General features: G+C 37.4%; 1 pseudogene; it reads left to right on the top strand.

The window, feature by feature from the left end:
- Nucleotides 1-54,317: 54,317 nt before the first annotated feature.
- On the top strand, nucleotides 54,318-124,331 carry LOC143690365 (pyridoxal-dependent decarboxylase domain-containing protein 1-like; annotated as a pseudogene).
- Nucleotides 124,332-144,179: the final 19,848 nt, after the last annotated feature.

The raw sequence follows: 144,179 nt of genomic DNA, 5'->3' as shown, positions 1-144,179 counted from the left end.
AAGACCAAAGACATAAATATTAGGATATTTCATGCCTTTTCTTAGTTGTTAGTACTAAGCCATAGAGATAATAGGCCTAACATTTAGAACGCTGGAGGAACTCATGTCATTTATTCCATTATGAGTTTCCAAGCAATGTAAAAGCTAGGGTATTTTAAGATCTCCTAAAACTTATCTCACCATCATGTTCTTCATAAATGGGTCAAATTAAGAAATACACAATAAAATGGGATATAAGTTGTATACTTCTTTTTAGATTACTACTTTAATTAGATTTCCCAACTATTCCACTTGACTCAATTCTCATTATTTTTCATTCCTTCAATCCATCCTCATTACCCTTTTGAATAAAATAGTCCTGTGAATCACTTAAATATGAAAATGGTCCTTATTTCATTGCTACAATTAAGCTCCCAGGTGAGTAGATTGGGTCTACTCAATGTCAAAAACATTTCCATAAATTGGTAAAAATAGTCCCTAATTCAGATAATCAATATATATATATATAATCATATTCTTGTAAAGTCTGATTTTTCAGTCCATGAATGGATATTTATGCACATCAATATGAAACATTAATGTTTTAATAATCATAATATTGCTAGTTGGATAAGGAATGTATTTGCTAAGTATGAAAAATGGAATAGAATATATAAGAGATAACTTCCGATATCCTTGCTATGAAGAAATATGAAAAATGTTAGGGACCAGCTAACAAATCCATAATTTTATAAACAAGAAAGCTAAGGCAGAGAGTATCAATGATTGGTCTAAGCTCTACCTAAGCAGTTCTTCCTTGGGTCACCAGTGGCCTCTATCATGCCAAATCCAATGACCAACTGTTGGCTCTCACTCAATCTTCCAGCCACTTTTGATATGATTAAATGCTTCCTCTTCCTTGAAACATTTTATCCACATTCTTTCTGTCTACTACTAAACCTTTGTTTCTTTCTTCTTTCACTGGCTGCTCTTTGCAGCTTCTTTCACTATATAATCTTAAATTTTCCTAACTTCTTAATGTTTTACCTTAGATATCATCCTTTATTTTCTTTCTCTACTCATTCCCTAGGAGACCTCAGATAGTCTGAAAGAATTAAATATAATTGATATGCTAAAGACCCCAGTCTTGAATATTCCCTCCTCTCTGGACAGGTATATCCACATCTGCTTGTGTGAGTAAAATGTATTTCAAATTTGATATATCTGAAAATGAATCCCTCATCCCTCATTCTACCACTCTTAGATGGTCTTTCCTATCTCAGTAAACAGTAGTTCCATTCATTTTATTGTTAAGACCAAAAACTTTGAGTTAACCCAGACTTTTCTCTTTCTTTCAAATTCAATATTTAATTCATTGGTAAATTCAGATCTCCCCTTCCTTCAAAATATATCCTGTATCCAACGATATCTAAAATTTCTGCTATTATTCTGGCTCAAGTCAACATTATTCCCTATTAAATAATCCTATAATTACTGTGAATAATTCCATTTCCAATATTGTTCCTCTAGGGTCCATTATATACAAAATGTCTTTTAAAACATCAGCTGCATCACACCACATAATCTTCCAATGGTTTTCCTTATCTCTAAGAATAAAGCCCAAAGTTTTCACCATGGCCTTAGATGATCTATTGTCCCACGCTACTTCTCTGATCTCATTTCCTAAAATGCTGTATTCAGTGAGCCTGCCTCAGTTTTCCTGAAATCTTTGCTGTTCCTCTGATGTGATGAGCAGATTCTCCAGCCTCCATGGTTATTTCTATCTGCTGCCATACTGTCTATAATAGTCTCCCTTCAGATAGTTTCATGGTTTGCTTCCATTAGTTTCTGAAAGAATTTTACCTTGTCTAAAATATAAAGTTATGAATCTGCATCACTTTCTCACTCTTTCCCTGATACATTCTGTTCACACTTTTTACCACCTGATATATGAATGGCAGAAGCCATAGCTGGTGCTAGGCTCAGGGGAAAGACTCTTATCCTCTAATAGTTGGTTATGAATCTTAACCAGGTGTTTCTGCAGAGCACTCAGGCTGGTCTGCAATGCTTGTGCCCATCAGGTGGTTATTCATTGAGGAAGTATAGTCATCATACAATGTGCTTAGGCCACACTCATAAAAACTATGGCTCACCAGAACCCCACACCGTAAAAGCCTCTACTGTTGCTGCTGTTATCTATGCCACTGTTAGCAAACATATCCTGATCCTCAGAATAAGAAGAACTGACACCCAGACATCCAGGACACAGACTGTAATGTCAAGGGGCCTGAAAGCTTTACTCTGGCTCCTGTTGAAGGGTTGGAGAATAGCATCACATGCCCTCTATTGATACTGTGGCTCAAATTTAAACAAGATATCACTTATTCTCTTAAAGAAGTTATCAAACTTAAACTGGAGGATAAGAAATTATACCCTACCCTTACAAATCAGAGTTACTGCCTTGCTAAATCTCCTTTTTCCTAAAATATTCCATAGTGAACACTGATGCTCTTCCCACTTATAAATAAATTGGAAAAAAAAATCTTTGGTCTTTGGTATCAATTTGACAAAATAGCATGCCATCGACCTTCTCTGCCTGTTAAAGTAATTAAAATGGCTGAATACAGACTAAAGCAAGGCTTACAGAATTTAAGACCCATTATACAAGCTCTGTACTTCATTAAAAAAAAATTCTAAAGGAAGCAACAATTGTACCTACTATTTTTCTGTTTACTACACCAATTTTATCAATAACCAAACCTGATAAAAAATTAATGGCCCCTAACAGTGGATGACAACAACCTCAATGCCATGGTTTTCCCTATTTAAACCCTATATTCCCAATATTATTGAAATTACTGACTTCATACAATCATCAACTAGAAAACATTTTTCTATTAAAAATTTTTCTGATATGTTCCATTTAGTGCTTATTTCACTGGTCTCTCTCCAATCCCACTAGGATGCCCATGAAATGATATCCAAGGGTCAGCACAATTGGCCAAGTTTAAGGTAGTCATCTTATCATTAGAATATTTCCTGGCCAAAAAAAGACACTATTCACTCATTTTTACAGATTCTTGAACCATTCCCAATGGTCCAGCTAACTGTATGGTCCAATCAAAGGCTACAACGAAAACTCCTTACCAAAGGCTGCTCTCTTTGGAGTAAAGAACTCTGGGAATACCTTGATTCATAGAAACCCAAAATACAAATCATGGCTAAAATATCTGGGTGCATACCAAAGCCACAGTATAAGGCCTCACAAGAGGCCTTATATTTATTCCCTTTGAATTTCTAGATATTACTGAGAGTGACCACAGCACTTCAGGAATCAAAATAGGAAATGCACAGCATGGGCTTGTAAGCCCTTAAAGTGAGTTCAAACACAATTAATTAAATTGAACATTGCATATTTCACACGTCAGTTAAATATGAGCGATGACTGATAAAAAGTGTCTGACCCTCCAGTTTCTGTTTCTTTTTTTTTGACATGGGCAAGCTCCAGGAATTGAACCCAGGATTCTGGCTTGGCAGGCAAGAATTTTGCCACTGAGCCCTGGTGTTGCACCACCCTGACCCCATTTCTGATGTTTGACTTCTGACAGGTATTGGAACCCTTTCATACCCCTTCTCTCCTTGCCCTTCCCCTAAGATAGCCAATAAGAAAGCCTATATGCTCCATCCCTTGGTTATTGGGGATGTTCAAATTATGCAAACTCAGTTCCCTGTCAGGAACCCTCATCCCTTTCCCCCACCACCACAATAAAAGCCAATCAAATCAAAGGCTCTTCCCTTTGCTCAGGCCATATTTTTACCAGCTTGGGTTCCTGTCTTGCTGTTCCCTGAGAGCCTCAATAGTTGTCTAATAAATCTTTTGCACCCTAGTGGTGTGTGTGCGTGTGTGTGTGCATGCACATAGTCATCAATCTCAAAATTCAATCTAATTTTAGGTTTTGGGTGATGACCAACCTTCTATGGGGCAAACATGAGACAACTTGTTATTTGACTTTTACCACTAGAATATAAGCTCCAAAAGATCAGAGGTTTTGTCTTCATTCTTCAGTCCTGTATATCTGGGACATAGAAAAGTACCAAATAATTGGCATCCAAAAATATTCATTGAATGAATTAATCTGCAACAAAGCCTTCTGATACCTAGATAAGTTAATCTTCTTTCTAAACAACTAAACCACTAGGGATTGAAAGATGGACTAGTAGAGAAAACTAGGTAAGAAACTCAGAAACTGAACTAGAATTGATTTTTCATTCATCTCCAGAAAATACATTTGTTTCTTTTATTAATACCCTCTATTACCAGTAGTTTGAAGGGGAATGCTTTGAACTTGAATAAAAAGATGGGGGAGAAAATAGTACCAATTTCATTGGATGGTTTAAGGTATTTGCAGAGGTTTTACAATTCCTATAGGTGTTGTGGTGGTTTAAAGCTGTATATCCCCTGGAAAAATATGTTCTTAAATCTAATCCATTGCTGTGGGTATAAACGCATTGTAAGTAGGAACTTTTGCTGAGGCTACCTCAGTTAAGGTGTGACATGCCTCACTGAGTATGGATCTTAATCCTATTACCAGAATCCTTTATAAACTGAAGCAAGACAAAAGGAAAAAGCCAGGGAAGTAAGAAGCTGAAAGCAATGAAACTTAGAAGAGACGTTAGAGTCTAGCAGATCCTACCATGTGCTTTGCCATGTGGAGAGAAGCTAAAGATTGCCAGCAGCTGATCTTCAGGAAGAAAGCATTACCCTGATGATACTCTCATTTGGACGTTCTTGGCTTCAAAACTGTGAACTAAAAAATTCCTATTGTTCAATGGGATCCCTGCTCTAAACAACTTAGGAAACTAAAACCGGTATGCACATTTATCCCTTAATACATCAGGCAAAAAGTCCTACATAAAACCACCTGATCGGGTGGGCCGCGGTGGCTCAGCGGGCAAGAGTGCTTGCCTGCCATGCCGGAGGACCCCGGTTCGATTCCCGGCCCTAGCCCATGTAAAAAACGAACAAACAAACAAAATATAATAAAACAAGAAAATGTTTAAAGATGTTTCTCTTCCTTCCTTCCTTCTCTGTCTTTCCTTCCCTTCCTCCCTCTCTCTTTAAAAAAAAAAAAAAAAAAAAAACCACCTGATCTCACAAGCCAGTGTTCTAAATTTGACTGAATAGTAAATACTGCCTGATTATGGCTGATTTAGTCTAATCATATTTCTGCAATATGCAAAGTGATATAAGATGAAAACTAACTATGGAAGGTTGTTTAAGATGATTTTTAAAAAATATGACATTTCATAAGCAGATACAGTTTACCATACCTGTACAAAATCAATTTGCACATTCAAATAATAAATCCCAGTTTGAAGCATGAAACAGAAATCAGTGAGAAACTATGGTATGATTCTAGTAAGAAAAAATGTTTAAGTGGGTGGAAAAGGGGGGCTTAAAAGTATCTATTCATGTAGAGACATATAAAAGGCTCTTATCTAAGGTCACATATTGAGAGCTAAACAGGATTTGTGCTTTATGGATTTTCAGATAAAGCTCCCCTCACAGTTTATCATCTAATCCTGAAAAATCCATGAGCTAATCATGTTGTGTATGATGCAGACTTTCTGTCATACTGCTCCTAGTACTGCATCATCTCTTCAATCACTATATACATGCCTTCAATCACTTTCCCATTGTGGGCCACAAAAGGAAATGAGCTGTATATTTAGGCTATCCAGATACAGCATAGGATGTGAAAGATAAAAATCAAGTTAGAGAAGTGTGGGTCATATCAGTTATGTGCTGAGTTATAATGAATCACTCTATAATTTACTAACTTTAAGCCATAACCATTTATATGCTTTCAATTCTAAGAATGAGCAATTTGGACTTAGGCAGTTCTCCTAGTTTCATCTAGAGCCATATGGCTGCAGCTGGCTGTTCTTTCTGGCTAATGGACAGTGAACTTCATTTCTCCTCATGTTCTCTTATCTTATCATAGGTTGTTCTAGTTTGCTAGCTGCCTGAATGCGATATACCAGAAATGAAATGGCTTTTTAAAAGGGGAATTTAATAAGTTGCTAGTTTTCAGTTGTAAGGCTGAGATATTGTCCCAATTAAAGCAAATCTATAGAAATGTCCAATCAAAGGTATCCAGGGAAAGATACCTTGGTTCAAGAAGGCCGATGAAGTTCAGGGTTTCTCTCTCATCCAAGATGGCACATGGTGAACACAGTCATGGTTTCTCCCTCAGCTGGAAGGGCACATGGCGAACGTGGTGTCATCTGCTAGCTTTCTCTGTGGCTTCCTGTTTCATGAAGCTCCCTGGGAGGCATCTTCCTTCTTCATCTCCAAAGTGGTGGCTGATGAACTCTCAGCTTTGTGGTGCTGCAGCACTCTCTGTTCTCTCTGAATCTCCTTCGTTCTGCAAAATGTTTCCTCTTTTATAGGACTCCATAAACTTATCAAGACCCACCCATATGGGTGGAGACATGTCATCACCTAATCCTGTTTAACAACCACTCTTGATTAAACCACATCTCCAGGGAGATAATCTGATTACAGTTTCAAACATACAATATTGTATAGGGATTATTCTACCTTTATGAAATAGGATTTTGATTAAAACATGGCTCTAGGATACATACATCCTTTCAAACCAGCACATAGGTCAAACTGCTTCTTTAAATTTTTGTATTTTAAGAGGAAAAACCATTATAAAAGCATTGATCAAACTTCCACCTGTATCACATGTGCTGATTTCCCAATATCTAAAGACACATGACCACATCCAAAGTGAATGAAAAATGGACTGCAAGTGGGCATGAAAACCAAGAAGGGTTTTTCAATGAGGGCCATTAGAGTAATAATGTAATATATGGTCCTAGCTCTGGACAAATAGGATAGAAGCAGAAGCAAAATAAATATTAGATGTGTGATAAAAAAGTAATCCACTTTGACTAAGCTGTGCTTCTTAAAACCTCATAAAATCCTGATGAATTCAATCATCTGTTTTGCTTTCAGAAATATATCCTAAATTGAAGCACAGAAACAAGTTTCTTTTGTTTGCTTATGTTCTAGTTTGCTAGAATGCAATATACCAGAAATGGAATGGCTTTTTAAAAGGGGAATTTAATAAGTTGCTAGTTTACAATTCTGAGGCCAAGAAAATGTCCCAATTAAAACAAGTCTATAAAAATGTCCAATCAAAGGCATCCAGGGAAAGATACCTTGGTTCAAGAAGGCCGATGAAGTTCAGGGTTTCTCTCTCAAGTGAGAAGGCACATGGCGAACACAGCCAGAGTTTCTCTCTCATCTGGAAAGGCACATGGTGAACACAGTCAGGGTTCCTCTCTCATTTGGAAGAGTACTTGGTGAACATGGCATCATCTGCTAGCTTCTTCTCCTGGCTTCCTGTTTCATGAAGCTCCCCGGAAGGCATTTTCCTTCTTCATCTCCAAAGGTCACTGGCTGGTGGACTCTGTGTCACGTGGTTATGTCATTCTGCTCTCTCTGAATCTCTCATTCTCCAAAATGCTTCCTCTTTTATAGGACTCCAGTAAACCAATCAAGACCCACCCAAATGGGTGGAGACATGTTGTCACCTAATCCAGTTTAATGACCACTCTTGACTAAATCACATCATCCAGGGAGATGATATGATTACAGTTTCAAACATACAGTATTGACTAGGCATTATTCTACCTTTATGAAATGGGATCTATATTAAAACATGCCTTTTCTAGTAGGCATACTTCCTTTCAAACCAGCACAATTTATTTGATAAGAAGACCATTACAAGACAAACCCACTACTACATACATGGTGTACGCTATATATACATTTGAATATGTATATGGATTATACCAAAAGACTAAGATAAAGGAGAAAAAGTTTCTTGAAAGACTTATAGGAACTGAACACACTTGGCTTGTGAGAGATATGTTCTAGTATTCTTACCAACATTAAATGAACTCTCTTTATCTGTATGTAATTCTTTCTGAAACTGAAACATCATTAAACAACTTAGTTCATGATATTCTTACCTTAGAGACCTTTGTTTGTAAGTAACAATATTAATTGCTACATCATGATGTAAAATAAGATAATTTAACAGATCTCAAAATTCTTCTTTTCCTCTGCCTATTAAGCTTTTCATTTACTGACTACTTCATTTCTATTGGACTTAACCTCACTAATATTAATTTTGAAAAAATCATATTTAATTATGATTCTCTGTCACTTATTCCTCTTAAAAGTGGTTTCCACTGTGAATTTTTGTCCAATGTGAAGGAAAGCTAGGATTAGAGATCATATAAAGCTAAACTCATGCTCTCCTAAACTATGAACTAATAGGCTCTCTTACATCTACGTCATCTTACACAATGACAAGATTGCACAAAGATTGGAAATGTTAAGGCTTAAAGTTAACTCTTTTCATAATTTACTGGTCTCATGGCCAATCACTGATCCTCTTATGCCTCTGTAGATTTCAAATTTAGACTGGAAAAAAATGTTTATGATTTACCAAAGGAATTTGTGATAAATAGTAAAGAGTGGGAATAAGAATCCTTGTCCCCATGGTGAAGGCTCTATCTCAATTCATACCATCAGTAAGGTTAGAATTAGTTTGAACATCCTCCAAAAGCACAGAGAAAATTCACATATTTATTAGTCAGGAATCTCCGGGGAAACAGAAATGACAGGATATATATATCCACATATATACTTATATTTTAATTTATATATAATATTGTGCTGGTTTGAAACTGTACCCCAGAAAAGCACTGTTTTTCTAATCCAGTCTTGTGGGTGCAGCCTTATCATGAGTAGAGCCATTTGATTAGATTGTTTCCATGGAATAGTGACTCTGCCCATTCAAGGTGGGTCTTAATTAGTATATGGGAGTCCTTAAAAGAGCTGACACAGAGAGCAGAGAGATGTAACCAAGTGACAGGCATTTGGAGATGTTTGGAGACAGAGAGACATTAAGAGAGGAGGCCGCTGGAAATAGGAGCTCAAAGCAATGAAACCTGAGAGCAAAGGGTTGTCACCACATGTCTTCTCATATAACAGAGAAACCCCAGATGGGATCGGCCTTTCTTGAGTAATGATACCCTCTTATTGATGCCTTAATTTGACATTTTCATGGTCTTAGAGTTGTAACTTGTAATTCAATAGGTCCCCTTTATAAAAGCCAATCCATTTCTGATATATTGCATTCTGGCAGCTTTAGCACACTGAAACAAATTTATATTTATATTATGAGATTTATTATAAGAATAGGTTCACATGAATGTAGGGATGGGCCAGTTCAAATTCCTTAAGGCAGGCCACAAGCTGGTAACTCTAATGAGGGCTATTGGTGAATTTCTCAGGAGAAGCTAGCTGGATGAAATAGAGATGGAAATCCTTTAGTCTGAGTACTGAAATAATCAGTTCTCCTTCTAAGGCCTTCAATTAACTACTTGGATGAGACTTCTAGCATTGTTGTAGGCAATTTCCTTAGCTGATTGTAGATGCAATCAACCATAGGTAAAATCAACTTTTGCTTATTTAAAGCCATAAAATATCCCCACAATAACAATCAGGCCAATGCTTTTTTGACCAATGGACACCCATAACCTAGCCAAGTTGGCACACAAACTTAACCATTACAATCTGCATACTTTGAGCCAGTGGGATTGTATACAAGATGGAAATTAAAGAAGAAATGTTTCAACAAAACCACACTTGATCCAATTCTTATATCCCGCAGATCTAAATTAGGACAAAAATAAGTGAAGACAATGCTCAAAAGTATGTTAGTTCTTTCTTCTTAATAGACAATCTTAGATCCATGGAGCAAAATGCTGTTTCCTCTGCTAACATGCACACATACAAGCATCACAGGAATTCCATGGTTCCCTTGGTTCTCAGCTGATTCATTTCCATCCAAGTGATCACTGAATATTTCAACTGAAAATAATTGCACTAAGTCTTCTTCACCTGAGCATCAAACAGGGGTTTCTGGCAGGCTCATCAAAGTCAGAGAAGCTGGAGTAGAAATAAGTAGGCTGATTTGAAATCAAAAGGGCATGCACCCCGGAATTGATTTATAATAATTATGAGTCTTCTAGTACTGATTCTTCTCACATGCTTAGCTAAACATTTTGGTAATAGGAGTTTAAATTCTCTAAGTGAGAAACTTTTGTTTTAGAAAGTTTACCATATTTTTAATCCAGCTAAATTTATTTCCCTAAGTACCTGCCCTCATTATTATATAGACTTCAAATTAACAATCCCCCAAATGGACTGCTTACCAAATAGTATGTTAGACAGGGATTTTAAAATGCATTGTTATTTTTTACTAGTTCATACCCCATTTTGTTTGTTTTTCATAATCAATGATTGTATTGTTATATTTTCTTTCCAGAAATTTTAGATAAATACTGAAATTAATTTGATCTTGATAGAATTTGCTAGATTCTAGAGATATTTGGCTTATATGCTCTTTTTATTTGTAAAATAATATTACTTTAGGTTTTTTTTATCCTTCCAATATATTATACTTCTAATTATAATTGTAACTGGAATGCATTAAAATGTCTGAAATGATCAGACTTCCAAAAGAACATGGCAAGTTTTGTAAGTGCTTCATTGACAATATTTTAAGAAATTCTTAAACTGATCAATGACATTGTAGAGTAGTACATCTTATGTGACAAACAACCAATAATCCTAAAGTCAATCACATAAGTCCCAATTGTTTCAGACTGTGGAATCTCCCTTAAATTCAGTATTGATGCTGTGTCTAGTTGTTCCATTCATTACAGAAAGTGGAGTAGTGATTTCTTCAGCTACTAATGTTGACTTGTCTTTTGCTCCCTTCGTTTCTGTTGGTTTTGCTCCTTGTATTATAAAATTAAGTTTTTACAACTGTTATATTGTTATATAATTCTTGATGGATTGACTCTTATAATTTTAAAATGTCTCTGTCTCTAGTAATCATTTTTGTCTGACATTCTATTTTGTCTGACTTCCATATAGTCATGTCAGCTTTCTTATGGTTATTGATTGCATGATTTAACTTTCTCCATCTGTGCACTTTCCATACATGTGTATCTTTGAATATAAAGTGTGTTTCCAGTAGACAACATATAGCTGATCACTTTTTGCATTTTTGTAATCCAATCTGACAATCTTCCTTTGATTGGGTTATTCAATCCATTTACATTTAATGTTATTATTGATATGGTTGATTTAATGCCTACCACTGTATTATTTTGTTTTCTATATATCTCGTGTGCTTTATTCTATCTTTACTGCTTTCTTTGGCATTAAGTGAATATTTTTAAGTCCTTTAATGATGTTTTTCATTATACTTCAAAAATAGGGTTTATTCTATAACTCTAATCAGAATCAACTTCTGATTTGTACTAGCTTAATTTCATAATGTATAGGAGCATTATTTCTATATAGTTCTATTCTTTTTTCTCCTTTTTGTAGTGTAATACATATTAAATTTAATAATATTACAAATACAACATACATTTTTATAGTTATTGCTTTGCCATCTATAATCACTTCCTTACCCTGAAAGAACTTTGCTTCCCCAGCACCTGTTATTGGCAAACATATTATTCATGTGTTACCTGTTAGCAATTGAATTATAACTTCACAAAATGCATATTTACTTCCCAAGCCCTGGTCCTGTGGATGTGAACCTATTTGTAAATAAAACCTTTGGAAGTATTAATAGTTAAGGTGTGCCCAGGATGAATGAGGGTGAGCCTTAATCCAGCCTGGCTGAAGAACCTGTAAGTGAAGGAGATTAGACATGAGAAGAAAAGGCCTAGGGAACAACAAGAAACTGAAAGTCAACAGAACCCAGAAGAGAAAGGAGATGACAATGCCATGTGCACTGCCGTGTGACTGAAAAGCCAAGGACCAGGGATCACTGACACTCAGCTAGAGTGTCAAAGTCTTCAGGGAGGAAGCATCACATTGCTTATACCTGGGTTTTGGACTTTTCCTAGCTTTACGGTGTCCTGCATTTCTCTTTATTCTTTTTTTTCTCTCTGTTCTTCAGATTACATACTCTGTTATCTAGTTTAAAGTTCATTTAGTCTTTTTCTTCTGCCAGTTCAAATCTCCTTTTGTGCCCTTCTGGTGGTGGTTATGAGCTATGTACCCTAGAAAAATGCATGTTCTTAAATTTAATCCAGTCCTCTGGGGACGAACCAATTTTAAGTAGGACCTCTTAATGGGATTACTTCAGTTACGGTATAGCTCAAGTTAATCAGGATGGGTCTTACTCCAATTAGTAGAGTCCTTTATAAGCTGAATGAAACTCAGACAGAGAGAGAGCCATAGGAAGCAAGAGTTAAGGGTCAATGGAATTCAGAAGAAAAAGAAGGGATGAGGAGAGCCTGCTATGTACATTGTCATGTGACAGAGCAGCCCAGGACGAAGGATCACTGGCACCCATCCCTAGTGTGCCAGTCTCCAGGTAGAAAGCAATACCTTGATGATGCCTTGATTTGGGCTTTTCTCTGGCCTCAAAACCATTAGCTAATAAATTACCAAAGTATAAATCAACCCATTCCATGGCTTTTTCTTGAACATCCATTGGAAACTAAAACATTACTTTTCCACTTCAGTATTTGTGTTCTTTTTTAAAATAATTTCTATTTCTTTACTGATACCCTCTATTCTGCAACTTTGCCATCATACTTTCCTATACTTCTTTAATCATGGTTTCCTTTAGTTCTGTGAATATGTCTATAATGGATAATTTAACATCATTTTCTGATAAATCCCACATCTGGTCTTTCACACGTGAAGTTTCTTTTGCCTGCCTTTTTTCCCCAGTGTGTAGAAGTTTTTTCTGTTTCTTTGTATTTCTCTTTTTTTGCTTTTGGGAACTGGACATTTTAGATTATATATTACAAGAATTCTGGGTTTTGACACCCCCATGGCTTGTTGTGATTTACCTATTAGATTATTTTAGTCTAGTCGATCACCCATCTTCCCATCCCCAGAAATCAGCTTCTGTTGTTGTTCCTCAGGGAACCTTGTGTATGTCCAAAGGTCACCGTTAGAACGACAGTGGTTTTGACAGGGTTCTCTTCCTCTCTTCCCCTTACCACCCTCAGTCGGTAAACTCCACTAATTGCCAGCTGACTGTTCTGTTGTTTTCAGTAGACAATGTACATTACTGGTGCATATATTACTCTATAAACTACTCCATTCAGTACCTGGCTCTTCTGAATGAATAGTATCTGAAATCAATGTTTGGTGTTTGCTGTGACCCAAGGAGGCACTTCCAATTTGCCCAGGTTCTCCTCCATGAGCTAATTTATCTTGAATTACCTCCTAATTGCCTCTCACTACAATCTCTACTGTTCTTGAGAACATGTTTAAATTTGAACTTCTACACTCTCTATTCCAAATGAAATCAGTTCCTCTGGGAAGAAATTAGGAGCTATCTGCTTTCAGAGAAAATCTCTAAGCCAGTGCTCTAGACCTGATGCAAATGTCTCTGACTGATATCTTTGCTCTATAAGCCGAACATCCATTGGATGTGACAGCGGACATTGTCTTCTCAGCTGGCCTTTTCTGGAGTGGGACTGTTTCATAAAATGGGGGAGTATACACAGCATGCTTCACACAAGGTAGAGCCTCCATTCTGAAGTTGGGCAGAATCATCAACACTTCTCTGGTACTTAGCCTCAATAATAGGCTGCCAGGGGCAGGATGAGAAGTGCTGATGTCCTACCCTGCTCAGGAAAAAGCCCTTCCTCGGGGTACTGGGCTCTGAGTACTGGGGACTTGGCTGCAGCAGTCTAGAATGGTGTTTATTCCCCCCTGATCTTGGAGGGGGCAGAGAGGAATTGTCTTGCTTCAAGTACTTTTGCCTTTTTTTACCTGTTTCAAATGTTCTTGAAGAGGTGTTTCTTCATTTGCTGTTCTCTCTCAGGAAAATTTCCAGAGGATTTAAATGTGTGTGTGTGTGTGTGTGTGTGTGTGTGTGTGTGTGTGTGTGTGTGTGTGTGTGTGTGTGTGTGTGCAATTTTGAGCAGTTTCACCAGGAGTACGTCCGTGGAGTTCCTCCTGGTGTCATACCAGACACTGAGTATATATCATTTCTTATCTATTAATTCACTTGTGTTACATCAATTCTGTAGTGTGTTTAAGAATCAGAAATTTTCAATGTTTATCAAAATCTATCATTTATGCCTTTTATGTTTGATTCATGCTTAGAATTTCATCTGCTGAACATTAGCTAATCACCTATATTTTCTTGTATTAATTTCTACTGATCTAGCTTGAAATATACCTATATACACATGCATACATATATACATGTAAATACACACATCAGATATTAATTTTGATCCAAGGTCTATTTTACTGCTACCAGGACTCATCTCCTCCAAAATTATAGGCTGTAAACACCTGGGGGAGAAAACAAAAGAACAAGGAGGCAGGCAGAGTTTGTAAGGAAAATCTGAAAGTAATTTAATAGCCACGTTATATTCCTCCATATAACTGGATTTAAGAATTGTCTTTTCCAAAACAGATGCAGCGAAAATATTTCAGCAGAGTCCGGAAATCACAAATATCACAGTAATTTCCTATCTTTTGCTTACTGAAGTTTCTTTCAGACTCCACAGAAATCCACACTCAGTAATGACCAAGATATGAGGTTTCTGGTCCTATTCTCTTTATCCTTTGATGGTCTTAAGAGGTCTTAAAAGGATTTCTCAGAGCCCCATATCATAATTTTTTAATCCTAAAAAAAAGGCAGTAACACTATTATCATGGTTAGCAGGACAGCCAAAACAAAGTACACAAACTGAACAGCTTATAACAAGAGAAACATATTGTTCTCACAATTCTGGAGGCCAGAAGGCCGAAGCTGAGGGGTCAGCAAGACCATGTGCCCTCTGAAGTCAATAGGGTTTGGGTGGTGACTCATTGGCAATCTACAGTATCACTCAATCTCTGCCTCTGTCACATGCCCATCTTCTCTCTCTCTCCGTCTGTGACCACTCTTACCATTCTTTTAAGGAAACGAATCATACTGTATTTTTGACCCACTCTAATGCAGTTCGGCCTCATTTAAGCTAATAACAACTTTGTAGATCCTGTTTCCAAATAGGATATTCATAGGATATTCAAGTTATGATTTGAATATATCTTTCTGGTGAACACGATTCAATCCATAACAACTCTATACCACTTAGTTATATCATGTATCTTTAAGTCTTTAAACAATAAAGACTCCAAATTTTATGCAGTTGGGGAAATAGGAAGAAATAAGAAAGAAATGAGTGGATCACTAGGCAGATGCCTGGCAATTCAAAGTCACAAAATCACATTTCCTTAAAGAGATAATATCCAGCATAGAAAGAAATTTTGAAAAATGTTAAATCCTCTGAATGCATACCCAGATCCATTGCAATATTACAATGGCATATCAGGTTTCTATGATATTAATTAATTATATCTACACAATATGAGATTACAATCTAACTCCTCTTAGTTTCTCTGTACTTCCTCACAAGGCCATCATTTCCTCATTGATTTAAAATATTTCATATTTTTCACATAAAATTCTTGCATATAATTGAATAGAATAATGGAACAGTATTAAAAAATCTCTTAGTCATGATCTGGATCCCTCTAAAATATTCCCAGACAATTCCAAGGAGGTAGAATTAGTGTGTATGTAATATGTATGTATGTAGATATTATGTATGTATCTAGGATAGCGGGGATGGCTGGAGCTGATGCTGGTGGAAGTAATGGCTGATACATGGCTTCTCTGGCAAAGAATTTCATTTTTCTCTTTGTTTTTTCTGAAAAGGTCTGGCTGCAGTTATGTTATTCCCACATGGTTGTCATTTTTATAGCCAGCTATAGCAGTATCCCTCTTTTGCTTGACTGTTCTTTCTGCCATTAGTCAATTGTGAATAAGTGCTGTGACACTGTCTCTGTCCAGTATGCCTGCTGTATTCCTCACAGATGGACGGTTGTGAGATATGCTCACCCTTTTACCTACCACTAAAAAAAGTCATATAGTTTATCCTAATCACTGATCTAGCCATTTTGGTGTCTTGTCTGTCATTAGTGTCTAGATGAAATATCTTTCCTCTATAGAGACTTACAAATTATGAAGTCCTCCTGTATTAGTTTAAGTGCTGCCAGAATGCAATATACCAGAAATGGAATGGCTTTTTAAAAAGGGAATTTATTAAGTTACAAGTTTATAGTTCTAAGGCCATAAAAATGTCCAAACTAAAGCATCCAGATAGTTTGACTCAAGGCAGGCTGATGTCTTTCACATGGGAAGTCACCTGGCTGGTGTCTGCTGGTCCTTATTCCCAGTTCTGTTGTGTTCAGCTTCTGATGCCAGTGGTTTCCTCTCTAAGCATCTGTGAACCTTCGTTTAGCTCCTCCAGGACACAACTCTTGATTGTAGCTTGCTTAGCATCTCATGGGAAGGCCCATGACCGATGTCCTCTGGGCTCTGCATCTCCAAACATTTCTGTCTCGGTACCTGCCCTCGTGGTTGGTGCTCCAAACATCTTCAAATTTTTGTGCATCTGTTGGCTTGGAAGTAACTGTTCTCCGAGCATCTGCATCTAGGGTTTCTCCAAAATGTTTCCCCTTTTAAAGGACTCTAATCAAGACCCACCTTGAATGGGTGGAGCCACATCTCCATCTGTATTACTCAGGGTTTTCTAGAGAAACAGTCAGCAGGAAATATCTGTAGATATAAAATTTATAAAAGTGTCTCATGTAACCATGATTTCAGGAAAACATAAAGATACAAATATTTACAATTAGCATATAAAAATCCTAATCACTAAAATGGGTATCTTAGTTAGCTTAGCCATAGGCACACTTAAATAAAATATCTAAATCATCATTGTATAGCCTGTTTGTACAATAAGTTTTTATTTTGATAAACAGGCAGCATTAGATTATATTTTCTGATTTCTAAATTAATTTTTGAAGAGACATGCTATCCCTCTGCCAATAATATGTTGTCCCTTTTACCCGAGTACTTTAAGTTCTTATATTGTGTGTTAGAATAAATCTATGTTTCTTATTTTCTATTTCAATATGAAGAGGCATACCTACAAATATGAAGATTTCCAGCACAGTATAATCAACTAGATGAGGTTTACTGTCCCTTTTAAGATGTTTTGGAGAGTTTCAGAAGAAATATTGGAACTTTCCCACAAACTTATATTCAAGCATTCAGTAGTGCCTAGTGCAAATCAAAAAGTAAATGAGAACACCAATGTACAATGCATTTTAGCTGCATTCATAGGTTTATATGACAGTCAAAGCATAAATATCATTGTTTATTTAAAAACTGAATCCCTGGGCATCTTAATCTTGGCCTCCAACAGAAGCACATTCTCAGTTGTATGCCCATAGAGCAAACTGTTTTGTACCCATTTTCCTCTGATTCATGAAGATCCATCAAATGTACTTGCCCCACTCTAAGACATACCTATCTTCTATTACTAGTTCACATATGTTAGGCTTCATTTAATGGAGTACCTGAAAATATAAGATCTCCAATAAAACTACTACCAGTGCTCTTCATATCTATGACCATTTCAATTCCCTTGGCTGTTCAGGCAAATACATGAAATAGATCAGCCTAAACAGTGAAAGTTTATTCGGTTCTGGTTTTGAGGTGAAGAAAAAGGCATCCCCAAGGTGATACTATCTCTACAAAGACTGGCATTCAGGGGCTGGTTGTGGGGATCTTTAGATCTTAGCTTGTCTCATGACAAGGCACGTGCTTATGTCTCCTGGTTTCTCCCTTCTCTTCAGTGTTCTATTGATGTTAAACCTCTGGCTATTTCCTCTGGATTTTTTTTAATTCTGTCCGAATTCCATGTGTCTTATCCTGTTTTCTCTCTTTGGGCACCCTCTCTTCCTCTCTCTGATGATTCCCATTTCTATCTCCTTTCCTCTTATACCACCTGACATTGTCTCCAGCCCAGCCTGTCCCAGTGAGTGATACCATCCTGACCTGCACAGGATAGATAGTGGAGTTCACAAGTCACTTTCACACTAAATCCAAGCTAGACCCCTTGTGGCTCTCCTGCCTCATTCTGTACACTACAACCAGAGGGCCTTGTCACACCTCTTCAGAGGTGGTCCAGAGTCCAATCCTATTATATATAATAGGATTAAGACCCATCATGATTGAGGTGGGTCATGCCTTAACTGAGTTAGTCTAATCAGATGAATGGATTAAGTTTAAGGCCATATTTTTACAACTACAATCCATCATTTTCCACCCTCTGGACCCACAAAGGCATGTTCTTTCTAGATGCAGAATACATTCATTCCATTAAAAAAAATCCCAAAAGCCTTAAATCAATTCAGTTAACAATGGTCAGGATAAATTCTCATGAAAATCAGTATAGGAGTGGTCTTTTTGGGACACAATCCCCCTCTAACTGTAGACCTGTGAAAAGTGGAAAAAAAATTTTCCACTTCTGATATGCAATGGAAGGACAGGCATAGGATTGACATTCCCATTATAGTAGGGAGAAATTAGAAGGAGAGCAGGGGTCATGGGTCCCTAACAATTTCAAAACTCAGGAGGGAAAACTCCTTTGCATTTCAAAGTCTGAGAATCAACCATGGATAAGCGTTTTGTAATCTAGTCTTGTTGGCATGGCAGCCCCATCTCTTCCTAATGGTCATCCAATGGACACGCTCTCTCTAAGCACTGAGGTGAAGCCTCCACCCTTTCCAACCATTGAGGTGGCAGCACTCTTCCTGATCAATGGTGTGGAGGACCTGTCTCCTCCACCACCAGGGCAGATGACCTATCCCCTGCAAGCAAAGGGAATTTTCATACAAACAGGTGGGCCACTCTCTTGGTCTAAGAAGGTATCTTCAGTTCAGACTTTGGCTTCCATGATTCTCCTCTTCAAGGCTTTCTTCCTTCAGTTTGTCCCTTTTCTGTCTCTTTTAGTTCAAGCTGGCAGTGATTCTGTGCATACAAATTTTACAAAAATACTTGCCAATTCTACATGTCATTCATAGGGTTCAAACCCATCAGACTATAGATCTTCCTGCATAACTGAATTTCCAGTCTTACCTTCCCCTGAAAGAGCTGAATGATTCCATGGTCAGCCCTCACATGGAGCACTATTCTCTGGGAACTCACTTTCTAGGAGCTCAGAATTTTCCAAACCATCAGTTTCTAGTTTCTTTGTGCCCAGAAACCCAGTTCTAATTTTATCTCTTTCCTTTCTCATTTGCACATAAGCCGCAAGGAGAAACCAGTCTACAGTTTCCAATTTAACTTGAAAATCTCCACAGCTAAATATCCAAGTTCATCAAGTTCAAGTTCTACTTTCCTTCTCACATCAGAAATCAATATTGACAAGTTCTCTGCTATTTTAAAACAAGAATTCCCTTCCTACCACTGTCCAATAACACATTCATCACTTCCTTCTAAGCCCTCATCAGAAGTACCTTTAGCATCCACCAACACTCTTGTCAAAGCAATCTAGGCTTTTTCTATCAAGCACATCAAAATTCTTCTAGCTTCTACTCATTACCAAATTCCGAAGCTGTTTCCACCTCTTTGGTATCTGCTGTAGTACACCCCACTCTCCTTGTACAAAATCTGTTTCAGTTTCTCTGGCTTCTTAAGCAAATGTCATGAAATGGGTCAGGTTAAATAATAGGAATTTATCGCTCACGGTTTTGAGGGTGTTGAAAAATCCAGATCAAATTATCATCAAGGGGATGCTTTTCTCCCAAAAGACTACAGCATTCTGGGACTGGCGACTGGTGATCATTGGTCCTTTGCTTGTCATTTGTTATATGGCAGCCTTTCCTGGTCTTTCCCTTCTCTTCTGGGTTCTTTTATGCTTAGCTTTTAGCTGCTCCTCTGGATGTCTCTCCTGTCTGAATTCCCTTCTAGTTATAAAGGGCTCCAGTAATAGTATTAAAACCCATCATGTTTGATGTGGGCCACACCTTAACTGAATTAGCCTCATCAAAATGTCCTACTTATAATGGGTTCACACCCACAGGAATGGATTAGGTTTAAGAACATGTTTTTCTGAAATACATTCTGTTTCAAACCACCACAATGACTATATACTTGTTGTAATTAAAATGCCCAAGTTGTAGTATGCCAAAGATGTTTTTTTCCACTTCTTCCCTTATTGATGTATGATCTTTACCTACCCTGAATTTCAGTATAATTGGAGAATTTTTGCAAGGGGATTACATTTTGACCATATCTCATTAAGCAAATTACACATAGTAAAAGGCATCTGAACTCTTTTCTTTTTTGCACAGATGCTATGTTGGTGACAGAGCTGAACCACTGTGGGGGAGAGACATGATTTCAATGACTTCCAGGTCACCCAGTTTGCTCTGCATTAAGTGGCAGTAAAGCATTTGTCAGCATCAGCTGCCAACTGTGATCCTCTCATAAAACCCATAGTTTAATACTCCAACTCAATGAAGCTTTACTGGAAATTCCCCTTAAATGTTAAAAATAAAATACATTAAAAAATAAAGAGTGATGTTTTAAGATGCTTTAAAATTGAAGAAATGAAATTCAAAGTTCTATTGCTATTGGAATCACAGTCATATATTGGTCATAATGTTAACGGCATTCGGAGAAATCTTTCACTTCCCATTAGAATGAGTACGGCAAAAACAAAAAAATCCTAGAAAAAACAAAAGCCAGACTTTTTCTATTGATTAATCAAAAAGCAATGGACACAAGGAAGACCTGATGAACTAAATTTTGGACATAAATAAACCCACCACAAGAGAACATAGAGACAGAGGGGAGTATCTTGTCAGAGTGTGGACAGATAGAGAAGTGATAGCTAATGTTAGGTACTGCAGAGACAAGGAGAAATGAGTTGATTCTTAGACAGTGGTGTGGGCTGGCAGGGAAGATTAGAAGTGGAGAAGCCCCAAATGCAAAAACAGATCCATCTGTTTTGAGTCTCCCTGACTGTTTAAGTATGCCAGGGCTGCAGTAACAAATACCACAGACCAGTTCGCTGAAATGACAGGAATTATTTATCTCACAGTTTTAGAAGCCCTAAATCCAAAATCAAGGTGTCAGCAGACTGTGTTTACTCTGAAGTCTCTCGAGTTCTAGTGGTGACTTGCTGGGAATCTTGACTTAATCTCTGCCTCTGTCACAGACCTGATATCTCCTTCTGTCTCCTACTCATGATTAATCCAGATTTCCTCTGGACTAATTGGGTTAATGCCCACTCTAATTCAGTTTGGCCTCACTTTCACTAATAACACCATCAAAGATACTATTTACAAACAGGTTCACATCCACCGGACCAGGGTTTAGGATTTGAACATGTCTCTATGGCTGACATGATTCAAACCATAACACCATGTTTTACTAAGAGAGAAGCAGAGGCAAAGGGGCTAAAAACAGAGAAGAAGCTAAAGTTTACACAATCTCAGAGTGCATGGGTTCAAGAACTCTGCTAGAATTGAATGCAGAGATAAACTAAGAGATCTACAATACCAATTTGATACTTTCATAGTTAAAACTACTGACAAGACTAAAAAGGTAGTAAAGACACAAAAGGATGAGAGATGGGATAATCACACATAAACTTAACTAAAACTGTTCTCCAGACCAGCTCAACTCTAGAAATAATTTGCATGATTACCTTCTCTTAATCTTATTGTCATAAAATAAAAAACAGTTTGCATGCTTTAGAAAATAAACAAAATATAAGTGATATTGCTAAAATATAAGTGCATAAGTGCATAACACACACACACACATATATATATATGTGTGTGTGTGCATATATATACGTGTGTGTGTGTGTGTGTTCTAGTTTGCTAGCTGCTGGAATGCAGTATACCAGAAATGGAATGGCTATTAAAAAGGGGAATTTAATGAGTTGCTAGTTTATAGTTCTAAGGTCGAGAAAATGTCCTAATTAAAACAAGTCTATAGAAATGTCCAATCAAAGGCGTCCAGGAAAAGATACCTTGGTTCAAAAAGGCTGATGAAGTTCAGGGTTTCTCTCTCAAGTGAGAAGGCACATGGTGAACACAGTCAGGGCTTCTCTCTCATCTGGAAGGGCATATGGCGAACATGGTGTCATCTGCTAGCTTTCTTTCCTGGCTTCTGGTTTCATGAAGCTCCCTGGGAGGCATTTTCCTTCTTCATCTCCAAAGGTCACTGGCTGGTGGACTCTCTGCTTCATGGTGCTGCAGCATTCTATGCTCTCTCTGAATCTCTTTCTCCAAAATGCTTCCCCTCTTATAGGACTCCAATAAACCAATCAAGACCCACCCAAATTGGTGGAGACATGTAGTCACCTAATCCAGTTTAACAACCACTCTTGACTAAATCACATCATCCAGGGAGATGATCCAATCACAGTTTCAAACATACGGTATTGAATAGGGATTATTCTACCTTTACAAAATGATATTTTGATTAAAACATGGCTTTTCTAGGGGGCATACTTCCTTTCAAACCAGCACAGTGTGTTTATTCTTTAACACAAAAGGTATGGCATGAATAAAATAAAAATACAGAGAAAGGTGTCCTATTTTTAAAAGATTTTATATCTAGTATAAGTAGAGCCATAGATGACTCAGTTAATGAGATTAACAGCCAAGGACATTAAAAAAAAAAAGGTAAGATAACTATATTAAAGAATTTACAAGAAATGTGGATGTAATGGGGTGAGATATAATATTTCACAAAAAGAACAATACACAGAAAAAATGGAAATTCTAACTCATAAAAATTTAATAATGTGAATCATCAAAAAGTTTTGGATGGATTAAAGAACAGAGAGGACAAGGCAGAGGAGAGGAACGTTGAACTCAGGCCATATCCATGAAAATCATTGTAACTGTTGCAAAGAGAAACAAACATTTAAAAAAAATGAGCAGAAGTCAGTGAGCAGAAATGATATTGCTAAAAATTTTCCATAGTTTTTGAAAACCATTAACCCAAAAAAGTTCTAAAATACAGACCAGAAAAAATAAATCAATTTTAAACAGATCATGATTGAATTGTGGAAACAAACACAGGAAAACAAAAGAAAATATGTTCTCTGAAAAATAAAAATTAGCAGTACAAGGAATGAAAGAGAGCACAGGATATCAAAACAGATGCTACAGCAATTAAAATGAAAATAAAAATATTGTGAACAACTTTATGCATTTAAATTTGACAATATAAAGAAAAAATACTTTGGAAGACATAACTTACTAATTTGTGAAAACCAACAGAAGGAAAAGAAAGAAAAACCTCAACAGACTGTATCTCTCAACAGACGATGTCTTTTAAAAAAAGTTAAAACTGCGATTGGAAACCTTCAACAAAGATGACTCTGGGAACCGATGCTCTCCTTGTGACTTTTCCCACCATTTAAAGAAAAATTAATACCAATTTTATGCAAAAACCTCAAACAAATAAGAAAGAGGGGACATTTCCAAATATATTTTATATTGTCAGCAGAACCCAGAATATTTTCTATTGTTGCTATAACAAATTACCATAAAGTTAGTGACTTGAAACAGTACAAATTTATTATATTAGAGTTATGCAGTTCAAAGCCCAAAATTTTGAAATCTCTAGGGGGAAGCTGTCTCCTTGCTTTTCAGATTCTAGAGGCTGCTGCATTCCTTGCCTGGTGGTGCCCTCCGCTCTGATTTCAAAGCCAATAATGATACATGGAGTCCCTGCATCACATCTCTCTGACCTGTCTTCTACAGTCACATCTTTCTGACCACAGCTGAGAAATGTTCTCTATATTTTGAGAGCCATGTGATTAGACTGAGGCCACCTGGATAATCCAGTATAATCTCATTTTAAAGTCTTCATATTAATCCCATCTGCAAAGTCCATTTTTCCATGTAACCTATTCATAGGTTTCTAGGATTATGATGTAACATCTTGGGGGAGGGATGCATTATTCTGCCTGCCACACTAAGAAACAGAATAAAACCTGAAAGACTTTATGATATCGAAACAAGCAAGCAATATCCCTCATAAACACGGACACAATATCTTGGACAAAATATTAGCGAATACCAAGCCTATAAAATTGGATGAATTATATGAAACAACTCTTTCCAGATATTAGATAATAGCTGAAGCAGGGCAGTCATCTCTGAGGGAAGGAAAACAAACAGAAATAGCCTCACTACTGCCCTGGATTTCTCCCTGAGATCACTGTCCAGACCATGGTGCCAACACAGAAACCTAAACTGAATGAGCATCCTTGCCATATTGAGAAGAAATGGATTAGAAAACAGGGAGCACGAAGTGGCCCAGCATGTGTGTCAGAGTGCTAGAGAGGAGGGAGCAGAGTAAGATTCCAGAAATATGCATATGGGGCCATGGGACCATGTAAGTTTTTGGCTAAACACTGAGTTGCACATTGTTAGGTCAGGGGAACGGGGAACAGCACTACAACCTGAGCTGCGGAAGTTCTGCCACCCACCCAACATGGCTTATGGAACCGCCCCTTCCGACCACCTGACTTCCGTAGAACCGCCCCTTCCGACCACCTGACTTCCGTAGAACCGCCCCTTCCGGACACCTGACTTCCGGAGAACCGCCCCCTCCGGGCGTCACCTGACCTCCTTGCTTAAAAACTGCGCATGCCATCACCCAGGCGCATAGTCACCTCCGCCAATCTTGGATTTGGTGAGCTCAGCCCGGGAGCTCAGAAATAAACCCGCCAGCTTTAAATTTCCCTGTCTCCCCTCCTTCTTTCTCACCCTTTCGCCTCCTAAACCTTTCACACATGAACTGGCTGATATTTTGAGGTTTGACAAGAACAAGGCACAGGTTGTGGTTTGCTAGAAGGGTCTCAGAGAACACCCACGGTTTAGGGGCACTGGAGTTCTAACTAGCCAGAGTGGAGAAACTTCATGAACACCTGAGACCATTGATTAGAGACTCCAGAAGTGCAAGGTTTACTAGAAGAGCTAAACCTGCCCTAGAACAAAATCTGCTTAACATCTTCTCTAAGAGACCTACAGATCATATCTTTAGTAGTTTAAGCTGATCCTCAAGTAACTTAGCTACGTACCAAAACAAAGCACAAGTTTTTCTAAAGCAGCAATGTCTGATAGAATGTTAAGCTATGATAGAAATAGTTTATTTCCCTGTCAGATGTGTTGCCCACTAGCTACCTGTAGTTACCAAGCACTTGAACCATCACTAGTGTGACTGAGGAATTGAATTATTAAATTTATTTAATTTAAATTGAAGCTTAAATGGTTGGTAGCTAAAATGATTAGTGACTACTGAATGAAACAGTATAGCTTTAAAGAAAAACAATGAGATATTAAGACATGGATCTATCAGAAGATCTAGCATCCAGTTATAAATTAGGAGACATGCCAGAAAGCAACAAAATATGAACTATAATCAGAAAAATTAGTCAATAGAAGCAGTCATAGATACGACAGATCATAAAATTAATCATGAAAACTTGAAAATGACAATTATAGTAAATTTTTGGATTTAAAGAAAGCCATAAAATAATGAAGAAAGAAATGGAGATACAAAAAAGAAAAAGGCATTTCATTTGTCTTGCATGCCAGTTAATCAATCAATAATCATTGGTCAGTACACATTACTATATTATCAAAGGTGTGGATTATTTGCTCTTCTTAGTAACTGGAAATTTGGATTATGTTTCTAAACTTTTGTGAGCTTATACCAACATATTATTCAGAAGAAAAGTGTCAAACACTAGTTATTGCCTTAATATGTTAGTTCTTGCTTTTTTCACTCCTCAACAAGCTATTCTCAGTTTTCTTAGAGATCAAAGCTTGTATCTCAGTTTCTTTTAAGAAAACTTTAATATTCCTCACTATATTAACTAAGACTCTCTTCTTCCTGATGTTTTTTTTTTGTAGTTTTACAATCTGACTCTATATGGAGCCTTATATCTTTTGTATGAAAATTCTAAATCTCAAGCAAAAGACACAATATATTTTAAACAATTATATGATGTCTTCTGCATTTAGGATCACTCAACCATAAACAATGAAAACTGAACTGGAATTGCATTTGAAAACCTAATTAGGCAGTTCAAATTGAGATAGAAGCAAATGGCAAGACCAGCATGGCTCAGTGTCAGGACTGAAGGGAGGCAATGGGGAATTAAGAAAGACAGACAAGAGAAAAAGACATAGTTAAAGCTGGGCCCAGGTGGGACTCTGAGCTCTGATGGAGACTCAAGGACCCCTAGAAGTTCAGCACTGTTTATTTTAGAGGGCTGCGAGGTAAAGAAAATAACAACAGTGTAACTAAAGATTGGAAAGGAGGAAGCAACGGCTGAACTATCTGCTTCCCTGTGCTGGGGTGAATCAAAAGTTATACGTTTCCCAAGGCCTCCTTCCACCCCAGACCCAAGCAGCTTTGCAACACTTTAGTCTTTTCAGGACATCAGGTGCCTATTTCCACAGAGACAGCTTTGCTGTATCTGCAGTGAGCATGTGACCTCTGTCTCACCCACGCCCGCCCCACAAACAAATGATCTGAGAATCATGTTTTTACCTTTTCTTTTTTCCACATGAGCAGACACCAGGAATCGAACCTGGGTCCTCTGGCATGGCAGGCAAGCATTCTTGCCTGCTGAATCACTGTCGCCCACCCGTTTTTACCTTTTTAAGATTACATTTTTGGTCATACTTGGAACTACTTGTATTCAGCTTACATTTGTTTACTCTCAGATCACCTTAAATTGAATTATGCTGAATTATGCTGTAAGAATCTTTTGCTACTTCATAATCTAAAACCCCTAATTATCCAACATCACATGTAGGAAAAAAAAACTATGGTGGATGTGAAAATATAGCCATAGAGATGGATATGAGTTAAGAAAATATTTTCAGGGTGTCTTAGATTTTTCCAAGCTACTAGAAAAAATACCCTACAATGGGTTGGCTTAAACAAAGGGAATTTATTGGCTCATGGTTTTCAGACAAGAAGTCCAAATTTAGGCATTGACAACATGATACCTTCTCTGCAGAGTTTGCAACATTCTGGGGCTGGCTGCCAGTCAACCTTGGGGTTTCTTGATTGCATCCTTGCCTTACATCACATAGCTATGTCCTCTCCTTTCTTTGCTGGCCTCCAGGTCCTCCATGTGTCTCCCTCTTACTATGTCTGAATTGTTTTTGCTTATGAAGGATTCCAGTAATCAGATTAAGGCCAGTGATCACAACTCATTCAGTTGTGCCATACTGTAACTAAAATGCCACCTTTAAGAGATTTTATTTACAATGAGTCCATGCCCACAGAAATGAGGATTCATATTAAGAACATGTATAAATTGGGGTACATAATTCAATATACCTCACAGGATTAAGGGATTATTGGCCATTTCAAATCTATCTCCTTCTATCCACCTATTTAAATTTTTTTTTTTTTTAACGTTGGCAGGCACCGGAAATTGAACCCGGGTCCTCGGGCATGGCAGGCAAGCACTCTTACCTGCTGAGCCACCGTGGCCTGCCCCACTTATTTAAATTTTGATAAAATTTAGCACACCTTCTTGATAAAAGTACTTACAGCACCAGGAAAAAACATCAACACCAGGAAAAAATATGCTGTCATCAACATGACGGGACATATGTGAAAACCCCACAGCTAACATTATATATAAAGTGAAAGACTGAAAGCTTTCCTTCTCAAATCAGGATGCCCACTGTCCCCACTTTATTGAACATTGTATTGGAAATTCTAACCAGAGCAATTAGACAATAAAAAGAAATGAAAGACATCCAAATTGGAAAGGAAGAAGTAAAACTTTCACTATTTATAGATAATATGACCCTATATACAAAAAAACAAAACAAAACAAAACAAAAAACCATGAAAAAATCCACAACAGAGCTCCTAGGACTAATAAGTTAATTCATCAAAGTTGTGGGGTATAAGATTAATACCCCAAAACTAGTAGTGTTTCTATACTGAAGTAATGAACAATCAAAAGAAGAAATCAAGAAAAAAATTCATTTAGAATAGCAACCAAAAGAATCAAATATCTAGAAATGAATCTAACTAAACAGAACATTAAATCAGAAAATCACAGAACAGCATTAAAATGAAGAATACGTAACTAAATGGAAAGATACAACAAGTTCATGAATTGGAGAACTGAATATTAATATCTCAATTTTACAAAAGGAATTTACAGATTTAGTATGCTCCCAATCAAAATTTCAACAATCTTTTTGTCAGGAGTGGTAAAGCCAATCAATAAATTTGCAAGAAAGTTTAAGGGCCTCTACATTGCTAAAGCCATCTTGAAAAAAAAAATAGAATTTTCTACGAAGAAGATATACAATGGCCAAAAAGCAAATGAAAAGATGCTCAACATCATTAGCCACTAAGGAAATGCAAATCAAGACCACAATGTGATTTCATTTCACCCCAATGAAATGGCTATCACTAAAAAAAGGAAAAGAAAAAGTGGTTGAGAAGATGCAGAGAAACAGAAACACAGAGCAGCTGCTGTGGAAGACAGCTTGGCAGATTCTCAGGAAGTTAACTTTAGAATTACCACATGATCTGGCAATTCTACTTTTTGGTATATATTCAAAACATTGAAAGCAGGGACTAGAACAGATATTTGCACCCAAATGTTCACAGCAACAGTATTCAATTGCCAAAACTTGGAAACAACCCGAATGTCTATTAACCAATGTATGCATCAACAAAATGTGGTGTATATACACACAATAGATTATTATTCAGCTGTGTTACTTGCAACAATATAGATGAACCTTGAAACATCATTTTGAGTGAAATAAGACAGGCACAAAAGGACAAATATTGCATGATCTCAGTGTTATAAAATAATTAGAATAAGCAAATCCGTAGTCATAATGTGCCACATGAATGCAAGGGGTTAGTGATAGGAATAGTAGCGGGAAACTTGGTATTTTATATATATATATATTTGTAGACCTACAACTTCTCTAGTTCAAAAAAATACAACAAATAAAATAATATACTTCAATGAACTAAATTTCTAAATATTTTATGCACCTTGCATTCTTCAAGATTCAACTCAAAATAGTTTCCAAATTACTTCCCAATCTCCAAAATTAGTCCATCACTCCCTTCATTGTTTTCCCAAAGGAATTTGCATGCAACTACTATTTTGTTATTTGGCAAGTCAAGGGAAAACAGGCACAGATACAACATTAACTTTCAGCACAAAGGTTCCAGAAGAGCAGGGGAAGAGATTCCATTGCGGCTGTTCCCCTCGGGAAGCCAACTGCTTGGGTCAGGCTTGGTGGATGGTGGTTTCCAGCTTTGCTTCCGATGCTGAGAAATACCTTTGCTCCTCCAGGGCTTAGTGCTTCACTGTAGGGGAAGGGGCTCTGCCACTGAGTATAAAAACACATATCAAGTAATCTTTGTGCAGAGTTCAGGCATTGATAAGCAGCTGGGGCTGCATTGTCCAGGGTGTGGGATTTAAGGTATGGAAACATATTGAAGTACCCTTACACAGTAGAAAAAGAGGGGGTGAAGGTCAAGGCTGAGGGATGGCTGCTAGACTTGTCCATGATCTTGCTAGCCTCTAGTAAAGACTGAACCCCATCAACTCACTTCTCAGACTTGCATCATTCTAGGGGCAGAAGCATCAATTTCTTACAAAATTAGGACCCCAAATTAAATTAGCTGGAGGACACTTACCAGTAAAATACTACTAATTAGATCAAACCTGTTTTCATAGATCTTTCAAATATATGATACTTTGAATCCAGAATTTATTTAGAACAGTGTTTCTCAAAATTCACTATTCAGAAAATCACCTGGGGAAATTTGTTAAAAGTTCTCTCTGGATTTCAGCCTCAGGAATTTTAATGTAATCTGGGATACCTGGGGTGGGCTCTAGGAATCTGTATATTCAAAAGCATCCCAGATTAATCTGATACACAATGTTCATTCAGAAACAATAATTTAGGAAACAAAGCGCCATGCAAAAAGGAGAAGGAAATAAAGTCAGAAACTCCAGGTTAGATAGAAACTATAAAATAAACATTTGCTAATGGGAAATTTCTGAGTTCCTCTTATCTGTTAAAGAAAGAATATGATACTGCTACTAGTCCAATAATTTACATTCATTATTTATGATTCCATATAAGAAATTTGGAATTTAAAAGCATAAAAGGACCAAAAAAAGAAGGGTTGTTTATCATCACCACCATTAGTTCGAAAATCACAAATTTATTTCATGTCTTCATCAATAATAATTTTTTAAAATAAAAAATAATTGTCCTCCCTACAGAGTCTATTTCAATTATCTTTTAATATTAAGAAAAAAGTAGAAGTTCAATTCCTAGCTCATGTCCTCAAAACAATTTTCATTTCAATTCAAGTCTAAACACAAAAATATGACTTTCTGAAAATGTTATTTCTCTGATGTCTTATTTTATTTCACTTGAAAATGCTTGAGTTGATTTACATACTTCTGGTGTTGCTTAAAAGAAAATTGGATTTGTACATTAGATGAAAATTATGACTAGGTGTATTAGAAAAGGAATTAACTGAAGGAAATTACAGTTGCATATTGGGAGCTGGCATTATCAACTAGAATTGAAAGCCAATCCTTTGAATATTGCTAAAAAGGCCACTTCATCTTTATCACACTTCAGCCTTTTTGTTAAGAGTCAGAAAGAGACATGCAATAAGGACACCATAAAGGAAGATTACTGACATTTCAGCACCTGCTCATTTGCCTTTCAAATTCAGAATGAAATAGGCCATTTTTAATGAAAGGATTATCATGATTCTAGAATCAACATTTCTCTCATTACTTCAGAGGCTGCCTTTAACATCAGTGTGTGTGTGTGTGTGTGTGTGCAAGTGTATACATATAATGCATCTATTGTCCATCTCTATGAAATGTAATTAAATAGTTAACGTATTAATTGAATTAAATTAAAGACTTTTTAAGTAGCTGTCAGCTTCGATTAAGCAACAAGGTGAAATCATGTCAAGGAAGAGATTTGAGATGCTCCTTACTTTAATAACAGATTGGACTTCTGATAAATTTGAATTTTGGATCACTGTATTTTTCCTTCATAAGTTAGCCTTGAGCCCTTGTACTCGATTCTCCTTGACCCAATAAAGACGGGGCTTTCTCGTTGGAGGATGAGAAGGCTTGTAAGAATACCCCAATGTCCGCTCTGCGGGGCATCTGTTTTGCAGTTGCTAACCCTTTGTCTTTTTCTGGGGACTGTGTCATCATTTCCTGCGATCCTGTCTCCCCCACACCTCACAACGTTTCTGTAGAAGCAGCCAGGTATCTCCTATATGTATATCCTAGGAACAGTGTCTGCACGCCGGCAGTGCATCGAGTGATGAACACCAAAATCACATTCCTCCCAACATTTGGCATCAGACTCTGACCTGTCCGCTCTCTTCAGCACACATGTAAACATCATAGCTATGGGTTGAACCCACTTTTGCCATATAGACTGGGGAACATAGAAAGCAACTTCGTTCATATTAACCTTATTTTGTCCTCCAAGATTAAAGTTGGAGCCTAGGGAAGATGAAGAGGTAAAAGACAAGGAAGGGATGGATTTGAAGCAAACCAGCAGTCTAGCATTGGTTTCTGTCGGCCAAAGCATATGTCGACAACTGACTTTTATTCTTAATTGAGAACTCTTTTACAGAGTCTTTAGAATTCCCACAAAGCAGGCAGTGCCTCTGCTAAGCTGGATCCTAATGCATCCAGTGTCTGCATTAAATGCTGCACCCCAGCTACTTTATTGTCAAGTAACTGCACCACTAACAAAAGTCTTTTGAATAAGGATTCTTTTCAAAACCACCCAAATCTAATGTCAATACCAAGCTTTTTTTATTATTCTCAAAGAATAATGCATATTTGACTGCACTTGTTGGAATTGCAGTCTTCTTTTTCACATTGCAGCCATCTAACCTGCTGCCACAAGCAGTTTCTGATTCTAGTCTAGAAGATACACACACACACACACACACACACACACACACAGACATATAAATATATTAATATATGATTCTTGTACCAGTGCTCATGACCCCCAAATCCAGGAGAAACAGTATATTTTTTGAATTTTTTCTGAACCCTTTCTTACTAGGCTTGAGGTGAGAAGAAAGATGGGATTTATGGAAGGCAAGTAAACTCTAAAAGAATCCTCTACTCCCCCTTCAACCACTGAAGGCATTTGCAACCTACTTACAGGCTGGGAGGTAAGTGTCTAAGAGAAACACAACTGAGTTGTGGTTACCTCTCTATTAGACTCTTTTTGCTGCAGTACAGTTACTTTCTAGAGGATAGCTGCACTCCTTGGCTCATGGACCCCTTCCATCTTCAAAGCCAGCAATGACTGATCTGTCTTGTTCACATCCTATACTGATATCACATCCCACTTACAGGGATTCCTCTTCTACCTCCCACTTCCATCTTTAAGGAGTCCTGTGATTACATTGGGCCAAATTCAGAATAATCTCCCTCATTTAAAGTCAGTTGACTAGCTCCTTTAAATCCAATTGCAATCATAATTCTTATTTACATATACTATAACACTTTCTGGGATATTCACAGGACATGAATATCTTTGGAAGAGAATTATTCTGCTTATCAAAACTCCTTTTCAAATTCTGCTTTAAAAGGCCATTATTTCCCTTTGAAATTCAGGAGCACTTGGAAACTAGTGAGCTTAGGTTAAAACTGAGGCCCAGAGAGTTCCATTGTTATAACTTGTTACTCACACACACACTACTTGAAAATACCTAAGGCAGTTCTGGTGTCAACTTTATTTCCTGCTCCCAAAGGACTTGGTGGCACAATTAATTTTTAGAATCCCGATCCTTTCTGACAGCTTTTTGGAACTTTGAACAATTTTTATTTCATCTTCTGACCCTCTCCATTGCTTCATATCAAATGAGCGTTTATGCTGACACTATCTGCAGATTAGTCTTAGTATCTCTCTGGTTTCCATGCTAAAAATTAAAATACATTAAAATATCCATTAACTTTTTTTTCTACTGTACTGATTCTTTTTCCTTGACACAGTTTAAGTGCCATGTAGAAACGGAAAGAAGTATGGTTCTCTTCCATGTTTGCTCCATGATAAAACTGTTGGCAGTTCCTAGGAAAGCTTTCTCTTCCTATCTCTATGTTCGATTGGAAAAAATAAATTAGGGGAGGCTCATGTACTGCCTTACCTTTGGAACCAAAGAGAGCACTTTGACTGAACAGTTTCAATTTTGTTATTCGTTTAATTGTCTTCTAACCAACTAATGTACATTTAAAAATATATGATGTATAAATATTCGTATAAATCTCATTTGAAGTCAGTCAGTCTTCTCCAGTGAGCAGTTCTGCATTGTCCTGTTGGCTATTTTAAAGTGAACTATAGAGCTAATATTCTAATACTGACCAGCTGTCATGACATAGACATTGATGGATGACAAGGGATGCCAACTGTAAACATTTGATGCCCTCAACTCGTATGTGTCAGTTGAACAATGCCCTGGTGAACTGCTTTTGTTTACACCTTAATTGAAAAAGAGACAAAAAACAGTGAGCAGCCCTGGCAGGACTCAATAAGAAATTCTGCTTAGAGATTTGCAAATTATCCAGTCTGAGGTTTTTGGTTTTGTATCTGTATGCCTGTTTTTAAAAACCCCTCCTGCTGTAGAAAAAAGCTGTTTCTTTTTGGCATTATTGTGTAAAGCAGTGGTCAAGATGCTGAAGGAAAAAAAAAGATGAGGGAAAAATGTTCTTATCCTCAAGGATTTTACATTGTAATTAGGGAGACCAAAAGCTAATTAAAGCATAAGTAGGAACGGAATAAAAAATAAGTTTAGATAAACTGGATAAAAATTAATCATGGTATTTTCAATTTTGTCTCTGATATTAACCAGCCACGCTTGATTTGGTGAACTATGTAAGAGGTGAAATGTAGAATAAATATGTGATAAAGTAAATTGTAACACTGTGATTTCTGCCTTCAGGAATCACATGTACTTTGTGAGGATAACCGCTTTTGAATACTAAATTATATTGTTGTGAAATTTCAATAACATAGAATTATTAGACTACTCAAAATCTACCCTGTTCGGTTAGGAAACTCTACATAGGCATTTATTGCAAAGAATCCACCTCCTAGTGAGACCGCTGCAATGAAATTTAGGTATGCAGGAAACCTAATTAGAGTTAATGAAGTTTAATTTCCATTACACTCCAAGATCTACACTTTTGAACTTTCTAGACCTGCAAGTTTTGCACATTTTGTCTCTGCTTTGTTCCTTTTTGGTGCATAATCTATGTTGGAATCTGAGAGTGATAAGTAAAGCCATTTTTATAGTTAATATCATGCCTAAGTCATGCTGAAAACTGGATTTGTCTGGAAATTATTTTTTTCCTTATTACCTACCAAGTTATTAATTTTTATTGGCAGGTGTACCCTTCAAATCATTTTTCCAAATTTATAGCAGTTGCTATTTACATTGCAAAAGATTTAAGACTGAATTGATCCTATTGGCTATTTCACAGGGAATCCTGAACGTGGGAAATTCTAATAAATTGTGTAAGAATAACAATAGGTCCCTGTAATATTCTGACATGAGTTTCTCAGAGGCAAATCTCAGTTCTAGTTTTCTGGCCCTATATATTAGTTAGATGTTTAGCTAGAAGGGACTGAAAATTTAAAATAAGAGTGGCTTATATATGATACAATAATAGTTATCACTCTTATAAAAGTCTGGTTGGGGGCTGGGCCATGGTGGCTCAGCAGGCAGAGTTCTCACCTGCCATGCTGGAGACCCAGGTTCGATTCCTGGTGCCTGCCCATGCAAAAAAAAAAAAGAAAGTATGGGTAGTGAGGTAGCTCTACATTCTGACAGGAACACAGGCTAGCACAGCCTGTCTGGGGTTTTTTGTTTGTTTTTTTCTTTAGGTGTATGGTTTGGGAATTGGACACAGGTCTCCTGCATGGAAGGGGAGCATTCTACCACTGAACCATCCGTGCACCCTAGGGCAACTTGTCTTTATTCACTTTTATATACATTGGTAATTAGAGCAACTATTAAGCTATTGTGAAAATAATAGTATTGGATCATTACTATTATTTCTTCAGTTCAGTCATTCAACAAGTATTTTTAAAACTATTAATTTGTGAGGGAGACAAACAAAAATAAAGAAAACTTGACCCCTGTTAGAAGCAAGGTAAGACACGGGTGGAAATAATTGCAAAATATGCTTGCACATGATGCTAATGTATAATGCTATCACATTATATGAGAAACAAACTTTAATTTTTCAGAAGAGGAAGAAATTCCTTTTAGATGGTGCACTTCAGGAATATCTTACGTGACAAGTGTTTTTGTCTAAGTCTCAATAATGGGAAATTTTTCATAAGAAACTGATTGGGTTTTGCTTGCAATAAGGATAGAAGGATATGAAAAGACTTTTAGTCCTACCAAAATGACAAAGAAATCACAGAATAAATCAAAAAAATTTCATACATTCCTTTAAGGCCATGGAAGACTTATGGACACAAAGAAATTTTTAGGAACTAAATTCCAGAAGAATAAGCACTTTCCAAGTGAATAAGCAGTAGAGTTTGTTTCCATCCTTAGGCCAGTTTGTCGAAATTATGGATTGAGTTGTCAGAAAAGGCTGCCAGAGAAAAGGAAATTTTCTGAAAAGGAGAAGACAGGCACAATTTTCTAAAACCTGGTATACTGAATTTGAATCTGGAAGAAGCCAAGCCACAAAGATGATCCTCTTTCCCAAATAATTCTGTTACATGGGACACATGTTGAATAAGCAGAGGCTAGATGTAGGGGGGAAAAGGGGACACAGATCTACACTCACACACAAACAATCTTCACATCAGCTTTCAGTGTTTAATATGTCCAGACATACTGTCCAGCATAAAATAAAAAATTATGATGTATACAAGCAAACAAAAATATAGGAAATTATTAAGGGAAAAACAGTGAATGGAAACAAAACAGGTGAGCCAGTTGTTTAAAATATCATAAATAGACTTTGAATAACTAGAATAAACACATCAAAGAATCTCCGGTAAACTATGAACATATTAAATAAAGAAGTATGAAATTACAGGACAGATCTGGTGAAGGTATGAAAAAATGTAAACCTTAGAACTGAACTGAACTGAAATATCAGAATGAAAAATAAATACCAAATCAGCTAGATTTAATAGAAAGTTAAAACAGTAGAGGAAAAGTTTATTATATATAAAGACAAATCAGTGGTAATGACTGAGACTAAATCAGAAAGATTTTAAAAAATTGAAAAAACATATTAACAGAGACCCAAGGACCAGTAAGACAGGATCAAAGAGAAGGAAAAAAAATAGAAATGAGGAAAAAGTATATTTGAGGAAATATTGGCTGAGTGTTTTTCTTAATCTAATAAAAAATAACACCTTATTAATCCACATAGCTCATAAAACCTAGGCAAAATAGATATTAAGAAAACCTTAGGCACATCAAAATCAACCCTTGAAAACCAGCAATAAAGAAATTAAATCTTAAAAATCAGCTATAGGAAAAGACATCTCATATATATATATAATATATATTATATATATATGTCTGCATATATATGGACATCATATACAGATAGAGAATCATATACATATATAGATATATAAATGTCAAAAACATCACAGACATACATGCAGGAGAGACAACTGTAAGAATTGGAACTGACTTCTCAACAGAAAAATGGAGACTAGAAGACAGTGGGCACTGTTTATAAAATTAATAAGTAGTGGAAGTAAAAATAAAACAAAAAATAAACTTTTAGAAGTCTATATCTAGCATTCATAGCATTCAAAAATAATGCAAAATGAATACATTTTCAGATGAACAAAACCTGAGAGAATATGAGATAAATGTTACCAGAAGAATCACATTAAGGTCATACTGGTTATTTAGCTAAGGGGAGATGATATCAGAAGAGGAAAAGATAGAGTTAAGCATATGGTGGTTGTATATCACATATATAGCATATATATATATATATCACATGTATATGTGTACATATAAGACATTTATATATATGTATATAATTATTTTAAAAATATCTTTTATTTGTTTAAAGCAAAAATAATAATATATTGTGGAGCCTATATTACACAGATGAATAATTTCAATGACAACAAGAACCCAAAGAGGAAGAGTAGAAGTAAATAGAATTATATCATTATTTTTGAAGTAGTAAAATATATATATATATATTTTTGCCTGTCCAGGCCCTGGAAATGGAACCCGGGTCTCTGGCATGGCAGGCGAGAACTCGGCCACTGAGCCAAGGTCACACCACCCAGGAAAGCATTTTTAAGCTAGGTAGTGGCAAATTAAAAATGCACCTTTTAACCTCTAAAGAAACAATAAAATGCAACAAAAAGTATAGTTAAAATATGGATAGTAAAAAAATGAAAAATTATGAATAGTGACATATAATACTGAAATATCTTCAAGTAATGCAACCTTGGGCAGAAATGAAGAACAGCAGAGAGCATAAAGAATAAGTAGAAGCAAAAGAGGAAGAAGAGTGACTTAGTCCAGCCATTTTAGATGGTGCAATCCTAGAACAATAGGTCAAATAGAAATTGAATAGCTCTCCATGTAGAAGGCAGAGATTGTCAGAGTGGATAAAAAACATCAAAATATTTGTTCTGTATGGGAGATACAGTTTATATTTTCATAAAGGTTGAAAGCAAAATAGCATGGGGAAAGATATACAATGCAAAAATTAGGAATAAGAGAGCTGGATTAGCTACTTTAGTGACAAAAAGAAAACTTCAAAAAAAAAGAGTATCAACATGTATGAGAAATTTTGAATTCTATCCAATATTTTGGAAGAAATAATATCGATATAATTCAAAATCATAAAATAAAGGAGGAGAGAGAACTTTCAAACTCTATTTCAATTGAAGTATTTATTTAGAATATATAGATTCGAATTCAGTTGTAAGAAATAACACAGAGAAATCCTTTTCATACCTTGTACTGTTTCCTTTAAAGGTAACATTGCAAAGCTATATTAAATAACACAACAAGAAAATGATGTCGATAAAATTCATGAATCTTATTTCAATTTGCGTGCTTTTACTTGTTCTCCATTGTGTGTGTGTCTGTGTTTGTATGTGTTCATTCATTTCTATAAAATTTTTGGTTTTAATTGTTCAACCCGATTTCTAAATGATGCTGATCGATCATCTTTTCATGTGCCTGTTTGCCTGTATCCTCTTCAGTTCTTCAGGGATACATTTTTTCATGTCTTTTGCTCATTTATTAATTTGATTTTTTACTGAGTTTTGAGTGTTCTTTATATATTATAGATACTACTCCTTTGTCGAACATGTCTTTTGCAAATGTTTTGCCAGTCCGTAGCTTGTCTTTTTATCCTTTTCACATAGGCTTTCATAAAATAAAGTTTTAATTTTGATAAGATCCAATTTATCATTTTTTTTCTTTTATGGATCCTGCTTTTGGAATGAAAGCTAAGAACTCTTGACCTAATCCTATAAACAAAATATTTTATACATTTTTTTCTAAAAATATTTATAGTTTTGGTTCCCTTTATGATCCAACTGATTGAAATTTTGTGTAAGGTATAAGATTAAGTTGTGATTCTTCTTCTTTTTTTTTTTTTTTTAGCCTGTGGTCATCCAATTACTCTAACAATATTTATTTTAAAATCTCCATGGAATTGCTTCAGATCTTTGTGAAAAAAATCATTTGAGAATATCTTTTTGGGCCATTTCTGTTTTCTCCATTCTATTCTAATACATTTATCCCTTCACCCATACCAGACTATCTTGATATTTTAATATATAGAATAGATCTTAATATAAGATATATTGATTCCTCCTCACTTAATTATTCTTGTCAAGATTACTTTAGTTATTCTAAGGACTGTGCCTTTCTATATAAATTTCAGAATAAGCATGCATATGCTGACAAAAATTCTTTCTGGAATTTTGATAATAATTATATTAAACCTGCTTTGAATTGATCAAGTTGGATTTTAAATTTGGGTCCTGATGGAGGTCAGGTACAAGACAATGGAAAACCAGGGCATGAGAAAAGATGGTTCATTACTTATAGGTCCCAAAGAGTGACAGGGGACCATGAGGGCCAAATGGGAAGTGCCATCAGCTCAGGTGGCTCCGCCACGGGAGGAGGGCACACAAGGGAGATGAGAGACACCTGTGGGCCTGTGCCTTGATTTTAGTCCAGAGGTGGAGAGAGATGTCCCAGGAAAGTAAAGAATTGGTGAGTTTAAAGCAAATGTGGATAATAAGATAAAGGACTAGGGGTCCAAAGGTGGAAGGAGAGTTAGCTATGGGGTAGCCACTGGTTGGGAGCAGATGGGGGTTTTGGGTCAGATGTGTGGGTGGTGTAGGTGGTGGCTGCTAATGCAGCTTTCGGCTTTGGGGTAGTTTTTGCCACAGAGACATAAGGCTGCTTATTAATATAAGCCAAAGGTCAATGTCAAAGCAAGCGGCTTAGTTAAAATAAGATGGATGCTAAGGCAGCACGTAAAAAAAATGTAACAGTCATAACAATCCTCTTGATCAATTTGAGGACAATTAATTTCTTAACTATGTTGAGTCTTCCAGTCTGTGAACATGGTATTTTTTCCCATTTATTTAGACCTTCTTTGGTTCCTTTTATCAGTATTTCATAATTTTTAGCACACAGATGCTGTGCAGGTTTTGTGAAGCAAAACAAATATTGCATTTTATTGTAGCTATTGTAATTCATATCCTTATAACCTTTTGTTGCAGCTATTGTAATCAATATCCTTATAACCTGCAGCCTTCCTGTCAGGTATCAGAAAATAAAACTTGAGATACAAAATGGATTCTGTGGCAGGGGGTGGCCTTCAGTTGCTCTCCCTCAGCATTATCTTCTGACAGGACCTGATGTGACAGCAAGACAGTAAGTATAGACATGCCAAATGCTCACCCATCAGGGGCCAGACCAGAGAACCACGAGCATGAAGTCATGAGTGCACCAGCCTGATATCTCCCAGCAATGCCTGCAGCCGCACATCACACCGGCCCCTCTTGCTGTGGTTTTTCCTTTAAAACCACAAGCTGTTCAGAAAGAAAGTTGGAGCCATTTTTCCTTTCTCTTTTGCTAGCAGGTTTCGCTGGCTCCCATCTGCCTGCTCTCCCTTTGCTGTCAGTCTATTTCTCTCTAGCAATAAACCCCTTAAGCTTTGACGGGCTGTCTCATCTGGAATCCTTTAATGACTCCGTGCCTAACACTTAGTGAACTCAATTAGTTGTATTTTTCTATGTGGACAATCATATCATATACTGATAGAGATATTTTGATTTATTTCTTTTGATCTGTGTTGGGTTTCTATAATTTTTCTTATTGATCTGTGTTAGGTTTTTATAACTTTTCTTATTAGAGGGGATGTAGGTTTTTAGAGAAGAAATCAAAAGAAGATAAGTGATAAGTCAATAAATGCATGGAATTATGATATACATCCTTAGCCATCAGGGAAATGAAGAGTTAAACTACAGTGAAATACCACAACACACCTATTTAAGTGGTAAAATTTAATAGACTGTTGACTTCCAGGAAGATGGCCGACAAGAGCAGTTTAAGATTAGCCCTGCTCCACGGAAAAGTTAGAGAAGGGATAGGAGGGCGACTGAGGCAGGAATTCGGGAGTGCAGCTGACCTGGGAGAAACTTCTGTACCACATGCAGCAGTCCTGGTTGCAGAGGCCGAGGAATAGAGACATAGAAAGCTGGAGCATGGTGTGGAGGCACTGAACCTGTGGGAGCACACAGACAGTACACAGGACTAGGAAGTAAGCCAGGCCACATTCTTTGGGTGCGCTACCCTCACTGGTGCAGCCCCATGACCAGCGACTCACCACCATACCCTACGCACCTGAAACTCCTCACCTCTTCCCATTCCCTGCACTCCAGGTGCCCCCACCCCACCAGCCCCCAGTGCACGTACCTGCTGCACACCCCCACCCCAAGTGCAGCCCAACCCACCTTTCCTGCACACCTCCCAAGGACTACCTCCCCTTCCCTGTTTTCTGCAGGTTGTTGCCAGCTCATAAAGGTTGCGGGCACTAACCTCCATAACTAGGCTACCCCCGTCCCCCCACATAGTGTTGCACAGCCTCACCCCACCCTCCATGAGCTCAGTGCATCCATTTATGGCACTCTAGGTCCACACATGTGCATGGGCCCCCAATCATGTCATTCAGCTCTGGAAACTGCACTTTACAGCAGTCCTAGAACCATGCATGTGCACGGCTATCAGCCTCACTTCCCAGCTCTGAGAAAATGCCAACCTGCACAGCGAGGTCATATCTGCCCCCAATCCATGATGCATAATACCGACCTGTTGCCACAGCTCTATGCACACACACAAAGGGCCCCATGCCTTAGACCCATGGACACCAGGGTTATATCCCCCAGACCAGTACATCTGCACATCTAAATTCTCCCTGGCCACTGGGCACCCATGCTCACAAACACCAGTGTAACATTCCCAACCCATGCCTATACCTGTCCTGAAGCAAATCACTGTACTGAGTGCTCCACCTCATGCCCTGCTTCCTGCTGTACAACAACCATCTACAAACACAAGGCCTTAGACTGCTGAAAGAGATCAAATACCAAAGTAAATCAATCAAGATGTTTACATGAGACGAAGACAGCAGAAGATTACTAAGCATATCACAATGCAAACAGAAATAGCCCTGCCTAATGACCAAATTAAAACACCTGAGGAGACACAGATGTTGGAACAACTAACCAAAGATTTTCATATAACTCTACTTAATAAAATAAGTGGAATAGCAAATGACATAAAGGAAATCAAGAAGACAGTAGAAGGGCACAAAGAGGAATTTGAAAGAATAAATAGAAAAATAGCAGAAATCACAGAAATTAAAGACTCTGTTGACTGAATAAAAATCATATTAGAGGCACACAACACCAGATTTGAAGAGATGGAAGAAAGAATAAGTGATATAGAGGACAAGAGTCAAAACAGAAAATGGCAAAAAAGATGGAAAAAATTGAATGGGAACCCAGGGAAATGATAGACAAACCACAGTGTACAAATATAAGAATCATTAGTGACTCAAGAGAAGAGAGAAGTAAAGGGCTAGGAAGAGCAGTTGAGGATATAATGGGGAAAAATTTCCTAACCCTCATAAAGGACATACATTTACAAGTCAAAGAAACCCAAAGAACTCCAAACAGAATAAATCCAAATAGGCCTTCCCCAAGGCACATATTAATCAGTCTATCAAATGTTGAAGAGAAGCAGAAAATCCTGAAACTGGCAAGAGAAAACAATCTACTACATACAAGGGAAATTAAATAAGACTGAGTTCAGACTACTCAACTAGCACCCTGGAGGCAAGAAGGCAGTGGTATGATATATAGAAGATTCTGAAAGAGAAAGACTTCTAGCCAAGAATTCTGTACCCAACCAAATTGTCCTTTAAAGTTGAGGGGGACATTAATGTTTTTACAGACAAAGAAGTCCTGAAAAAATTTGTCAACAAGAGACTCTCTATATAGGAAGTACTAAAAAGAGTTCTACAAACTGAAAAAAAAAGACAGGAAAGGAAGGTCTGGAGGAGGACACAGAATTGAAGAGTACCACTAAGGGTAATTTAAATAAATCAAAGAGAAAGAGGGAAAAGAATATATAGATCTGACAAATAAAATAAAAAAGATAAGATGGTGGAATCAAAAACACCTTTTCAGTAAAAACTTTGAATGTCCACAGACTAAACTTACCAATTAAAAGATACAGATTTGCAGAATGGATTAAGAAACATAATCCAGCTGTATGTTGCTTACAAGAGACTCATCTTAGACACAAGGATACAAATAGATTGAAAGTGAAAGGATGGAAAAAGATCTTCCACGCAAGTTGTAACCAGAAAACAAGCAGAAGTAGCTATACTAATATCAGACAAAATAGACTTTAAATGTAAAAATATCATGAGACAAAGAAGTACACTATATACTAATTAATCAGTCAATTCATCAAGAAGATATAGCAATCATAAATGTTTATGTTCCCTATAAAGGAGCTCCAAAGTACATGAGACAGACATTGGCAAATCTGAAGGGAGTGATAGATATTTGAACAATAATAATAGGAGACTTCAACACACCACTCTCCTCTATATAGAACAACCAAACAGAAGATCAACAAGACAATAGAGAAGTTAAATAACTTGATAAATGAATTAGACCTAAGAGACATATATAGGTCATTGTACCCCAAAGCACAAGGTTATACATTCTTCTCTAGTGTTTATGGAACATTCCCCAGGATAGATCATAAGCTGGGGCACAAAACAGGTCTTTATAAATTAAAATATACTGAAATTATTCATAGCACTTTCTCTGATCACAATGGGATGAAGGTGGATTCAATAAACACCAAAGAATGAGAACATTCACAAATATATGGAGATTAAATAAAACACTCTTAAAAAATCAGTGGGTCAAAGAAAAAATTGCTAGAGAAATCAACAGCTATCTGGAGTCGAATGAAAATGAGAATACAACTTATCAGAACTTATGGGATGCGGCCAAGCCTGTACTGAAAGGGAAATTTACTGTCTTCAATGCCTATGTTACAAAACAAGAAAGAGCAAAAATTGAGGACTTAACGGCAAACCTGGAGGAACTTGGGGAAGAACAGCAAACTAACCCCAAAGCAAATAGGAGAAGAGAAATAATAAAGATTAAAGCAAAGATAAATGAGTGGGGGAACAAAAGAACAATAGAAAGAATCAATAAAACCGAAAATTGGTTCTTTGAGAAAATCAATAAAATTGATGGGCCACAAGCAAGACTGACAAAGAAAAAAAGAGAGAGGATGCAAATAGACAAAATCAGAGATAAGAAGGGGTGCATTGCCACAGACCATGTAGAAATAAAAGAAACCATAAGAGGATACTATGAACAACCATACACCAACAAACTAGACAACTTAGATGAAATGGACAAATTCCTGGAGACACACAAATAAACTACACTGACTCAGGAAGAAATAGAAGATCTCAACAAACTAATCACAAGTAAAGAGATTCAATCACTCATCAAAAATCTTCTTAAAATGAAAAGCCTAGGAGCAGATGGCTTTACAGGGGAATTTTATCAAACATTTCAGAAGGCACTAACACCAATCCTGCTCAAACTTTTCCAAAAAGTGAGGAAAAAGGAACTATACTTAACTCATTTTATGAAGCTCAGATCATTTTAATATCAAAACTGAGTAAAGATGCTATAAGAAAGGAAAACTACAGGCCGATCTCCCTAATGAATATAGATGCAAAAATTCTCCATAAAATATTAGCAGATTGAATCCAATAACACCTTAAAAGAATTATACACCATGATCAAGTGGGATTTATACCACAAATGCAAGGATGATTTAATGCAAGAAAATAAATTAATGTAATACAGCACAAATCAAAAGGGAAAAATCACATGATCGTCTCAATTGATACTGAAAAACATTTCACAAAATTCAGCATTCCTTTCTGATAAAAAAAAACACTCCAAAAAGTAGGGCTCAAAGGCCACTACCTCAATATGATAAAGGGAATATATGAAGAACTGGTAGCCAGCATCATACTCAATGGAGAGAGACAGAAAGCCTTTCCCCTAATATCAGGTACAAGAGAAGGATGCCCACTGTAACCACTATAATTCAACACTGTGCTAGAAGTGCTAGCTAGAACAATCAGGCAGGACAAAGAAATAAAAGGCATCCCAACTGGAAAGGAAGAAGTAAAACTCTTATTATTTGCAGATGCTATGATACTATACTTAGAAGATCCTAAGAAATGTAGAGCAAAGTTACTTGAGCTAATAAACAAATTCAGCAAGGTGGCAGGATATAACATTAATGTGCAAAAATCAGTAAAATTTCTATACACAAGCAATGAGCTAGCTGAGTAGTCAGTTAAGGAAAAAAATCCATTCAAAACAGCAACTAAAAGAATCAAATACTTAGGAATGAACTTAACTAAGGACATAAAGGACTTATACACAAAAACTACATAACTTTGCTAAAAAAAAATCAAAGGAGATCTAAATAGGTGGGAAGACATTCCCTGCTCGTGGATAGGAAGGCTACATATAGTTAAGATGTCAATTCTCCCCAAATTGATCTACAGATTCAACACAGCACCACTCAAAATTCCAATAATGTACTTAAAAGATTTGGAAAAGCTAACTATCAAATTCATCTGGAAGGGAAAGAGACCCTGAGTATTTAAAAGCATCCTAAAAAAGAAGAATGAAGTGGGAGGATTAACACTCCCTGACTTTAAAACCTATTATAAAGCCACAGTGGTCAAAACAGCATGGTACTGGCACAAAGACAGAAGCATTGACCAACCAAATTGAATCAAGAGTGCAGAAATAAACCACCAAATTTATGGTCAACTGATTTTTGACAAGACACCGAAATCCTCTGAACTGGGACAAAATACTCTTTTCAATAAGTGGGCATGGAAGAACTGGATATCAATAGCCAAGAGAATGAAAGAGGACTCCTATCTTACATCTTACACAAAAATTAACTCAAAGTGGATCAAACAGCTACATATAAGAACCAGCATCATAAACCTTTCTAGAAGAAACTGTAGGGAAGCATCTTCAAGACTTAGCAATAGAAGGTAGCTTCCTAAACTTTACACCTAAAGCACAAGCAAACAAAAGAAAAAATAGATAAATAGAAACTCTTCAAAATCAAATGCTTCTGTACCTCAAAAGATTTTGTCAAAAAGGTGAAGAGGCAGCCAACTCAATGGGAGAAAATATTTGGAAATCACATATCAGACGAAGGTTTGATTTCCTGTATATACAAAGAAAGCATACAACTCAATAACAAAAGAACAAACAACCCAATTATAAAATGGGCTGAAGATATGAATAGGCATTTTTCTGAAGAGCAAATACAGATGGCTCAGAAGCACATGAAGAGATTCTCATTTTCACTGGCTATGAGGGAAATGCAGATCAAGACTACAATGAGATACCACCTCATACCTATAAGAATGCTGCTATCAAACAATCAGGAAACCATAAATATTGGAAAGGATGTGGAGAAACTGGGACACTTATGCACTGCTGGTGGAAATGTACAATAGTGCAGCCACAATGGAAGGCTGTTTGGCAGTTCCTTAGGAAACTAAATATCAAGTTGCCATATGACTCAGCACTTTGTATATACCCAGAACAGCTGAAAGCAATGAAACAAACAGACATTTGCACACTAGTGTTCATAGCAGCATTATTCTCAATCACCAAAAGATGGAAATAAATCAAATAAATGTCCATCAACAGATTAGTGGATCAACAAAATGTGGTATATACATACAATGGAATATTATGCAGCAGTAAGACAAAATGACATCCTGAAGCACGTAACAAGATGGATGAGCTTTGGGGACAAAATGCTGAACAAAGTTATCCAGACACAAAAGAACAGATACTGTATGATTCCACTTTTATGACCAGCATAAAGGTATAATCAGAGACTTATAATATAGAATACAGAGGGCTTAGAGATACGTAGAAACTAGAGATGGGTGAACTGTTAGCTAATGAGGTTGAACTCCAATGTAAGGGAATAGACAGAGCAAAGGTGATTCTCTAGTGGGTCTAGAAGTAATATTACCATATTGAAGATGAACAAGATTGAAAGGGGTTGTAAAGACCTACATGTCCCACTGATTCACCTAGAAATATGAATTCTTGTAAGAATTACTTCAAAGATATGATTCTTGTGTAAAGACTGTTTAAGTCCAGGGTACAGGGGGAAAACTGCTATTGCATGCTATGAGCTATGTTCAAAAGGAAACCATCAGCACTACCACAGCAACAGCAGAGGTAAATAATGGGTGAGGGACAAGAATTAAGAGGAGGTTTAAATCTCCTATTTGGTGAGGGTATGTTTGTTGGTTTTATGTCTCTTAGGAACAATGAAATTATCTAAAATTGAGAATGTTTATGGATTGTGGACTTTGGGCCCTTTCCATGATGAATGCAAGTGGCTGAAGGATGCCCTGACAGAGAAGTAGAATGGCGAATGATGGTGTATACTTATGAATAAAGGTTGTGCTGTTACAAAAAGGAGCATTGTTGTGAGGCATACAACTATGTGAGTGAACATGTGGGATATTTGGTGAGACAAAGTAAGCCACACACACAAAAAAAAACAATGATATGGTCACCTTTAGAAAATGCCTATAATAAAACAGGGGCCTAGATTGTAAGCTTTTAGAGCAGACACATTAAGTCTGGAGTGGTAATTATTATTTCTGGATTTTGAGAGACTGTTTTACATATATAACCTGATATTTAGAGATAAGAATGAAGCTAAACAGGTTAGGGTTAAAGTAATTCAGGTCATAGGGATAAGGAAGACAGTGTCTATATTTTAGAACCACACATACTCTCAGACCAATGGAAGAAAGTTTATTTGATCTGGACCTGAAATTTTCTGTAATGCCTAATCTAATTCAACCTATCTGTATAGATCATTTGAACAACTGAAACACAGAGAACACAGAAAGAGAAAGAGGTCCTTTAGTCCTGTACAGATTATTGTAATCCCTAGAAACATCCTAGAGTATATTAACCAGATAATCAAAAAGTATTGACAAAGTCCCCTGAGGGAGGGGAGAAAGACTATGGAACTATTAAATCTTACCATCAGGGAATCCTCTGATACTGTACTAAACTTTAGGGACACCCAAATTAATAGGCCATGCCCTTACTCTTGTGAAGCTTATGTAGGTAGCATAGAAGCTTGGACTACCTATAGGCAAGCCTAAGAGTTACTTCTGGAGGACCTCTGTTGTTGCTTAGATATGGCTTCAGTCTCTGTAAGCTCAATTCTGCAAGTGAAATCATTGTCCTCCCCCCTACATGGGACATGACATCCAGGGGTGAAAGTCTCCCTGGCAACGTGGGAGAGGACGTTCAGGGATGAATCCAGATCTGGCACCGTGGGATCAACAATTTCAAATGGGAGAAAAGAAGTGTAATTAATAAGGTATCAGTGACAGATTTCAAATAGAGTAGAGAGACTACTGTGGAGGTTGTTCTTAATACAAGCTTCAGGTAGACCTTGCTGTCTATTATAACATGTGAACCTCCATTCCAGCCAATTCTAGCCAATCCTAAAGAACACCTAGGGCAATTTATAAGATTCCACGAGGGTTCCAGGCACTAGAGTAACTTGCCAGAAAGCTGCAACCTCCAGATGGGTCCCTGCTCCAGATAAGTCCTGAAACCTAGCCCAGCCTCTCCAGAATATCAGATAGTTCCATCTCCCTTCCCCATATTAGTGACAGACCCTTCCAATATCAAAATTTAGAATTGCCTAGCCCAAACAACCCCAATGAGAGGCATGGAAAGATCAAAGGTAAGGTGAAATATATATCCACAAGATAGGACTTAACAAATGGATATGAATGCTGAATCATTAAATTAATATCTCTTTTTGTCTCCAGTATTTTAGAGCAGCTAGAAGTAAAAATCTAAAATTGTGAAATTGTAACCCATGTCAAAATCTGAAGTATGTTCTACAACTAATTGTGGTGCAGGGCTTGGAAACTTATAGCTTTTTTGTATATATGTTATTGTTTACAAAAAAGAAGGAAAAAAGTCAATTGTGATAATCAAAAAAGTATTTAAGTCCACTAGCCTCCTATATTCTGGAGCAGCTTAAAGGAAAAATGTGAGAGGATCGTACGGTAGCCCATGACAAACCCTGGGATCTAACCTGTAACCACTTTTTGAAGAGTGCTTTGAAAACCATTGCTTTTTTATTTCTTTGCTTTGTATATATGTTATACTATACAATAAAAAAGTTTAAAAAAAATTTAATAGACTGTTAATCCCAAGTAGAATAACTGGATTCTTTCATATTGCTTGTGTTGATATAAATCCTATGAACACTGCCCAAATCAATTTGGAAAAACAATTTTGTTTCTAGGTATTTACCCAGCAGAAATAAAAACATGCCTACACAAAAATTTTCACGTGAATATAGATAGTAACTTTATCCATAATAGACTTAAACTGGATACATAGCCAATGTCCATCAACATGTAAATGAATAAACAAATTGTTGCATATTAATTCAGTGAAATATTATCCAGAATTAAAAAGAAAAACCAGAGAACAAATGCAAGGACATGTATCAATCTGAAAATATTATACTGAGCAAAAAACAAGCCAGCCAAAAATAATGCATTTTATATAATTTCATTTATATGAAATTCATGAAAAATCTAAACTAACCATCGTGACAGAAGAAGATCAGAGTTTAAATGGGGCCAAGAACAAGAGGTGATTGACTGCAAAGAAAACAATTTGGAGGTTGATAGAAATGTTTTAATTCTTAATTATGGAGTTGTTTACACAGAGCTATATAAACATCATCCATTTGATGTGTGGATGCAATTTTATGTATTTTTTTTTTACTTCTACTAATAGGAAGGGCCTAAATTTTGAAAGCCTGTATTTTGTAGTCTTATTATTCTTAGTCTCTGAAAAGGACTTTTAGTAAATTAGCTCTTGGCAGTGTTTCTGAAATCAGATTCCTATCTTTTATCTGTAAGGGGGAAATGTGTTAGTGTTAATCTTATTCATAATTATGTGGTAATGAAGCCATCACCTTTTATAAGCATACAAAGCTTTTGTATCAACATAATTAAGCTATGAACTTTCCTCTACAATAAATGTGAATGTTTATGTGAAACCACTTTAAAATTAAATAGCCACACATTTAAAATGTCTAAATTATATCCATGAGCTTAACTAAATTCAGCTTACTGCCATGTTTTTTAGGCTATTGCTTCATCAGCCGAGGAACTAACTCCAAAAAGATCCCTATTAATTCCATACTTATTAAATTTGGGGCAGAGGATAAATAGAGCTTCCAATCTTGAAAACATCAGGTATCTTCCTTAACATTTCCTTTGGAAAAATAAATCAAAATTCACACATTTCAATTTGCAACATTCTCAAGACAATCATTTCACTCCCTCTGAGATTTGTTTCATAACTGGTGATGTGCACCATAAAATTATTTGGATTCAGTCTCATTCACTGGGGATGATTAAATCAACTACCAAGAGATGGAAAGGATAAAAACATACAAAACTTCCTTTCTACCCTATAAAAGCCATGTTTTAATCTAAATCCCATTTCATAAAGGCAGAATAATCCCTGTTCAATACTGTATGTATGTTTGAATCTGCAATTAGATCATCTCCCTGGAGATGTAACCCAATCAAGAGTGGTTGTTAGGCTGGATTGGGGGAAATGTGTCTCCACCCATCTGGGTGGGTCTTGATTAGTTTCTGAAGTCCTATGAAAGAGGGAACATTTTGGAGAATGAAGGAGATTCAGAGAGAGCAGAGCAGAACAACATAGCCATGAGAAGCAGAGTCCACCAGTCAGTGACCTTAGGAGATGAAGAAGGAAAAGGCCTCCCAGGGAGCTTCATGAAACAGGAAGCCAGAAAGAGAAGCTAGCAGATGACACCATGTTCACCATGGGCCTTCCCAGATGAGAGAGAAACTCTGACTGTGTTCACCATGTGCCTTCTCACTTGAGAGAGAAACCCTGAACTTTATTGGCCTTCTTGAACCAAGGTATCTATCCCTGGATGCCTTAGATTGGACATTTCTATAGACTTGTTTTAATTGGGATTTTCTTGGCCTAGGAACTGTAAACTAGGAACTGATTATGTTTCCCTTTTTAAAGGCCATTCTGTTTCTGGTATATTGCATTCCAGCAGCTAGCAAACTAGACCACTTATTTTTTAATAAACATTTTATTTTGGAATAACTTTAGATTTACCGAAAAGCTGCTGAGAGTCCCACATATGTATCTAATTTCTCCTAATGTTAATACCTTACAAGTGTGTGGTGTAGGAAACAGGCTTTGCAGCAGACAGGCCTCTCCCCTCCCCCACGCCCACTTCTTCTTCTGGTTCGGCTACCTCCTCTATGGAAAATCCCAAAACCCTTTCTCCTAGCCTCCAGGAATGGGTAAAACTGCAGGCAGGCGTGATAAGACACATTCCTGGGATGTGGACCCCTCCCCTAACAGCTCATCCAGCTTCCTGCCTTAAACTAACCAACTGTTTTTCCTTTAACATCGCTGGTCACCATATTAAGCTTACCTTATCTCTAGCAAGTAATACAGTCTATAAAAGCTAAGGTTGCCTTTTGTTTGGAGCTCAGAATTTTGAGGTGACTCAGCTGAGCCCCATGTGCATGAGCTAATAAACCACTTGCTTCCTGAAACTACAGACCCTTGGTCTTGGCTTGTTCTAATTTTGTGTAACATTCCTGGAGGCCTGCGGCCTTGTCGCTGGTTTCACACTATATTTCTGGGGACTTATCTGGGATCTACAAGGCAGCAACATTCTTGCCTTCCTTGCCCACAGCAGCGACGTTGCCCAGACTGGAGACCCACTGAAATCCAGTGCTGGCACTGGGACCTTCCTGTCTTTCGGACTCTGGACCTCCCAGGCTGGGGTGCTCATCACCACTGGAGTGGTGACAAATTTGGGCAGGTTTTGGGAACCAAGAGTCAGGTGCACCGCCTGTCTGAATGGTAAGCGCTCATATGTATCAAGTTGTCAGCCCACTCATAGAAGGCCAGGGGCCTGAGTCGGAGCCTGATCAACCCCCAAGACTCTCCGAGTACCCGTCTCCATCTGGAGGACCAGGGGAAATGGACGTCTTCAGATTCGGTTTCAGGAAGGGCAGTGCAGGAGGAATGTCAATTGAATGTGTGTGACTGAGTGAATGAAAGTCCTGGGCCATTGGAGCCGAGCACCAGGCCGCGAGTGAATTCAGACTCTGTGAGTCTGTGGCAATCCTCATATGGTTAAGGGGGGGTAACCCCGAAAGTGGGGGCTGGCTGGGGTTTATACTGGACCACCAAAGCCAAGAGGTGCCCAACATCCCCACTAAGGGAGCGGCCAGGCTGAATAAAGTACTAGATTGTCTAAATCCCTTTGTTGTTTATCTGTAAACCCTTCCCCTAAGCATTGGCTCTGCTGATATGAGGGGCGGGGGTGGTGGTGGTGGTGAATCTAGTAAAACACTGTTGTGGTGCCTGATGTCCAACTTTAAGAAGGCTTTTACTGATGACTGGGGAGTCAAGCTGACCCCCAGTCAATTCAGGAAATTCTGTAGGCTAGAATGGCCCACCTTGGGGTCGATTAGCCATCTGAGGGAACTTTTGAATTAGAGAAAGTAAAGGCAGTTTACAGTGTAGTGTCAGGGATGCCTGGACACCCAGATCAGTTTCCCTATATTGCCATGTGGCTGGAGGTAACAAAGAAAATCCAGGGTGGATAAAGACTTGCTGTGATGAACAGTGTCAGGTGTTTCTTGCCCAAGTGGTGGAGAAGTGACTCAAGAAACCAGGCGGCAAGCCCAAGGTCCTGGTTTTATCCAATGCACCAGAAGAAAGAGAAAACCCCCCACCTTACTTTGCACCACCAACACCCGTGGCCCTGCCAAGCTCCTGCACAGTGACCCCCAACCCCTGTAGCACCCCAGAGGTATTGCCTGAGGCTCTGCTAAGCCCAATGATCCCTGGACCCACTGAGCCATGGCAGCTTCAGCCCCAGCAGGGTACGGCTGCTCCACCCACAGTCACAACCTTAATACCCCTGAGAGAGGCTCAAGAACTTCCCTATGTCGATGCCCAGGGAGACTTTCAGGAAGGTAGAAGAAACTTTGTATATATTTCCTTCACTTCTACTGACCTGCTAAACTGGAAGAATCATACACTGAGAGGCCCCAGGTGATGATTGACCTGTTCCAGTCCATTGTCCAGACCCATCAGCCCACCTGGCCCGACTGCGACAAGCTGCTTGTAACTCCCCTCAGCACTGAGGAGCATCGGTGCGTGGTAGCAGTGGTGTGGAGGCACCTGGAGAAAGTGCCCCCGATGGCACCCTAGACCCAGCCCAATATGCTGCCTGCAGTTTTCCGGGAGAGGACCCAGAGTGGGACCCAAACACTGATGTGGGGCTGCAGTCTCTCCAATGGTTCTGCAAGGCCCTGCTCCAGAGCCTCCAGAAAAGCAGCCAGAGGGCCACCCACATGACCAATGACAAAGAGGTCTCGCAGAAGCTAGATGAGCCCCTGAGCAAATTTCTTGAGTGACTGATGGAATCCTCCACCAATCCACACCATTTGATCCTGAGGCCGCAGGAAACCAGATGCTAATAAATGCTGCTTTTTGTAGGACAGGCAGCCCCTGGCATTCGGCGTAAGCTCCAGAAGCTGGATGGGTTTGCAGGCATGAACACAAGTCAGCTAATAGAGGTGGCCACAAAGGTATCTGTCAATTGGGATCAGGTAGAAGCTAAAGAAAGGAAGCAGGAGTTCAGGGAAAAAGCTCAGATAACTGCTGCTGCCTTCGAGGAGCAGGACCAAGGGCCCCGATCAAAAACAACATGGCGAGCCTAAGTATCCCTAGGTCGGAATCAGTGTGCTTTTTGCCAAAAAGAGGGGCACTGGAAGAATGAGTGTCCCAATAAAGCTGCCTCACTAGCAGGTAGAAGGAAGCGGGATACTAGTCCCAGACCTCATTTGGACCCCAACACCATTGCTGTGGTTGCCAGTAAACTCTCTGACTAGGACAGACCAGGCTCCATATTTTTAGACCCCTGGGAACTCATGATTGAAGTGAAATTAGGGGACCAAACAGTGAACTTCATAGTGGATACTGGTTCTGAACACTCTATAGTGACTCAGCCCCTGGGGAATACTTGCCCGTCTTCTGTCCAAACGACAGACATTGTTGGCACAATGGGTATAGTATGAAAGAGACCATTCCTGAAAGCCAGAGTGTGCAGCATTGGGGGTTACTCAGTGTCACACCAGTTTCTGTACATGTCTGGATGCCCGCTGCCATCGTTGGGGTGAGACCTCCTCAGAAAGCTGCATGTCCAAATTACCTTTGGCCCCAAAGAAAAATTCACTAAAAATCAACAGCCTGCAGAGAATTCTGTCTTTACACCAACAAGAGAAAAGTGGCAGCTACATAGGAAGCCCAAAATTGGAGGTGAAATTTCCCCTAACCTGCCATTTTCAGACATACCAAGTGTCTGGACAGAGCATAACCCACCAGGCTTAGCTAAATACTGCCCTCCAGTAGTAATTGCTTTAAAGCCCATGACATGCCCCCTGGCAGTACAACAGTACCTGCTCCCTCAAAAGGCCCTCGAAGGGATTCAAAGCCATTTGGTGCAGCCAGAATCCCACCGAACCCTCCAGCCATGCAACTCTCCATGGAACACTCCACTGTTGCCTGTGAAAAAGGCTCAAACTGGGGAATTCTGCCCCATCCAGGATCTGTGAGCAGTCACTGCAGCCACAGAAACCATCCATCCTGTGGTTCTAAATCCATAGACCCTCCTCAGCCTGGTCCCAGGAAAAGCCAAATGGTTCTGTTGTTTAGATTTAAAGGGTGGCTTCTTCTGCATACAAATAGCCCCAGTTAGCCAGGAAATATTTGCCTTCAAATGGGAAAGGCCCTCTGGGGGAAATGAAAGACAATACATCTGGGCCCAGCTGCTTCAAGGGTTTAAAAATGCCCACCATTTTGGGGCAGGCACTGGGAAAAGACAGTCAAAAACTATAATTGTACTGTCCTGCAATATGCAGATGACCTCCTGCTTACCGCCAGGTCTCTCAATGATTGTAAGCAAGGGACGGACATCTCCTCCGCCACCTAGATCAGGCGGGTTAACACGTGTCTTGTAAAAAGGCCCAACTCTGCCAACAGCAGGTCAAATACCTAGGTTTTTACCTGAAACAGGGTACCCGGAACCTGGGGCCAGAATGCAAGTGGATAGTTTGTGCCATCCCTACCCCAATCTCCTGAAAGAAAATCAGAGAATTTTTAGGAACCACTGGGTCCTGCAGAGTCTGGATTCTGAACTATGTGCTCTTAGCCAAGCCGCTCTATGAAGCCACAAAGGGGGGCAATCAGGACCCATTCCAATGGGGAACTAAGCAGAAGCATGCTTTCCAGCCTCTAAAAAGGTTGCTCATGCAAGTTCCAAGTTTAGGCCTCCTGGACTTAGAAAAACCTTTTACTCTGTTTGTCCATGAGCAGGAAGGAATGGCCTTTGGGGTTTAACCTAAACCCTTGGATCGTGAAAAAGGTCCATTGCCTATCTCTCCAGACAACTAGACAATGTAGCACTGGGATGGCCTCTTGCTTAAGAGCCATTGCAGCCACCATCCTCCTGGTCCAGGAAGCCAGGAAGCTCACATTTGGGCAATTTTTTGGACTGTGCTAGTCCCCCACTCAGTCACCAGCCTCATGGAACAAAAAGGGCATCTTTGGCTATCAAATGCGAGGCTCACCAAGTACCAGGCTACTTTATGTGGAACTCCAAACTAACACAGTGGTGTCTGTCAGGCCCTGAACCCTGCCACCCTACTGCCCATGGGGCCAGGAGCCCCAGAACATGACTGCATGGAAGCCATAGACAAAGTCTACTCCAGCCAACCCAACCTTAATGACTAGCCATTCAAACATCCTGACATCGAACTGTTCACTGATGGAAGCAGTATGATAAAAGATGGAGTATATTATGCTGGATATGCTGTTATTACATTGATAGACATTTTAGAGGCAGAAGCCCTGCCTTCAAGAACATCAGCTCAGAAAGCTGAGCTTATAGTGCTCATCTGGGGTCTATATTTAGCAGCAGGACAGGAAGCTAATATTTATACTGACTCAAAGTATGCATTCACAACCCTACATGTACATGAGGCATTACACAGAGAGTGAGGGCTAATGACAGCAGGGGAAAGCATGTCAAATATGGACCAGACATTTCAGTTCTGCTGGAAGTGGTGTGGGCCCCACTGCCACAGCGGGTAGTCATTGCCGCGGTCATCAGAAAGGCAACTCCTTAATGGCGGGTGAGAGACAACCGAAAAGTGGATTCAGCTACAAAGCAGGCAGCACTAGGGCACCTAAAGTTTCCCCCAAAAGACAAAGTGCTTGTCGCCCCCCTTATCCCCCATCCATTACAGTGGTGGGAGAAAACACCAACCTACTCAAAGCTGGAAAGCAACTGGCTATGCAGGGAAGGAAAAGTGAGCCATGAGGGATGGTGGATATTACATGACAGACCCTGTAATTCCCCAAAATTTAGCTTGGCCCTTAGTACAGCATGTCCGCCACTGAACTCACTGCGGGGGAAAAAGCCCTCACCACCAGCCTGAGTGCTCACCTCTACACACCTAGGCTTCCCTCCTGGGTAAAACTAGCGTGCAAAAGGTGTTCTACCTGTCAAAGAAACAATGCTAAGCAGCCCAGAGCAAAACTAGAGGGTCTGAACAACCAGCTGGCGGGCCTCAGCCCATTCAAAAACCTTCAGGTGGGCTTCCCAGAGCTGCCACGGGCAGGGATAGCAAAACCTCTTGGCATTTGTCTGCACCTGCTTAGGATGGGTAGAAGCTTATCCCACCCATTCAGAAATGGCTCAGAAAGTAGCACAAGCCCTCCTGAAGGACATGATTCCTCAATATGGGATGCCACTTACCATTGGCTCTGACAACGGCCCCGCTTTTGTGGCCAAGACCCTTCAAAAGCTGGCAAAAGCCTTACTTGGAAACTCCACACTGCTTACCGACCACAAAGCAGTTGGAAAGTGGAGCACGTGGACCAAACTGTAAAAGGACAATTAAGAAAGATCTGCCAAGAAGTGGAACTGACCTCGGTACAGGTACTCCCTATAGCTTTATTTAGAATCAGATCTTCCCCAATAAAAAAAACCAGCGTTCTCTCCCTTTGAATTAATATATGGAAGGCTGCCACCTCTCGCTAGGGTTCTGCAGGAAAACCTAGTGCAGCTGGGACGGGTCCTGAATGAGTTGAAAGGGAAAGCATTAGAGGTAGTGCCTGAACCCCTCAGCATCTATCCCCTGATACATGAATTCAGGAGCCAGGGGATTTAGTGTGGATCAAAGACTGGAAAAAAGGCTCTCTCCAGCCTCAATGGAGAGGCCCCTTATTGTGTTGTTTTAGCTACCCCTATAGCTGTCAAAGTCACAGAAATCATTCCGTGGATCCATCACTCCTGGGTCAAAAGAGTCAGCCACAGCAGCCAACCCCTGGGAGTGTATCCCTGTTCCTGGACACCCGACCCACATCATTCTCAAGAAGCCACGGCAGCTCCCTCCTGCACAACTGGAATCAGCTGACCTATGCACGGCTGAAGCTTGAGGAGCTGCAAACCAGCCTGAGTATCCCCTCGCTCTCCTGATAAGTGCTCCTGCGCTTCGAGTGCATCCCCAGAACTGCCCTGTGTTTTCCTAGCCACGGTGCCTAGTAGTCCTCATATTGTTGCATGAATTGCTGGTTCCTGCTTCCCACTGGACTTCTTGCTCTACTATTTAGCATCAGGTTAGCAGCAGTTAACTCCCCAAGAATGTAATCTGCTAGTAAAAGTCCCTAATTGCCCTAACGTACCTGTGTTGTGTAGGATATATCTGTATCTTGTCCTGTGTGCCCTTCTAGGGTCCCTCAGTAACAATAGCCTCCCACCCTGCAACAGCTATTATAGAGGAACAAGTAAATCAAGACTTTCTCTGCCTGAACCTACATGCCAGCATCCTGTTACGCCATTTCCAAAGTCATAAGCCCAGACAAAAACAAATATTGGACAGGTAATGTTAAACATGCAGGGCCTATGGGAGGGCTGGGCAGCCTGCCTGCTGGACCTATTATACACATGTAGGCATGAGTGATGGGGGGAGTTCAAGACTGAGCCTGGGAACAAAAAGTCGAAAAAGTTAAAGAGTGACTTGTGTCGCTAGTGCAAGGTCCTAAGTATAAGTGAGCAAACCTCACAGGGCTCCACCATCTCAGCCCGTCCATAAATCCCATGCACCAAAAAACCTACATGCTGAATGCAACCTATGCGCTCCTCCATAACACCAGTACACAACTTAATGCATGCTGGCTCGGCCTTCCCCTTGCAATGAATACTTCTATAGGTGTCCCTTCTCAATCTGCCCAAAACCATTCACAACCATTAGCTGAGGGCCAAACTGTAATTATCGGCCCAGTTTCCCAGGGTGTTCAGTTAGCAGTCTCTGGGAATAATTTAAGCTGTCTCCAGGGGCACCCTTCATCAGAGAGCAAGTCACTGGGGACTATCCCTGCCCATCTGCGTATCAGAAACCAGACCCTCCCAGTTGATGAAATACACTGCAGCCTCCCTGGGGTGTTCTATTTATGCAGAAGCTCTGCTTATAGGTGTCCAGAAGCCAACCAGATAGGAAGTTGCACTCCAATTTACTTAACTCCAGAAGTACCTGTTTACACTGAAAGAAAGTTTAAGCAAGCTCTAAGACCCAGGCAGCAAGGAAAACCTAAGTGAACCGAAGAGGGCTGTGCTTGCTTCAGTTTTAATTGGAGCTGGCATCACCTTAGGAAAAGGAGCAGGAGAGGCAGGACTAAGCTCCTCCATAAGCTTCTATTACAAGTTGTCTCAAGAACTGAATGAAGATATAGTGTGAGTAGCAGATTCCTTAGTCTCCCTTCAAGACCAGTTAAACTCCCTGGAAGCAGTGGCCTTGCAAAACCGAAGAACCTTAGACTTGGTCACTGCAGAAAAAGGAGGAACATGTATCTTCTTAGGGGAGGAGTGCTGTTATTTTGTAAACCAGTCTGGCATAGTTACTACTAAGTTTCCGGAACTCAGAGAGCAGATCCAAAACCAGAACAAAGAATTAGAGACCTGGTGGAATTGGGACCCAAAAACCTGGACCTACTGGATCCTGCCACTAGCCAGTCCTCTTTCTACCCTATTAATTCTAATCACCTTAGGTCCCGTATAATCAGAGCCCTCATCAAATTCATCAAAGATACCATAACCCGACAAGCCACAGCGTGAATTCTCCTAATGAAAACGTACAAACCGTTAAACTTAGAGTGATGCTAAAATCCCTCCCCATAAATCAGGGTAAGCATCAAAGGGGGGAAATGTAGCAAACAGGCTTTGCAGCAGGCAGGATTCTCCCCCACTTCTTCTTCTGGTTTGGCTGCCTCCTCTATGGAAGGTCCCCAATCCCCCTCCCCTAGCCTTCAGGAATAGGTGGAACTGCAGGCAGGTGAGATAAGACAAATCCCTGGGATGGGGACCCATCCCTTAACAGCTCATCCACTTCTGTAACCCAGCTTCACATCTTAAACTAACCAATTGTTTTTCTTTTAACATCACTGGTCGCCACATTAAGCTTACCTTATCTCTAGCATGTCATACAGTCTATAAAAGCTAAGGTTGCCTTTTGTTCGGGGCTCAGACTTTTGAGGTGACTCAGCTGAGCCCCATGCACATGAGCTAATAAACCACATGCTTCCTGAAACTATGGACCCTTGGTCTCAGCTTGTTATAATTTCACATAACATTCCTGGAGGCCTGCAGCCTTGTGCCTGGTTTCGCACTACAATGGTACATTTGTCAAAGAAAGAAATTAACATTTTGCATTATTATCAACTAAACTGCAGACTTTATTCAGATTTCACAGCTTTTTTCCCTATTAATTATCTTTTTCTAATCCAGAATCCTATGCAAAATGCCATATTTCATTTAGTTTAGTTAGATCTCCTCTGGTCTATGACAGCTTCCGAGTCTTTCCTTGCTCTTCATGATCTTGACCAATTGGAAGGGTTCTGGTCAGATATTTTGGAGAATATCACCCAATTTTGTTTTTTTTTGCATGTTTTCTCATTTGAACACTTGAGTACTAAGTTTTGGGAAAGAATACCACAGAGGTGATGCATCCTTTTTATCACATCATGTCAGGGGGCACATAATATCAACATATTATTATTATTATTATTATTTGGCATGGGCAGGCACTGGGAATTGAACCCAGGTCTCCAGCTTGGCAAGCAAGAGTTTTGCCACTGAGCCATTGTTGTACCACCCTATAACATTACTTTTGATGTTAACTCTGATCACCTGGTTACAGTAAGTGTTTACTGAGTTTCTCTATTCTAAAGTTACCATTTTTCCCTTTTCATATTCTCATATTCTATCGTTTGGAAGTGAGCCATTTTGTTCAGGACACACTTGAAATGAGGGAGGGGTTTGGACTGGGAGGAAAGGATTAAGCTCTACCTCCTGGAGTGGGAAGGTTTTGCACATATATTTTGGCATTCTTCTTTAAGGAAAGTGGGCCCTTTCTCCTCCATTTACTTATTTACTCAATCATTTATTTATATCCCTATGAACTACTGTATATTTATTTTGTAATTTGGGTCATGATCCAATCCCACACTCTGATGGCAAATTTCATGTTGTCCAGTTGTTTGATCAAGCTAGCACTGGTCTGATTGTTACTTTGAGGATATTTCATAGATGGATTTAAATCATTAGGCATTTGATCTACTGTCTATTATTGATTACAACTACAATCAACAAAGAAGACTGCCCTCAGCAATGAAAGAAATCTCCTTTATTATGCAGACAGACATATAGATTTCCTATATGTTTTTGTGTATATATTTATATATGTATATATTATATAAATATATTTATATATTCTGACAATGAACTAATATAGAGTTCAGTAACCCATATTTTTCTATTTACACCTACAGCCCAGACATGTTCTTAAATCTATATATGTATGCATATCTATATTTGTAAATGCCCAACCATCTTTTCTAAAGCAAGAATTAACAATGCGTTGTTTGTATGTACCATAATTTTTCATCATCATTTGGATTGTGTCATTCATGGGGAAAGGGAGAGGAGCAGAGGGAGCTAATATAAAGCACACTGTCATAAACATGCTTGAATCTGCTTGATTATTTTCTTAGGATACATTTTATGAACTCATATGTTAGAGCCAGGCATATGCTTTCTTTTGAGGTAGTTGTTAAATATTGCCAATATGTTCTTAAAATGTATTGAACCAATTAAAACCTACATTATTTACACTACCCTAAAGTTATTTTCTCCAGATATGGCCAATCCATTCCTATTGCTCCAATTTAAAGGAAAGGAAATGCCAATGACAAAGAAGAGAAGGAAAAGAAGAAAAATAATAAACACTTCTGAATATTAGTTAATTTCTAACCATTTACTAAATGGATAAATTTAGTAAGACTAAGAGTGTGTTTGAGAGGAAACTGGATGGGCAGTAGAGTTGGGGGAGGGAGCAAGATTCCGTGAACTATTTTTGAATATAAAATACTAAATGAAAGAAAGATTATAACAATGTTTTTGGAACCATTTTATATGCTATTGTTCAACCACATTTTTAGATGTTTTCTTGAAAAGCATTTTTACTTTAGCAATTTCATTTTTGTGAATAGCAATTTGCTAAACTGCAACTCTGGGAACAGTTGCTGTGAACCAAGAAGCATATCAGAGTATTTGGGAAGTGGTAAGCTAAAAGATGGGCTTAATAAGATATTTCAGTCCATAGAAGAACAATATCTTCAGTAAAAATCAACAAGAAGCTATGGCATTGCAGCAAAAAGCAATCTGAGTCCAGAAAAATGCTAAATGCCGAAAGGTCATTACTAAAACACATTTGGAGGTGGTGTAATAATTTTATAAAAATCAGGTGGTTGTTATACCAAAACAGACACATAGGCAACATAGCAGTGAGATTCAGAATATATTTATTTGAAGATAGAATTACTTATAGGCATGGTGTATTTTTCTGTGAATCCCAAAGCCCATGCTACTTGCCTTTTGGAAAAGCAAATATTAGGCTTCCTTTATCATACACAGCTATTCATTTCATTTTCCTGGACTGAGACCATAAGTCATTTTGCCTTATTTCTCTAAATAATTAGATGAAGTTTCCACATATATGGACATGATATCATTGAACAATAAGTGGTTCAGTACTAGTATTCAAGAATATAGGATTCAGTGGGAGAGTTGAATTCCAGTTGCCAACCAAGAAGCTGCTTACTCCTTCCCAAGATCAGAGTGAAAAATATAACTTTAATTCACTTGCAGCACAGAACTTACTAGAGAAATGGAATTATGTGCAGCTGCTCTGTGCAAGAACAAAGTTCCCCTCCTCTATCTAGAAATAATTTCAAATCACACCAGTAAAACACAACCTTGTTGTAGTTGTAGATTTTGCAATAAAAGGGGATAGATGAACAACTGCAGAGGGAAAAATTATGGCTCATTTGCAGTTACTATGAAATATAACTAATAATTCTGAACAGTAGATTCTTTTGGTACAGAAGATATTGTTAAAATCAGCAATATGAAAAAAAAGTAAAAGCATATGGTGCAATACTGAACAGAAGTATTTCCTTTCTTACATCAATTTAAGGCTAATGGAGATTATTCATATTGCTAAGTTTTTGTTAACTACATGGATATCATATATAGTTCTCATTATTTGGTGCAAGAGTCCTACTACATCTGTTTTATTTTCTATTTTCTGACCACAAATATATCACAATTTCATAGGCAGAAATCTGGGTTCTAGATCCTCAATTATTTTTACAGTGGATCTTCCAGTATTTAAAATGGAAGATTTTAAAGAGAGAGACTAAAGACTTTACTAAGTGACTTTAGTAAAGCAAAGAGGAGTCATCAAGTTTTTTTCTGTTGATACATGTTATTCTCAGCTCCTGTAGAATTTCCATGTGTTTTCTTCTACCAATTCTTCTGTGGACCCATTATATACTATAAGTCTCAGACCCTTATCTGCAAAAAGAACCTAAATGTCACCTCACAGAATTGATGAGAAATAGAAATGACTAATTTAAGTAAAAATGATAACCACAATGCTAAAAATATGACAATTTCTCAGCTAATTTGTATTTCTTTTCTCATGCTCCCTCTCATTCTTCTACTTCTGATTCTCCTCTTTCTCTTCTACAGCTTATCATTTTCATTATTACTATTTCATAAATATGAAAAATTAATCCAAGAAAACCTTAGTGACCATGCTGGCTTGAATCTGTTATGTACCAAAGAAAAGCCCACGCTCTTTTAACCCAATTTTGTTGGGGCAGATCTATTGGGTGGGACCTTTTGATTAGGTTGCTTCCATGCAGATGTGACCCCACCCATTCAAGGTAGGTCTTGCTTGCTGAAGTCCTTTGAGGAGGCTGTTGGTAGAAGTATGGATGCTAAAGGTATTTCCAGTGAGGTTTTAGATGAAAATGATGAATTCGTTATGGCAACCTGGATGAAAGGCCATCTAAGTTTTAAGGTGCCACAAAATTTGGCAAAATTGAGTACTGGTGATGGATGGAAGGCAGAATTCATGAATGATAAATTTGGATATCTAGTTGAGGAAACTTCTAATATAAATGTAGAAAATGCAGTCTCACTTCTCCTTGCAGCTCAGAATAAAATGTTAAAGGAAAGAGATAAGCTGAGAACTGAATTCTTTGGCACAATGAAATCAGAAATTGATGGTCTGGAAAATTCTGGGCTTCCAGAAGGTAAGACCCCAGAGAATAGTGCTCCACTTGAGATTTACCAAACATGGAAACAGTCAATCATTACAGGACAAGCCAAGACTGAAAATGGAGTTATCCTGGAAGGAATTCTAGAAAGTTCTGTTTCCTGATGGCTGTGATCCTTGTATGCTGCATGGAAAACTGCCAACAAGCTTGTTGCAGGATCTGTATGAATAGAACCACTGCCAATCTTGATTAGAAGGGACAGAAAAGGGACAGATTGGAGGAAAAATTATTTTAAAGGTAGAACTACAGAAGCCAAAGTCTGAAGCTAAGACTCTTTCAGCCAGGAGAGCAGATCCACCCATTCATGTGGCCGTGGTGAGTTTGCTCTCTAGTTGACAGATGGGAGTCTGGCTGCCCCATTGTTCTGGAAGAGTTTTGCTACCTAGGCTTTATAGAGGGTGGAACACATTCCCTGGGATTGGAGAGAACCTGTCCACAATCCCACTGTTCTGAAGGGGTTGAGCATGTGCTCTGGAGATGGCAGAGAGTCTGGGTGCTTCCCTGATGCTTGAACAGAGTGGGGCCAAGAATAAGGTGATCTCCCCAATGCTTGAATATGTTAAAACCCTCACCCCAGTGTTTGGAGAGAGCAGGATTGTTGCATAAGCCCTTGGAGAGGATAGGAATGCCACTCTTTCAAACTCTGAGGATAAAACAGCTTTCTGCAGATGACACTGAAATTTTCAAATCTAATGGATTTTCCTTGCAGGTTTTTGGAACTATTTGGTACATTTGACCCCTGTTTTCCTTCCAAGTTCTCCCTATGGCAATGAAACATGTATCCTATGGCTGTCCCTCCTTTGTATATTGGAAGCAAATAACTTGTTCTATGTTTCACAGGTCCACAGCCAGAGGAAAATTTTGCCTTAAGACAAACCACACCTGTAATTGATTTTGATAAGACTTTGTACTTATTTATTGCTTCTGAAATGATTTAAGCTTTTGCGATATTGTGATGGAATTAATGTATATTGTATATAGAAAGAACATGTTTTTTGAGGGTCCAGAAGGTAGAGTGTGCTGGTTTGAATCTGTTACATACCCCAGAAAAGCCCATGTTCTACTCTTGTGGGGGTACACCTATTGGGTGGGACTTTTGATTAGGTCATAGAGATGTAAACCTGCCCTTTGAAGGTGGATCTTAATTTGCCTGCTGGAGTCCTTTAAGTGAGGGGGGAGAGAGAGAGATAGAGAGAGAGAGAGAGAGAATTTAGAAATAAAATGCCTGAGGAAAAGCTAAAAGAGAAAGAAACACCGAGAGACATTTTAGAGACAGCCATTGAAACCAGAGACAAGAGAGAAGGGCCAGCGGACATCACTATGTGCCTTCCCATGTGACATAGAAACCTCAAATTCCGGCAGCCTTTCCTCCAAGAAGTTATTTCTCTTGATGCCTCAATTTGTACATTTTCATGGCCTTAGATCTTCAAATTTGTAACTAATAAATTCCCATTGAAAAAACCAGTCCATTTCTGGTATATTGCATATCAGCATCTTTAGCAACTCAAAACTGTGATTTAAAAAACTTCAAATAGAGAAAAATAGACTCTGGTAATATATCCATATTTTCTAACACCCACCTGACCATTTTTCTTAACTTCAAACTGCCTTTGTTATAAAAAATTCTATAAGTTATTATAAATTCATGATTGAAATAAACTTCACCTGAGCCAGTTTCTTAGATTTAGCTGAATTAAATTGATTTAAAGCTATCTGCAAGATAAACCAATAATTCAACTTAAAGAATTTATCAATAATCAACTTAAAGAATTTAAAAGGGGTGGATAGGAAACAAATACAAGTCTCTCTGGCTATCAGTGTATTCCTAAAGAATCTCTCAATGCCAAATCAGAGTCCTGGCCCCCAAAAATGCTTTGGCAAAGAATTTCTTTTGGCTTCTTAGCTGGTGGATGACATCTGCATTACTCTTCATTAAGTTTTAGCTGAAAAGAATAGTGTGAAGAAATGATATGGAAAAATTGTAAGAGACTAAAAGGAGGTAAGAAGGAGGAAAAAACAAAACATATTTTCTGTCCTCAAAATATAGTATATGAAATTCCTGCAGGTAACAGAAAATATGCTAGAAAGTCCACAAAGTCAAAGCATAAAGGAGAAAAAAATGTGAGGCATTTATATTTTCAAGAGGTTTTAAAAGCTCTAGGCAGATTCTAGTTTCCCAGTCTGTAAAATCCCAGGCAATTGAAAAGATTTGGGGGCTTTAACAAATGGTTGCAAAAACAGCATTTTTTAATTTTTAGAGAACCTATTGCTTTTGGTGTAATAGCAGCTTTTAACAGAACGAATTGACTCTGGACAAAAATGTATAAATGAAGAAGGATTATAGAATAATCCTCCTGTGATAGATAGGAAATTATTATGTTATGTTATAATATATGACATATGTATATATATTTAGCTGGCAGCAATAAAAATAAGGAAATGGAGACAGCCTTATGTCACATACTTTAAGAAAAAAAACAGACAGTTCTCGGTGGCTCTGCAGAGTTCATGCCCTATTCCTAATCATCAGAACCTTAATGTAAACCTTTAACATCATGAAAATCATCAGTAATGCTCCAGATAGAGAGGAGAGCAAACTGAGGGGATCCTTTTTCCTTATTTCAGCTTTTAAAAGGAATAAAACCATGTTAAATTGGGATTTAATGAAAGACTGAACTACAAGTCAAAATAATAATGAAATAAAATATTTTAAAATCAAATCCAGCAATGTAAAACATTCATACATCATTACTTATTTGGTTTATTCCTGCTTGATTTAATGTTGTAACATGGATTAAAGCAATTTGCTTTATGAAAGAAAAACAAGATTATTCAATAGATGCAGAAAAATGTGCAATGAATCCAAAATCTATTTATGAGAGAAAATCTTAGCAAACTGTTGATAAATGAGAACTTCTTTAACCTGATAACATGCATCTTCCTAACCAACAGCAAACACAGTAAATTGTGGAAATCTTAAAGCATCCCTTTTAATATCAGGAACAGAGAAAAAAAGTGCCCTATTATCATTTCTCTCTGTATTTTAACATATGTCCTAGTCAGGGCGAAAAAACAAGAAAAAATAATTAAAAGTATGAACATCAGAAAGGATAATAGAGGTAATTGCTGATATGATTTCATGCACAGAAAATATGTAATTGACTTTTGATACACCAGCAACTTAATGCTATAAAATGTAATTATATGAAAAATTACTTTTTGAAAATACAAATATCAACCACAACAGGACCTGGGAATAAATGTATTAAAAGCTATATAGCAGATTATTGAAAACACTTCAATATTTTAAAAACATCCTAAGAACATATAAAAAACTGTCAATTCCCATTTAATATTCTATAGATTCGATACATTTCAAAAAAGCAGGAAACCACAATAATTTTTTACAGAACTTTTACAGTTTATTCTAAAATATATGTGGAAATGCAAAGAGACAGGAATAGCCAAGAGTATCAGATATTAAGACAATGAGCCTAAGGTAATTAAGAATATATGCTACGAAACAAAGATAAATGAACTGACAAATGAGACATTACAGATTTCATCATCATATTGTCGTACATTGTTCTCTGATTGAGGCTGTGACACTGTAGATAGAAGGAAATTAAATTATTATTAAAGGGGAAAATAATAAATGAGATGATGCATTGAATTTTACACAAATTAATTCTCAATGACTTAAAGTCATAAATGAGAGACAGAACAATAAAATATTTTTACTACACATATAGAACAGTGTCATTTTTCCTGCCTCCCTCACTTCCCTGAAATTTCTCCAAACTCTAACCTTAGTTACAGCTCTCCAGCTATTAATGTTTAGACCTCTTCTCTTATCTCATTTATTCTCTATGATTTCATTTAGCTCAATGACTTAAGTAACACTTCTATGCTGGCAACTCTCAAATACTACATTGTAGTCCTGACCTCACCCTTGGATTGCAGACTACTTGGATAGACATTTTCACCCATGGCTAAGGGTCCTTCATTTCCAAATAACATGTTTACAAAGAAATACCTGATCTGTCCACCACAGAACTGTCTCCCAGCCTTGACAGTGACAACGTCGTCCTTCCAGGTGCTCAGGACATTTTATAGTCACCTTTGACTCCTCTCTCTCATACATACCACATCCAATCCAACCCTTCAGGAACACTCTCTCTTCAAAATGCATACGGAGTGCTACCATTTCTCACTGCTACCACTGCTGCCAACTTCATATACCCTTCCCACAATATACACACACACACAAGCCCCCTAACTCCTCTTCTTGCTTCTTCTCTGGTCCCCTATAATCTGCTCGACATAACAACTAAAATGAAAAAAAAATACGATATTCCTTGTTCAGAATCTTGCAATGACTTCTTTTTAAGAGTTAAAAAGTCCCTGCAGTGCCCTAAATCATCTTATATGATTTGGCTCCTCCATTGCCTCTCTGAACTCATAGCTACACCCTCCCCATCACTCACTCAGTTCCACCCACTGGCCTATTCCCTGTGTGTTCTAGATTGTAAGCTGGTGGAATGTGATATACCAGAACTGGAATGGCTTTTTAAAAAGAAGAATTTAATAAGTTACAAGCTTACAGTTATAAAGCAGTGAAAGCAGCCACATTAAGGAACCAACAAGAGGTTACCTTCACTCAAGGAAGGCCGATGAGTCAGGAATACCTCTGTCAGCGGGGCCGTCATGTGGCTGGCATCTGCTGGTCCTTTGCTCCTGGGCTCTGTTGCTTTCAGCCTCTGTTCCTGTGGGGGTTTCTCACTTTACCTCTCCAGGACTGGCTTTCTTCACTTGGCTTCCCTTGGCTCTCTCCAGGTTCTGGCTTGCTTAACATCTCATGGCAATGTCTGCTGGGCTCCAAATATCCGTGTCTCTGTTCTCCGGATGTCTACAACTGTATCAGCTCTGCTGTGAAGTTTGTGTTGGCTCTGAAGCTTCTGTCATCTCTGACTTTCTCCAAAATGTTTCCTCTTTTAAAGGATTTCAGTAAACTAATCAAGACCCACCTGGAATGGGTGGAGTTACATCTCCATCTAATCAAAAGACCACACTCACAATTGGGCTGTCACATCTCCATGGAGATAATCCAATCAAAAGATTCCACCCTTAAGTATTGAATCAGGATTTAAAGAAATGGTTGCTCCTACAATATTGGGTCAGGATTAAAACATGGCTTTTCCAGGGTACATAATATTTTCAAACCTGCACACTGTGCATTGAACGTGCCAGGCATGCAGCCATCTCAAAGGCTTATACTACATATTTCCCCTGTATGGGAAGCTATCCCTACAGATGTTCTTATGGCTCAATCCCTCAAACCCACTAAGTCGTATATGAAATGATGCATTTTCAGGTCTTACTTGAGAAACATCATCCTCCCCCATCTTTCCTAAGTGCATTTATCCTATTTTTCCTCTAGCACCATATGATATATTTATTATCATTGTTTTTAATTGGCTCTTCCTGCTCCTTCTCACTGGAATTTACCTTCTATGAGGACTCTGATATTTGTTTGGATGGATCTCTAGGGAACTTCAAACAATGCTAGTATAGCAGGGACTCAATAGATATTTTTGAATTAATGTATTTTTAAAGCTCTCCTATAAATCAAAGAGAAATATACATTTCCTGAAAAATGGGCCAACAAAAGCTAGTATATTACAAAGAAAACTAATTAGCATATAAATCTATAGGCAACTTCAGTAGAAATTACAGAAGTACAATTTTCAAATCACACTTCAATAATATGTCATACCCACAACATTGGAATCTTAGTTTTTCCTGAACTACCATAAAAAAATAACACTCAAAATGTTGGTTTAAACAGTTACCATTCATTGACATATAAGAAATATAACTACAAATATTTACAAGTTGTGCCTTCTTCCTGAAGACTGTGATGCTCATGTGCTGGCTTGGTGGCAATCCATGAGGTTCCTTAGCTCTTGAGGCATAGGTTGTATCCTCCTTTCTCTTCCATGTGGCTTCTGGCTCTTCCCTGTGGATTTCAGTTACTGTGTCTGAATTCTTCTGCTTACAAAGGAATTTAATAATCCAAATCACCTTCATTCTGTTGGGCCACACAGGAACTAAAATAATATCTTCAAGAGATCCTATTTACAATGGGTTCACACCCACTAATTCAAATCAAGACCAAGAATGTGTCTATTTGGGGAATACAGTTCAATACATCATGTTTGGTGACAACTAAAAAGTGTAACAATAGCAAGTATTGAGCCATGCAGATATATATATCTCATATACTCTCATTCATGTTCATTATACTTCACAAATTATTCTCTTTGATCCAGGAGAAATGGACTTCACTTACTCATGCAACTTTGATGAGATGCTTTTATGCATTTCTGGAATTTTGCCTTTTTTACTATATTACCTTCAAATTAGATTTAATTTTATCAAGAGCCTATGTAGGAGCTAAAGCTGCCAGAATGCAACATACTAGAAATGGAATGACTCTTATAAAGGGAATTTATTAAGTTGCAAGTTTACAGTTTTAAGGCCATGAAATGTCCAAATTAAAGCACCAGCAAGTGGTTAACTTCATTCAAGAAAGGTGCCTTCTGAAACACCTCTGTCAGTTGAGTAGTCACGTGGCTGGCATCTGCTGGTCCTTTGTGCCTGGGCTCCATTGCTTTCAGCCTCTCTTCATGTGGGGGTTTGTCACTTTGCTTCTCTGGGCCTGGCTTTCATCTCTTGTCTTCCTTTGGCTCTCTCCACGTTCTGGCTTGCTTAACATCTCTAGAAAAGGCACATGGTGACACCTGCCGGGCTTTGAATTTCCAAATGTTAGGGTCTCATATAGACTCTGTTGGCTCTCTAAGGATCTCCAAACATCCATGTCTCTGTCAGCTCTGAAGCAACTGTCCTCCAAGCATCTGCATTTGAGGTTACTCTAAAATGTTTCCCCTTTTAAAGGACTCTAGTAAACTAATCAAGACTCACCTTGAATGGGTAGAGTCACATCTCCATCTAATCAAAAGGCCACACTCAGAATTGGGTGTGTCACATCTCCATGAAAGTAATCTAACCAAAGTTTAAACACTAAACACTAGGTCTGGCCCCACAAGATTGGATGGGGATTAAAACACAACTTTTCTGGAGTACATAATTTCAAACTGGTACAGGAGATGTGGAATTTAGTTTGCCATTTAGGGCCACTAGATGGAACAACTGTTTGGGGGACTTCTGTGACTGGACATGTGATTGTGGAAGGGCCAAGGCCACAATGCAGAACTGTAAGTCTCTCAAGCCTGAGGATGGCACTCCTCCTCCACTGGCACAGCAGACTGTTTTGGAGTCATTTTCCCATGGGAAAATAAGCAGTCTTTATTAGGAGAAAGGGAAGGTAGTTCAACCAAGCTCCAAATGCAAAATGAATTAACAAATTTAGACTGTAGTACACAAGCTTTGAGTACAGATAAACCTGGTGAAAGCACAAAAGGAGCCAGGAGTTTTTTTCTACAACAGAGAGGAAGCAGGGCTCAATTAAAAAAAAAAGAGGACTTTTGGAGTTGGCCAAGCTTGGAATACTGGAAAAGGGCTGTGCCCCAAGAAAGGGGCACATACAGCTAGATACTAGCTCTGGCTCTTAACTGGCAAACTAGGTGAGCTGGGGGCTGTCTCTGAAAGTAATTTTTTTTTTTGCTTTTTAACAGTCCCTTAAATAAAGCTGCAGGCATTCTTAAGCTTCAGCATTGCCCCAGGCAAGGGTGAACATAGAGATCTAAGAGACAAAGTAACTAGTCAGATGAAGAAAATAATTCCCTAAAGGGCATGTCTTCACCAAGAAAAGGGGAAGGACAGGACCCAGCATAAGTGGCAGCTGTCATTTAGACAATTCAGACTCCAGGGCTTGGAAAACTGTAAGAGTTTAGGCCCCACTTCTGCGTCAGCCTCTGTCACAACTACACCCCTGGCAGAGATAGGTTCTGCTGAGAATTAAAGGCATCTGGTGAGATGGCAGTGGGTAGTTGTAGAAAGATGAGTGCCACCTGCTAGGCAGGATAGGAAAAACAGAGAATCAAGAGGCCTCACAGGAAAGATGGACATCCTGTTGGGTCTTATCCTCATGCAACCTTGATACTGATTACATCCTCTTCCTGGGGCCTGGGCCTGTCTTGTCTGGAAAAATCTGATTTGGGTTGATCCTATCAAACAGGGTAGGAACCAGAAAAACAAGAGCTGAAAATTCTTATCAGTTAAAGAGAAGCGCCAGTGTTTTAGAATAAGTTGAACTGAATGTCAAAGAACTGGTAAAGAACAAAGCCAACCAAAAAGAAAACCCTAGTAAAAGGGAGAAAATGACCTCCAGAATAAACTAATCAAGAAAATCAGATGCCTAGACATAAGCAAAAAATCATGAGTCATACTAGGAAGAATGAAGATATGGCCCAGTAAAAGGAACAAATTACCACTCATACAAGACAGAGAAGTTTAAACAACTAATTAAAGAACTCCAAACAAACCTTCTAAATCAAATCAATGAACTGAAAGAAAACATTGCAAAAGAAATGAAGGATATAAAGAAAACACTGTGTGAATAAAAAGAAGAAATCAAAAGATTGAAAAAAATGAGAGAATTTATGGGAATGAAAGTTATAATCGAAGAAATGAAAAACACAATGGAGACATATGGTAGCATGTTTGAAGAGGCAGAAAAAAATCCTACAAACAAAAGAATGCATAGGGAAAAGAATGAAAAATTATGAACATGGTCTCAGGGCATTGAATGACAACATGAAATGCCTGAATATTCACATTATGGGTGTCCCAGAAGGAGAAGAGAAGGGAAAAGGGACAGAAAGAATGATAGAAGAAATAAGCACTGAAAATTTCCCAATTCGTATGAAAGACATAAAATTACAGATCCAAGAAATGCAGCATACCCCAAACAGAATAGATCCAATATCCCTACTCCAAGACAATAGACAAAGACAGAATTCTGAAAGCAGCAAGAGAGAGCAATCCATCACATCCATGGGAAGCTCAATGACACTAAGTGTGGACTGCTCATCAGAAACCATGAAGGCAAGAAGGCAGTGGTATGATATATTTGAGATACTGAAAGAGAAAAACTTCCAATCAAGAACTCTGTAGCAGGCAAAACTATCCTTAAAAGATGACAGAGAATTTAAAATATTTACAGGCAAACAGACACTAAGAGAGTTCATGAACAAGATACTGCCTCTACAAGAAATAATAAAGATAGTGCTACAGGCAGATAGGAAAAGACAGGAGAGAGAGGTCCAGAGAAGAGTATATATCAGGAAGTTTAAAGAGGGAGAAAAAATAAAATATGGCACATAAAATACAAAATAAAAATTGTAGAAATAAGTAGTACATTTACAGCAATAAATTAAATATTAATGGATTTAAAATCTCCAATCAAAAGACACAGACTGGCAGAATGGAATAAAATGTAGAACCAATCTATAGGCCATATACAAGAGACTCACTTTAGAGCCAAGGACAAAAATAGGTTGAAAGTGAAAGGTTGAAAAAAGATATTTCATACAAACAACAATCAGGAAAAGACTGGGGGCAGCTATACCAGTATCAGAAAAATTAGACTTCAAATGTAAAATAATTAAAAGAGTCAAAGAAGGAGATTATATACTAACAAAATGGACAATTCATCAACAAGACATAACAATTATATTTACTCTCTGACCCAGAGCGCCCCAAAATACAGGAGGCACACATTGACAACACTGAAGGGGAAAGTAGACACCTCTACAATAATAGTTGGAGACTTCAATAAAACACTCTTATCAGTGGATAGAATATTTAGACAGAGGATCAACAAGGAAACAGAAACTTTAAATAATATGATAAATGAACTAGATGCAACAGATATTTACAGAACATTACACCCCACAATAAGAGGATAAACATTTTTCTCAAGTGCTCATGAGTCCTTCTTCAGAATGGACCACATGTTACATCATAGAGCAAGTCTCAATACATTTAAAAATATAAAAATTATACAAAACATTTTCTTGGATCATAATGGAACAAAGTTGGAAATCAATAATAGGCAAAAGGCTGGAAATTCTCAAATGTATGGAGGCTAAACAACACACTCCTAAGCAACAAGTAGATCATGGAAGAAATTACAAGAAACATCAGTAAATATGTTGGAGCAAATGAAAATGAGAACACAACAATTCAAAACTTATGGATGTAGCAAAGTCCATGCTAAGAAGGAAATTTATTGCCCTAAATATATATACTAAAAAATAAGAAAGAGCAAAAATCAAGGAATTGACCACTCATGTGGTGGAACTAGAGAAAGAACAACAAATTAACCCTAAAGTGAACAGAAGGAAAGAAGTCACAAAGATTAGAGCAGAAATAAATGAAATTAATAGCATGAAAAAAATACAGAGAATCAACAATGACAACAACAGCAAAAATACAGAAGTTGATTCTTTGAAAAAAAAATCAGTAAAATTGATGGAACCTTAGCTAGGCTGACAAAAGAAAGGAAGAGAAAGAGGATGCAAATAAAGAAAATCAGCAATGAAGGTGGTCATAACTACTGGCCCCACAGAAATAAAGGAGATAATGAGCGGATACTGTGAGCAACTGTGCTAACATGTGAACAAGCTAGAAAATTACAATGAAATGGACATCATCATAGAAAACATGAACAACAAGCACTGACTCAAGTAGAAATAGAAGACCTCATCAAACTAATCACAAATAAAGAGATGAAATAAGTCATCAAAAACCTTCCAACAAATAAAAGCCCAAGATCAAATGGCTTAGTATGTGAATTCTACCAAGCATTCAAAAAAGAATTAGTGCCAATACTGCTCAAAGTCTTCAAAAACATTGAAGAGGAGAGAAAGCTGCTTAATTAATTCAATGAAGCCAACATAACCCTAATACCAAAGCCAAAAAAGATACTATAAGAAAAGAAAATCATAGGCTGATCTCTTTTGTGAATGATGATGCAAAAATCCTCAACAATATACTTGTAAATTGAATCCAGATGGACATCAAAAGAATGATATATAATTCAAGAAAAATAGTTCAAATGAGATACAGGAGCTGAGACAACTAATGCTGAATATACGAACAGAAATGGAAAACTTCTTCAAAAACCAAATCAATAAATTGAGGGAGGACATGAAGAAGACATGGGCTGAACAAAAAGAAGAAATAGAAAATCTGAAAAAACAAATCACAGAACTTATGGGAGTGAAGGACAAAGAAGAAAAAATGGAAAAAACAATGGATACCTACAATGGTAGATCTAAAGAGACAGAAGCTACAATTAGTGAACTGGAGGATGGAACATCTGAATTCCAAAAAGAAACAGAAACTATAGGGAAAAGAATGGGAAAACTTGAGCAGGGGATCAGGGAACTGAATGACAATATGAAGCGCACAAATATACGTGTTGTGGGTGTCCCAGAAGGAGAAGAGAAGGGAAAAGGAGGAGAAAAACTAATGGAAGAAATTATCACTGAAAATTTCCCAACTCTTATGAAAGACCTAAATTTACAGATCCAAGAAGTGCAGCACACCCCAAAGAGAATAGACCCAAATAGGCGTTCTCTAAGACACTTACTAGTTAGAATGTCAGAGGTCAAAGAGAAAGAGAGGATCTTGAAAGCAGCAAGAGAAAAACAATCCATCACATACAAGGGAAACCCAATAAGACTATGTGTAGATTTCTCAGCAGAAACCATGGAAGCTAGAAGACAGTGGGATGATATATTTAAATTACTAAAATAGAAAAACTTCCAACCAAGGCTTCTATATCCAGCAAAATTGTCCTTCAAAAATGAAGGAGAAATTAAAACATTTATAGACAAAAAGTCACTGAGAGAATTTGTGACCAAGAGACCAGCTCTGCAAGAAATACTAAAGGGAGCACTAGAGTCAGATACGAAAAGACAGAAGAGAGAGGTATGGAGTAAAGTGTAGAAAGAAGGAAAATCAGATATGATATATATAATACAGAAGCCAAAATGGTAGAGGAAAATATTATCCAAACAGTAATAACACTAAAAGGTAATGGACTGAATTTCCCAATCAAAAGACATAGAATGGCAGAATGGATTATGACCCAGCAATACCACTACTAGGTATCTACTCAAAGGACTTAAGGGCAAAGACACAGACGGACATTTGCACACCAGTGTTTATAGCAGCATTATCTACAATTGCAAAGAGATGGAAACAGCCAAAGTGTCCATCAACAGACGAGTGGCTAAACAAACTGTGGCGTATACCTACGATGGAATATTATGCAGCTTTAAGACAGACTAAACTTATGAAGCATGTAATAACATGGATGGACCTAGAGAACATTATGCTGAGTGAGTCTAGCCAAAAACTAAAGGACAAATACTGTATGGTCCCACTGATGTGAACCGACATTCGAGAATCAGCTTGGAATATATCATTGGTAACAGAGACCAGCAGGAGTTAGAAACAGGGTAAGATAACGGGTAATTGGAGCTGAAGGGATACAGACTGTGCAACAGGACTAGATACAAAAACTCAAAAATGGACAGCACAATAATACCTAAGTGTAATGTAACTATGTTGGAACACTGAATGAAGCTGCACCTGAAATATGGTTTTTTGTTTGTTTGTTTGTTTGTTTGTATCTTCTGTTTTTGTTTTTTTTTCTTTTTCCTTTTTATATATATATATTTTATTAGTATTATTATTTTAATTCTCTTCTCTATATTAACATTCTATATCTTTTTCTGCTGTTTTGCTAGTTCTTTTCCTAAATCGATGCAAATGTACTAAGAAATGATGATCATACATCTATGTGATGATACTAAGAATTACTGAGTGCATATGTAGAATGGAATGATTTCTAAATGGTGTGTTAATTTCTTTTCTTTTTTTTGATTAATTAAAAAAATTTTTTTTAATTGGATAAAAAAATAAAAGCACATAGTAGATTCAGGAAAATAAATAAATAAATAATAGAGGAAAAAATGTTAAAATAAATTCAGTTTGAAATACTAGCAATCAATGAAAGGGAGGGATAAGGAATATGGTATGTAAAAATTTTTTTTCTTTTTCTGTTTTTGTTTTATTTTTCTGTTGCCTTTTTATTTCTTTTTCTGAATTGATGCAAATGTTCTCAGAAATTATCATGATGATGAATATGCAACTATGTGATGATATTGTGAATTACTGATTATATATGTAGAATGGAATGAGCATATATTACGGATGTTTGTGTTTCTTTCTTGTAATTTCTTTTTAATTAATAAAAAATTATTTAAAAAAAATACTGTGGGTCAATGAGAGGGAGGATACGGGATGTATGAGTTCTTTTTTTTTTTTTCTTTGTATTTCTTTTTCTGGAGTGATGCAAATGTTCTAAAAATGATTATGGTGAAGTTTACATAACTATGTGATGATATTTTGAGCCACTGGTTGTGTAACATTTTTGGACTGTATATGTGTGACTATTTCTCAATAAAAAATATTTAAAAAAAATAATAATAATTAATGCAACACACTGTATCAATAAATCAAAGGGGGAAAAACACATGATCATCTCAATTGATGTAGAAAGGCATTTGACAAAATTCAATGTTTCCTGATGAAAATAAGGAAGAGAAGGCAATTTCCTCAACATAATAAAGGGAATATATGAAAAACCCACAGCTAGCATCATAATCAATGGGGAAAGACTGAAAGTTTTACCTCTAAGATCAGTAATAAGACATGGATGCTCATTATCACCAATGTTATTCATCATTGGACTCGAAGTTCTAACTAGAGCAAGAACTTTAGGCAAGAAAGAGGAAGAAAGGGCATATGAATTAGAAAGGAAAAGTAAAACTCTCACTGTTTGCAGATGACATGATCCTATATGTAGAAAATCCTAAAAAATCTACAGTAATGCTGCTAGAGTGCACAAATGAGTACATCAAAGTGGCATGATAGAAGATCAGCACAGACAAATCAATAGTGTTTCTACACAACAATAATGAACAACCTGAGGAAAAAAGATAAAATTCAATTTACAATAGCAACCAAAAAAATAAAATATTTAGGAATAAACATATCCAAGGACATAAAAGACCTATACACATAAATCTATAAAAATTGCTAAAACTAATCCAGGAAACCTAATAGATTGGAAGGACATACCATGTTCATGGACTGGAAGACCAAAAATATTAAGACCAAATATATTTATATTTTTATAAATATATAAATATGTTTATAAATAAAAATATATAATATAAATAAATACATAATAAATAGTATATAATAAAATATATAATATAAATAAATATATAATCAAATATTAAGATGTTAATTCTATCCAAATTCATTTATAGATTCAATGCAATACCAATTAAAATCCCAACAACTTACTTTGGAGAACTAAAAAAACCAATAATCAAATTCATTTGGAAAGGCAGTGTGTCTGGAATTGCTAAAAAATCTTGAGAAAGAAAAATTAAGAGGGTGATCTCACACTACCTGGCTTTAAAGCATAGTGAAAATCTACAGTGGTCAAAAGAGCATGGTACTGGCATAAAGGTAGACATATTGATCAATGGGATCCAGCTGAGTATTCAGAACTGACCCCTCATATATGGACCATTGATCTTTGATAAGACAGTCAAGTAGACTCAACTGGGACCTCTTCAAATTTGGTGCTTGAAGAACTGGATATCCATATCCAAAAGAATGAAAGGGGACCCCTATCTCACACCTTATACAAAAATTAACTTAAAATAGATCAAAGACCTAAATATTAGAACTGAGACACCCCCCCCCCCCACATACACACTTTTAAAAGCTGATCCATTTCTGGTATATTGCATTCCTGCAGTTTTAGCAAATCAAAACAGATTTTGTTACTAGGGAAATGAGATGCAGTGGTTTGCAAATACCAGACATGTTGGACTGGCTTTTTAAATGGACAAGGGGAAAGTTCTGGAAGAGTTGTGAGGAGCTCTATAGAGAAATCCAAGAATGCTTTTAAGAGATTCTTGGTAGAAATATGGACTCTAAAGACGCTTCTGATGAAGCTTTAGACATAAATCATGAACGTGTGATTGCAAACTGGAAGAAAGGTGACCCTTGTTTTAAAATGGCAGAGAATTTGGTGAAATTGAGTCCTGAAGCTGAATGGAAAGGAAAATTTAAAAATGACCAGATGGGATATCTAGCTGAGGAAATGTACTAACTAAATGTGGAAAATGCAGCCTGGCTTCTTCTTGTAGCTTATAATAAAATGCAACAGGAAAGGGATAAGCTGAGAACCAAACTCTTGGAGTCAAAGAAACCAAAAATTGATGGTCTAGGAAACTCTGGGCTTCCAGAAAGTGAGATTGCAGATAACAGTGCCCACAAGAGAATTTAAGCAAACATGGAACCAGTGGGCCATTTTAGCACAAGGGAGGATTGGAGATGGAGTTATCCAGAAAGGATTTGAGGAAAGTTCTATTGTCTGGTGGCTGTGATCCCTGTATGCTACATGGAAAACTGACAAGGGTGTTGCAGGATCTGTAAAAACAGAACCACTTCCAATCTGGATTAGAATGGACAGAAAAGGGACATATTAAAGGAAAAATTACTTCAAAGGCAGAACCATGGACACTAAAGTCTATGAACAAGGAAATGTTGAGTCAGGAGTATGGATTGACTCATGCACCTGAAGAGGGTGAGTCTGCCCTGAAGGCAGAGTGTGGGCTTCTGCTTTGACATTTCAGGGAGAGTTTTGATGCCCAGGCCTTGGAGTGGGTGGAGCACATGACCTGGATATTGGGGGAAGCCTCACTGCCACCCCACTCCTCTGAGGGGGGTAAGTGTATGTCCAAAGAAGGGGGAGAGTCTGGGTGCTGCCCCAATGCTTGGAGAGGGTGGCCCCTAGAAGAAGGTGATCTCCTCAAAGTTCTCCAGGGTTGCAACCCTCACCCCAGTATTTGCAGAGAACAAGACCACTACATCAGCCCTTGGAAAGGGTGGGACAGCCACATTTCCAAGCCCCAAAGATGAAACATCATTCTATAAAAGACTCTCAGACTTTGAAATCTGATGGCATTTACCCTGTAGTTTTCTGGCACTGTTTGTGTCCATTAACCCTTGTTTTCCTTTCAATTTCACTCTATGGAAATGGTAATGTTCATCCTATGAATGTGCCTCCTTGGTATATTGGTAGCAGATAACATGTTCTGAGTTTCATAGGTCCACAGCCAGAGAAGAATTTTGCCCTAACACAGGCCATACCTGTAAGTGACTTTGATGAAATTACTTTGTAAGGTATTTTATTGTTACTCAAATTGTTTAAGGTTTCTGTGATATTATGATGGAATGAATGTATTTTGTATATAGAAAGAATATGTCTTCTTGGGGTCCAGAGGGTGGAATATGCTGGATTGAAACTGTTATGTACCCCAGAAAAGCCATGCTCTTTTAATCCTAATTCAGTCCTGTGGAGGCAGCCATGTTCTTTTAATCCTGATCCAGTATTGTAGGTGGGACCTCTTGATTAGGTTATTTCCATGGAGATGTGACACCCAATTGTGGGTGTGAGCTTATGATTAGATGGATATTTTCACCACCCATTCAAGGTGGGTCTTAATTAGTTTACAAGAGTCTTTAAGAAAGCTTACAGAGAGAGAAAGAGTTTGGAGCCAACACAGTCACAGAAATTTAGAGATCAAGATAGAAATAGCCTTGATACTAAGCAAGAACTCACAGAAACTACCAGAACCTGAAGACAATACACCTCCAGCCCCAGGTGATACTAAGAGATGAAACCCAGAGTTTTGCTCTGAACAGCTAGTGATGATCCACAGATGCTTAGATAGGAAGCCACTGGAAGTAGAAGCTGGAAACAATGGAACTGGGAACAACAATCATTAGATGCCAGCCACATGCCTTCTCATGTGACAGACAGCAGCCTTTCTTTGGAGTAAAGGTATCTTTAACTGGATGCCTTAGTTTGGACAGCTTTATGGCCTGAAAAGTATAAAAATCGTAACTTAATAAATCACCTTTATAAAAGCCATTCCATTTCTGGAATATTGCATTCCAGCCACTTTAGCGAATTGAAACATTTAGTTCCATTAGAGATATGAATGAAACAGACTTGGTTAGAACCAAGGCAAATCAGAATACTGGTTAATGAATGATATTGACTGTAGTTTAAAACTTCAACCTCTGTGTGAGACCTAAGAAAGAATATTTATATGATACAAAATTTATATTTTCTGTAGCACAGTAATTTAACTTGCATGGTCATTCTATTTAAAAAAACATAATTACAAGGAACCTAGAATAGAGGATGAGATATTTTTACTCTATATAGGTTATTGTAATATCCTAATACATCCCAAAGTATTTTGGCCAGAAAATAAAAAAAGTATTTGCAAAGTCCCCTTGAGGGACTTGGGAAAAATGTGGAAATATTAAACTTCTCCACCTCAGGAATTCCTGATATTCTTGCCAACATTAGGAACCTATCAAATTTAATAAGACTTCTTTTGTTACTCGGATGTGACCCCTCTCTCTCAGTCAACTCTGTAAATAAACTCACTACCCTCCCCCTTACATGGGACATGACTCCAAGAGATGAGCCTGGCCTATGCATCATGTGATTGAGCATGACTTCTTGACCAAAAGGAGAAAAAGAAATGAAACAAAACAAAGTTTCAGGGGGTAAGATATTTCAAATTCAGTTGAGACGTCAATCTGGAGGTTATTCTTGTGCATTATATAGACATTTCCTTTTAGTTTCTGTTGTATTAATATAGAGAGAAGGAAATACCAGAAATGTATTGGATTACATTCTATTGTAATGTACATTCTATTGTAACCCAATAGAATGGATTCTTGATGATGATTGCATAACTACATACTCTTATCTTGTACCCACGCAATTGTGAAAACTTTGTGATTTATACTTCCTTTATGCAGTGTATGGGAAGATGATTAATAAAGAAAAAATAAATAATTCATTTTTGGGTGTAGAGACAAGGGGTATAGGATTTTTTGGGTGTTCTTTTTATCTATTTTTTTTTTTTTGGCACAAACTAAATATGTTTGTTTACTAAAGCTCCTAGAAAGCAATATAGCAGAAATGGGTTGGCTTTTATAAAGAGGATTTATTTAGTTACAAGCTTATGTGTTCTAAGACCATAAAAATTCCCAAAATAAGGCACCCAGACAGAGGCACCGTGGAGCAAGAAAAGCAGAATGATATCAGGATTCCTCTGTCATCTGGGAAGGCATGTGGCTAGCATCTGAGGTCCTTGTTCCTGGTTCATTGCTTTGTGCTTCTGATTCCAGTGTCTGCTTCCTTAAGCATCTGCAGGTCTTGTACAGCTCCTCCCTGGCAAATCTCTGGTTTCTATCTTGTTTTGCATCTCATGGGAAGGAACATTGTGACATCTGCTGGGCTCTGCAGTTTCTGCATCTCCAAAGGTCTGTGTCTATGTTGGCTCTGAAGCAATTTCAAAATGTTTCCCCCTTTTAAAGGACTCCAGGAAATTAATAAAGATGTACTTTAAATGGGTGGAGTCATGTCTTCATCTAATCAAAGGCCATACCTACAAATGGCTGTGTCACATTAATCCAATTGTCTGGTCAGGCAAGCACTGACCTGTTACTGTGAGGATATTTCATGGACTTGTATCACTAGTCAGTTGATTGCATCTATGGCTGATTACATCTACAATCAACTATGGGGAGTATCTTCAACAGGTACTTTTGAGAGAAAATCTAGCCCACTGAATTTAATGCAATCAGTTGACTTTGATTTGGTCAGTCAGATGTAATTCAAGAGAGAACTTTCATCTCTACTTCAGCCAGGCAGCCTCTCCTGGGAATTCATCAAAGACTTTCATTATTCTTGCCAGCTTGTGTGCCCTACAGAATTTGGACTTGTTTATCCCCACAGTTGTCTGGGACACTTTTATAAAATCTCACCTTAGGATATTTCATTTGGTTCTGTTTCCCTAGAGAACTCTGATTAATACAAAGGGAAATAAAAATAAAATTAATTTAGTATGGTAAAATAAATGCTATCAAATTCTCTAAAACTGAAATAGTTATTAACTTTGATCAGTCAGAGCAATTGCTGATGAAACACACTAATAAAAGGTATATAAACAAATTGAAACCTATAACTAAGGAGGATAGCTAATTCATTCACTAATAGATTTTTCATAAAATAATAGCTTGATAAAAAGATGATCAAATGAATTGCTTTATTTCTTTTTGATAGGTAAAGTCATCACATATAACGCCCCCCTCCATTACTTGACTTAATCAAATCTTTTCACTAATTTTTATTATGAAAAAGTTATGCTTTACATGTTTAATCCTGTATATATTTATTCCTGTTTTCTGCTTCTATTTTGGCTCTGACTCAAGTCACTTGCATGCTTACTATGGAAACAATTGAGATTTAATTTATTAGTTTAAATAGCCTAACCTAGCTAAAGAAGAGATAAGTCAACAGTTATTTAACTTTCCTTTATTTACCGCTCCTCTCTGAGTTAGAGTTTTGAATCCTGAGCTTCCACTACAAAATAAGGTGTGAATATTTAGCTTTTGGAATAGGTCAGTCAGACCTCTGTTGCACATCCTCACCTCTGCTCCTTCCCCAAAGTCCAGCATATTTTCACTCTAGCTCACCTCCCTCTCCCACCGTTGTGTTGTCGACATTTTTAGTTTTGTCTTCCCTTCTATTCCTCTCTTCTGAATCCAAATTTGTCTTTAAAAAATTGGCACAAAGGATATAAAAAATACATATTTTTATATAATTGGATGCCTGTTCATAGTAAGCTATGCTTCTTAAAAGAAAAACCATGAATTGGTAAGCTGATCATATAAGTGGGTATCATTTAGTTATAGAAATTGACCCTGTAGAATTAAAAGTAACTAAAAGCAATTTTATTACTTACTTATGCATTTATATCCTACTTTTTTCTTGAAAGTATGTCAGATGGCTTATATACATATACTAAATGAGGAAATAATTCTCTCTTAACAAAGTGAGAGCCTATAATTCAGTCTCAAAACAAAGTGAGAGCCTATAATTCAGTCTCAATCCTATGCCTCATAAACTTTCCCAGTAGGATCAAGCCTTATGCTCCACAGATCAAGCATACCCTCCTTTCATCTTGTGCTCTAATGTTCTCAGGAGTCCTTGGTTGCTCAATATGGATTCTCTAAGTTAAAAGACTCTCAGAGAAGTGATTTAGTGAACATATTTTAATAGTCCTATTTGGAACAAGTGCTACACTGGCCAATATTTCAAATCATTATAATGAAGAAAGAAAAGCAGCAAATCTGTATAAACAGAAATTCTTTTATGATCTTACAGAAATAGAGGGTCAGCCCAGCCAAAAAATTTTAAAAAGTTATATTATCAGACGCTTAGTATTAAAGGGATAGCAAAAGATTACACACATGTTTATCTGTGCATCGTCTCATGAAATTGTGGAAATTCAAATTTAGTAGATTTGTTTGTGTGGCTAGCTCAGAATCAACACATGAATGAATATCCTGCATGATCTGTCACCCTATTCCCTTCTGATTCAAGACAGGGTATTAGAAAGTATGCCCCAAATCAAAGGGTTATATGCTAGATTTCATGGATGCAAACATACCTAACTTTCAATGTTTGGTTTGAGAGCAAAAGCCTAAAATCATGAGATGCCTGGGGAAGAGGCACTATTTTCATAAGTATACCACATATACAAAATAAAATGATAAAATAAGGATGATTTAGCATTGACTTTTTAAAATCTTTTGACTGTGGTTCTGTCCTCTTTTGTTTTGCTTTGCTATTAGAGAGGGGAAGAATCCCTATGATAACTCATTGTTCTAGTTTTCTAGCTGCTGGGATGCAGTATACCAGAAACAGAGCAGCTTTTAAAATGTGAAATTTAATAAGTTTCTAGTTTATAGTTTTAAGGTCGAGAAAATGTCCCAATTAAAACAAGTCTATAGAGATGTCCAATCTAAGGTATCCAGGGAACGATACCTTGGTTCAAGAAGGCCATGGAAGTTCAGGGTTTCTCTCTCAAGTGGAAGGGCACATTGTGAACACAGTCAGAGTTTCTCTCTCATCTGGACAGGCACATGGTGAACACAGCATCATCTGCTAGCTTCTTCTCCTGGCTTCCTGTTTCATGAAGCTCCCTGGGAGGCATTTTCCTTCTTCATCTCCAAAGGTCGCTGGATGGTGGACTTTGCTTTTCATGGCTATGTCATTCTGCTCTGCTCTCTCTTTCTCCAAAATGTTTCCTCTTGTACAGGATTTCAGAAACTAATCAAGACCCACCCAAATGAGTGAAGACATGCCTCCAGCTAATCCAGCTTAACAACCACTCTTGATTAAATCACATTTCCAGGGAGATGATCTAATTATAGTTTCGAACATTCCCAAGTACTGAATAGGGATTAGAAGAAATGGCTGCCTTTACAAAATGGGATTAGGATTAAAACATGGCTTTTCTAGGGTACATACATCATTTCAAACCAGCACACACAGATATGTCCCCACCATAATAGGGAGGGGTCCAGGCTGAATGTGGAGAGAGAAGACCCACACTTTCAAGCTTATGGTCTGAACACTCCCAGTCTAACACCCTACAGCCACGTTTCCTTTGCACAAGCAAATCAAAATATAAAGAAAAATTCCAGAAAAGGAAGGGAAATAGTAACATAAAAGAGAAAAATCAAAGGGAAACATGCAGAATTTTGATGCTTTAGACTGCATTATTTTTACAAAAATTAAAGTGCCTACTCTGACTTTAAAATCTGTTATGAAGCACAGTTGTCAAAACAGCATGGTACTGGGTGGTGCAGTGGTGGCACAGTGGCAGAATTCTTGTCTGCTATGCCAGGGACCTAGGTTTGATTCCTGGTGTCTGCCCATGTATAAAGAAAAAAAAAGGCCCTGGTACTGGCACAAAGATAGAAGCATTGACCAACAGAATTGAATTGAGAGTGCAAAAATAGACCACCAAATCTATGGTCAACTGATTTTTGACAAGGCTCCCAAATCCTCTGAACTGGGACAAAATAGTCTTTTCAATAATTGGGCATGGAAAAACTGGATACCAATAGCCAAAAGAATGAAAGAGGACCCCTATATTAAACGCTACACAAAAATTAACTCAAAGTGAATCAAACACCTAAATATAAAAACTAGCACCATAAAGCTTCTAGAAGAAAATGTAGGGAAACATCTTCAAGATCTAGTAATTGGAGGTAGCTTCCTAAACTTTACACCCGAAGCACAAGCAACAAAAGAAAAAATAGATAAATGGGAACTCCTCAAAATCAAATACATCTGCGCCTCAAAAGACTTTGTCAAAAGTCTTTTTTTAGAGGTAGTCTTTAGTTAGAGGCAGTCAACTCAATGGGAGAAAATATTTGGGAATTACATATCAGACACAGGTTTGATATGCTGTATATACAAAGAAATCATACAACTCAACAACAAAAGAACAAATAACCCAACTATAAAATGGGCTAAAGATATGAATAGGCATTTTTCTGAGGAGCAAATACAGACGACTCAAAAGCACATGAAGAGATGTTCATTTTCATTGGATATAAGGGAAATGCAGATCAAGACTATAACAAGCCACCACTTCACATCTATAAGAATGGCTGCTATTAAACAAACAGGAATCTATAAATGTTGGAGAGGATGTGGATAAATTGGGACACTTATACACTGCTGGTGGGATTGTACAATGGTACAGCCACTATGGAAGACTGTTTGGCAGTTCCTTAGAGAACTAAATATCGAGCAAAAGCACTCCTTGTTATATACCCAGAAAAGCTGAAAGCAATGACACAAATGATACAATGACATTTTCACACCGATGTTCATTCACAGCATTACTCACAATCACCAAAAGAAGGAAACAAACCAAATGCCCATCAACAGATGTGTGGATCAACAAAATGTGGTACATACATATAATGGAATATTATGCTGCAGTAAGACAAAATAATGTCCTGAAGCACATGACAAGATGGATGAGCCTTGAGGACATAATGCTAAGTAAAATAAGCCAGACACAAAAGGATAGATACTGTATGATTCCACTTTTATGACAAGCATAAATGAATAATCAGAGGTTTATAATACAGAATATAGCAGACTTAGAGATACATAGAAACTTGAGATGGGTCAATGGTTAGCTGATGAGGCTGAACTCCAATGTAAGGGAATAGATAGAAGTGAAGGTGGTTCTCGGGTGAGTCTGTAAGTAATATTACCATACTGAGGATGAACAACATTAAAAGGGGTTGTATAGACCTATGTGTCTCACTGATTAACACTAGAAATATGAATTAGTTCTTGCAAGAATTACCACAGAGATATAATTCATGTACAAAGATTGTTTAAGTCCAGGGTACAGGCGGAAAACTGCTATGGCATGTTATGGGCTATGTTCAAAAGGAAACCATCATCACGACCACAGCAACAGCAGAGGTAGATAATGAGGGGAGGGACAAGAGTTAAGAGGAGGTTTAGATTTCCTATTTGGCAAGGATGTACTTATTGGTTTTCCTTCTCTTGGGAACAATGAAACTATCTAAAATTGAGAATGTTGATGGACTGTGGATTTTGGGCACTGTACTTGATGCCTGATGAATACAGCTGACTGAAAGATGCACTGACTGAGAAGCAGATCAGTGAATGATGATGTATACTCATGAACAAAGGTTGTACTGCTACAAAAAGGAACAACATCATGAGGCATGCAACGACGTGAATGAACATGTGGGACATTTGGTGAGACAAAATAAGCCAGAAACAAAAGAACAAGAATGGTATGATCACCTTTAGAAAATGCTTATAAGAAAACAGGTGCCTAGACTGTAAGCTTTTATTTCAGACACATTAAGTCCGGAGTGGTGATTATCATTTCTGAATATCTGGTTATATATATATATATATATAACCTGATATCTAGAGAGAAAAATGAAGCCAATCAGGTTGGGGTTAAAGTAATTCAGAACACAGGGGTAAGGAAGACAGTGTTTATAATTCATAACCACATATGCTTTTTGAGACCAAAGGAAGAAAGTTTTATTTGGTCTGGAACTGAAACATTCTGTAGCACATAATCTAACTCAATCCATCTGTACAGCTCATTTGAACAACTGAAATACAGGGAGCCCAGAATAAGAAAGAGGCCCTTTAATCCTGTATAGCTTAATGTAATGCCTGGAAACATCCTCAAGTATATTAAGCAGATAATCAAAAAGTATTGGCAAAGTCCCCTGAGGAATGGGAGAAAGAATATGGAATTATTAGACCTTACCATCAGGGAATCCCCTGATACTGTGTCAAACTTTAGGGACTTCCAAATCAATAAGCCATGCCCTCGATCCTGAGCCTTACTCTTGTGAAGCTTATGTAGGTAGTGGAAAAGCTTGCTCTACCTATAGGCATGCCTAAGAATTACTTCTGGAGGACATCTTTTGTTACTCAGATGTGGCCTCTCTCTCTTTAAGCCCAACACTGCAAGTGAAATCATTGCCCTCCCTACATGGGACATGACATCCAGAGGTGAAAGTCTCCCTGGCGATGTGGGAGAGGACTCCCAGGGATGAATCCAGTCCTGGCACCATGGGATCAACAATTCCATCCTGACCAAAATGGGGAAAAGAAATGTAATTAATAAAGTATCAGTGGTAGAGAGAGTTCAAATAGAGTTGAGAGGCTACTCTGGAGGTTGCTCTTGCACAAGCTTCAGTTAGACCTTGCTACCTATCATTTCATTTTCATATTTCAACATGTATTAGCTACTGAGCACTGCTGTAACAGAACCACAAACTGGATTGTTTAAAACAAGAGCAGTTAATTCTCTCATAGTTCTGGATGCAAGAAGTCCATCATCAAGGTGCCAGTAGGACCATGCTTCCTCTTAAATCAATGGGGGGAATCCTTCCTTGCCTTTTCTTCTAATATTTGGCCAACAATCCATGGCATAATCTATTTCAGTTATATAACACTCTCTGCTTTCTATCTTCCTGTGTCCAATTATCCCCTTCTTATAAGGACACCAGTCATGTTGGATTAAAAGCTCACCCTACTCCAGTGTGCCCTCATTTTAACTTGCCTATTTCTGTCTGTAATGGCCCCATTTCCAAAAAAAAAAAAAGAGCATACATTCCTAGGTACTAGGAATAAGGATGCAGACAGGTCTTTTTGGAGGACACATTCAAATCATAACAAAAGACTTAGCATAAAATTAGAAGTCACTTTCTGTCAACCCCTAATCCTAACACAGACACACACACACACACACACACATACACACACACATTCACTCACCTCCTTCATAGTTTTGAGCTTGCCTTATCTCTTCAGCTTTCCCAAGTAATAAACTATTGTCAAACTTGGCCGGGCTTTCTAGATACTTGGAAACTTCACTCTTTTTCTAACCCAGGAGAGAATGTAAGAACAAAAATAAAATATTTGTTAATACAACCCCACTACTTCTTGGGTCTACAAAATTTCTAGTGAGACCCTGGAGATTGACTGCCAAAGGTGCAAAGCCACCAATCTCAGGATTCCTATTAGACAAAGAAACTCTCAGGGAACCAGTGCCATCACCTTGGAAAGGAAGAAACCTGCTTGTTTCAGCACCACCACACTCTATTTCAACCTCCCCTCCCCAACCCTCCACCCCCCCACCCCCAGATGCTTTGTCCACTGTAATAGGAGAAAGACATTGTGTTTTATCCAGTGCTTTCCCTCATAAGGTTGCAAACTGTCACAGATTCCTCTCTTACTACAACTAAAGCAAGCTAAGGGATAATTTTATTCCTCAGTATTCTGGGCCTATCCTTGAATCAGTCACATACATTTTGGGATATGTGAAGTGTTAGAGACTTTAGTTTCCAGAAGTATGACAGATTAGACATTCTAAAGGTCCTTCAACTACCATAACACTAGAGTCTGGAAAATTAAACAGATATATCTTTTAAAGCTTTGTTTGGCTATCAAAAAAAAAAAAAGGAAAGAAAAATCTCTAAATCTTTCTAATGCCGCCCCCACACACCCACTAAATGGGGAACTGAAAGAACAAAGCAGTGAAATAACTAGTGGATGCCCCACTGCTTTCTTCTCCATGATCACATTTGCAATGTATTTAACAGTGTTGAATGTCATGAAATACCAATTTTTGGCTTTGTTGGCTCTCTCAATTATATCTTGGTTTTCTTTATCACAAACAAATGCCCTTATCTTTATCTCCTCCTTTTTTCTACTATATGACACTTAGTTGTATTATTCTGCTAATGTCCTTGGTTGGACAAATTAGTTCATTAATCTTTAGCCTCCCTTGTATGACAGTATGTTAAGTTATTGTTTAAAAAGTCTACTTCCATCCTTACCACATGATAGAAGAAAAAGCACTCTTCACTTTTTAATTTAGGCCCTGGGCATGTGACTTACATTGGTTAAAGGGATGTTAGTAGATGTGACACAGCAAAAGTTTAAATATCTTTGCTTGGTTGAGCTCGCTCTTCTGAACTTTCAGTAGCCCCAGAATATATACATTTGATACTGAGCTGCCTGATCTGCAGACCGATAACATACAGAAGTCAGCAACCCCAGCTGACATGAAAGTCTTAATTACAAGAAAAATATATGCGTACTTTGTGCTACTGAAACTTGTGGGGTTTTGTTACATGCCAATATTTACAGACACACATGTTTTCCAAAATAATTATTAAAATTGATAGCCAATCACCTTCTTCAAATCTCTTTATTAACAATCAAAATTCTTTCATCATCAGCACATAGCTTATTCTAACATGTGATGGGGAGGTCATCCAAGTATACAGAGCAAGAAGAGAACAGAAAACAGAAGGAGGAAAGGAGGGGCAGCAATGTTTAAGGTTCAGCCAAGCTAGAGTTTATTTTTATGTGACTACATATTAGACACCATATTAGTTAGGGTTCTCTAGAGAAACAGAATCAACAGGGAACACTTGGAAATATAAAATTGATAAATGTATCCCACATGACCATGGGAATGCAGAGTCCAAATCTGCAGGGCAGGCTGTGAAGCCAATGATTCCAGTGGAGGGTCTGGATGAACACCACAAGAGAGGCTCACCAGCTGAAGCAAGAACACAGCCTGTCTCTTCTGAATCCTCCTTAAAAGGCTTTCAGTGATTAGACTGAGCATCACTCATTGCAGAAGACACTCCCCTTGGCTGATTACAAATGGAATCAGCTGTGGATGCAGCTACCGTGATCATGATTTAATTCTATGAAATATCCTCATTGCCATAGGCAGGCCAGCACTTGCCCAACCAGACAACCAGGTACCACCACTTAGCCAAGTTGACACATGAACCTGATCATGACAGTCCACCCATTGTCAACTTGGCAGCTATACATATCACCTTAAACCATCAACAGGGAATATTCGCAAATATAAAATTTATAAATGTGTCTAATTTATAAATAAAAAACATAAAAACACACATTTTTTCTTACACCCAACAATACTCAACTGTCCTGAATATAGCTGGAAACACATCTCTCCAGAATAGAGTGCAAGTCCTTGAGTAATATTCATTCTTAAACCTGATATCTTACAACTTAAATAGTATAACAGGAACAAAATAGCAATACAGTCCTCATTTCTATAACTGATTACATGGTAGTAGTTCATATTTATCACTACCTTCTTCCACTACCCATTCCATGTTCCCTTTACCCTCGGCAAGTACTTCAGTTGGCCGTGGTTCTTTGCCTGGTGGGGTGACCCCAACTTTCATTCCTGAAGTTTCAGAGCCATGGATAGTCCTGCCTGGATTGGATTATTGCAGTTTTCCATTGATTTTAATCACAGGGCATGGTAGTACTAAAAGACGCCCTAGGGGATCTCCTATATTCCAAGGAAACTCTTCTTTACTTTGATTGTGTAGTTGCAGTCTTATTTTCCCCCTGATAGTCAGGGTCAATCACCCCAGACAATAATGTAATCCCCTTCTTGGCTTGTTGATCCAGGGATATGAGTAGCCCAAAGTGACCAGGTGGTAGTCTTAGTTTCCATTTCAGTGGAATCATTGTTGTTTCTCCTGGTAGAGGCAGAGCTCCTGGTGGAACAGCAGAGCTCAGGGTTGCAGGGACAGGAAGCAAAAATTTTCCTAGTGGATCACTAGGGGTAATAGTGAGTGGTACCACTCCCTTGTCCACCCCATGGTTCCTGGACCCATGGATCCTGGCTATGGGAGAACTGAATCAGTGGATACTGATTCAGAGCATATACAGCTTCCTGGAGAACATTATGCCAGCCCTTCAAGGTATTGCCACCTAGTTGGCACCGTAATTGACTTTTCAAAAGGTCATTCCACCATTCTATCAATCCAGCTGCTTCTGGATGATGGGGAACATGGTAAGACCAGATTTTCATGAGCATGTGCCCATTCCTGCACTTCATTTGCCATGAAGTGTGTTCCTTGATCAGAAGCAATGCTATATGGAATACCATGATGATGGATAAGGCATTCTGTAAGCCCACGGATGGTAGTTTTGGCGGAAGCATAGTGTGTAGGGAAAGCAAACCCATATCCAGAGTATGAGTCCATTCCAGTTAGAACAAATCACTGTCCCTTCGATGGAGGGAGTGGTCCAATGTAATCAACCTGCCAGCATGTAGCTGGCAGGTCATCTTTGGGAATGATGCCATCTCAAGGGCTGAATGTGGGTCTCTGCTGCTGGCAGATTGGGCACTCAGCAGTGGCTGTAGCCAAGTCAGCCTTGGTGAGTGGAAGTCCATGTTGCTGAGCCCATGCATAACCTCCATCCCTACCACCATGCCCACTTTGTTCATGAGCCCATTGGGCAATGACAGGAGTTGCTGGGGAAAGAGGCTTGATTTTTAAAACCACTTGATTTTTAAAACCTTCCTCTGCTGAAGTCAACCTCTGGTGTGCGTTCACACGGGCCACAAACATGTTCATGTTTTTAGCCCACTCAGAAAGGTCTATCCACATCTTCCCCAGACCTCTTTGTCACCAACTTTCCAATTATGGTCTTTCCAAGTCCCTGACCATCCAGCCAAACTGTTAGCAACAGCCCATGAGTCAGTATACAAACACACCTCTGGCCAGTTTTCCTTCCAAGCAAAATGAACAACCAGGTACACTGTTCAAAGTCCTGCCCACTGGGAGGATTTCCTCTCACCACTGTCCTTCAAGGACACCCCAGAAAGAGGTTGGAGTGCTGCAGCTGTCCACTTTCGGGTGGTACCTGCATATCGTGCTGAACTATCTGTAAACCAGGCCCAAGTTTTTCTTCTTCAGTAAATTCACTGTAAGGAACTCCTCAAGAGGCCATAACTCTGGTCTGGGAAGGAAAAGGTAATGTGGCAGGAGTGGAGACTATGGGCATTTGGGCCACTTCTTCATGTAACTTACTTGTGTCTTCAGGACCTGCTCTGGCCTTATCTCGTATATACCATTTCCATTTTACAATAGAGTGCTGCTGCACATGCCCAACTTTATGGCTTGGTGGGTCAGACAACACCCAGCTCATGATAGGCAACTCAAGTCTCATGGTGACTTGGTGGCCCATGGTTAAGCATTCAATCTCTACTAAGGCCCAGTAGCAGGCCAAAAGCTGTTTCTCAAAAGGAGAGTAGTTATCTGCAGCAGATGGTAAGACTTTGCTCCAGAATCCTAAGGGTCTGCATTTTGATTCTCCTATAGGGGCCTGCCAAAGGCTACAGACAGCATCTCTATTTGCCACTGACACTTCCAGTACCATTGGATCTGCTGGATCATATGGCCCAAGTGGCAGAGCAGCTTGTACAGCAGCCTGGACCTGTCACAGAGCCTCCCCTTGCACAGATCCCCACTCAAAATTAGCAGCTTTTCTGGACACTTGATAAATGGGCCAGAGTAGCATACCCAAATGAGGAATATGCTGTCGCCAGAATCCAGAGACCAACTAGGCATTGTGCCTCTTTTTTGGTCATAGGAAGGGCCAGATGCAGCAACTTATCCTTCCTCTTAGAAGGGATATCTCAACATGCCCCACACCACTGTACACCTAGAAATATCACTGAAGTGGAAGGCCGCTGTATTTTTGTTGGATTTATCTCCCATCCTCTGACACCCAAATGCCTTACCAATAAGTCTATAGTAGTTGCTACTTCTTGCTCACTAGATCTAGTCAACATGATATCATCAATATAATGGACCAGTGTCCATTATATTGTCTTCTGGTCTGGGAAGGAAAAGGTAATGTGGCAGGAGTGGAGACTATGGGCATTTGGGCCACTTCTTCATGTAACTTACTTGTGTCTTCACACAAGGAAGAAGAAACGATCAGGTTTCCTTCAGACAAGATTATGACATAGGGCTGGAGAGTTGATATACCCCTGAGGTAGGACAGTAAAAGTATATTGCTGACCTTGCCAGCTGAAAGCAAACCATTTCTGGTGGTCCTTACTAATAGTTATTGAGAAAAAAGCACTTGCCAGGTCAATAGCTGCATACCAGGTACCAGGGGATATGTTGATTTGCTCAAGCAATGATACCACATCTGGAACAGCAGCTGCAATTGGAGTTACCACTGGTTGAGCTTACAATAATCCACTGTCATCCAATAAGACCCATTTGTTTTCTGCACAGGCCAATTTGGGAGAGTTGAATGGAGATGTGGTAGGAATCACCACCCCTGCATCCTTCAAGTTCTTATGAGTGGCAGTAATCTCTGCAATCCCTCCAGGAATCCGATATTGCTTCTGATTTACTATTATGCTAGGTAGGGGCAGTTCTAGTGGCTTCCACTTGGCCTTTCCCACCATAATAGCCCTCACTGCATGAGTTAGAGGGCCAATATGAGGATTCTGCTAGTTGCTCAGTATGTCTATGCCAATTATACATTCTGGAACTGGGGATATAACTACAGAATGGGTCTGGGGGCCCACTGGACCCACTGCAAGTTGGACCTGAGCTAAAACACCATTGATCAGCTGGCCTCCATAAGCCCCTACTCTGACTAGTGAACCAGAGTGACGTTTTGGGTCCCCTGGAATTAATGTCACTTCTGAACCAGTGTCTAATAATTCCCAAAGTATCTGATCATTTCTTTTTCCTCAATGCACAGTTACTCTGGTAAAAGGCTGTCAGTCTCCTTTGGGAATGCTTGGAGGAAGATTAACAGTATAAATTTGTGGCAGTGTAACAGGGCCCTCCCCCAAAGGGACCTGGCCTCCCCTTCATTCAAGGGGTTCTGGGTCTGTAAACTGTCTCAAGTCTGGAAATTGATTAAGGGGCTGTGACTCTGTGTTTTTGTAATCAGGTTAGACTTCTGTTCACTTGACCTAAAACTCTTTTGTACATACAGTTCAAACAAGATTTTAGTAGACTGCCCTTCTATTGTATTTTTAGGTACCCCATGATTTACTAGCCAATGCCACAAATCTCTGCAGGTCATATAATTTTGACTCCTGCTTTGAGTTTGCTGTCTATCATAATAGCCGCGTCTACCCTGTCTTTGGAGATTAAGTGCTACCACCTGGCTTCTGCCAACTCAGGATCCCGTCATCTCCATTGTATTTAAAGATTCCAGTTCAGTGACAGCAGTTCCTATAGTTATATCTGACCTACTGAGAAATGCATCTACAGAGGTCTTCAAAGATGATGGCACTAGTCTCACAAATTTATTTCTCACTGTTCTGGTAAAAGGTGTAGCCTCCAGACATTCCTGGGGTATAAGAGCAGGCTTTGCATGATAAATCCACCCTAACGTTCCAATTTTTCTAAGCCTCTGGATCCCCTCATCTACATTATACCAGGGCAGTTCTGTCATTTCAACCTCAGGTAATGTCGGCCACCTTTTGATCCATGTTTCAACCAACCATCCAAACAAACCGTTAATACCTTTTCTAACCCCTTGAGCTATAACACTGAATGCAGAATCTCTGTTTAGTGGGTCCATATCAATAAACTCAGCCTGATCCAGCCTTACATTCCTCCCACCATTATCCCACACCCTTAAAATCCATTACCACACATATTCCCCTGATTTCTATATAAATTGGAAAATTCATACAGTTCTTTTGGAGTATAATGTACCTCCTCATGTGTGATACTTTGTACTTCACCTTTAGGGGCCTGTTGGGACTTTAGTCTAGTTATAGGTCTGGAAGAAATGAGGGGTGGTGGGGGTGGGTCATGAAAAGAATTAGAAATATCTTCCAAGCCATTTGCTTCAGGGCCTTCATTTGCAGTTTCATCTGGTGAAACAGGATTAATAACTCTAGGGCTAATCCCTTCAGGAGGAGGTTGGGTGGCCAATTCCTCAAGGCAGGCTGGAGGTGGGGCGGCTATGTCCTCAGGGCAGACTATTACAGGGTTATCTAGAGAAGGCTCAGCATGGTCTAGGGTTTCAACCTCACCCCCAACATCATTATCAATCCATATGTCACCATCCCATTTTTCAGGGTCCCACTCTTTTCCAATCAATGCCCTCACTTTAACGGCAGACACCATGCAAGACTGAGATTTCAGTTTATGTTGTAAAGTTGCTACTCTAACAATAAGACCCTGAGTCTGATTTTCAGAGATCTCAAGTCTACGGCTACAGGAAATAAGATTTTCCTTCAAGATACTCATAGAAACTTCTACATCTGTCAGATGGTGCTTAAGCTTCTCGTTTGAAGCCTTAAGCCCATCCCTTTCACTCCTTAATGTAGCCCGTGTATCTAACAACAACCAGCTAACATCTCTATACCTCTTATTTCCACAAAACTCTGTAAAGGTGTCAAAAACATTATCCCCCAGATCCTGGCTTCGTACGAGTGAAGCATTAAGTGAATTGAATGGTGATATTTTGACTATCTCTTTTGCCAACTCACTCCATGGATTGGGAGTGTCATTCTGATTATGGGAATCAGAGTCCTTAGTGCCTTTGAGTCCAGTCAGAGTAGAAAACCATTCATAAAAACCCATTTTTAAGATTCTGTTTCTTAAGAACCACTCCTGGTACTAAGATTTATTAGTTAGGGTTCTCTAGAGAAACAGAATCAACAGGGAACACTTGCAAATATAAAATCTATAAATGTGTCTCTTGTGACCATGGGAACACAGGGTCCAAAATCCGCAGGGCAGGCTGTGAAGCCGACAATTCCAATGGAGGGCCTGGACGAACTCCACAGGAGAGGCTCACCAGCCGAAGAAGGAAGAGAGCTTGTCCCTTCTGAATCTTCCTTGAAAGGCTTCCAGTGATTAGATTGCGTATCACTCACTGCAGAAGACATTCCCCTTGGCTGATTACAAATGGATGCAGCTGAACATAGTTATGATTTAATTCTATGACATGCCCTCATTGCAACAGACAGGCCAACACTTGCCCAACCAGACAACCAGGTACCACCACTTGGCCAGTTGACACATGAACCTGACCATGATAGGCACCAAATAAATATTTAATGAATGGAAAGTGTTATAATGATTACACAGTTAAGAAGGTTCTTCTGTTTTAATAAATGTTTAGAGAAAAGTGTTTATTTCAGGTTTTCTTTACTTTTACTCTCCAAATCAAGACTCCCCAAACTACAGAATATCAATGGCGATGCATCTCACTACTAAATGTAGTTCACATGAAATGAAAAATTCCCTGTTTCTTGTATCTTATTATGACAACTCCCCTTCCCTATAGAGAGATGATTGCATGGAGAAGTCTCTCAGCTGGTCCTGCTACTTATAGTCTATTATCTTGATAAAATAGCAAATGCCCAAATTCAAGAAAAATTAATTTCTTAATAGAAAATTTCTTTGGATGGAAATTCCTTTTATGACTTAAAGTAGAAAAAGTATGATTTGAAAAGTCAGGTAGCCCGATTTTTCCTTGTGTGAAATGAGGTCAACTAATTAAACAATGTCTTATTTCAGGGGGTGAGCCAATAGCTAGGATGATGAAGTCATCAACAGAAATATGTCAAAACAAATATTTTACTATAATGAAAATACTATTGGTCAATAGAAAGGAAGACTTCCAAATTGCTCTTTCTGATGGAGATTTGTTGCATTACTTGGAAGAGTCACATCCATTCCGTATTCTTCCTTCCTTCAAGTAGAAAAGAAAGCATGCACCAATCTCACATCATGTTTTATTGAATCTGTGTCCTGTATTCTTTTATAAAAGGATTCATTGAATAATTATTATGAATTCGCTTAACTTATGCTATTTTTAAAATTATGTTTTCCATATTTAGGTCAAAACTATAAAATTGAAATTTTCTTTATTGACATAATCTATTTCATGTCTCTGTATTGTAATAAAATGAAGTCTGTAAAAACCAATTAACAGGATTTATTATTAGAATGAAAGTTATATCAGACTGCTTGTTTAGCTAGTTATACATTTAATTAACCAATTTTACTGTTCTCAATATTTTCAGCCTACTGCATTTCTTCATCATCATTATAAAAGGTCAATCTCATTGGTTTGTAGTCACCAACTTCCTATATGATGAATTCATATTTTCCATTGTGGTGGAGAAAGAGGACAAATGCTTTTCTACTACTAACCACCTCTGTGTTCCTTTTCTTCCTTATTATACCTGGTTGGAGAGCAGAAACTCAGAGTAGTGAAAAGTAGCATTCTTTTTTGTTGTTGTATGCTGTATGGCGGGGTCACATTTCATTAGTTTTCCATGTTAGTATCTAGTTATTGCAGCACCATTTGTTGAATTTTTGTTTGTTTGTTAGTATGGGGAAGCACATGGATTGGGAATCAAACCTGGGTCTCCTGAATGGCAGGCGAGAATGCTACCACTGAACTACCCTTGTACCCCCAAGTAGAATTCTTTGATATGGTGAATATTTACATGGGTGCAGACCACCTCCAAATGAGCACATATAAACCTGAATCCAGATACTGCTCTGCAGAGCCCCTGAAGGCTGTCTTGAGCCAGTGCTGCATTTCTTTATTGATAGGCAGCTCCAAAGCAGCTGACAGTTCTTTCAGGAGGGAAAGACAACTCAAAAGACCAAAGACCAAACTATAGCAGGACCGTAATATTTCCAGCTAAGCCCTGAGTTGTATGCCTGCAGTTACAAGGTGCCAGTGGTTTGTTTACTTAATGTTTGCTTTTTGAGGATAATCTGAGTATAGCATCAGATACTAAATGAGGTATTAAAGTCTTTTCAAAACTATGGTTTCCAAATATTTTCTCCCATTCTGTAGGTTGTTTTTTCACTTACTTGCTAATGTTCTTTAATGGCCCAAAGTTTTAAATTTTGATGAAGCCTCACTTATCTATTTTTTTTTTCTTTTGCTGCTTGTGCTTTTGGTATGAAATCTAAAAATCTATTGCCACTTCAAGGTCCTGAAGATATTCCCCTATGTTTTCTTGTGAGAGTTTTATAACATTAGCTCTTATATTTAAGCCTTTGATCCATTTTTAAATATTTTTTGTATATTCTTCTTGTGGTGGATTAGGTCATTAGTATGTTTCTAAGAATTTGTCCATTTCATCTAGGTATTCTAATTTGTTAGCATAAAATTGCTCGCAGCACATGCTTATAATTTTTTTCTTATTTCTGTGAGATTGGTAGAATGTACCCACTTGCATTCCTTGTTTGCGTTATTTGTATCCTCTCTTTTTCTTTGTCAGTCTGGCAAAAGATTTACCAACGTTACTGTTCTTTTAAAAAAACAGCTTTTGGTATTGTTGATTCTCTCTATAGTATTGCTATTCCTTTTTCATTTATCCCTCGTCTGATCTGACTAGCTTTTTCCTTTTACAATCTTTAGCTTTAACTTGCCCTTCTAGTTTCTTAAGGTGTGAAGTTAGGTTATTGGTTTGCGATTTTTCATCTTTTTTATTGAAGTAGTCATTTAGAGCTATAAAGATCTAAGCCCTGCCTTCACTGCATCTCATAACTTTTGATATGTGTTCAATTTTGTTCACCTCAAGATATTTCCTAATTTCCTTTGTTATTTCTTCTTTGAAACCCTGGTCATTTAATGGTGTGTTGTTTAAATTTCACATATTTATACATTTTCCAGTTTTCCTTATGTTATTGATTTTTAGTTTATTCCACTGCGGTCTGAGAAGATACATTGCATGATTTCAATATTTTAAAAACAACTCCTAAAGCTCAACAACAAAAAGACCAACAACCCAATTAAAAAATGGGCCAAGGATTCGAATAGGTGTTTCTCCAAAGATGATATTCAAGTGGCCAATAAATTTATGAAAAGATGCCTCACATCATTATCCATTACAGAAACGCAAAGTAAAACTGCAATAAGATACACTCCCTGTCCAATAGAATGGCTATGTTGGTGAGGATGCAGAGAAGCAGGAACCCACATAACACCATTGGTGGGTATGTAAGATGTTGCAGATACTGTGGAAAACAGTTTGGCAGGTCCTCAGAAAATTACATATAGAATTGCCATATGAACTGGCAATTCCACACGTAGGTAAATGCCCAGAGGAATTGAAAGCAGGGACTCAGACAGATATTTGTACACTATTGTTCATTGCAGCATTATTCATAATAACCGAGAGGAGGAAGGAATACAAGTGCCCATCAACAGAGGAATAAAGAAAATGTGGTATACTTATAAAGTAATATTATTCACCCATAAAAAGAAGTGGAATGCTGGCACCCGCAACAACATGGATGAAGCTTGAAGACATCATGTTGAATGCAATAACCCAGACACAAAGGGACAAATATTGTACGATTTCTCTTTTATGAAATAAATAGAATAAGCAAAGAAAGCAAAATAGTGTTACCAGGGTGATAGAAGGGGAGAATGAAAGTTATTGTTAAATAAGCATGAGTTTTGGTTCAGGATGAAGAAAGTAGCCTTGGAAGAGAGAGGGGAGAAAGTTACACAGTATTGTCAATGTACTTAATGTCACACAATTATCCCCTTTTTAAAAATAGTTAAAATTACTTTTATGTTATGTATATTTTACTCTAATTAAGAAATGAATTTTTTAGAAATTAAAAGAGGTATGATTCAGAAGTTGGGAAAATATCTGCTTTGATTGTTGTATCTATATTAATTTGAAGTTAAATGAAATGTCCTGTAGCATAGACAATATTCAAATAAGATGGTTTGTACTTCTGTCATAGAATATATATATTCCACTTAAGTTTCCTACACACGATGTCAAAGTTTGTTAGTAGGATTGCTCAATCTTAGTCATTCTTATTATAATGTAAACATGTAGACAATTTATAGAAAACAAACATCTGAGATCACAGATTTACTGCAAAGTACATCTATAAATATGTCTACATGCTCAAATAATGGCAAAATATAATACCCAATTGCCATCTGCTAACTATCACTAACTTGGTTTTATCTAAATTTATAAGATAATGGTTAAAAATCAGTGCCAAAAACATGATATGGTGGGCACCTTAGTCTTATGCATCCTTTTAGAGGAAAATTGTCTGAAATTATTCTATTAAAGCACACACCTGCCTTCTGTTTTAGTGTATAATAATGTGACCCATCTGCAAAAATTGGCATTGGTCCCAATCTTTTATGAGGACAGTGAAACTCCTTCAAATGCAAAAGTATCAATTCTTCACCCAGGGAAATCAGCATGCTCAATCCAATTTTATTCTGAATCAAAATGGTGAGATTCAATAATACAGGATACTTGCCTCATCTTTTATGAAGTACCAAGTGCTGTTTATTTGGGAGGCGAAAAATTTACCTGCGATGGTGTGACAATGCAAAAAAGACTTGCAAATTTTAGATTTGTTAGATTTTGTAAGGTATCGATGGTCCATTAAAGTAGCTTTGCAGTTATTCTTTCTTACACCTGGAAAAGCACTTCAGATTAGGCATAATGTACAATTTAGTCAGGTACTACTGTTTCCAAAATATATATACCATTAAAGGAATAATATTAAAGAGTATTGCAGTAAGCATAAAAACAGAACTTCACAATTTTTTGTCTCCTTATTTGTTTTTTTAATTAAATAAGGCGTATAACAGAAAGAAGTTAGAAGATTGTCTAACACACAGAAAACACTCAATATTTTTGCTTATAATTAATATTATCCGAGATCATGTTCATCTGCTATATCATTAAGATTACTCATTATTTTCTAGAATTTAAAATCTTTCTAACCTGTGCATCCTACCTACTTCCCTTAATGCCCTAACTCTATAGCACCCACCCCTCCATGCTCATCTTGTATCACTGCAACTCAATCAGCTTCCTGGGTTAAAATGAGATGCCCCTTTTTGCCGCGGTGATGTGACATAAGAACACCGCCTAAAAGACAGCTGGAGGGTGCACCAGTCAGTGTCAGAACTGAAAACAGGTGACAGGTCTAGAAGGTAGACAGAGCCCCGCAGAGGTACCGCGAACCTGATGGGGGGAAATTCATAGCTGCCACCAAGAACGGAATAGAAATCGGAATCCTGAGGGAGTACAGCCAGGTATACGGAAGAAGAATGCATGCTCGGTCACGACGTAGCAATGTACATGCGCCAGTGGGATTGTCCGGTCAACAGCTTTTCCCTTTCTACACTTGCAAAAAACAGGAAGGGGTGGTACGATGGTGGCTCAGAGGCAAAAAATTCTCCCCTGCCATGCCGTAGACCCGGGTTCAATTACTGGTGCCTGCCCATGCAAAAAAAAACCAAAAATCAAAACAGGAAGTTTTTTTTTTTTTTTTTTTTTTTTTTAAGACAGAGAGAAGGAAGGAAGGAAGGAAGAAAGGGAAACATCTTTAAACATTTTCTTGTTTTATTGTATTCTGTTTCTCCGTTTTTTGTTACATGGGCTGGGGCCGGGAATCGAACCGAGGTCCTCCGGCATAGCAGGCAAGCACTTTGCCCGCTGAGCCACCGCGGCCCGCCCCCAAAACAGGAAGTTTTAATCAACCCACTCATGATTACTTTAAGATGTACAGTCATTGTCATATGTTTTTTTCTTTGATATTCTAAATGTAGGGAATTTTAAAATATATTTATAAAATAATTCCCTGGGTTTCAACAAATTCATCAATAAAGTTTAAAATTACCTATGTATTTACTTGTCAGCAAAAGTGGGAAAATTAAATATAATTTATATATACAGCTATTACATAGAATATATATAGAATCATTGATTAAGGTGATCCACGAAATAGGAAATTAAATTTATCTTCAATTTTACTCCTAATCTATTTTTTTTCTGAATGACAAAAAGAATTATTCCAAAGTGGATGAAAGACTAATTTTGTCCAGATAAAGTAAAAATAAGTGACAAACTATTTACTTTGTTTAATTTAAGGAAGCAGTTAAAATATTGACTTTTTAAATTCCAAATAGCCCACATACTTACATAGGTTTACAATGCTATTTTTGTTATATAAAATGTCTTTTTTACAAGATAAAAAGAAGAATCTACATATAACATCCTTCTATGTTCTCAGCAGGACAAAAGAGCCTCTGGCAATCAGACTACATTTTTAATAAAATACATTTATAAAGATATGGGAGCTGAAAATGATAAATTTATAAAGGATAAAGGAGTAGCATTTTCTATTCTTTTCATTCTTCATGACCAGGCCTCATAATTTAATACTCCAGCAATTCCTTCCACAGGTCCTTAAACAAAGACTGAAGAAAAGGTTCTCAAACTCAGGTCCATCCCAATTCTCAGTAGCTTCTGAAAAGTGTGCCCCACCAAGTGAACTGACTTGTTTCTGGAAACACTAAACAACAGAAAAAAATTGGCGAAGGTTATGTTAGAAGTATAATAACTGAACTTTATTGATAATATGCTCAGTATTGTGACACATCTTAGATTTCCTTCTTTTTTTCATTTATTTTTTACCACAACCCTATCAGGATAGCCATCTTTTTTTTAAAAAAAAATATTTTTATTGAGAAATCTTCACATACACGCAGTCCATACAGGATATACAATCAATGGCTCATGATATCATCATATAGTTGTGTATTCATCACCATGATCATTTTTACAACTTGCATCACTCCAGAAAAAGAAATAAAAGAAAAAAGAAAAAATGTATACATCCAATACCTCTTACCCCTACCTCTCATTGACCATAAAATATTTCAATCTACCCTACTTTTTACCCTTTAACTTCCCCTATTAGTTATTTAATTTTTATCCTCATTTGTTTTACTCATCTGTCCATACCCTGGATAAAAGAAGCATCAGCCACAAGGTTTCCACAATCACATGGCCACACTGTAAAAGGTATATAGTTATACAACCATCTTCAAGAATCAAGGCTACTGGAACACAGCTCAACAGTTTCAGGTACTTCACTCTAGCCATTCCATTACACCATAAACTAAAAAGGGATATCTACATAATGCATAAGAATAATTCCCAGGATAATCTTCTGACTCTATTTGAAATCTCTCAGCCACTGAAACTTCATTTTGCTTCATTTCTCTCTTCCCCCTTATGATCAAGAAGACTTTCTCAACCACATGGTACCAGGTTCCGGCTCATCTTGGGAGTCATGTTCCATGTAAGGAGGAGGGCAGTGAGTGCACTCGCCTAGTTGGCTTAGAGAGAGAGAGAGGCTACATCTAACAAAAGTAACAAAAGAGGTTCTCTGGGGGTGACTCTTAGGCATAATTATAAGTAGGCTTAGCTTCTCCTTTGCAGGAATAAATTTCATAAGAGCAAACCCCAAGACTGAGAGCTCAGCCTATTGAATTGGTTTTCCCCACTGCTTGCAAGAATATCAGGAATTCCCCAGATGGGGAAGCTGAATATTTCCTCCTTTCTCCCTAGTCCCTCAAGGAACTTTGCAAATACATTTTTATTCTCTTTCCAAATTACTTTGGGATATATCAGGACATCACGGTAACTTGTACAAACCAACAGGATCTCATACCCTATTGAAGATCCCATGTAATTATGGTGTTTAAATGAATTGATCATACAAGTTAAATTAAATAATGCACTAACCAAAATACGAATTTTGCACCAAATAAACATCCCTTAGAGTGATCTCATGCAGAAGTTGAAGTTGTAAAATATGGACCATATCATCCTTTACTCTGTATACTGATTTACCTTAGTCCTATCCAAATCAGCTTCATTCATACCTCTAAATGAAGTTTGATCATTTTTTCTATTTTTTTTCTTAACAGTTTTTGTATGGGGTAATGCTGACTTTCATAGTTTCAGTGCTCTGACTCTGAGTCTCAGGTGTCATGTACATACCCAAAGATTCAGGGAACAACCGGGTTATACTCAAATAGCTCAGTATCTCAGAATTTAGAAATAGCAGTTTGTTCTAGTTTGCTAGCTGCTGGAATGCAATATACCAGAAATGAATGGCTTTTAAAAAGGGGAATTTAATAAGTTGCTAGTGTACAGTTCTAAGGCTGAGAAAATGTCCCAATTAAACAAGTCTATAGAAATGTCCAATCACAGGCATCCAGGGAAAGATACCTTGATTCAAGAAGGCTGATGAAGTTCAGGGTTTCTCTCTCAAGCGAGAAGGTACACGGCGAACACGGTCAGGGATTCTCTCTTGGCTGGAAGGGCACATGGCGAACACAGTGTCATCTGCTAGCTTTCTCACCTGGCTTCCTGTTTCATAAAGCTCCCCGGGAGGCATTTTCTTTCTTTATCTCCAAAGGTCGCTGGCTGGTGGACTCTGCTTTGTGGTGTTGCAGCATTCTCTGCTCTCTCCGAATCTCTCATTCTCCAAAATGTTTCCTTTTTTATAGGACTTCACAAACTAATCAAGACCCACCCAAATGGGTGGAGACACATCTCCCCTAACCCAGCTTAACAACCACTCTTGATTAGGTTACATCTCCAGGGAGATGATCTAGTTACATGCAGTATTGAATAGGGATTATTCTGCCTTTACGAAATGGAATTTAGATGAAAGCATGGCTTTTCTAGGGGACATACATCCTTTCAAACCAGCACAGAGTTACAACTCCTGAATATATATGACTACTGTAAAAGCTTACCGTCTAGTATCCCTTACAATAGGCCCCAACTTGATAACCCATGCTCTCTACTTCAATTTTCTGAGTTTGTATATTACAGTTAGATGATATGAGTGAGGTATGACAATATTTGACTTTCTGCCTCTGCCATTTCATTCAACATACTGTCCTTAAGTTGCATGCCTCACAACTTCATTTCTTCTTGCAGTGGCTCAGTAGTCCATTATGTGTATACACCATAGTTCCCCCTTTCATGCCTCAGTCAGTGTACCCTTAGGCCACCTCCATTCATGGTGGATCATGAACAGGGACACTGCCACCATCAACCCCAGTGTCCAAATGTCCATTCCTGTCCCCATACTCAGTTCCTCTAGGTATATACCGAGCAACGAGGTTTTCAGGATCCTATGGCAACCCCACCCCTAGTCTCCTGTGGAACTCCATATTGCCCTCCAAGGGGCTGCACCTCTCAGTTTCCCTACCGACAGTGAATAGGTACGTCTCTTTCTCCACATTTTCTCCAGCACTTGTTTCTCTCTGTTCATTTTAAAACAGTTTTACTCACACATTATGCAATCCAACCTAAGTGTATAGAAATGCCTTTGCCACCTTAAGCTATATGAAGACATTTCCTTTTCTTCTGCAAAGAACCCGCACTCCTCCCCCATGTCCCCTCACCTGCAGACATTTGGTTTTGGCATAATGCCTTTGTTACATTCAGTGGGAGGATATTACAGTGTTATTGTTGACTGCAGACCCTAGCTTGCATTGATTGTGCTTTTTTCTGTATACCATCCATTTTCAACACCTTGCACTGTTAACATTCATTTGTTCTCCATCATGCAAAAATGATTTTATATTTGTACATTTAATCACCCTCATTGTCCACTCTAGGTATTCCTAAATTATATCGTCCCAGTGTTTATCCTCCATCTTTCCTTACCTCCTGATAACCTGTGTTCCTAACTTTAACTCTCAAAGCTTACTCATTAATGTTAGTTCATATTAGCAAGACCATACAAGTCCTTTTGTTTTTGGCTAATTTCACTCAGCATAATGTCCATAAATTTCATCTACATTGTTACCTGAGGATAGCAATCTTATAATCCCCATTTTATAGATGAGGAAGGTGAAATTGGGAGAAACTAGAACTGTTTCTGAGAAATGAAGTAGAGTGTATCTTAATGTCTCTTCAACAAAAACCTCTCCTAAATGAGCCTATTATGAGAAAAGAAAACAAACAAAACAGCGGGAGTCCATTTTCAGGCTGGTTAACCAGGAATAACGTTAAAAAAAAAAAAATCCCTGAATTTGGCTTTTCCTTATATCTGTAACCTCTTTCTCTCCCTCTTCTAAGTTCCCATGTTGATTTTAGCACTATATGGTACTAAATTACCATATGATTGATACTCTGTCGTTTCTTTTTCTTAATTTAAATTATTATTATAGTCTCGGGATCCTTAGGTCTGAGACTTGCACCTCACAGATGATTTGGGTTATAAATTGAGATTGACTCTAGCTATAGAGTTTCCCTCTCTACCATGGACCTCACCATCCAAATGAGCACACAGCAAAATGCATCTCCTTTAATCCTCATACAACCTAATGCTTTCAAAATAACTAGATCGATTTTTCAGATAAAATGACTGTGTGTAATCACCAGAGCTCATCCAGATTGCAAGCTGTAGGGCTGGTACTTGCTTGAGCTCTGTGTGACCCGCACTCATGCTCTTTCTAAGAGACCACAGATTCCCTCATATTTACTCAAGATTCTCACACATTTCAGGAAACATTTACAAATAAAAATACAGCTTACCACTTTATTATTTCCCTACTGTAGATAAATTTATATAAGTACACAAATCATTGTCCTAAAATCCAACTACAGGGTCAAATACCATGGGCGAGTGTCACGATCTTTTTGCTAAGATGTGACTTGACCTGCCTTATCTAGTCATGAAATTGGACACTTTTGCTTCTCAATAATTATTATTTTTGAAAGCAACACAGGCTCAATTATGCAAAATCATTCCCCAATTCAACTGTTTTTTTCCCAATTCACTAATTTTACTATGGCCCAATTTCGCTATGTTCAAAGTAGCATAAATTAGTACATCATTATTATAATTACATATTTACCTCCTAATAAAAGTATAAATTATCAAGGAAAAAAAATTTTAAATAGCACTACATCACTTTTGTATATTTGAATGTAATGTGAATCAGTTATTGAGGTACTGAAATGCAAAACAGTTTTGTTTTTTTTCCCCAGTAAGTTGTTTTCCTCACTGGAACATCACGTTTTGTTTTAATTTGAATATAGAATAGGCCCATTTAGAGAATATAATTACTATTATTCCCACAAAGCTTGCTATTATCAGGTAATTGAAAAATTAAAATAAATTGGATCAGTCTCTAGGAGCTGTTGCTACAAAAATAGACTTACTAGAAAAAAGATTAACATCCTATTGCAATGAAATAATAAATTTTCAGTAAAGGGTAAATAAATGTATATAATATTGCTGAATATTTATCCATGTTCCAGATTTATTTAAAAGTAAAAAGACATTTTGCATCTTGTTTTTTCAACATCACATTGTACTATAAAAAATCTATATGAAGGTATGTGTATTCGTGGTATAATTCATGTTTGAAAGGTTTGATGCCATGTTTTCCTAGGAGTTAAAACAAAATAATTTAACTTGCCTTTTGCTTTAAGCCACTTCCATAATCTGTCCACATTTTATGTATTTTGAATGCATGTACAAATTCATAAGTAACAAGCTAGTGACTTAGTTTCCATGCTCTATGACAAATGTCACACAATGGGTTGACTTAAACAATAGGAACTACTGGCTCAGAGTTTGGGAGGCTAGAAGTCTTGCTTCTTCCTAGGGTTGGTAGCATTCTGTCTGCCAATTCTTGGGTTCCTTGGCCCTTCTGGCACACGACAATGTCCTCTCCTTTCTCTTCCAGCTTCCATTAACTTACTGCTTTCAACTTCTCCCCATGGCATTTCCTTTATTAAGACTCTAGTTATCACAATAAGGCTACTCCTGATTCAGTTGGCCACACCTTAACTGAAATAACAATTTCAAGATATCTATTTACAGTGGGTTCACACCACAGGAATATGAGTTAAGGTTAAAAACATGTACTCCCCCTTCCCACCAAGGAACATAACTCCATCTGGCATAGCAAGTATGCTAGGAAAGAATTTTTACACAATTTGGTATTATATAGAAGTTTTTGTCAGGGATTTATGACATAGGCTTGTGTATAGCTTTCCCAAGCAATAGGTCTAAAGTTGTTTAACGTGGCTCTTCAAAAGCAAAAGTATATCATTTACTTGTTACCCAGGTATAGATGCTTTCTTGTTGAGAAGAGGTCCAAATAGGCTGCAGGAGAATTACCTTAAACTAAGACCTTGCAAGGAATGAAATATGGAGTTTATTTTTGACTAAACCTGCCTGCCTGGTGGTCAGCTGTTGAGAAGCCTCTGTTTTCTGAGGCTCATGAGGGCCTTAGCTCTGTGACTTTCTCAGGGCACCATGACCTGGCCAATGGGTCATGCCCATGGTCAGTGACTGGGAAGCTCCAGCGAGGTTACTGAGAAATAAGACTTTGTCCAGACATGGTCACTACTGAGCTAATCTGAGCCCTGGTATGAGGTCTTACTTCCTAACTAGTCATCTGAGTTGGGAGAAAAGGATCACTGTTACATATACCCTGAAGTTGTCACACACACACACACACACACACACACACACACACACATGCACACTCCAAATTTTACAACTAAGAGAGATTGCCCTTTTTTTCTTATACAGATTTTTAAACTGTTTTCAGAAACAGTTTCAATTGATTTCTCAGTAAGGAATCCTGTGCAAATGATGGCTTCAATAAAAAATCTGGAGTATAAACCCATGGCTAAATTTTCCCACTCAGGCACCTCAGTAGGTAGTATTAATGCAAAGGTGGTGGGTGATCATTTGGCCTCCAAATCTGGAGAAGTTCAGATTTTATCAGCTCAATCAAGGTATTTCAAGTCCTACCCTGCATGTCAGTGTATGGTAGACAGTTGGATGAGTAGTTATGCCCTCTAGTTTGCTCAATTTTGGCAGCATATATTCTTCCATGTACTTTTTCTAATGATACAAGCATCTAGCCAGAGAGGCTTCCTTCACTGAGCACAGTTGGGAGTGAGGGTAGGATATGGATGGAAGTGGAGAATGCATCTAATCCCATTCCAATCACTCAATTCCCTGCAGAGATGAACACATGTTTCACTACATTTTCACACTCATTTATCTTACTCAGTAGGGAAAGATTTAACAAAATTTAAAATCCTTCAAGCTAATGAACAATTAATGCAATCTTATGTCCTTAAAGGGATTCTATATTTGTTGAATCTACAAAATTAAAGCATTTCCTCATCTCATCCATCTTCTTCATTGCTCACATCCAATTAATCATCAAGCTCTGTTTTCTGCCTTCTGAATATTTATTACTCAATCCCCTACTTTTCATCCTTACTCCCACTGCCTTAGCTCACATGGTCATTTCTAATCTGAATTACAGTATTCAGACATTGTACTAAGCCATGGAAGTTAAAAAAATAGACAAAGTAATTGCTCTCTGCCCTTAAGATAACTAGATAATTCATATTTCAGGCTCTTTACCTGGTCTAAGACCATCTCCTAAATTTGATCTCCCACATCAACAGAACTTGGGTGAATACTGATATTTGAACCAGATCTAACTCTGTTACTCTGGGCAAATATGGCAGGGCAGGTCTGGACTCCAAACTTCACCTGGAAACAAAGCCCCAGCCTCAAGATTGGGACAGTGTTAGTTTATTTAATATATGTTCAAATGTGAACAGGACAAGTATGTTCTCTCACCAATGAATGGAGGGAATCTAATAAGTCAATCTGCAGAAAAGTATGACAGTAAAGCATAGGGGAGCAGATATATGGGCTCCAGAGTTCAGTGGAGTCCAGTCGCAGTTCCAGTGCCTATTGATGCCCCAATGCATTTATAACCTTTATTTATCAGGGTGTGCATTTTATCATTCCAGAACATTTTCCATTTGCTTTATACAAGTTTGAGATATTTTTTCTCTGTTATTTGGAACTCATAGGGCATAATCCAAGAAAAAGAAAAATAATCTTTGGAAAGAAAATATTCAAGTTGAAGGCAAGATAAATACATATATTAATAAATTATGGTTAATGTGGTAGCAACCATAAGAGAAATATATACAAGGCTGTGGCTCTTCGAAGCTGTGGGTACCACAGAAAGCATGTTCTCAAACTTAGTCCATTCCTGTGGGTGTGAACCCACTTGTAAGTAGGACTTTTTGATGAGGCTACTTCAGTTAAAGTATGGCCGACTTCAATCAGGATGGGTCTTAATCCTATTATTGTAGACTTTTTTAAGCGGAATGAAGTTCAGACATAGAGAGAAAGCCACAGAGGGAGCATCCAGAAGCTGAACAGAACCTGGAAGAACTGGGAAGGGCCAAGAGATGCCTCCAGGTGTCTTTCCACGTGACAAACCAGGGATGGCTGGGAAGAAAGCATCACCTTGATGATGCCTTCATTTGCACTTTCTTTTAGCTTCAAAACCATGAGCTAATAAACTCCCATTATTTAACCTGATCTATTTCATGGTATTTGCTTGAGTAGCCCAAGGAAACTGAAACAAATGAACAGAGAAGATTATCTTACACACAAAAAAATAAGAAACATAAAATGTTAATTTCAAAGCAAAAAACAATATTGCTGCAGTTAACGAATAACAAACTATTGAATGTTTAGGGGTTTTAATTGAAGGGAAAATTGCATTTAAATGTAGTTCATTATGCGTCCCTAGAAATATTACTTAAGAGGTTGCATTTGCTGACAAGACCTGACATATAAATTGATGTTGTAGTTAAACTGCCTGATGAAACTCCATACTGTGAACTGGGTTTATAAGCCTAGTGCAACTATTCAGAAAGTAGCTCTACCAATTAACGTTAGCATACAGCTTGAAAATGTTTTCTTCCTTCTGCTGATGACTTATGTTGACTTCATCACATATGAGGTATTTAGATGAACTCTGCTCCCCTGACACCCTGTGTAAGCCTGTATCCTGGATTTTTTCACTTTTTCATTTATCTATTATTTAACTTTCCTTTGTATTTCATGCCAAAATGTATTCTATTTAAATCTGGAAATGTTTCACATATTTTCATCTCCTTAGGCTCTAATATCTTTTCTGGCACATACTAGGTGCTCAGTAAATGTTTTTTGAATGAATGCATGCATACTTAATGTCAGGGGCAAGAAAACACAGGACATAATGCTAAATCCACTCCACTGATCATTTCCTAAAAAAATTTTAGTGGTATACAACCAGGTCATCTATTTACATATTGTCTATAGTTCCTCCAATGGAAGAGCTATAGAAAATATATAAATAGTAATTGCAACAGAGACCATAGAGCTTGCAAAGCTTAAAATATTGGCTATCTGGCCCTTCATAGAAACAGTGTTATAATCCCTGCTCTAAATTATTGTTTACATATAAATATTTTCATCATGCTTGTAATTGAAAGATTTCCAAGGTCGTAAAGAGTTTATAACTTAAGCTAATGATGGCCTTATCACATCAATTGATTCACAAATGATGTTAAAGTCCTTTCTATGTTACAAGAGACAATAAGCAACAAGGGCGGAATTATATTATTTGTTCAGATATGGCAAAAATAATTAAATATTCTGTAATAGGAGATGCTACTTACTATTCTTTAGTGACCATAATACTAATTAGCATGTTGACACCGGTATTTGAGTTCCTCTCCAAAATACACTTTGCCTGAAAATTATTTAATACTTTCTAAAGCAATTTATCAGACTTTTGATAAATATTGATTTTCAGCTCCATAAATAGGATTCAAACTTCAAACTCACCACTATGTCAACTTAGTTTAATGTACCTCAATATCCTTTATCTGTAGATGTTTATCAAGAACATTTAAAATGCCGAGAAAGCTTCCTCCCATATTTGGCTGCTCAAGAAATAGTCACATGTTATGGTAAGAATACAGAACTACTATTTTTGAGCTAACATTCCATATGTTACCTTGGGCAGTATTGTCTCTTGGGGTCTTATTAGTAAAGGCAAAAACACCTGCAAAGAAGTTCAAAGTGAATAAAAGGAAGCAATTAAACTGGAATTCTTTATGGAACCCTGGATTTCATAGAAAGTCAAAGCCATAAAAATGTAAAGTATTATTTCAGTATTCAGTAGAAGAATTCTAGAGCCTAAATATTTCTGGCTCATTTTTGAACTCTTTGTTGTTGTTTTGTATAACTCTCACTGAAATATTTTTGGATGGTCTGAGGCAAAGATTTCAGATTGTGCCTCCTATGCCCCATGGCTCCTCAGTGAAGCTTCAGGGACTGATGTCACATAACAAATCCATCTAGCCCCTTTTCTGGCTTCCACCAGAGTATTCTGTACTTGGGCTTCAGATATTGAGCTTATGTAATATTTTGTTTGGAAAAATGGTTTGTATGCTAAGAACCTTAAGTCACTTAGTATGAGGGGATTTTTAACTATTCATTCCTCAGGGCTGTGCAAGATTCATACTTGTAATAAAAATCAGTTAGCCAGGCAACCACAAACTCAGAAAAATGTCAACCTGACCCCTTCTAGGACTATATCTATAATATGCATGGTAGAGCATTTTCAAGTTGTTTTCTCCATGCAAATAATTCCAATTATGTTTTGTAGTTGAGAGTATTTCCTACGTTCATGTACACTCTGTAAGCTAAATTAGTATACTTAGCTTATGTAACTGCCTATCCCGACCCCAACCCTGGTATAGTAACACATTAGATGTTAACATGCATGCACACAACACACATACAAACTTCTAAACAAGCCAGGGAATAAGAAAGAAAATCTCAGAAATCAAAAATTTTGAGATATCCCTAAAAGATGGAGATCAGAAGATATCTCAAGGAATGAAACCACAATCTAATTTCCCCATGGGAGTGGCACCGAGTGTTTTGTGCATATGTTCCCAGAAGCAGTAGAGAAAGTAAAGGCAGGTGTGCAGGCCTGAAGCAAAGGGCAAGTGATTAGCTGAGATGTTACAGAAGAAGTCAAAAAAATAGTCATTGTATCCATATAATTCGGACCTGGTCCTTGGGGCCAAGGTATCCTGGCAGAAGTGACTATGCCCAGGTAGAAACAGTTGAGTGTTGGAGCTTGAGTCAGAGAGAGGCAGTGGAGCTCCTTATGCCTAGTGACACACAGGAATAAATGTTCACAGAGGTCTAGGAACCAGGGTACTCTACCAGCTGTTAAAGTGCATACTCTCAGGTATATCCTTATTTTCATTAAAAATAGGATGGAATACAAATATCAGAAACACATATGGTACCTTCCCTAAATTGCTGCACAGTTGCCCAAATGACTTTCTAAGAAGAGTGATCACATAATCAAAAATCACCGAATTATTGTTTAGAGGCTACACTTAGAAAGGAACTTCAGTTAACAAGTAGAATGCACTATATCCTAAGAAACAAAAAGGGAAGGAGCACAGAACTTTAGAATCTGTGTTGGATCCATTAAAAAGAATGACCAAGAATTCTGATCTTTGAAATTAAAAGGCCAATACATGGGCAGATGTGCCAAATGGACAAAACAAAATACAAATCTGCAATGCAAAAATAATGAGATATAGAGACTCAGAGAGAGAGCAGAGAATGCTGCAGCACCATGAAGCAGAGAGTCCACCAGCCAGTGACCTTTGGAGATGAAGAAGGAAAACGCCTCCCGGGGAGCTTCATGAAACAGGAAGCCAGGAGACCAAGCTAGCAGATGACACCATGTTCACCATGTGCCTGTCCAGCCGAGAGAGAAGCCCTGACTGTGTTTGCCATGCGCCTTCTCACTTGAGAGAGAAACCCTGAACTTCATCGGCCTTCTTGAACCAAGGTATCTTTCCCTGGATGCCTTTGATTGGACATTACTATAGACTTGTTGTAATGAGGACATTTTCTCAGCCTTAGAACTGTAAACGAGCAACTTATTAAATTCCCCTTTTGAAAAGCCATTCCATTTCTGGTATATTGCATTCTGGCAGCTAACAAACTAGAACAGATTTTGGTACCGGAGAGTGGGGTGCTGCTGCTGCAGTTTGCAAATACCAAACATGTTGGAACAGCTTTTTAAATGGATAAAGGGAATATTTTGGAAAAGTTGTGAGAAGCTTGATAGAGAAGGCCTAGAATGCTTTGGAGAGACTGTTGGTAGAAATGTGGACTCTAAAGATACCTCTGATGAGGCCTTAGAAAGAAATGAGGCACGTGTTATTGAAAACTGGAAGGAAGGTGATCCTTGTTTTAAAATGGCAGATAATCTGGCAAAGTTGACTACTGGTATTGGTTGGAAGGCAGATTTTAAAAGCCATGAACTTGGATATTTAGCAGAAGAGATCTCCAAATTAAATGTCGAAAGTGCAGCCTGGTTTCTCCTTGCAGCTTATAGTGAAATGCGACAGGAAAGAGATAAGCTGAAAACTGAACTCTTGAGTAAAAAGAAACCAGAAATTGAGGTCCCGTAAAATTCTGGGCCTACAGAAAGGGAGACTACAGAGTATAGTGTGGATTTAACCAAATGTGGAAACAGTCAGCCATTTCAGAGAAAGTCAGGATCGGACATGGCGTTATCCAGGAAAGATTTGTGGAAACTCCTTATGTCTGATGGGCATGATTCAACACTACTGCATAGAAAGCCAACGAGAGTGCTGTGGGACCTGTATAAACAGAGCCGCTGCCAGTCTGGACTGAGGGGTTCAGAGAAGGGACACATTGGAGGAAAAATAACTTCAGAGGCAAAACCGTGGAGGCTGAGGTCTGAAGTCAGGAAGCCTCGGACCAGGAGAGTGGACCCACCCAAGCCCGTGGAGAGGGTGAGTTTGCCCCAAAGGCAGAGAATGGGCCTTCCACCTCATTGCAGTGGAAGAGTCATGGCTGCCTCAGGCCTTGGAGAGGGTGAAGCACGTTTCTTGGGGTTGGGGGAGAGCCTGGCTGCCACCACATGGAGGGGCTGAGCGTGTGCCCCAGAGATGGCAGAGAGCCCAGATGCGGCCCCAATGCTTGGAGAGGGTGGAGCCGAGAGAAAGGTGGTCTCCCCAATATCCCCCAAGGTTGCATTCAGAGAGAGGCAGGCATAGGCATTTGGAAAGGGTGGGACTGCCACTTTCTAAAGCCTTGAGGATAAATGAGTCTCAGACTTTGAAATCTAATGGACTTTGCCCTGCGGGTTTTCGAAACTGTATGGGTCCGGTGACCCCTGTGTTCCTTCCTCCCTATGGAAATGTGTCTATGTATCCTGTGAATGTTCCTCCTTTATATGTTGGCAGCAAATAACTTGCTATGAGTTTTCAAAGGTCCAAAGCAAATGGAGAAAATTTTGCCTTAGGACAGATCATGTCTGTAACTGACTTGATGAGATTTTATACTGTCTCTAATTTTGTACTTCATCGTATTGCTACTGATAGGTTTAAGGATTTCTGATGTTGTTATGAAATTAATGTATTTTGTATATGTTGAAAACATGTCTTTTTTAGGGGCCAGAGGGTGGAATGTGCTGGTTTGAAAGGAAGTATGCCCCCTAAGAAAAGCCATGTTTTAATATAAATCTCATTTCTTAAAGGTAGAGTAATCCCTATTCAGTACTGTATATTTGAAACTGTAATGAGATCATCTCCCTGGTTGATGTGATTTAGTTAAGAATGGTTGTTAAACTGGATTAGGGGATGACATGTCTCCACCCATTTGAGTGGGTCTTGATTAGTTTCTGAAGTCCTATAAAAGAGGAAACATTTTGGAGATTCAGAGAGACTCAGAGAGAGAGCAGAGAATGCTGCAGCACCAAGAAGCAGAGAGTCCACCAGCCAGTGACCTTTGGAGATGAAGAAGGAAAACGCCTCCCGGGGAGCTTCATGAAACAGGAAGCCAGGAGACCAAGCTAGCAGATGACACCGTATTCGCCATGTGCCTGTCCAGCCGAGAGAGAAGCCCTGACTGTGTTCGCCATGTGCCTTCTCACTTGAGAGAGAAACCCTGAACTTTATCGGCCTTCTTGAACCAAGGTATCTTTCCCTGGATGCCTTTGATTAGACATTTCTATAGACTTGTTTTAATTGGGACATTTTCTCAGCCTTAGAACTGTAAATGAGCAACTTATTAAATTCCCCTTTTGGAAAGCCAAAAAAAATAAAAATAAAAAAATAATGAGATATAAGTATGAATAGCAAAAAAGAAACTTTAAAAATTGGAGGCTAGACTCCAAATTATAATCAAATTTCTATCAGGTATTCTAGAAGAAATGAGTCCTTATATTGATTCTTTACCTTGGACTTAGCAAGAAAAATTCTTTAAAGAAATATATAACTAGATGAATTTTAAAGTATTTAAGGTTATTATGAATACAAGATAATTCTAAGAGCTTCTAGGGATCAAAGAACAGATTAAAGAAAATGATGAAAAAAATCTTCAAAGTGCTAAAGTCAAACACTATTAGGTCATTATGCACTTAGTAAAATATTCATTATTTAACCTAAGTACTAATTAAAGGCATTTTGAACTTTCCCTAATCCTCATACCTGATACAGAAATTAACCCAAATTGGATTACAGACTTAAATGTAAAACATAAAAGGAGATCTAGAGCTAAGCAATGAGCTCTTATAATTGACACTGAAAGCACCATCCATAAAAGGAAAAGTTGATAAATTGAACTTCATCAAAATTAAAATATTTTGATTTGTAAATGTCCATGCAAGGAGGATTAAAAGATAGGCTGCAGAATAGGAAAAATATTTGCAAACCATATAACCAAGAAAGGACTAGTATCTAGAATTTAAAAAGAACTCTCAAGCCTCAACAGTCAAAAAACACACACATACTGTAAAATCCAATTAGAAAATGGGTAAAAGACATGAACAGAACAATACAAGATGTTACAAGTAACAACCTTAAAGAAGGAAAATAAATAATATAAATATTTGAAAATATACATTGGGAATATAGGAAGAAATTGAAATGCAGAAAATAGAAAACAAATAGAATGAAAGTGATACAAAGATAGCTATATCCACAATAAGGGTAAAGATAAATGCTATGATACTTCATTTAAAGGCTAAGATTTTGAGCCTGAATTAAATATAAAAACTCACAGAGGCTGAAGATAAAAGGGGAGAGAAGAGTACACCAAAAATAAACAAACACACCGAAAGCTTGTATAGCTATGCTAATATCAGGAGTACTCTTAAAATAGGTATTATGTGGTATAAGTTGAAATATTTCATAATGGCAAATGGGCAACTCAATAAGAAAATATAATTTTTAAAATTTATTTTATAACATAGCCTCAAATTATGCAAAGAAATGTGAAAATTAAAGAGAAACAGATAAAAAATCATATGTAGATATTTAAACCTTCAGTAATTGATAAGACAAACATTAGTAAGGGGGATAGGATTATAGATGATTCAAATACTATGAATGACCAATTTAAACTAACTGGTTTATACAAAATACTATGCCTTACATTTATATAATGCATATTCTTCAAATTCAAATGAGTTATTTACCTAAATGGAAATGATACTGAGTCATGAATATATAGCTAATGAATAAAATCATAGAGTATATATCATCTTATTAGAGTGGAATTAAACTGATATAAATGGCAGAGAAATAACTAGAAAAATCTCAAAATACTGGAACTAAGCTCAAAATTTCTATTTCATAATTGTTTCAAAGAAAATATCAAAATGGAAATCATAAATATTTTATACTGAATAATAATGAAAATATAACATAGCAAAATTTGTGCTTAGAGGGACTTTTTTTAAAGATCCATGTATCAGAAAGGAAAGGTTGAAACCAATTATCAAGCTCCTAATCCAAGAAGCCAGAAAATGAATAGCAAACTGAAATCTAGAGAAAGAAAAAGAAAGGGAATAATAAAAATAAGAAATCAATAGAATAAAAAACAAACATGGAGGAGAGAAAATCACAAAGTCAAAGTTTGGTTCTTTGAGAAGATTAATAAAATTGGTAACATTCCACTGAAAAAAGTCCAGAAACAGAAAGAGAAAAAAGATTACCCATATTAGAAATGAAAACTTGAACATCCCCACAAATATTTACAGATAGATAATAAAGAAAGGTAACAGAATCTTATACAAAATTGCATCAATCAACTTTTGATAGATTTTAATTTGTAGAGCATTTTTAAGTCAACAGAAAACTTGTGTAGAAAGTAGAATTCCCACTGTCCTCATCTCCCCACAAATAATTTCTCCTACTGATAACATCTTGAGTTAGTGTGGTAGATTTGCTATGACTGATGAAATATTAATGCAATCTTACTAATTAAAGTCCATAATTTAGGTTAGGGCTTCTAGCAAAATCATTCAAAAACAGTTGTGAAATGATGGTTTTATGCTTAATGATGCTCTAAATTGAGTTTACTTTTTTTTTTTTACCTTTTTAAGGAACCATCTACCCATTCTCTAAAGCAATTCTGGAGAGGTTGACAGATTTTGCGCAGAAAACAATATAATAGTTTAATATTCAAAGGAAAACATACACTACAGGCAGACATCTCTTGAATCCCCACTTCTCAATAAATTGAAGAAGGGTGGTGGCACATAAAAGTGAACTGGAGGGCGGGCCACGGTGGCTCAGCAGGCAGAGTTCTCGCCTGTCACGCTGGAGACCCAGGTTTGATTCCTGGTGCCTGCCCATGCGAAAAAAGAAAAAAAATGTGAACTGGAAACAAGGAAATATTATGACACTGAAAGATATAGATGATTAATAAGAAATGATTAGGTGGGTACGTCAGCTGGAGTTTAGTACAAGAAACATAAACTGCTCTCAACGTGCAGAAAGGACATAACAAATTAGATTTAAGACAAGTATTAATCCAGGTACATAAATAGCAGTGGAAGATAAGAGCAGTAGGAATCTGATTTCTAGGTCATTCTACAATGGCTGCAAGTCTGGAAATCAGAAAGCTCTACATTGTCACTGCCAGCCCCAACTCAACTGCCCCCCAAACACCCATAAAGCTGGTTACTAGCCAGTAGAACAGTTGCCCACACTCTCTCAACCATAACTTCTCCATGGATTTCCATGAGTTGGGCAAAATTTCCAATCATCTATATCTTTTGGTGGTATAATATTTCCTTGTGTTTCCTGTTCACTTGTATGCTGCCTTCATCTTTCTTCAATTTATTAGAAATCTTAAGGCATCCTTATTGCAGCTCAAAGCCAGGGGTCCAAATAATCAAAGAGACTGTAACTAGCACAGCAGAGTCCAAGCAAGGTCGGTCAGTGATCAGTGGAAACTTGGGCTATATAGACCTATAGACCAAATGCCACAAAATATCATTTTGCCACGAAATATTATTAGGTCACAAAATAACTGGGTTCTTTGCTATACAGGAAAAATCGTATTTCTTTATTTTATTTGCATTTTCCAAACTTTCCTCAATTGTATTTTTATCATTTTTATGGTTGGAATACAATGTTTTTGCATATATTGTTTATTTACGTTCAATGAAAAATAGAAGGCAATTTAAATATGCGCTCAGAAGCTGTTTATATGAAAGAGAAGACAGCAGTTTGGGCAGGTCAAATATTAACCAATCCTTTTGGTTAATTAGATTAGATTAATTAGATTCTGGAGAATCTAATATGGAGAATTAGAATTTTTTTAATTAAAAGAGCTAAATCAATATTTTAAAATTTCCTTCTTTCTCAGACAATATATAATAATGATAATGAATGCTTTAAATATAATATCTATTTCCAACAATATTTTATATTGAAAAATTATCGTGTCTTAAGTAACAGTTATTAAAAGTCATCTTAGAGGATACACAACGGTAGTTCAGGGGTCGAGTTCCAGCCCACTGTGCGAAGAGAGCCAGGTTCTATTCCCGCCTCTGCACTCTCCGCCACAAAAAACAAACGTGGTGCTGCAGTAACGTGATACTCAAATGCAAAATGAATGAAATATGACTCCCACCATATGGCATAAACACACAAAAAGTTATCTCATGTGTAATCAGTGTTATTTTCTTTATAAAAATATCATCAACATTACTTTATATACACTTAATTTACTTAAGAAGAAAGTAATTCCACCCTGCCTCCCGGCTGCGAGCGTGTCCCGCACCCAGAGCATCCCCAGGCGGCTTCTCTCAGCCCGCCGGCTGCAGCGTGGGGCTAGTCCCAACCGCCAGCGTGGAAACCTCAGCGGGCGCAGGAGGCGGAGGCAGGTCCGGGGACCACGGGGCCACCATCGGGCCCCACCAACCACGTCAGGCATGGACTATCGAGGACAGCAGACCCCACATTAGCTGAAATGGAGAAAAAACTTGAAGAGATGAAGATGCTAGAAGACAGAGAAGAGCAGAAGAGGAAAATAAAAAGATGCGCTTATCAGGGGACATTCCAGGGTCACTCCACGGCAGTGGACAAGATAGGGTGAGCATCCTGCAGTTAGTTCAGAATCTGATACACGGAGATGATGAGGAAGCCCAGAGCTCCTGCTGTTGCTGAATGTCTCTCAAGGAGAATGTGGCGGTTTACAGTCCCACCAGCAATGTAGGAGAGTAACTTTCTCCACACCTTGCCTGCAAGGGTGTTATCAGACTTGAGGATCTTTGCCAATCTGATAGAATCCAGAATATTGGAGAACAAGGTCATATGGCTTCCTGGGAGCTTATATTTCAACTCTGGACAAAGAGAAACTGAGAAAACGTACAACTAGGATGCTTTCAGATACTACTTTATGGCTATGAAGAATTTTCAGGTATGAAAAGGACTTATTTACATGAAGAAGAAAGAGAAGGACTTGCAAAGATCTGTGGGCTTGTCGCTCATTCTCGCTATGAAGACTTTGTAGTGCATGGATTTAATGTGTTGTATAACAAAACCCTGTTATATATCTTCATGCTGCTGTTAGACCTGTTCGGAGCCAAAATCTTTGTAATCAGCTCACTTGCCCTTTCCCTGCTTGTGTCATGTGCCCTGTAATGCTACATTTGGATTTCAACATCAAATGGCTGTTGCCTTCTTGGAGAAACAGATTAAAGATGACACAGAGTGAGGGAAATTGTCTGTTTGTTGCAAATGCTGGATGTGCAGCGGTAGGATACACAGATAAGACTGGACGTTTTAAAAGAACTAAGTGAGAAGTATGGCATGTGGCTTTAAGTGGAGGGTGTGAATCTGGCAACATTGGCTCTAGATTATGTCTTTTCATCAGCGCAGGCTGCAAACCAAATGTGACAGCATGACATTGACTCCTGGCCCATGGTTGGGATTGCCTACCATTCCTGCAGTTATGCTTTACAAACATGATGAGCTTGCCTTGACCTGCAGGTCTTACATCAAATAAGCCAGCAGACAAATTCTGTGGCCTGCCACTATGGTTATCTTCACAGTACTTGGGACTTGATGCAATTGTGGAGTGGATAAAGCATGTCTGTCAACTGAATCAATAGTTGCAAGAAAGTTTTAAGAAAGTAAATCACATCAAAATCTTGGTGGAAGATGAGCTCAGTTCTCTGGTAGTGGTATTCAGTTTTTTTCCAGGAATTACCAGGCTCAAATCCAGGTAGGTTTTTGAATGATATATCTATGCTAGTATACATATTTTACATATTATTTATTTTAATATTATTTATTTTTCCTTAGGACTATTTTTCACATTTTCTCTCTCCACATTGCCCGGAAACAATCATTATCAAAATTTTCCATAATAGTGTTGTCTTTGTTTATCCATGTGTACAAACAATGGCATTATTTTGAGAACTCTGTAGATATATATACTTTTAAAAGAATGAAAATCTTAAATTATAATTTATTTATTATGCAATTTATTTTCTTCTTATCTTTCAGTTCCATATATTAGCAAGAAGAAAGTTATCCAAATAATGAAAAGAAAATTTTTTGTTATGATATATAAAATATGTGCACTATGATACAAATATGATACATATGATAAAATGATGTACAGATTGCACATCCCAAAGTATCAATGGGAATGCAAGTTTTTGATAGTTGGACACATCATTATTAGTAAGAATATACCGAGGAGTATGGAAGAAGTATGATCGGAAAAGAAGAATTTAGATGATTCCTATGTCTTCAGGTTATCCAACTGGTTATTTACTCATGCTATTTACAGTCAGGAACACAGGTTAGAGGGAAGGCAACTGTGTTGCCTCTGCTCCATGCAAAATTGGGTAATTGCTTGGTTCCCTGTGAACACTCTGTAATTAAAAACTATAATAAAATCCACCTGAGATTCTCTGGAATCTGCTCCCTGCTAGGCACGCATGCATGCACGCACACGCACACACACACACACACATCTCACTTCACAAAATAAAGAAAACATATTCTAGAGTAAAAAAAAAAAACAGAAGAAACAAAAAAGTAAAAACATTAGTATCAATTTTTACTCAGTCCTTAGAAAGATTAGATGTTTTTCTCTCCCCAAATGAGTAAGCATTTTCTATCGTGGGAGAGGTTGAGACTAAAGAAGGAAGGCAATAATTATTTTGTTAATTTTAAAGATTGTTTCATTCTCTTTATCTCCTAGCATCCCAAAACTTAAATTCCATTTTAAATCAGTTTGTGTTTATGGATTCCAATAAAACAAGAGCAGTATCATCATTTTATCTGCCAAATACAAAGATACAAAGTGACTTTTCAAATATATATATAGTTTATATTTGATAAATATACATAGATACATATATAAACATCCTACAATAATTCATAAAAATGCCTATTCTCCTTTCACAAGGGAAGCCTTCCCAATGAAATCTTAAGTATAATAAATGTGTTTACTTTCCCCAAAAGTCTTTTAAAGTTACTTTGGTAAAAGAATGCTCCCTCATTAGCATTTCAATAATTTCAGTTTGAAACAAAGCAGCACATAGCATCTTTCATATTGAAAGCTTTAGGAATTCCTAATTTATATACAGACAGCTAAGACAGGTTTGTCATACCATAGCATTCTCAGTGGAGCTGATGAGTTACAGGGCTGTCACTTTGGCTTTACTGGAATTTCAAAGTGCTACACCAGGTTACAGGAAACCTGTCATGTGCAAAAGATATGCCATCTGAACCAGGGGAAAGAAAGGAAATAATTCTTTCTGATCTCACTCCAAAATTCTCCTTTTTCTCTGGCTCATCTTTATATATTTAGCACTCAGTACTTGAAACAAAATAGGCATCAATAAATGAGAGCTGACATGAGTGTGATGGGATGAATTGATTTATCTGGAAACCCAAAAAATCTATAATTGCACATGAATATGGGGTCTGTACAATTTTTTGCAGCGCAAAGTTTTATAAGCTAAGGAGAAGTTACATGTAGTGACAGATTTTGCAAGGCAGTGCGGCCCTGGGGTAAGAGCAATTTGGTTTTCAATCCCAGCTGCACAACACTTGTGACCCTTGACAAATAATTTAAACTCTCTGAGCTCAGTTTTCTCACTGGTGTGAGATGAGGAAGAGGAAAGTTCATTTTCCACTGATATCATTTAATTTTGAGGTATCATTCCTATACTCTTTGTTTATAAAAACTTCTTGTAAATTCTTCAGAGACTTGATTGAAACTTGATCTCAAATTAATTGAAACATGATCATTATGGAAGAGGCTGCAAAATTTGCCATTTTGAAAATGCAGAGGTTGCCTGCGAATATTGCTTTAGAGCAGATTTGCACTGTATTCTGGGCAAACTGCCAAAATGACCCATTTGTTTATGCCATGGAAAGAAAAATCATCATCTGAAACTTGATGTGTGTGAAAGGCAAGTTTCTTTATGTGATCATGCAAAGGTTATAGCTATCTGTTCCTAAACTCATCAGGCAGTCATGAAAATTCACAACATACTTTGTAAAATTCATAATATAGGGTCACACCCCCAGATCAACCACAATCTATGGGTGGGATATGGTAGCCTGCATTTTCCCAAATCATCCCAGGGAATTCTGATGATCAGTCAAGTTGAGAACCATCTATGTTTATAATGATGGTTACTTCTTAGCAGACTACATTTACATTGAGAAATACTCCTTTTCACTTATATTATGGCTACCAATACTTGCTAGTTGGTACTTATGTATTCTTATTTGAGCAATTGCTTCTAAGCTCAGAAACCTGGAAGACTTGAAGAACATGCAAAAATTCATCTTGATCTAATAATGGAAAAATATCTTTTAAAATGAATTTGGTGGGGTGTTCTAGTTTGCTAGCTGTCGTAATGCAATTTACCAGAAACGAATAGCTTTTAAAAAGGGGAATTTAATCAGATGCTAGTGTACAGTTCTAAGGCCAAGAAAATGTCCCAATTAAACAAGTCTATAGAAATGTCCAATCACAGGCATCCAGGGAAAGATACCTTGATTCAAGAAGGCTGATGAAGTTCAGGGTTTCTCTCTCAAGTGAGAAGGCACATGGTGAACATGGTCAGGGCTTCTCTCTTGGCTAGAAGGGCACATGGCGAACACGGTGTCATCTGCTAGCTTCCTCTCCTAGCTTTTGGTTTCATGAAGCTCCCCAGGAAGTGTTTTCCTTCTTCATCTTCACAGCGCTGGCTAGTGGACTCACTGCTTCATGGTGCTGCAGCATCCTCTGCTCTCTCTGAATCTCCTTCATTCTCCAAAATGTTCCCTCTTTTATAGGACTTCAGAAACTAATCAAGACCCACCCAAATGGGTGGAGACACATTTCCCCCAATCCAGCTTAACAACCACTCGTGATTGGGTTACATCTCCGGGGAGATGATCTAGTTATAGAATCAAACATACAGTATTGAATAGGGATTATTCTGCCTTTATGAAATGGGATTTAAATTAAAACATGGCTTTTCCAGGATACATACATCCTTTCAAACCAGCACGGGGGGCAGCCACAGTGGCTCAGCAGGTAAAGTTCTCCCCTGCCATGCAGCCAGGTTCGATTCCCAGTGCCTGCCCATGCAAAGAAAAAAAAAGAACTTGACCAGGTTAGGTCAAACAAATACACTACGTTTATTGTTTATTTCACATATTCTATGCATATATTTATATATATATATTATACATATTCATGTATAATATTTAGGTTACATGTTTAGCATGCATTTAAAATATATAGGCACATATATCTGCACATAACATATATATATATATATATACACACACACACACACACAAAATAATTCTAAATAGCTTGAACTTTGGAAAATACACCAACATTAGTTTACTCTCTTCTGATGACACTGCCAGGTGGACGTAGATTGTCAGGATATGGAACAGTTGGTTTTTGATCCTGGAGTGAAAAAAGAGGACTGTGAAAGAAATCTTGAATAGATGAAACAGGATTATATGCTAGCCCCATGCTGTGAGACAGAATTAAGGTCTTTCTGAATTGCACATATATTTGTGAGGGATGGAGGTGAAGCTACCTCTCCATGGAGGCAGGGCGCCAATAAAATTCTATTATGTTTTCTTCAGGTTGTTAGTAAAATGCCATTAAATGTTTTAGCCAAATATAAGCTCTACTATGGTTCATACTGATCCTTGGGTCAGAGAGGTAAAAGACGTGAACCACTTCTTGCCTCTTTCTCTGCTCCACCTGCCTATCCTCCTACCCCAAACAGGAGTAGGAGATATGAGAAAAAGCAGATATGAAAGAGGGATTAGAGGCCCTAGAATTACAGATTATCTTCACAAGAAAAGGAGCAGTTCTGCACACTTATGCCACAGATATGGGTAACTGTCACCCATAGGATTTTGTAAACCACAGCTGTATTTTTTTTTGTATGTTGTATGGTCGGGGTCACATTTAATTATTTTTCCATGTGACTATCCCATTGTTGCAGCAACATTTGTTGATTTTTTGGGGGTGGGGGTAAGGGGGAAAGTGCATGGGCCGGGAATTGAACCTGGGTCTCCTGCATGTCAGGTGAGAATTCTACCACTGAATTATCCTTGAACCCCAACAGCTGCACTTTAGACATGCGCTAATGAGAGAGGAGATGTGAGAACACCAGTACTAAAGAAAAAGGAGAACCAAAATGAAAACCTGCAATACAATGTGTATTCTCTTGTAAAGTCCCTATGAATGCCATAGGACAAGTAATAATCAAATTATGCTAGCCAACTTTTAAAAAACTTTGCTACAATTCTAGGCAAATTGCTTCCTGTCGGATCTGTATTTCTTCAAATGCAAAATGAAAGTTCCCAGTCATTGTGGTAATGGTTCTCAGCATTCCACTGCAGTTTCTTAGCATTCTTTTGACAGTAAAACAGAGATGGTTTAACAAAACCGTAAATTGGTTATTATCTCCAAATCTAAAACTCTGAGTACTCTGTACAAAACTAATCTATGTCAGATTAAAAAGAAAGTTTTTTCCATTGCCTGCACTGTGACTCATGTACTACAACAGCCTTTGCTAGCATGAAATATAAGTATCTCAAACTTAAGACTTATCTTTTCCAGGCTCACATACATTGTATATATTGTAAGTTGATTTTAGAACAAGATTGATTGTCTCCTTTTGTTCCTGCATGTATTCATGCATCAATTATATTTGAGTACTTATGTGTCATTCCATTTGCTAGACATTGGCAAAGCAGTTGGAAACATTTCACTTGCAGAGAAACTACAGGATATTGTGAGATAATTAAGAATAACTTATCTTATGCCATGCTAGACCACCTAAATAAATAGATTTATTCTATTAAGTTTATCTCTTTATCATGTGCAAACTTGTATGTAAAGGAAGATAAATCAATTTAATAGATGTTTTGGATAAACAAGGTAATTATAAAAATCACACTAATCATCCATCTTTCCATTCCCCAACTACCATCAAAATGCCAATTATTCTGCAGTTGTATCCAACTACCTACCCTCCAGTTGTATCTCCTTCAGCATTAATGGGACTGATGCTGGTTTAATCTCTCTTTGACCATGACTGGAAGTTGTTGATTCCATTTTCACTTGCTTTATTTGTTCCAACTAGAAAACTCATTACAGTGTCTTGAATTCAAAAAAGTTAATTGCATAATAATAGATTTTTGGAAATGCAAAATAAAGCCAAAAATGAGATATCACTATAGACCCAATAGAATGGCTAAAACAAAAACTTGGCAATTCCAAACATTGGCTCGGATAAGCAACAACTATAATCATCATTATTTGATGATTGGATTATAGAATAATTCAACCCTTTGGAATAAACTTTTGAAATTTCACTTATAGTTTATAAATACATTTATTTCTTGTTTATGTCCTGGTAATTCATTTTTACTTGAGAGACATAAAATTGTTTGTCTGAACAAAGATGTGTACACAATGTTCATAGCACTACTGACTTCATTCATAACTGCCAAAATTAGACACAATGCACATTTCTATCAGCAGATGAATGGATAAATTATGGTGTTGCCAAATGATGGAATATTATTCAGCAACAAAAATGAACAAACTAATTGTGCCCACAATAGCTTATATCTTAAGAAATTATACTGAGTGAAAGATGCCAGATGTGAAATGGAACCTACTATAATTTCCACTTCTGTTAAATTCTAGGGGAGGCAAAACTAATTTATAATGGCAGAAATCAAATTATTGGTTGCATGTGCCTAGGAAGTTGAGGGAAATTGACTCCAAAGGACAAGAGGAAACTTTATTGAGATAACAGAAATGTTCTATATATTTTGGGGAACAGTGTTTATATGGCTATATACATGTGACAAAAATCATTAAAACATAAACTTAAAATGGGTGCATTTTATCTAAAAATGCATACATTTATCTGGGTTGCAAAAAAATAGCTGGCAGTCATTTTTGTGCCAATTTGTCAGTCATCATCTTGAACAAAGAAATAAAGTAATCAAAAGTCAAGCATGCGAACTCAACTTGAGGTTTCATTTGCAATTAAAAAGTCCTTAGTTACCACTGATCTGTGAAATTTGGGAACATGTTATGAAAATTACATGAGATTTTATCTATATTTTACGTTGCAACTTGACATAACTAATTAAGACATCACCTTAACTCCATGTTTGTTTGCTCTCCTTCAATCTGGTACAATGGGTGACTATAGCTAGTAATAGCAATCAAACACTTCATACCTTGAAATTTTACCCTGAAGAAAAAAGAAATTGAAATCTCATTCAGAATTTCATTAGCAGGTGAATTTGAACATCTGTATCATGTTTATATATCGTGTAGCTTAGAACTCCATGCTCATTAGGGCAGAAATCTATTAAATAAATATTATGGGAATAAACCCTCAAATAGCTACCCATATCCAAATGTATTAATTTAGTATTACTAAATTAAATTTTAAATATTTAACCAATTAATCCCATCTCCATGTTGGCATCTATCTCCGTTTGTCTTCTCTTCCAGCCCTGAAATACAGCCAGAGAAGTACACTTTTGGTCCAATCTAACTTTCCTCACTCTTAGGAATCTTGGCTTTCTCTCAAATTACTTCACAACTTCAAAGTTGTGAAGAAATCTGGAAGAATAATCTTTCCTGACAGAATTTGAAACTACTGATGAGACGCCACAGATATCCAGTTTGCATTTTAAAAGTTTTCCAGGCTTTTGTTACCAGAAACATTTGCAAAAAAATAGAAAAATTGGATCAGAAAAATCATTTGTTCTTCCTGGTGCTTCAATAAATGCTTTTATGCACAGTGGCATCATAACTGGTAGTTTGGGGATTGTATAATTTTAACACAAATCTCATCCATGTTACTTTGAAGAATATTTGCTCTTTCCCAGTTTTTTGTTATTATATGTGGTCTTATAAATTTGCTATTGAAGACATTACTGGAAAATGGTGTGAGAATTTATCAAATATGTATTTTGAGGAGTGGAAATTCTGACCCACTGGGTATGTGTATGTTCAGCTTTACTAGGATATACTCAACTGTTTCCTGAAGTGGAATAATTAATCGAATCAATCCCAGGGATGAGCCTACCTGCTTCATATCATTATCAATATATGGTATATAAGACTTCTGCATTTTAACTGAAAATGTTGAATGCTAAATGGTATCTCATTGAGCTTTTAATTTGTATATTCAATATTATTGAGCTGTTTATTACTACTGGAATTATTTGTTTGCATTCCTTTTCACAGCTGAATATTTTTCTGTTGTGTATGTGTGTGTATATATTTATTTATTTATATGCTACATTTGTTTATCCATTTATCAGTTGATAGACACTTGAGTTGCTTCCATCTTTGGGCAATTTTGGATAATGTCACTATGAACATCAGTGTGCAAATATCTGTCGAGTCCCTGCTTTCAGTTCTTTTGAAATACTTTGTAGTGGTGCCAGGTCATATGGTAATTCTATGCTTCATTTTCGGAGGAACTAACAAACTGCCTTCCACAGTGGCTGCACCATTTTACATTCCCACCAGCAATGAATGAATATTTCTATTTCTTCACACTTTCCAACACCAGTAATATTCTTTTCTTTTTTTTTATTAGTAGCCATTCTAGTGGGTGTGAAATGACATTTCGTTGTAGCTTTGATTGCAATTTCCCTAATAGGTTATTGTGTTAAACACCTTTTCATGTGCTTTTTGGCCATTCGTATACCTGCTTTGTAGAAATACATATTCAAGTCTTTTGACCCTTTTTTAATTGGGTTGTTTGTTTATTCATTATTGAGTTGAATGGTTTCTTTATGTATTTTGGATATTAAATCCTGATCAGATAGGTGTTATTCAAATATTTTCCCCATTGTGTAGGTTGTCATTTTATTTTCTCAATGAAGTTTTTTGATGCCCCAAAGTTTCAAATTTTGATGAGATTCCATTTATCTATTTTTTTTTCTTTTGTTGCTTGTGCTTTGGGCAAAGAAATCATTGCCTGACAAAAGATCCTGAAGATGCTTTCCTTGTTTTCTTCTAGGAGTGTGAAAGTTCTGGCTCATAGATATAGCTCACAGAACCATTTGGTGTTGATTTTTTTAATATGGCATGAGGTAGGGGTGCACCTTCATTATATTGCATATGGATATAAAGTTTTCCCAGCACCATTTGTTGAAGAGACTATTTTCACCCAGTTAAACAGTCTTTACCCACTTGTCAAAAATAAGTTAGCCATGAATGTGAGAGTTGGATTGTAAACTCTCAATTTAATCCCATTTTTTTATATGTCCGTCCTTTTGCCAGTACTATTTCTTGATGACTGTAGCTTTGTAATATGTGTTAAAATTGGGAAATGTGATCCCTCCAAATGTTTTCTTCTTTTTCAGAATAGCTTTGCTTACTTTTCTGTATGAATTTAATGACTGGCTTTTCCATTTTTGTAAAGAAGGTTGCTGGAATATTGATTGGGATTGAATTGAATCTTTAAATCACTTGAGGTAGAATGGTCATCTTAACAATATTCATTTTTCCAATCCATGTACACAAATCTCCTTCCATTTAGTTAGGTCTTCTTTGATTTATTTTAGCAATATTTTGTAGTTTTCTGTGTAGAAGTCCTTTATATCCTTGGCTAGATTTATTCCTAAATATTTCATTCTTTTAGTTGCTATTGTAAATGGAATTTTTTTCTTGATTTCTTCTTCTGATTGTGCATTACTAGTTTGTAGAAATACTACTGATTTTCAGTGTTTATCTAGTTCCCTGCCACTTTGCTGAATTCATTTATTAGCTCTAGGATCTTTGTTGGAGATTTTTCAGGATTTTCTGCAAGTCATGAAAGTGTTACTTCATTCTTTCCAATTCAGGTACCTTTTATTTCTTTTTCTTGACTAATTGTTCTGGCTAGAACTTCCAATATGATGTTAAATAACAGTGATGACAGTGGACATTTATTTCTTTTTTATGATCTTAAAGGGAAAGCTTTCAGTATTTCAGTATGATGCTAGTTGTAGATTTTCATATATCTTTATCATTTTAGGAAGTTTCCTTCTATTAATAGTTTTAAAAGTGCTTTTATCAAGAAAGGATGCTAGATTTTGTCAAATACCTTTTTTTGTATCAACTGAGATGACCATGTGTTTTTATCCCTTCATTTTGCTAATGTGGTGTATTACATTAATTGATTTTCTCATGTTCAACCATTGTTGCATATCTGGAATAAAACCCACTTAATCATGGTTTATAATTATTTTAAGGTACTGTTAGATTCAGTTTGCTAATATTTTCTTCAGGATTTTTTTCATTGATATTCATGAGATATTGGTCTGTAATTTTTTTTTGTGCGTGTGGTATTTTTATCTGGCCTTGATTTGAGGGTGATGTTAGTCTCCTAGAATGAATTAAGGAGAGTCCCTCCCCTCAATTTTAATTCTTCTTTGAATATTTGGTAAAACCTCCCCTCTGAAGTCATATTGTCCTAGTCTTTCCTATTTTGGAAGACTTTTAATTACTGATTCAGACTCTGCTAGCTATTGATTTGTTGAGATCTTCAATTTTTTTCTTAAGTCAGTGTATGCATTTTGTGTATTTCTACAAATTTATCCATTTCATCTAGGTTATCTAATTTATTGGCATTTGGTTGTTCACAGTATCCTCTTACACTCTTTTTTATTTCAGTGAGTTTCATTTTTGTTTTTAGTTATTTGTGACCTCTTTCTCTCTTTTCTTCATCAGTATACTAAAGTTTCGTTAATTTCATAATGTCAACTTTTGGTTTTGTTGATTTTCTCTCTTTTTAATTCCGTGTTTCATGTATAGCCACTTTAGTCTTTGTTATTTCCTTCCTTCTGCTCACTTTAGGTTCAGTTTGCTCTTCTTTTTTAGTTCTTCCAGTTTTGAGGTTAGCACTCTGATTTGAAATTTTCTTCTTTATGATGTAGGCATTTAGGGCTCTCAGTTTCCATCTCAGCATTGCCTTTGTTGCATCCCATAATTTGGATATGTTGTATTTTCATGTACCTCAGAATATTTCCTAATGTCACTTATGGGTTCCTCCTTAACCTATTTGTTGTTTAAGAGTATGTTGTCTAATTTGCACATACTTTTTAATTTTCCATTTCCCCCTCTGTTATTCATTTCTAGCTTTATTCAGTTGTAGTTGAAGACTATATTGCATGATTTCAACATTTTTTTAATTTATTGAGACTTGTTAACTCAGATATAGTACAACCTGCAATATGACCCATGTGTACTCAAGGAGAATGTGTATTCTGCTTTTATTGGATGAAGGGCTCTATGGATATATCTCTGTTATGTCTAGTTGATTTAGAATATCATTCAAATCTTCTATATCCTTACTGGTCTTCTTACTTGATAGTCTCTTCACTACAGAAAGTGGTACATTCAAATCTTCTACTATTAATATGCAACCATCTCTCTCTTCCTTCAAGTCTATTAATATTTCCTTCATACATTTAGGAGTCCCTCAGTGTGATGGTTAGGTTCATGTATCAACTTGGCCAGGTGATGGTGTCCAGTTATCCGGTCAAGCAAGAACCAATCTACCTGTTGCTGTGAGAACACCTCATGGACTTAAATCATGAGCACACTGGTTCTATCCATGGCTGATAACATCTGCATTCAGCTAAGAGGAATGTATTCAGCAATGAGTAACACTTAATCTAATTATCCAAAGCTTTTAAGGAGAATTCAGAAAAATGACTTTCTGTTTCCATTTCAGCCAACCAGCCTCTCCTGGGGAGTTGGTTGAGGACCTTCATTGGTGCTACCAGCTCATGGCCTGCCCTACAGATTTTTGTCCCCACAATTTTCTGAGGCACTTTTATAAGTCTCATATTTACAGATATATCCTATTAGTTGTGTTTCTCTAGACAACCCTGACTAATACACTGTTAGGTGCTTATACATTTAACATTGTACATATCCTTATTGAATTGACCTCTTTATGTTACATAATGACTGTCTTTGTCCCTCATTACCATTTTGACTTCAAGTCCACTTTATCTGATATTAGTGCAGCTACCCCAACTGTCTTTTGATTACTGCGTGCATGGAATTTTCTTTTCCATCATTTCACTTTCAATCTAGTTTTATCTTTGAATTTAATGTCTCTTGTAGCCAGCATATAGTTGGGTCATTCTTTTTTTACTTTCTGCCAATCCCTACCTTTTGACTGGAAAGTTTAATCCATTAACATTTTAAGTAAGTACTGATAATGCACAAGTTTCTTCTAGCATTTGGTATTTATTTTCTGTTAATATTATAGGATTTTATCCCTCAATTCTTCCATAAATGCCTACTTTCATGCTTATTTGATTTTTAGTATTATACCATTTTGAGTCTCACCTTGTTTCTATCTGATTATATTTTTCGTATTTTCCTTGTTACCATGGGGTTAAAATTTAACATCCTGAATATATAACTATCATATTTAATTTGTTACTAACTTATCTTCAATGGCATATACATACACTGTTCTTATACCCCTCTAACCCCACCCTGTTTTAGGTACTCATCACAAATTGTATCTTTGTATACTTTATGTCCAAAACCATCAACCTATCATTACTTTTGTTTATTTGCACTTTAGCATCTGTAGGAAGTAAGAAGTGGAGTTATATACAAAAAATACAATAGTACCAGCACTTATAATTACTCAAATGGTTACCTTTACCAGAGGTCTTTATTTACTTATGTCACTTTGACCTCTGTTTAGTTCACTTTCCTTTCAGTCTGAAGAACTACCGTTAGCATTACTCATAGGATTGTCTTGTAGTAATAAATTCCCAAAGATTTTGTTTATCTGAGAATGGCTTGATCTCTTCCTCATTTTTGAAAGAAAGGTTTGCCAGATAGAAATTTTTGGTCGGCAATTGTTTCCTTTTAACTCTTAGTATTTCAACCCACTGCTTTCTTGCTGCACTCTCTCCTTGTCCTTTACATTTGATTAGTATTTAATGGGGTATATTTTTCTTCACACTTATCCTGCTTGGTATTCTCTAGGCTTTTTGGATATGCCTATATACTTCTTTTGCTAAGTTTGCAAAGTTTTCTGTCATTTCTTAGAATATTCCCTCTGCCCCTTTATGTGTATATTCATACACTTGATGATGTCCTATTGATCTCTTAGATTATTTTCACTTTTGATAGTTCTTTTTTCTTTCTGCTCCTCAACATGACTCACTTCAATTGTCTTCTCTTAAAGGTCACTGACTCTTCTGCGTGCTCTAATCTCCTGTTGAAACTGTCTGGGAATTTTGCATTTCTCTTATTGTGATCTTCAATTCCAGTAGTTCCATTTTGTTCCCTTTAAACATTTCTATCTCTTTATTGAGATTCTCATAGTGTTAACCCATTGTCATACTGATTTCCTTTGGTTACTTCTCTGTTTCTTCCTTCATTCAGCTGAGCATTTTGAGGATAATTTTTTAAAAGTCTTTTCCTGGTATGTCCACATTCTAGTCTTTTCTCATTATTTTCTGGATTTTTATCCTCTTCTTTGGATAGTAAATCATTTCCTGTTTCTGTTTCATAATCTTTAGTTGCACACTATCCATTTTAATATTTTACAGTGTTAATTCTTGGATTTAATCCTTGATATGTCTGATTCTTGAGTCTTTATGCAGCTAGCAATATGCCATATATTCTAATGCAATTTTATTGAGACATAGTCACACAGCATAGAAATCATCTGAAGTATACAATCAGTTTTTTGCAGTATCATAACATAATTGTGCATACAGGCCCATGATCAAATTTAGAACATTTTCATTAGTCCAGAAAAGAAATACAAAGGAAAAAGAAAACCCTAATCTCCCCATACTCCCTATCCCACTATATTGACCCATACATACCATTAGGGTGGTACATTTGTTACTGTTGATGAAAAAGTGTTAAAATATTGCTGTTAACTATAGCCATGTTTGCAATAAGTACATTTTTTCTATATACCATTCTGTTATTAATTCTTTATAATAGTGTTGTACATGTGCTCTAGTTCATGAAATAACTTTTTTATATTTGTACAGTTAATCTGGACATTATCCTCCACTGTGTTATATATCCCTATAATTTCACAAGATTCACTGTGTTATATATCCCTGTAATTTAATCTCCAATTTCCTTCTGATGACATATGACTCTACACTTCCCCTTTCTATCACATTCATACAATATTCAGCACTGTTAATTATTCTCACACTCATGTGCCACAATCACCTTTGTCCATTTCCAAATATTTAAGTTCATCCTAGTTAAATATTGGGTACTTATTAAGCAACTTCTCCACATTCTTTAGCCTCATTCTATATCCTGGTAACCTATATTTTATATTTTATGTCTATGAGTTTTTATATTATAATTAGTTCATATCAATAAGATCATAACACATTAGTCCTCTTAAAATAGTTGTCTGGCTTATTTCACGTAACATTATGTCTCCAAGGGTAATCCATGTTATTGCATACTTCAGGACTTCATTCCTTCTTATTGCTGAATAATGCTCTGTTGAAATGCATATACCACATTTTGTTTATCAATTCATCTGTTGATGGACACTTGGGTTGTTTCCTCTCTTGGCAATTGTGAATAATGCTACTATGAACATCAGTGTGCAAATACCTGTTCATGCCCCTGCTTTCAGATCTTCCAGGTATATGCTGAGTAGCAATACTACTAGGTCTTAAGTCAACTATATATTTAGCTTCCTGAGGAGCCACCAAACCATCCTCCACAATGGCTGTACTATTGTACATTGCCACCAGCAGTGAATAACTCTCCTAATTTCTCCACTTGCTTTCCAACACTTGTAGTTGCCTATTTGTTTCATAGTGCCCATTCTAGTAGGTGTGAGATGGCATCACATTGAGGTTTTGATTGGCATTTCCCTAATAGCTAGTGAAGCTGTTCATCTTTTCATGTGTCTCTTAGCCATTTATATTTCCTCCCTGAAGAAATATCTATGATTACCCTTTGCTCATTTTTTAATTGGGTCATTTGTCTTTATTTTTGAGTTGTAAGATATCTTATATATTGTGCTGATATGAAACTATTATGTACCCCAGAAAAGCCATGTTTTAATCCCGATCCAATCTTGTGGGCCCAGACCTATTGTTTAGGGTTTAAACTTTAATTGGTTTGTTTCCATGGAGATGTGACACAGCAAGTTTAGGATGTGGCCTTTTGATTAGATGGAGATATGACTCCACCCATTCAAGGTAGGTTCTGACAAATTTTCTAGAGTCCTTTAAAAGGGGAAACATTTCAGAGAAACCTTAGATACAGTTTCTTTTTTTTTTTTCTGCATTAAGTTTTGAATAGGGTGTGAGATAGGAGTCCTCTTTCATCCTTTTGGTTATGGATATTCTGTTCTCCCAACATCATTTATTGAAGAGATTGTCCCAGTTTAATGGGCTTGGGAATTTTATCAAAAATTAATTGACCATAGACCTAAGGGTCTATTTGTGAGCTCTGAATTCAATCCACTGATCAATATGTCTATCTTTATGCCAGTACCATGCCATTTTGACCATTATGGCTTTATAACATGCTTTAAAGTGAGGAAGCATGATATCTCCCACTTCATACTTCTTTTTCAAGATGTTTTTGGCTATTCAAGACCCCTTACCCTTCTGGTAAAGTTGATAATGAGCATCTTCATTTCTACAAAGTAGTCTATCAGGATTTAGATTGGTATTGCACTGAATCTGTAGATCAATTTAGTAGAATTGACATCTTAACAGCATTTATACTTCCATCTATGAACATAGAATGTCTTTCCAATTATTTGGGTCTTCTTTGATTTCCTTTTGCAATGTTTTCTAGTTTTCTGTGTACAAGTCCTTAATAGCATCTGTAAAATACCATTGGGTATGATGTTAGCTCTGGTTTTTCATATATGCCATTATCAAGTTAAAGCAGTTTATTTTGATTTCCACATTTTGAAATGTTTTTATCATGAAAGGATGCTGAATTTTGTCCAATGCCTTTCTGTACCAATTAAGATTATCATATGTTTTTTCCCTTTTAATTTGTTAATGCTGTGTATTACATTAATTAATTTTCTTATGTTGAACCACCTGTCATGGTCAGGTTCATGTGTCAACTTGGCCAAGTTGTGGTACCTGTTTGTCTGGTTGGGCAAGTGCTACCCTGTCTGTTGCAATGAGGACATTTCATAGAATTAGATCATGATCACGTCGGCTGCATCCACAGTTGATTCCATTTGTAATCAGCCAAAGGGGAGTGTCTTCTGTAATGCATGATGCTTAATCTAATCACAGGAAGCCTTTTAAGGAGGATTCAGAAGAGAAAGGCTCTATTCCTGCTTCAGCTGGTGAGCCTCTCCTATGGAGTTTGTCCAGACCCTCCATTGGAGTAGTTGGTTTCACAGCCTCCCCTGTGGATTTTGGATCTGCATTTCTGCGGTCACGTGAGACACTTTTATAAATTTTATATTTGCCATTGTTCCCTGTTGATTCTGTTTCTCTAGAGAACCCAAACTAACCCTTGTATAACTGGTAAAAAGAACTCATTTGGTAATGGTGTATAATTCTTTTAATATGCCATTGGGTTCTATTTGCAAGTATTTTGTTGAGCTTTTTTTTCTATCCATATTCATTAGATAGATTGGTCTAAAGTTCTCTTTTCTTGTAGCATATTTAACCAGCTTTGATATTAGGGTAATGCTAGCTCCAAAAAATGAGTTAGATAGTGTCCCCTCTTCAATTTTGCTTCTCTCTTTTTGTCTTTGTCTGTCTAGCTAAGGGTTTGTCAATTGTCTCGATCTTCTCAAAGAACGAACTTTTGGTTTGATTGATTCTTGCTATTGTTTTGTATTCTCCATTTCATTAATTTCTGCTCTAATCTTTGTTATTTCTTTCCTTCTACTTAATTCAGGATTAGTTTGATGCTCTTTCTCCAGTTTTTCCAGTTGTTCAGTTAGGTCACTGATCTCAGTTTTTTCCTTCTTTTTAATTTAGGCAATTAGGGCTATATATTTCCCCCTCAATACTCCCTATGGGATGCCAACACTGCATCCCATAAGTTTTGATACATTATGTTCAAATTTTCATCCATCTTGAGATATTTACTGATTTCTCTTGCAATTCCTTCTTGACCCATTGATTGCTTAAGAGCGTGCTGTTTAACCTCCATTTATTTGTGTATTTCCTGATTCTCTGTTCACTATTGATTTCCAGCTTCATTCCCTGATGATCAGAGAAAGTACTTTGTATAATTTCAGTCTTTTTAAATTTATTAAGACCTGCTTTGTGTCCCAGCATATGGTATATCCTTGAGAATGTTCCATGAGCACTTGAGATGAATGTGTGTCCTGCTGTTTGGGATACAGCTTTCTATGTCTGCTCGGTCCTGTTCATTTATCATAGTATTTATGTTCTCTGTTTCTTCACTGATCCTCTGTTTTGTTGTGGTAGTGTCATACATCACTCCTTTCAGTTTTGCCAGTGTTTGCCTCATGTACTTTGGGACATCTTGTTTGGAGCATGGATACTTCTATCTGTTATTTCTTCTTGGGGAATTGCCCCTTTTATTACTATATAGTGTTCTTCTTTCTCTCTTTATAACATTTTTGCATTTAAAGTCTATTTTGTCTGATATTGGTATAGCTACCCCAGCTTTCTTTTGACTACTACTTGAATGGAAAAAAATTCTCCATTCTTTTACTTTCAGTCTATTTGCATATATGTGCCTAAGGTGAGTCCCTTGTAAACAGCATATAGAGGGTTCGTACTTTTTAATCCTTAGGCCAACCTCTGTCTTTTGCTTGAGGAGTTTTAATCCATTAACATTCAAAGTTATTACTGTAAATGTAGCTCTTGATTTAACCATTTTATCCTTGGTTTTTATTTTTCAGATCTATTTTTTTCTCCTTTTTATCCCTTAATTTACCCTTACTGATATTCTTCAATTCTCTATCCTCCTCTGAATCTCTCTCTCCTGTCTTTTCTTTTCATCTAGCAGGATTCCCTTTAGTAGTTCTTGTAGGGCTGGTCTCTTATTAATGAAATCTCTCACCTTTAACTTTTTTTTTGAAGGACATTTTTGAAGGACAGCTTTGCTGGATGGAGAATTTTTGGTGGGCACTTTTTCTCTTCCAGTATCATAAATATATCATACTCCTGCCTTCTTACCTCTATGGTGTCTGATATGAAGTCAGCACCTCATCTTATTTGGCTTCCTTCATATGTCGTAAATGGCTTTTCTTTCGCTGCTTTCAGAATTTTTTCCTTCTCTTTGACAGTCTGATTTCTATGTGTCTTGGAGTGAATCTGTTAGGATTTATTCTGTTTGGAGTACATTGCATTTCTTGGGTTAGCTTATTTATGTCTTTTAAATAGGCTGGGAAATTTTCAGTCATTATTTCTTTGAATATTCTTCTCGGCTCTCTTCTCTTCTCCTCTCTATGAGATTCATAATGCATATATTTGTGTGCTTTGTGTTGCCAATACTCTCCCTGAAACTCTGCTCAGTTTTTTCCATTTTTTCTTCATTTGTTCCTCTGTCTATTCAAACTCAGTTGATCTATATTCTTACTCCTGATTTTTTCTTATGTCTCTTCCAAATCTACTGTTGTGTCTCCAGTATATTTTTTTTTTGTTTTGCTTTTAGGTTGGAGCTTTTTTTTTATTAATTAAAAAAAGAATTAACAAAACAATTAGAAATCATTCCAATCTACATGTACAATCAGTAATCCTTAATAACATCACATAGTTGCATATTCATCATTTCTTAGTACATTTGCATCGATTTAGAAAAAGAAATAAAAAGACAACAGAATAAGAATTAAAACAATAATAGAAAGAAAAAAAAAACAAAAACAAAAACAAAAAACCTATACCTCACATGCAGATTCATTCAGTGTTTTAACATAATTGCATTACAATTGGGTAGTATTGTGCTGCCCATTTCTGAGTTTTTATATCCAGTCCCGTTGTACAATCTGTATCCCTTCAGCTCCAATTATCCCTTCTCTTTTTTTTTTTTTTTAATTAACGGAAAAAAATAAATTAACCCAACATTTAGAGATCATACCATTCTACATATGCAATCATTAATTCTTAACATCATCACATAGATGCATGATCCTCATTTCTTAGTACATATGCATTGGTTTAGAAGAACTAGAAACATAACCGAAAAAGATATAGAATGTTAATATAGAGAAAAAAATAAAAGTAATAATAGTAAAATCAAAACAAAACAAAACAAAACAAAACAAAAACATATAGCTCAGATGCAGCTTCATTCAGTGTTTTAACATGATTACTTTACAATTAGGTATTATTGTGCTGTTCATTTTTGAGTTTTTGTATCTAGTCCTGTTACACCTCCTGTATCCCTTCAACTCCAATTGGCCATTATCTTACCCTGTTTCTACCTCCTGCTGGACTCTGTTATCAAGGACATATTCCAAATTTATTCTCACGAATGTCTGTTCACATCAGTGGGACCATACAGTATTTGTCCTTTAGTTTTTGGCTAGACTCACTCAGCATAATGTTCTCTAGGTCCGTCCATGTTATTACATGCTTCATAAGTTTATCCTGTCTTAAAGCTGCATAGTATTCCATCGTATGTATATACCACAGTTTGTTTAGCCACTCTTCTGTTGATGGAGATTTCGGCTGTTTCCATCTCTTTGCAATTGTAAATAACGCTGCTATAAACATTGGTGTGCAAATGTCCGTTTGTGTCTTTGCCCTTAAGTCCTTTGAGTAGATTCCCAGCAATGGTATTGCTGGGTCGTATGGCAATTCTATATTCAGCTTTTTGAGGAACCGCCAAACTGCCTTCCACAGTGGTTGCACCATTTGACATTCCCACCAACAGTGGATAAGTGTGCCTCTTTCTCCACATCCTCTCCAGCACTTGTCATTTCCTGTTTTGTTGATAATGGCCATTCTGGTGGGTGTGAGATGATATCTCAGTGTGGTTTTGATTTGCATTTCTCTAATGGCCAGGGACATTGAGCATCTCTTCATGTGCCTTTTGGCCATTTGTATTTCCTCTTCTGATAGGTGTCTGTTCAAGTCTTTTTCCCATTTTGTAATTGGGTTGGCTGTCTTTTTGTTGTTGAGATGAACAATCTCTTTATGAATTCTGGATACTAGACCTTTATCTGATATATCATTTCCAAATATTTCTCCCATTGTGTAGGCTGTCTTTCTACTTTCTTGATGAAGTTCTTTGATGCACAAAAGTGTTTAATTTTGAGGAGTTCCCATTTATTTATTTCCTTCCTCAGTGCTCTTGCTTTAGGTTTAAGGTCCATAAAACCGCCTCCAGTTGTAAGATCCATAAGATATCTCCCTACATTTTCCTCTAACTGTTTTATGGTCTTAGACCTAATGTTTAGATCTTTGATCCATTTTGAGTTAACTTTTGTATAGGGTGTGAGAGATGGGTCTTCTTTCATTCTTTTGCATATGGATATCCAGTTCTCTAGGCACCATTTATTGAAGAGACTGCTCTGTCCCAGGTGAGTTGGCTTGACTGCCTTATCAAAGATCAAATGTCCATAGATGAGAGGGTCTATATCTGAGCACTCTATTCGATTCCATTGGTCGATATATCTATCTTTATGCCAATACCATGCTGTTTTGACCACTGTGGCTTCATAATATGCCTTAAAGTCAGGCAGCGCGAGACCTCCAGCTTCGTTTTTTTTCCTCAAGATGCTTTTAGCAATTCGGGGCACCCTGCCCTTCCAGATAAATTTGCTTATTGGTTTTTCTATTTCTGAAAAATAAGTTGTTGGGATTTTGATTGGTATTGCATTGAATTGTAGATCAATTTAGGTAGGATTGACATCTTAACTATATTTAGTCTTCCAATCCATGAACACGGTATGCCCTTCCATCTATTTAGGTCTTCTGTGATTTCTTTTAGCAGTTTTTTGTAGTTTTCTTTATATAGGTTTTTTGTCTCTTTAGTTAAATTTATTCCTAGGTATTTTACTCTTTTAGTTGCAATTGTAAATGGGATTTGTTTCTTGATTTCCCCCTCAGCTTGTTCATTACTAGTGTATAGAAATGCTACAGATTTTTGAATGTTAATCTTGTAACCTCCTACTTTGCTGTACTCATTTATTATCTCTAGTAGTTTTGCTGTGGATTTTTCCAGGTTTTCGATGTATAGTATCATATCGTCTGCAAACAGTGATAATTTTACTTCTTCCTTTCCAATTTTGATGCCGTGTATTTCTTTTTCTTGTCTAATTGCTCTGGCTAGAACCTCCAACACAATGTTGAATAATAGTGGTGATAGTGGACATCCTTGTCTTGTTCCTGATCTTAGGGGGAAAGTTTTCAATTTTTCCCCATTGAGGATGATATTAGCTGTGGGTTTTTCATATATTCCCTCTATCATTTTAAGGAAGTTCCCTTGTATTCCTATATTTTGAAGTGTTTTCAACAGGAAAGGATGTTGAATCTTGTTGAATGCCTTCTCTGCATCAATTGAGATGATCATGTGATTTTTCTGCTTTGATTTGTTGATATGGTGTATTACATTAATTGATTTTCTTATGCTGAACCATCCTTGCATACCTGGGATGAATCCTACTTGGTCATGATGTATAATTCTTTTAATGTGTTGTTGGATACGATTTGCTAGAATTTTATTGAGGATTTTTGCATCTGTATTCATTAGAGAGATTGGTCTGTAGTTTTCTTTTTTTGTAATATCTTTGCCTGGTATTGGTATGAGGGTAATGTTGGCTTCATAGAATGAATTAGGCAGTTTTCCCTCCACTTCGATTTTTTTGAAGAGTTTGAGGAGAATTGGTACTAATTCTTTCTGGAACGTTTGGTAGAATTCACATGTGAAGCCATCTGGTCCTGGATTTTTCTTTTTAGGAAGCTTTTGAATGACTAATTCAATTTCTTTACTTGTGATTGGTTTGTTGAGGTCATCTATGTCTTCTTGAGTCAAAGTTGGTTGTTCATGTCTTTCCAGGAACCCGTCCATTTCATCTAAATTGTTGTATTTATTAGCGTAAAGTTGTTCATAGTATCCTGTTATTACCTCCTTTATTTCTGTGAGGTCAGTAGTTATGTCTCCTCTTCCATTTCTGATCTTATTTATTTGCATCCTCTCTCTTCTTCTTTTTGTCAATCTTGATAGGGGCCCATCAATCTTATTGATTTTCTCATAGAACCAACTTCTGGTCTTATTGATTTTCTCTACTGTTTTCATATTTTCAATTTCATTCATTTCTGCTCTGATCTTTGTTATTTCTTTCCTTTTGCTTGCTTTGGGATTAGTTTGCTGTTCTTTCTCCAGTTCTTCCAATTGAACAGTTAATTCCTGCATTTTTGCCTTTTCTTCTTTTCTGATATAGGCATTTAGGGCAATAAATTTCCCTCTTAGCACTGCCTTTGCTGCGTCCCATAAGTTTTGATATGTTGTGTTTTCATTTTCATTTGCCTCTAGGTATTTACTAATTTCTCTTGCAATTTCTTCTTTGACCCACTCGTTGTTTAAGAGTGTGTTGTTGAGCCTCCAGGTATTTGTGAATTTTCTG

This window comes from Tamandua tetradactyla, chromosome 7 (assembly GCF_023851605.1).
Source record: "Tamandua tetradactyla isolate mTamTet1 chromosome 7, mTamTet1.pri, whole genome shotgun sequence".
Lineage (NCBI taxonomy): Eukaryota > Metazoa > Chordata > Mammalia > Pilosa > Myrmecophagidae > Tamandua > Tamandua tetradactyla.
This window is presented reverse-complemented; position numbering and strand designations above follow the sequence as displayed.